This window comes from Mustela nigripes, chromosome 8 (genome assembly GCF_022355385.1).
Source record: "Mustela nigripes isolate SB6536 chromosome 8, MUSNIG.SB6536, whole genome shotgun sequence".
NCBI lineage: Eukaryota > Metazoa > Chordata > Mammalia > Carnivora > Mustelidae > Mustela > Mustela nigripes.
Window position 1 is genome coordinate 63,712,339 of NC_081564.1, and position 144,179 is coordinate 63,856,517.

General features: G+C 42.0%; 1 long non-coding RNA gene across 3 annotated transcripts; it reads right to left on the minus strand.

Annotated features, from left to right (window-relative positions):
- Positions 1 to 36,484: 36,484 nt before the first annotated feature.
- On the minus strand, positions 36,485 to 100,758 carry LOC132023940 (uncharacterized). Of its 3 annotated transcripts, none has more exons than XR_009406101.1 (3): positions 100,649 to 100,758; positions 97,341 to 97,474; positions 36,485 to 36,572 (listed from the first exon to the last, which is right to left on the minus strand). It is a non-coding gene; the product is annotated as an uncharacterized LOC132023940 (long non-coding RNA). The 3 variants fall into 3 exon arrangements; XR_009406100.1 differs by lacking the exon at positions 36,485 to 36,572 and adding an exon at positions 64,313 to 65,020; XR_009406102.1 differs by lacking the exon at positions 36,485 to 36,572 and adding an exon at positions 85,674 to 85,730.
- Positions 100,759 to 144,179: the final 43,421 nt, after the last annotated feature.

The following is a 144,179-nucleotide window of genomic DNA, read 5'->3' on the forward strand; positions in this document are numbered from 1 at the left end:
CTTTTAAAAAAACAAACACAAAATAACTTGAACATCTCCACTTGAACATCTTGCCTTATTCTGACAAGAACTCAGTCACAGATCAGGAACAGTCTGTCGAGTGGTATTTGTGACCCCTGCTGTTCTACTCAGTGTTGTTCAAACTTGAGAACGGTCAGGCTTTCCACAAACCTAAGTTGAAAAACATTAAAATCAAAGCTGATTATTGTCACTTCAGGTTTTACCTAGGTGCCAACATACTCAAAGCAATTTTAACGGGGAATTCTTGTTACAGACAAGAGAACTCAATGGCGGGAGGTCAGAAGGAATTAAGGAAGCATGACTGGGCATATGTTTCCTCCATTTCTGCTGATAGGCTAAATACAGAGAGGCATTCAAAAAGGATGGGAGTTGGGTGGTCAGGAAGCAAATCCGTGACTGACAAAAATAAAAAAGGTTGAGTTCTGCCACCCTGCAACCTTCTTCTGCTTTAGTTCCGAATTCCTTCCTTTAACCCAAATTTTCAGATTGAGCATCAGAATCTCCTGAGGGACATGTCAGAATCCACCCAAAGGTCAGAACGGGGGCCCAATAATTTGTGATGATAATGAGTTCCCAGTTGATGGTGCTGTTGCTGGCTGGAAGGGCCCACTCTGAGAACTTTTTCCATAACATGGTTTGATAAAGGAAGCTTCCCATGCCCCAGTATCAAGAGGCAGGAATGACCAAGTATAAGGATGAGAAACACAGTGGATGAAAGATTTAAAACGGACCTTGAAACAGTTCAAAGCAAGTTGAGAGAGATCCATGGATTTGGAAAAATGAGCAAAGTACTTTTATACAATACTTAAAGTATTTGCTGTTTGCATTTTGTTGGATGCTTTGAAAACAGACATTCATTATAACTTTAAAAGTCAAATGACTGCATAAAAAATCTTAATTTGAAAGCACAGAACTCAGGCACTTTAAAATTTGGTGCATACACATGATTTCCCATCAGCAGCTGTTAGGAGGATAATTAAGAATTAAATTTTCATTTAATCATTTTCAGATATGTGTATACTTTTCGTCTCCCTCACCCCAACCCCAAGCCATTTGAAAGATGGAACCAAACTTCTAACTCAAGGTCTTATCATTAGAGAACAAATAGATTTACTTCAATTTTATAAACTCAAGTGATTTAAGAAATATTTTACTTAATTCCTATTTCCCAAATTAAATTATCATAGTGAATAGTTGTTGTTAATCATAGTTGCCATGTGCCTGAATGGGTGAGGATTCCCTCTATTTTCCTTTATTCCAAGCCTAAAAAGAAAGAGGGCAAATCACATTCAATTTGGTTTGTTAAGCTTATTGGAAATTGGTGGAAGTGGGCACTTGGGGGAAGTTGGGAGTTTTTGTAGGAGAATCACAGAACTGAAACACAAGTAGGAACCCTAGAGGTCACTCAGTCCCACGGCTTCTTTTTTACAGTTGGGGAGTTCTTGTGCCCAAGGTCACACAGCCGGGCAGTGTGTTTCCTGAGACTATAACCCTGGTTGTCTCATTTAGAAGCCTGGTGCTGTTAGCCGGGCACATTGGCGTGTCCTTGCTTTTATGGTTTTGACTCAACATCCTGAGACTTTGGGGAGAGAAACAAGAATGTAGAAGAGCTTGCAAGCAACCTGAAGGCAGGCCCTGGGCATGTGTCCATCACTCAGCATTCCCTACATAGAGCCAAAAGGCTGAGCACACTGTAGGTCACACACACACTTTAATCAAATGAGCTGAAATGCTTAAAATTTGGAAAGGGGCCCTGAGGGTAGGTGGAGAGAGAGGTATAAATACTAACCATCCAACTGTACAATTGGGCCAAGATTTTGTTTCCATATGCTGGGAAACACTGGACCTTGATTCCAAGGCTTTGAAGGCCTAAAGGCAGTGACTGGATTTCGCTTTTTCTCTGGGAAAAATCCATACTGCTTTATCTTTACCTCTGAGGAGAGAAATGACCCCATTCAAATATTCCAGCAGTTTAGGTGAAAATGCGGCCACATGGGCCGGTTTCAGGGCTGCTGAAGCCTAGGGTAGGCCAAGTTCTTGCTGCCCCAGAGAGGCTGATGATTCTGGCAGGCTTGAGCCAGACCTTGCCAAACCAGAGGGCAGGGCTTCCCGCTGCTTCCCCAGAGCTGGCCTGGGCAGCCGCCCACATTCACTCCAATTGATTCCAGCTGTGTGGTGCCATGCTGGCCAAGTCCTCTGCATTAGTAATGGTATCTGAAGGGACAAGGGGGTTTCCATGAAAGTCCCTGAACAAGGGACACCCTGCTTTCCCCCTTTGCTCCCATCTTAGGTGTTTTGCTGATTCTCTCCCCATGCTTACTTCCATTTTCTGCTGTTTTCCTTCTCTTTGTCCCCATTCTCTTTCTCCTTTTTCCTTCTTTATCATTCTCCTCACATTATGCCACCCTTTCTCTTTCCCCTTGCAGCCTTTTCAACTCTCCTTTTCTGTTCCCCCGTCCTTTCTGCCTCCCTTGGCACCCTCTATCACCCTGATGTTTCCTCTTCGCATCCTCGGCTCACATTCCCTCTAGCATCTCACCAGAGTCAGGCTACAGGCCTTCCTTGCTCCTTTAAAATAAAGAGATCTTGGTTTTGCACAGCTGCAAGCAGGATTGAGCAAGACTGTACTTAACAGCATGGGTTTTTTGTGGCCAAAAAGGAAGAGTGTGCTTGTGTGTGTTTAGTAGCTTTGTCCGGGCTTTCATTGTCCAGCATTCAAGAGCAGATCCTTAATTTGCTGAAGAATCACAGCCGAATAGTCAATTTGCTCTAAAAGACTCTTGATTTAAGCCTTCTGAGAGCTCTACCTCTGGCCGTGGTTTTGGAAAGTGATCGCCTGTCATCTCAAAACGTTAGAGTAAACAGTGGGTCTGCTCAGCATCATATGTTTATTTTCCACAGTGGCATTTGCTAGGTCACGTGGTGGCCATTTAATTTCCACGACTGACATTCCACAGGTCTGAGATTTCATTCCTTTGGGAGTATTTCAAATACTTGTGGTTTTAACCAACATGAAAAAATATATATATTTAAAAAGAAAACCCATATGCCACCAGCCCCCAAAGCCTAGTCCCTGGCGTTCCTAGCACAGTCTCCTGGGCAGCTCCTCTGCCCTTCACATCTCAGATGCCTGCAGATGCAGACAGAAGTAGGAAGGCCCAGATATCTGCCTTTCATAGATCTTACAAGACTAAGCCCTTTGAATTGACTCCAGCCTTTCAGCCTGGGGCATTCATCCTGTTTTTTTGATTTCTGACACCTGGTTTGGCCTTACCCATTGAGAAGCTGGGAGTTGGTTCAATCCTGTGCTGCCGTCAGTGCTGGAGGAGCCTGAACGCCTGCCCACCAAGACCCTCCAGGGCCCTTGATTTTCCTTGGTGAAGAGGCTGGTAATACCATCTATCTGAAATTCCGTAGATTTCAGACAGTGGAAGACAAGAGGAGGAAATTCTTACTAAAGGATCTGGATTGTTGATGCCTCACTGGGAGTTAACATAAAACAACAGGAATAGTTACATAAACTATGACTGCTGAATAAGAATGAGGTGTCAAAGATAAGGCCAGCCCAAAGCTACATCACACAAAAGAAAAACAGATACATCACCTTCATTTCATTCACGCCTTGGACCTGTTTGAATTCCAGTGGAACTTGGTACCTCTTCATGGTTTTCTAACTGCCTAGAGTGCTCCCTAAAGGTGTGTCCTGTTAGGGTCAAGGATGGCTTCCTGAGTCCTGCCTCTCCTTTTCTGTGACTCTTACAAGTCCATGTTCTCATTCCCTCTTAGCCTATCCTCTAAGAAACCAATGTAATCCATTGAGTGAAAGCATCTTAACTGATGCTTCTCTGTTGTTCTTTTGGTGGAATAATTTTAAGAAAGGCCAAGTTACCAATTGTGGAACTATCACTAAGACATATATTGGAAAGTTCAAATTCAACAGGAAACTTTCCTTTTTTTTTTCTTTTTTTTTTTAAAGATTTTATTTATTTTGACAGAGATCACAAGTAGGCAAAGAGGCAGGCAGAGAGAGAGGAAAGGAAGCAGGCTCCCTGCTGGGCAGAGAGCCCGATGTGGGGCTCGATCCCAGGATCCCGGGATCATGACGTGAGCCGAAGGCAGAGGCTTTAACCCACTGAGCCACCCAGGTGCCCCTCAACAGGAAACTTTCTATCACGAGTTGATGACTAAAATAAAAACTAACAGCAGCTTTTATTTTTCAAAGCTACTTTTCTTGACTACCTAGAGAAAGAAAGAGAGAAGAATTAAAAGTGTCTACATAGACACACCTAGAGACAATATCAGAAAACAAATTTTATTAGATCTTGCTACCCTTACCTTCTTTCCTGACATTCCAATGTTCTGCTAAAGGCACATCTTCTGAAAAGGCGGCATGTGGTGAAGGTGGGTCTGTGCAGAGACTGGCAATGATAACACATTTTCAAAGAGGTAGAAGGTGGACATTAAGGTGATCACTGCATCCAGATGCATCGGCTCTAAAAACTGCCTCACAAAATAGCATTTCAATTTAGGAAATTAATTGTCCCAGGGATGATGGAAGCTGAAATGTTTTAGATAAATTCTAAATTAGTTAAATTCTTCCTAAATATCTTTCACTTAAAGGTATTTTTGGGTGCCTGGGTGGCTCAGTGGGTTAAAGCCTTTGCCTTAAGCTTAGGTCATGATCCCAGGGTCCTGGGATAGAGCCCCACATGGGGGGGGGGGTCTTTGCTCAGCGGGGAGCCTGCTTTTTCCTCTCTCTCTGCCAACCTCTCTGCCTACATGTGATCTCTGTCAAATAAATAAATAAAATCTTAAAAAAAAAAAAAAAGGTTTTTTTTCTATGTCTCCGGCTGAGTTAAGCTCTCTTGGGAGTTATCCCTAACTTGTGTATTTGCTGGTGGATGAGACACGTGTACTCCTCACCACATTCCTTGTGGCCCTTTTGTCATTAGTGAGACTGAGAATGTCACAGTTTTAAACTCCCTCTCAAATAAGAGGTGAGCCATAGCCAGAGAGAAAAATCAATATTTTAGTCAATTTTAATCAATCAAACAAAAAGCTAATAATTACATGAAAATATGCAAACCATTTATTTGACAACTTTTTAACCAATCACTTACAATAGGAGTTAATATTTCTAATTGATTTCCTTGTTGCTATAGCCCTTAACTAAACTCAAAATATTTATAAATTGGAGATAGCCTCCCTTTCCTTAACTCCCTTGGGATAAGTTCCCTGACGTGGGCTTTATGGAGGAGGTCTAAGGTCGCCGGTGTTATGTAGGAACCAAGGGCCACATGACCAGGTATATTTAGACAACCTGGTTGGTCTATGTTAAATATCATTCTTTAAGGATTTGTCATATGTCTCAGTCCTTGTGCACATTTTTATGTGTAAGTGCAGCAATTGCCATGTATTTCAGCCACAGAACCCACTCTGTGAGGAATATTTTGTAGGACTAGTGTCTTCTGAACATACTGGGGGAAATACTATACAGTAATAGTAAGAATAACAGTGACAGTAGCTATAACTCTAAGTAGCTTTTACTAAGTACATGTCATAGGCCAAGCATTGTACTTGGTATTTGACATGGGTTCACCCATCATCCCCACTTTCCTATGCTAGGTACAGTTATGGGACCCAAGACCTGAAGAGTGTGAATAACTTACCCAGAGTCTCCAGCTGTTACATTTGGGAGGTGTGATTTGAACAAGGCTAATTTACCCTACAGCTCACACTTGTCAGTCTTACATCATGGTCCCACTGCTCTTTTCTTTTTTCTTTTTAAAGATTTTCTTTATCCATTTGAGAGAGAGAGAGAGAATGAGAGAGGAGAGGGTCAGAGGGAGAAGCAGACTCCCTGCCAAATGGGATGGGGAGCCAGATGCTGGACTCGATCCTGGGATTCCAGGATCATGACCTAAGCTGAATGTAGTCACTTAACCAACTGAGCCACCCAGGGTCCCCTCCCACTGCTCTTTCCTGTGATAGGAGGTTGACGATGGTGGAAGAACACGGTGGCCCAGAGCGTGAGAGTCACCAGATTAGGAACATGGATGCCAAGGAGGTACCTGCATCTCACATATCACCCGTTGTTGCTGTCTCTTTAAAAATTACCAGGACTTAGAAGGAAGGATATATGATCAATATTATTCTTTCCTACTAAGCTATTTAAGTCCCTGAAATCCTAACACTATTGCAGTGTATGCTTATAGCAGAAAATTTAGCTCCAGATTTTCTCTGCTTTTTCATGTTCAGCTGTGTAAGTGTGGCAAGCTGTGCAAGTTTTGTCTTCTCAACTTGACTTTAAGCTTCTGTGGCCAAGGACCTTGTCTAATGCTTCTGCCCACATAGTGAACACAAATTATATTGGTCAGTCGATTTGAATGGCCATTAATAACCATACTTTTTTTCATTGCTATAAATTCTGTTTTTGAATAACAGCATCCACGTGGTATTTTGCTGTTTGTAAATACTTGGACAAGTACAGTGTGACAGCCCAGAGAGGGAGATGTGAATTGTCTCTCCCCTTCCTAAAGATGATCACATACATGATTTGATCAAGGTCATGGAAGCGAGTGTGAAGGTGGTGAAACTAAGACTCAGTGTAGGTTCTTCAAATCCAGACCCCATGCCTCTCTCAGCTTCCCTGGTCTCCATGCCACCCCACATAAGTGGAGTGTCTTACTGAGGAGTAGCCTCTCTCTTTGGAGCATGCACATGCATAGGCACACTGGCTCATTCATAGGTCTGTGCATCTCAGGCTATGTTGCTTTCTGTCTCCCACACTTAGAATAGAAACCCATGGTTTGGGCCCACCAGAGCTAGGCAAGGAAAGAAGGAAGAAAAGATTTGTTGGAGGACTTCGTTGCTAATGTTTTATCATTTCCTCTCCCCTTCAGAGGCTTGGGAAGTACCCCTGGCATTCTGGGACAATTTTTAGGGTCAGGGGAGCATTAAAGTTTCTTGGAGTCGTGAAATATTCCACTACTGAGTCATAGGGGGCAGAATGGGAGGAAATAATATATTGGAGAGAGATGACAACCAGAGTAGGGAAGGAGGGGGAACATGTGGGTAATTCTTGAGCAAAATCACTGCTGTCTGAGAAAATGAAAGGAGTTTGCAGTGTGCTCGCATCTATAGGAATTCACTTCATACAAATGGCACCAAAGGAATGATCATAATGATAGCAACAGACCAGGATCCCGACTTGGCTGCCTCGTATATGGCCAGAAATAATTTAGAAGTATGTAAGTGGAAGAAACACAAAGAGAAGGAAAGGTGAAGAGTAAAGATAAGAGTGATTCATAAATTGAAAGATGATATTTTTTCTTTTATGGAATAATGCATGCAGTAAAGACACAAGTACATCTTCAAGGGCACTGAAGGAGTGCTGCACACTAGATGCTGAAAATGGGAATACCAAGAAGAATGTGGCCAAAATGCTAAACGAAGAGGGTGATATGTTATTTCTTTAGTCATTGCCAAGCATTGAAGCTCAAGTTGACTCTGAATATGTATACTTGGAAACAGGGACAAAAGAACATAAAGAGGTAATCTGGGGAAGTGGATGGCAGGATTTTTTTTTTTTCTTCCAGACAAGAGCAAAGAGAGGGGTAGAGTACAGTCAAAGATTGAGTGTCGGGCGTGCTATTTCTGAGTTTGTCTTCTCAGACATGGTGCTGACAGGCGATTTTTGGTGGAGAGGGTTGGGAGGAAGAAATGTCAAAAAGCTAACGACTCCCATAGCAAACTCCGACAGAGTTCAGGAAAGACCAGTTCTAGCACTAGAGAATTTTCTATTTTCTAAGTTTGTTTAAATATACACAGATGACAAGTTGGCCTGAAGCAAAATTATAAAGTAAGAGAACATTGGCTTTAGGGCTTTATGAATCCATCAATCATCAGATGTTTAGTGAGCTACTCCTGTGCACAAGGCATCATGCTGGGGAAGGCTGAAGCACAAGCCTTCCCTCAAACATCCTGCCCTCAAACAACCTACTGTTTAGTGAGGAGGGCACAAGTTGCCGTACCCAGAGGAGTTACATAGGATTCTGAATAATGTCATGGAATAGGAAAAATGACATTTATTATCATGTTAAGAGCAAACACTATTGCGTTTACTATGTTGCAAGATTGAAAGTTTTACAAAGAGTATTTCTTTTAATCCTTTCAACAGCCCTGTGAGGTAGGTTCTTTCATTACCCTCATTTTATAGCTAAGGAAATGGCACCACCATGAGCATGTGGTGGCATTATGATGGGGACCAGGCAATATAAACCCAGAGCCTGGGGTCCTAACCACTACACATGCCAACCCTCATAAAACATTGCTGTGTACAATGAAAAGTGAATGAATTAGACATGCAGTAAATGCGGTGGGAATTCTAAGTAAGGTGATGCCTCTGGCATTGCTTTGACCCAGATTCTCACCATGGCCTTTGAGCCTATCAGTGGCCCTGGAAGTAAGGGAAGAAAAGTCACTGTTCATGCTCATTTCTGATGGAAATGATTGGTAACTTTCACAAGATCGTTTCAGCAAATTTGATGAAGCCAGAATTAGAGTTAAGGTCCTTTGCTGCTAGTCAGAGCTTCAGGCTCTGGGGGGAGCCATCCCACTTTGCAGTCTAGGCACACGACCCAGCCCCAAGTGCTTTCTGCCTTACTGCCATTCTTTCCTTTTCCAGCACTAACTGAGCACATTGCTATGTGATGAACATCAAGGAGAGGATGGAACAAAGGCAATGCCAGCATGAGTCAGAATGAGTGATCAACCCTTGAAACGTTTGTTTTAAACTTTTTATTTTGAAATAATTTTAGACTTAAGAGAAAAGTTGCAAAACTAGTACAAAGGATGCCTATATATGCTTCACCAGTTTCTGCAAATATTACCATCTTGCATAAACATAGCACAAGTATCAAAATGAGGAAATTGGCATTACTACAATACTAACTATAGACTATATTTGGATTTCACCCATTTTTCCACCAATGGGCTTTTCTTGTTTCAGGATCTGATCCAGTATCCTACATGGTATTTAGCCCTCATCCCCCCTGAATCTCCTCTCACCATGACTGTCCCTCAGTCTTTCTTCATCTCTTATGCCTTGAAACTTTTGAAGAGTGTTGGCTTAATTTTGTAGACCTTCCATCTGGGGCTGTCTTATATTTTCTCATAATTAGATTGTGGTTATACATTTTTGGTAAGAAATCTACCTAGAAAGTGATGTGTTCTCAGTGTATCAGTCAGGTGTCACATAATGACATATCTATTGGCTAATGATATTAACCTTTATCACTTGGTTAAGTTGGGTGTTTGATACGTTGCTTGAGTTTTCCCTCTGAAATTTATAAATCTTAGGGAGATGAGGTTAGATTATACAAATATCCTGTTTCTCCTCAAAATTTCCCCAAGTAATTTTAGCATTCAGTGGGAGATCTTGCCAGTAGCAATTCTAATGTAGAATTTTAAAGATAATTTTCCATTTCCCTAATTTTTCTATATTTTTGAAGTAAAATTATTTTAGAAGGAAAGCTATTACTTTTCCCACATTTCTTATTCAAATGTCAATGTATATTTGTATGGACTTATGCATATTTATTTTTTCCTTTTGTTCCAAATTTTGTCATTTAGAGTTCTTTCATGTTGGTCCCTGCCCCACTTTGACATATCTATATCCCTTTTAAAGCAGTTCATAACTTTTTGGCACCACAGTATTCTCCAGGTTCATCTTATGTTTTCTCTGATGTAGCTTTGGAATCAAAAAGGCTCCTCAGAAGAGCCTTGGCTCTTTCTATTGGAGAATGGCAATTAGAAACCAAAATCTGGATGCAGGTGTGCTCATTGCTACTGCAGTGTCATTGCTCCTAAATCCTGTCACAGACAGAGCTTGCAAATATGTGAATGGATATTAACTCATGCACTCACATACATCTATATTTATTTATATATCTTATGTATAAATATATTAAAAAGCCTTGAATTCATACTCCTATTTTTCACTCTAATCCAACACCATAAGCTCTATTTTTACCATTTGCTCTTTACTTATTTGTAATTTTATTTTCCAATAGTGAAAAAGAAAAGATTTTCTAACAGACTTTTAGGTTTTTCTAATCTGACTTTTATTATCTATAATATACTTATTTGTTCTAAAATAGAATACACATAAAATAGCTTCAGAATGATGAATCCATACCCTTTTGAGAAACAAATTTACTAACTAAATCATAGTATTTATATGTAGGTTTTTTGTCCTTTGCCTTAGAGTATGGTTTTTGGATTTTGAAAAGCAGAAAGTCACATTTAGCCCTCAGTTGTATTATTTTCTGTATAGCCCACATCTCTCCATAGGGTTATGTTGTACAAAATTAATTTTAAGACTGACACCAATAAAGAGGACAGTATGTAGAAAAGAATGGCCAGAAGTCTACAAGCAAGGCATTCATTAACCGGTGAGTGGACCATTTCCTTGTATGCATCCATATATTCATTCAACCAGGATGGGTACATCCATCCATTAAAAAAAAAAAAAAAAAAAGATTTATTTGGGCATAAAACATATAGCCAATGGGGAAAAATGTGCTGGAATTATTGGAGATATTTTGGAAATTGGAGTGAGGCCAGAATGATTCTCTTCAGGTTTGTGAAGGCCTTTCATGTAGAATAAGAATTAGACCCTTTCTGACTAGTTCCACAGAGCCAAACCAAGACCAATTAGTACAGCTTAGGGTGAAGCAAATTTCCATTAAATATAAAAAAGAATTTTTTAGTTCTTAGAATGGCTCAACCATTGAATAGGCCAACCTCATTGCTAAGAACTTCTATAGGAGGCCAGAAAGTTGGACAAGAAGGCCTCTAAGATCCTTTTCAAAACCGAATCTCTATGATTCTATAACACATGCTTTAGTACCTAAATATGCATTTGCTCTGTGTCTAACTCTTCTTTCATTTCATCTGGATCCTTGTCAAAAGCACTTGGCTTGACAGAACACCATCGGACATGGAAAACCTGCCCATGAATGAGAGATCCTGTCTCTGTCTCATATTAAGAAAGAGACACGGGGCACCTGGGTGGCTCAGTGGGTTAAGCCGCTGCCTTCGGCTCAGGTCATGATCTCAGGGTCCTGGGATCGAGTCCCGCATCGGGCTCTCTGCTCAGCGGGGAGCCTGCTTCCTCCTCTCTCTCTCTCTGCCTGCCTCTATGCCTACTGATCTCTCTCTGTCAAATAAATAAAGTCTTAAAAAAAAAAAAAAACCTTTAAAAAAAAAAAAAGAAAGAGACACAATTATAACTTAAACACTTTTTAAATAAGTAACTTAGCAATAATTTAATATTTGCTGGCTAAGTAAAAAGTGTTCCAAAGATCGGTCTGAGATCAGTCCCCATTATTTGGGGAAGTTACATAGATAAGGGTAATTTGTGAGCATATCTCAGTGAATTTCATGGTTTTCAATGTTCTTTTTTTTTTTTTTTAAAGATTTTATTTATTTATTTGACAGACAGAGATCACAAGTAGGCAGAGAGGCAGGCAGAGACAGAGAGAGGGGAAGCAGGCTCCATGCTGAGCAGAGAGCCCGATGTGGGGCTCGATCCCAGCATCCCGGGATCATGACCTGAGCCAAAGGCAGAGGCTTTAACCCACGGAGCCACCCAGTGCCCCGGTTTTCAATGTTCTTAAAATTTATTTCAGGTCAGCAAATATTAGTGAGGACCTAATTTGTGCTGGTTATGGTTTTAGGTGCTAGGGAAACAATAATTTACCAAAAGAGACAACACTTACCAAAAGAGACAAAAATCCTTACTATTGTGAAGTGTACATTCTACCAGGCAGAGGCAAGCATTAAGTACAGTGGCTAATTAAAGTATGTAATAGGTAAAAAGGGGGATATATAAAATCACTTTTAAAAAAGTAGGAGAGGGGAGAATCAGGTACACCAGAGACCAGGGTAAGAGATTGTGACATAAAGTGTGAATGGATTATTGTGCGTCTGCTTGAGAAGGTGACTTTGACCACCAACTTATAAGTGGGGTGGGAGTCATCACTGCTAGGTTGCTGGCCCCCTTCTGTTTTCGTAAGGCAATGTGACTAGTCCTGGCCAATAAAATAAGAAAGGAAGTGGCCACATCCCATCTGGGCTGGAGGATGTAATGGCATGGAATTTGAAGAATTTAAATGTAAATTTTGACAGGTCTAGTTCCCAAGTACACCACATTAGAGGCTGAGTGCCTGTATCATCATCATTGGCTACTTTTAGTCATTGGGTTTATTTACATATCCTTAATCCTTTCATTTGAATGCTTGAAACTTCTGTTCAGGCTGAATGTGAGACCTCTTCATAGCTATTAATTAATGTTTTATTTTCATGGAGAGTTTAACCAAAACTCCCTTAAGAATATACATATATTTTATATATATCAGACATACTTAAGCAAAAGAATAGTTTTAAGGCCATGTTTTTTATACTTTTTCATCCTCTCATGGCCATAATGCTATGAAAAGCTCGCTGCAAAGTAGGGGTTTTCAATTGTTATGTGGCTATTCCCTTGGTACCAAACACCTTCATAGACACAATGCCAAATTATACATACAAGCTAAGTGTGCACTAACTTTGTTATAACCAAGGATCTATAATTTTATAGCTGTGGCTGTCAGACTGACTGCTAAGCTGAGTGATTCGAGTAATTCTTGTTAGGGGTCAGGGTAAAGAATGTGGCATGTAGTCAAACAAATACCAGACAAACATCCCGTGTTTTCTGTAACATGTGAGAACACTGCCTTGTGAGTTAATGAGGGCAGAGTCTGAACAATTACCAGATCTCCTCAAACATGACACAGATTTGAAGTGTAACCAGGCAGTGTATATATTTATGTGGGTGCCTTTATGGGCACTGAGAGGTTCTCCTGTTGTACTGGTGATTGTCTTGCCCTCATTGACAACTTGTTTAGAAACATTTAGTATTTAGTGTTCTGCCAAAAATTCCAACTATTCAATCCTGTTAAAAATCCTGACAACATGTACAGACAGAGGCCTACCCCATTGGATCATTTTTTCAAACATGAAATAGGTGGGTATATAATAAGATATGAGTGAGACTCGGTCTTCCTCATCTAGCTAGCAATAGACAGAGCTGAGAACCTGACTCTGCCTCCTCTGATCTCTCAATTTCTACACTGTACTACCTCATCTGATAACTGTACAACATTGTGTGAGCTACCATCCCTCTCTTGTTATTTAAAATTGCATTCTTCCTGGCTTCAAAAGCATGAAGATATCATGTGGCTATCACCCCATTTAGACCCATGACAGCCATTCTTGGGAGAACTAGGTACTTTTAGGAATGTGAGCTAATCCAGGCACCCAGCACCCACTATTGCCGGCACTAAACACTGAGATACAACCATGAACTCAAAGTGTTTTGATGTCAAAGAACATCCAAGCTGTTGCTTCTAAAGTAGTCTGCATTTTGTGAGTCACACTCTAACAATTTATTTAATACAGAAGACATTCCTGGGTAGGAATGCGATCATCATCATTAGGGAAATATAAAGGAAAGAAACCAGAGATGAAGGATAAGGATGATGAGACACTGGGAACACTGGGCTGCCAACCACATCAAGCAGATGGAAGACAGAAGTACTAGGAGATGTAGCTTGAGAAATGATGAGAAGGAACTATGAAAGTTAGAAATAGATGGGGCAAAAAGTGTTGAGTACTGGAAAAAACTCTCTGGAATGGAGAACACTGATTGTTGGTGTTTTTCAATGACTTTGATGGACACTGGATACCAAACAGCATTCAAGACTAGATAGAACAACTTGAGATAAATTGTGAGCAGCAGTTTGGTATGGACTAAAGCATGGGCCTATTTGGTATTCTTTCATTTAAGTTCATGACTGTAAAAAGTTCACTTTCTCAGGAACTTTTGTTTTTTAAAACCCTATAGCAAACATAGCCCATTGCTCATAATGTGCCACTTGACCATCAAATATCTTGCATTTGTCTCTATTTGCTTCATATTCATTAATCTTACTCCTTACACACACCCCCATGCCAGCAAACTAACAAACTCTGTCATCTCCAGGGGAGAGAGAGTACCATAAAGTTTTCTTCTGCAAATCTCACAGTAACCAGAACAAAGTTGAAGCAAATACCAAGTGCTCAATAAATATGTATTGATAAACTATGGGTTTATTTAATACAAATATCTGCCTAAGCCCTTTGCTAGGAGCTGGATAATGTAAATATGTCTTTTCTTCTAAATATGAGAGAAATGGGAAAAAATCCACAAGTAGTTAATTTCCATATAAAAGCTAAAAAGAAATGCTGAGCACTAATATATAGTAATAATATATAATATACAAGAAATCAAAGGCAGTTTCTGATCCATGCTAAATAAATGGTAGGATAATGTATGTACAACTGCTATGACTTCATTGTTTCATAAACAGATTCAAAATTACAAAAGATTTTGCCTTATGTAAAGGGAAGAGTGATGCTCTTGTTTATTTTTGCCTTCTTTGTCCTGTTGTCTCTTTGGAAGAGCAACATGATTTTGTAAAGTCTAAGTACATGGCACTGACTGATTTGGAAGCACATACATACAGTTGTCCAGCCTTGGAGCAGCAAGCAGGTAGTCACAGGTCCAGACTCCCAGCATTTCTTCTGGTTGGATGAGCATGGGTGGGGACCTGGTAAACACTGTGGGTCAGGCTGGCTAAAGGTGGAGCTCCACATGGTGGATGAGGCTGGATGGTCAAACCACATCATGAGAGTAATTGAAAAGGTTCAGAGTCCAGCAGATTAGAGCAGCAAAAGTAATGGGGAATAAAAATGGAGTTACTGGTGGAAGTTCCAACCTGGGAGGAGAAGCTCTTCATTATCACTCTGCCTTACTTCAGTGTGTATGTGTACTAAATGGGATGAGTGGATGTTGTGGTCACTAGTAATGATCACTGACAGACAGAAGGAGACTTGAATGGGTCAAGTTTTACAGTGCCAAATCGAGATAAAACTTTGAGAATGACCTGAACTTGTTTCCCAAGAGTCTGCCCTTTCATTTCCATTACTAGGGCCCTCCTTAATCAAAAGCAAAATGGATGGGTAGGATTTCAGTGTGCTGAGAAGTTTCTTCTCATTCATTTTTGGCTGATGCCTACATATCTCTACCTTGAAGCAAAACTTTGTTTTAAAACAGATATTCCTTCTAGGGGAACGCTTTTAACTGCTTTTATACATCAGTGGGGGCTATTCTTCAAAGACATCCATGCAGGGCTAAAAGTAGGGAGCAGGCTTTGGTAGATGAGTAGTATAGCTAACGGAACTGATGCCCACATCCTATTTGTACAGTGAGGGCACCACTTCTAGGTAAAGAAGGCTAGTAAGACCTGTTTGAATTTAAAGCTGCATTTTCAGGACTTAACCAAATCATAAGAGCAAAGGGAAAAAAAGTAGTTCTTGTAAGATCAAGCCAGCATTTCCCCAAAGGAAATGTCCTCTGTTGTGTAGATATCTTAGTATTTGGGCCAGTTTAGTTTTAGTTCTCTCTAGCAATCTTTTGTTTTTTTATTTTTGTTTTCCTTTCCCTTGAGAGGTGATTCTGGAGTCTAAAAGACCATGCTAACCTAGATCCTAGAAAAACCATGAAGTCACAGCTTGAATGTAAATATAGGCTAATACTTTAACTGTTCACAGTGTTAGGAAAATCATGCAGCAACTGAAAAGTGACTTCAAAAGTATCGCAAAACATACAATGATAAAAAGATACGTAAACCAGCAACCACATCCCTTCTAGGTGAGCCTAGACATTAAACTCTACACTGAAGAGTCTGTCAGGAATCTTGCAATTGTAGATGTCAGGATAATGGACCCAAATGGCTTAAATAAAGGGGTGATTTTTCGGTCCATGTGATAGAAATGTCTAAGGGTTTCAAGCTCAGATAAATTGAGGAATTCTAACAATATCATTAGAAGGGGTTTTTCTCCATCCTTCCATACTGCTTTGCTATGTATTGATTTCATTTTCAATGACTCCATACATTGCTGAAGTAAAATGATCATCCAGCAGTTCCAGGCTTATGTCCTAGTAACTGCAAGTTTAGCAAGAAAGAGAAAATGCCTCTATTATGATACTTATGACAGAATGCCTCTATTATGATACTGCCTTGTTTGGGTCTGATTGGGTCATATTCTCAACCCTGAACCAATCTCTGTGACCAGGACGATTGGATGTTGTGATTGGTCAGGTCTGAGTCACATTCCTCTCTCTGAACCTGGAGGTGAAATCAAGATGCTACTCACACCATTGAGACTGAAGTGGGTAGGAGACTATTTTTCAGAAGGAAGTTTCCCCTACCACATCAATAGGGAATGGATAGTATATAATAAAACCATCAAATACCACTGTGCTCTAGAGTCAGTTTTTTTTTTTCTCTGATAATGTGTGTTTGTTGTATGTTTGTGGTAGGAGGTGACAAAGAGGAAGAGAGAAAGCACAAACAGACGGGCAGAGTAACAAGGTCTCCATAGAAAAGTCTGGTTGATAGTCTATAAAGAAAGTATTAATAAGGAGCCGGGAGGTAAGATACAGGACAAGTAGAAAAGCAAACCAGATTCACTATATTAGCACAGATTGTTCTTTGAGTTAAACAAAATATTCTTTTTTAGAAATTAAAACTTAACTGTGGCTACCATAAGTCACTTTTCTTCTCTGGGCTCAAGGTAATCTTCTGTGAAACGGCATGGAAGGGTGAAGAGGATTTAAGTCAACTGAATATTGAGGTTCCAAATTTATGTCAAATTTAATGTCAAGTGAATTTTATTTAATTTGACTTATAATTTTAAGACAGGACTAATGAGGATTACCTAATACAAGAAATACTGAATTTAAGAAAATGTAATATACTTTACCACTACTTCCTTATATTTTTGGATTCCATTTATATGACAATGGGATTGTGGGGAGTCCCTTGTATGAGTGATAATACAACCTAACTGACCAACAGTGGTGTCCCAAACTCAGATACCTTCTGTACTGTTCTTGGGGCAGAGGCCAAAGTAAATTGATCATCTGTAATTTGGCTGGATAGTTTCATCCATGTTGACCTTCCTCAGTCAATTCAGGCAAGATGTGTGTTGTTCTCATTAGCAAGATTAAACATCTATCTTAAAGAGAAAATTTTAGTATGCTACTTTCTTAAATAGCAAAGCCAAACAATTGATTGAATGTGTAGTCCCTTTTTTTCTTATATTATTGGGAATCTTTGGGGTTAAATGATGCTCTAACCATTGTTTTCCAAGGCTAAGACCCAGCCATAGATCATTTATTACCTTTCCTCATAGATACTGTCCAAGTTTTTATGAGATCCAGGTTTTCCAAATGTTTTATTTTTCCCCAATTGTGAATGAAACATTTTATTAAGGCTGCTTTGTTCTATAAGTCATCCGTAGAGTAGGAAACCCATGTTCTAGCAAATTCGTATTTTTTTCAGGGCAGGATATTATCAGTCAACAGATGTCGAAGGTGGGAACCACCATAGCCCAAAAGAATCAGGGCAGTGTCCTCAGATCCAAATTTATAACCACCTCTGTAGTAGTATTTCAGGCAATGCCCAAGGGAGTCTGACTCATAATTCTCTGTGACCTCCCCGATAACTCTCTTGTCCTCTTAAACATCATTTACTCCTCATTGAACACGCCCCAGGCTCCCTTGAGAATGTTATTCTTGGTGTGAGTTCCTCAAGCACAGCTCTTCCAAGAACAGTTTTTCCAGACATGATTCTCTGCCTGATGAATGAATTTGAAGGTATTTTCCAGGGAGAACTATGGGGGTGCATTAACAGAATTCTCTTTTTAATATTCTTGCCTGGGATACACTCTTTCCTTTACTAGGTTAAGATTGTGTTTTCCTGTAATACTTTATTCAAACCAAAACATTACAGAAGTTAGAGCCTAGAAAGAGGTAGGTAGTAGTGGGTGAAGACAAGTGAAGTACTATTTTTCTTGTCTCACAGAGTATGTGGTAGCTGTTCCACATTTTTAGTGACTTCAATGTTGGGTAAAAATAATAATGAAAGAGTAGTTGTAAATAATAGGAGGAATAAACAAATACTTTGCTGTGTGTACCCCTGGAAATAGGAATATATAGGATAAACTTGAGTAGTGAATAAATTGTTGAATAAAGGTAATGGGGTAGGTAGATTTACAACAATGAGACAGTGTAAAGATAGCAGGGTATAAAAGAGAGGGCATGGGATTTGGAAGAATCACAGCCGTTTCCTCTTTTAAATTGGGTGTGATGGTATCTATGTGTTAGTGCTGTTATGAGTGACAATTGAGATAATATATGTAAAGAACCTAAACTGGTGTGTTGCTGTATTTGGTACTCCAAAAAAGTGATTTACTCTAGAGGCACTATGCCCAAAGTTCTGCTTTTTACCATGAGGTGGAAGTAGTCTCATTAAAGATAGTAATCAACTCATTCACTTATTTATTACTGAGTGATTACTTGTTTATTATTTGCAAATAAAAAGCCTCATCTTCCTAACCTTACATTTCAGTGGGGAAGATCAACAAATAAAAAAAAAATGAATCATACAAATGTGTAGGTTGTTGATAAATGCTAAGAAGAAAAAACAGGTAAGAGTAGAGAATGAAGAACAGAGGTACTCATTTTGACAGTGTAGTCATAGAAGACTTTGTGCAGATGGCATTTCAACAGAGACCCAAATCAAGAAAGGGAATGAGCCACAGCACATATCTGAGAGGAGAGTGCTCTGGACAGTTGTAAAAGCAAATGTGAAGGCCCTGAGATCTGTTGTTTGGGGACAGCAAGAAGACTTTTGGGTTAGGATGGAACTGTGGGAGGTGGAGTGTGTTGAGAAATGGGGTGTGGGAAGCAGCTGGGGCAGATCCTTCGAGCCCTCTAGACCATGGTAAGGAGTTTATTTCACAGCATGCACACCTCACTCATCCCTTTAGCAAGTTCACTATCATGTGTAAATCAGGGCTATGCTGAAGAGTCCAAAAGGATAAGGTGGTTCACAAGGACCAGAAAGAAATGCACTCCACAATATTTAATGGAGCTTCATGGTCACTGCAACAGAAATATACACAAAGTGCAGAGGGAGCATAGAGGAGACTCTGAAGTCTGAGGAAATCAAGCTCTCAGGAGATCAGCTTTGACAAATGAAAGATGAGTGGATTTTTCTACACAAAGACAAGGGGAGTGATGAGGTAGAATAAATATGCCAAGTAACAGCAGTATGACATGAGTGAGCCTGACAACTTCTGGAACACAAATGGTGTGTGATGGAGAAAGCCCACAGTCTAGCCCATGACTTTTTCTTGAAGCACTGTTGCATTCAACAAGTATATATATTGGACATTACCTATCTGTGTTATCACTGTGTTAGAATACCATTTGGAACAAGTTCAAAATAAATTCTGTTCTTAGGCATAGAAGGGTGCCATCTGAATAACTGAATTAGGCACAAGCACTCCTAAGTTAAACTACCTTTTATTGGTCTGCAACCTCCCATGCAAGTCTCAATCTCTGTACCCGTGTGCAGGAAAACCAGTGGCATAACAGTTGATGGTGAGATGTGACCTCCCACTCTAATCCTGGCTACTTCTATCAGCAATTCAGTGTTCTATTTTATTACTTTATTATATATGGAGTTTATTGTATATGTAAATATATATCTCCTATATTTTTAATTGCTTGTCTTCATTGTTGATGTCAGTAATAATCCTTGGCCTTTACCTTCTTGTTCTGTCCCAGTAGTTTATTATTTTATTTGTTTATTTAAGAGAGAGAGGCAAAGCTAGTGAGAGATAACATGAGCAGGGAGGAGAGAGAGAAGCAGGCTTCCCACTGAGCAGGGAGCCCAATGTGGGGCTCGATCCCAGGACCCTGGGATCATGACATGAGCTGAAGGCAGACGCTTGACCAACTGAGCCACTCAGGGACCCCTGTCCTGCTAGTTTAAAACTTCCCTAAAAACACAGAGTAATAAATACACCACCTTCCTTAATCTCTCACTGAAGTCATCCACTCATCTCAGGAAAAAACACTCCAGCTGATTTTATGAGAAGCCTGCTATGCACCACTTGAATTTCCTTGCTGGATTAGAAATGAATCACACCTAGCACCTTACACTTGCCAGCTCTGCCATGTATTAGCTGTATGATCTTGGATAAGTGACCACATTTTACGAATCTAAGAAGCCAGAGATCGCAAGATGCATCCCTACTTCAGATATATTAAAATGTGAAAAAAAGAAAAGAGGGGAGACAAAGCCAACATTGATTCTAAGATGGCGTCAATGTAAAGATGCGTTCCATTCCAGAATCTTAAAATGTGAAAAATATGTTTGTTTTAAGATCTATGAAATACACCCTTAGTTTTTCTAAGCCTCAGTCCCTACCTATAAGGTTGTTGTGAGGATAAATGAGATAACACACTTAACACAGGATCTGTTTGATATATTAGAGGCATACAAAAGTAGGCACAGGATCCAAAGGTCCCCATCCTCTCTTAGCCTGTTTTTTAAAGGGGCTTCTATTTCCTGACCTTTGAACATATTCAATATATTATATTAATAGCCTGATAGTATGGATTTCCCCCAATAATTACAACCTGATCTTGTACCGCCTCTCTCTCCATGCCAGAACTGGCTCCCTGTGATTGTCCACACATGGGAGGACTTTATTTATGAGGCCAAATTGAGATGGTTAGGGTGTTCCCCAAATATCCCCAAATTCTTTGATAACCACTCTGACTCTGTGGTTTAGTGGATATGTGGTACTTTACAAAGGTTCTTCTCTACGGTCTTCCCACATTGCCCATGAGAGGAATCAGTGTTTTCGTTTTAGAGTGTAGGTTTTTCTAATATTAATTAAGTGTCTCATCTGTATGTTTGGTGGGAAGAACATGAGATTTTCTGTGAATTCAGGGTTTCTCAGCCTTGACACTGGTGACATTTGGGGTCAGATAATTATTTGTTGTGGGGGCTGTCCTCTGCATTGTCTGATGTTAGCAGCACCCCTGGCCTCTGCTCACTAGATGCCAATAACATCCCCCATTTGTCTCCAAACATTGTCAAATGTCTCCTGGGGATAGGAGAAACTTCCTGGTTAAGAACCACTGTAGTAGAGCTTTGGAGGCAGGAATTCTGACTTTGTCTAGATACCTGGGTTGGTCAGGAAATAGTTAACATTGGCTCACATAACTCACAAGGTCACTCTAATGGACAACAAGCATAAAGCTCATGAAGTGTTATAAAATGTCATATACAAAATATTATCATTCTTCTCTTCCTAAAAACTATGGTGTGATCATTGCTTGTTTTGCTTTTCTAAACAACATGGTTGCTTAGAGATATTTACTAGCGTTCACTGTATTTGAGGTATGATACAAAACACACGGTATATATTATCTCACAATAGACCCCCAAAATAGGCAACTGACAGACCAATCTCATAGATGGGAAACAGAAATACAGAGATGATAAGCAACTTGACTGACACCACGTGCATGTGAGTAGTGGGGTTGCTATTTTCAGTAGGCGTTCTGGCCCTGTAGCCTTGCCCTGATCTGTTCTGTAGGCCATGGGGAAGGTTTACATCTTTCTCAGCAAATATCTACTGACCATCCAGTGGGCCAGTTCCTGCTCCAGGCAGTCAGGGATAAAAGAAGACATGACATGATAGCAATAGCAGATTGTCTGAGATGTTCTGGGATAATTATGAAGGAGCAATAGAAAGGCTTTGAAATTTACCTATAATATTTTCGAGCAAAAAGAGGTAACTTGAAACATTTCTGATGAATTTATGTGCAAAGGTAACATTCCCTCACACTGGCCAGGCCCTGCTCATATGTCAGTTAGATGGCTTGCAGTAAAAAAGGGATGAATTTAGTCAAACAGCCTTTCTTTTGTTGTCAACCTGCTGGAAAGCTGTGACTTGACTGTATTTTTCTCTTTTGAGAACAACATATACCCAGAATGACCTGGATGTCTTTTTAGCATGATCTACTGATAACGGATTTGGGGGAGTCAAAAAGCTTAGTATATGGCTTTACTTCCATCGTAAGCCATGAACAGATGAACCCAGCTCTACAACTCAGATTACTTTTATCCAGAAGTTGATGCCTGGTGACGCTTTTTGCTGTGCAGGGCTCTGAATGAGATACAAAGAGGTTTTAGACACAGCCTCTGCCTGCCCTCAAGAAGCTTACATTCTTCCAATTGCACATATGCATTATGTATCCAGTGGAAGCTGTCATTGATAAAAGACCCTTGAAACACCGAGAGACATTTTATAAGTAACCACAGCACTACTGACATTTGGGGCTGGAAAAATCTTTCTTGTGGAGAGTTGTCCTATGCATTTAGGGTGGTTAGCAGCATCCCTGGCCTCCACTGACTAGATGCCAGGATTAACCCCCCTCGTGCACTTGTGACTACCTGCACGGCATATGTTGTCAATGTGGCTCCTGGTTGAGAACCAGTGATTTCAGTGCAGCAAGCCTGCTTTCCTGCTGCAGAGTTTTGCTCTGCAAACCAGGAAACTGAGGCTCCAAGAGAGTAACTAACTTGTCCGGGAGCATGGTGCTCATGAGGGAAAGACTTAAGTGGAGTCTTCCTGGTTTGAAATGATGCTGTCACCACACCACCACACTGCCTGCTGGATGCTAAGGGCCCAGCAAGTATACTAGGAGAAAACAGAACAAGGACACCACTGCATCCTCCAGATGAGGCTGGGCATGTACGAGAAGGGACCTCAGTGCAGACAGGTGGGGTGGATCAGAGAGAAGGGCAGGACAGCCCAGGTCAGAGGCATACAAGAATTGTGAGGGGCTGTGGGCTGGTTGGGAGGGGCAAGGGGATGATCTGGTTTAAGTGAGTTGAGGTGCCACCTTTAGAGCGTAATATTTCCCTTACTGAGTGAGGTCTGCTGCCTCATAGGCCACAGTTTATAGTGCTTTTATATCCCTTCAGTTTCTAGTATTCCTTCTGGATAACATTGCTATGGTCCTGGAAGAGGAACACACTCTATGTGGTTGCCTGTGACCCTCCATCCTCATGGGAGGCATCTGTCATTGGGGTTTCTCTCCCTGGAGCGCTAAGCAGGACTGCCAGCTCCACAAACTGCAAGGAAAAATAAAGCGCTGGGCAGTGATGCTTATCCCCCTCTGCAGTCTGGCTTTTGGCCCCTGCCTTTACCTCCTTAATAATCCCCAAAGAGGCAGATGTGGTAAATGCAGTTCTGCCCTTCTGACCTCACCCCACCACTAGTATCTCAGTCTTGCTCTGCCTTTATCTTCATAGCTCCTCTCTCCCTGCCTTCTGCTTTGAGAAGAATTCCTGTGCAGGCTTGTCAATCTGTCACAGAGGTCTCCAAACCAGCCCCCCCAACACACACACACACACACCCCGCTGCCATGTCCCTCCACCCAGCACCTCCTTGGCTCTGTCCTGAACATCAGTCTGTGTCTGTCAAAACACTGACAGTGCTTCTCCCTGCTCAGAGAGCATCAGATCCCATCTGTACCACAAACAGCCTTCCAGGTTTATTTTGCCTATCACTTCTGAATACTTGCTATTTAAATTCCAAATCATTTTTCTGGGGGTTAACAGTGTCCCTGCTATTCTTAGAGTTTACTCACTACATCTCCAACTCAGCCACCTTATTTGTGTGCTTCTAGACACACACACACACATGCATATATATGTATACACACACACACACACACACACACACTTGCACACACACAAATGCACACTTGTACATATGCACGTGCAGACACGTGAATGTCTTGCCCATGCCATCCCTGCCATAAGCATCGGGCTGAGTTATTGTCAGTCTGTATGTTAATGAACAACAGAATGTCTGAGATCATTCCTACTTTCAAAGACCTCTTGAATTATTGGGGAAAAAAAAGAAATATGGGATAGTTTAGATATTTTTTGTTTGTTTCTTCAAGCCCTTTTCAATCAAAATTTTAAATACATGACTCTGTCTGTTGAAATATGTTGAGAATGCTTGTCATCATTCTCTTTCACCTTTCTTAGATGGTGGGGAGAGTTTAGAAGTTTTTCTTGGTAAATAAAGCATGACCATCACTTTCTACTTATTAGTAGAAATAAGATCACTCCACAGCAAGGAGAGCAAAGTAATCCTGCCTCTTTCCAGTGAAGGACTCCTGTGCCAGATATGATACATTTCTGTTAATATTAAACCCTTCCAGGTCCCAGTGATACTGACAGCAACCAAGACTATAGAATAGAGAAAGGGCAGACAGTCTCAGCTCTAGTATCTGAGGTGAATCTTGCTCACCAAAGCTCTAGTAAGTGGCTCAGCCTCTGACCTGCTTAAGCCCTGCTTTCTGCCTGTTCCTTGCCCATGTAGCTGCTTTCCTACTTGAGTTAAGTCTTACTTCCTTCTTGAATCTGTCCCTGGAATGCCAAATCCTGGCCAGGTTGCATGCTGATACAGCTTACTATCCTGTGGCAGTGAGGCTTTTGGGTCAGGAAGGTGGTACTACCAGGCTAATGCAAATTGAATGAGATGCTGAGCCATTGCATCCTTGGCCTGATTTCAGAGAGAAGATTTGAGACAGCTGGTGCCAACTTCAGAAGAGAAGTCCACCCTGCCTTTTAGTAAGATCAGGTTTAGAATGGCATGTGGGGAGTCTGCTGTGAATGAGATATGCCCCAGTGTTTGGGGTACTTCCATTAGGAGTCTTGAGGTACTCAAGCTACATGGATCCCAACTTAACTCCATAGCTTGTCATCTTCAAGTCTGGCATTGTTCTAGAAGTCAGGGAAAGGTCCATGATCTGTTATGGGCTCAGCTGTCATTAGAACCCAAGTTGTATCCTTCCACCACACCAATACAATTCCAGGTTTTGCAAATCATGTGCCTTTCCATTTTTCCCATAAAAGCCAACCAAAAGGTCTGACATCAAAGAATCATCTCATAAAAGACACAGGATTGTCAAAAGAATGGTCTTCTGCTAGAGGGAAATGCCAAGGCCCAGCCTCATCTACTCTGGAGTATCCCCATGTGTAGGAGACACCTGCCCTACGTGTACAAGCTAGGCAATAGGGAAAACCACAAAAAGAGAAATTCAAAATACAACAAGGCGTCTCTCTGGACAGGGTCAATTTATACCAGATGGACATTCTGCCTTCTTTCAGTTTTCCTTATTCGTTATCTCCTTCTTTCCGTCCCCCTCCAATTCCTTCCTTTCTTTTATTTCCCTTTTATCTTCCTTATTTACTTTGTATGCATTTGCATGAGTGCCACTTGTGATTTTATTAAATATCAAAAGAATAAAAACATTTATAAAATATATGCGGGCTGTGAACACCAGCAATATAGTCAACACTTGTGCACCATTGCTGAGTAGAAAACACAGGACGTGCTCACCACTTGAAACTCATTTTCTTCCCTCTCCCATGAGAACTAATCATTCCTCCTCCATTGTGTGCATCTGATTTGTGATCCCCATAGCCTGTTAAGATTTTTTACAATCCCAAACTTTCCAGACACTGAGTCATTATGTCCTGTAAAGAGAAGTTTCCCTCCAACTTGGAGACAATGACAGGAGGGACGTTTCTGAATACTTCCCAGTCTTTTTCTGATTAAAAAGTAAAAGATATTAAAAACTAATGTATCATCATCCAACACCATCCAAGAGAAACCTGCAAATTGATAACACAGCACATGATTCCAAAGCTACTTAATATGATGTGTGAAAAAGTTTTAAATGTTACTAAATCTGGCATATATAGTACTGCCTTTCCCAGATTTCTAAGATCTGTTATGTTCAACAGGTTCCTATTGTATTTTCTTCTTCCTTTGCAGTTCTGAGTTCAATAAGAATTTTTTGGAACATTCACTAATGTGAGGTTTCTTTTAGATACAGAGATATTCTCCCTAGTGGATTCTTGTTCTCTACTCTCTCAAAACACGGAAACCATATGAAATCACTCAAAAATTCAGGAGTCAGTCACTAGCCACATGTAACTATTGAGCACTTGAAATGTCCAAATTGAATAAGTGTAAGATGCACAGTGGATTTCAAAGACTTAGTATGGGAAAAAAAAAAGTGAATTATCTCATTAAACCTGGTAATATTGATTGCATGTTGAAATGATAATATTTTGGGTATTTGGGGTAAAGTAAAATGTATTATTAAAATTAACTGCACATATTTTTTAATGTTTTAAATATGACTACTAGAAATTTTTAAATAGCCCACATGGTCTGGATTTCATGGCTTACATTCCATTTCTATTGGACACCCTGTCTTAGAGTATCAGATAAAACAAGATACAATCAAACATTGCATTCTGTTATGCAAGCTATAGGTGTAGTATAAATCCTTACCTTTTGCCCACAAACTCATTCCTTACCCTGCTCCCACTTTGCTCTGTACCCTGGCGGGGGGTACAAGATTCTGTTTCTCAAGTTCCCGTGGCATTTGGCTTTTGCCTGGATTCAGCCAATGGGAGGCACTACTGGGAGGATGGAGGGCAGAGTTCTCCCCTCTCTTCTTCTGCTATGGCAGTGTTTTGGCAGATGCTATGTCACCTCTGTGCTTCAGGTCTCTACTAGATAGACCATCCCAGGGCTCTAGTCCCCCCAAGGTAGAGGGTTACCTGGACCCTGGGCTTTGGTAAAGCTACCTTCTCCATTCTTTCAGCCTAGCGAGTAGCTTCCTGTTGTTTGACCAGAGCTTCCCCCTTCCACACTTGCTTTTCATCTTTTGCATGCTCCAGGTCACAATTCCCTGTTTCTTTTGTCCTGGTTGGACACTGACTGATCCAGAAACTAAATGGAGAGATTGGCCAGAGCTGGAGGAGATAATGGAACACAAGATGGGGCTCTGAGCGCTGGAAGAGTCTCAGAATTGACCAAGTGAAGAGTACCTGGGTAACTCAGTTGGTTGGGCGACTGCCTTCAGCTCAGGTCATGATCCCAGGGTGCTAGAATCAAGTCTCGCATCGGGCTCCCTGCTCCTCAGGGAGCCTGCTTTTCCCTCTGCCTCTGCCTGCTGCTCTCCCTGTTTGTGTGTGCACTCTCTCTCTCTGTCAAATAAATAAATAAAATCTTAAAAAAAAAAAAAAAGTGACCAAGTGCATCTTTAGGACTATAAGTGAGGAACTTAAATGGGGATGTAGGGAAGGGGAGAGGGAAAGAAAGAGAAAAATTAGGGGGAGGGGGCTAGCCCCAGGAAAGGCTCAGACATGGGTACGTGCACCTTGGAAGGACTCATGTTCTCACCTGGACACTTCCTATTTGGCTTTAGCACTGTTAACATGCAATGGAGTTTCTCCTCTTCACTTGGGTCCATTACTTATTTCCATCTTTATCTATATGATCCACGTGGCCTTGATTGGATGCTCAGAGCTGTTTGGATTCAGAAATACGTCAATGTTTTGAATATTGTCTTTGCCACCTCCAGCCTCTTCATCCAGTGTAGTTATCATGTCCCTCAGCCACACATGTCCAAAATTCCTATCACATTGTAGCCTCTCTTTTCTTTATTAAAACTTGACTTGTGGTTTCTCACTTAGCAAGTTCCAAATCTTAGAATCCAAAAAAAAATTTTTTAAGATTTTATTTATTTATTTGACAGTCAGAGATCACAAGTAGGCAGAGAGAGAGAGAGGAGAAAGCAGGCTCCCTGCTGAGTAGAGAGCCTGATACAAGTCTCGGTCCCTGGACCCTGGGATCATGACCAAAGGCTTTAACCCACTGAGCCACCCAGGCACTCCAGAATCCAAAAATTTTAATGATGGCAAAAACCAAGAGACTATATTTGCCCTCATTCTGTAGAAGTCTGGGAAAGGGTGCTCCAATTATTTGATGAGTGTTGCCTTGAATCTCATACTACATCTCCTCCCTCTCAGAAGCTGAGGAAATGAGATGGTCTCTAGTGTTCACAGATCCCTTTTTCTTTTTATTGGCATTCCCTGTTCTAAAGTGTGCATGACTGTGTGTGTGTGTGTGTGCATGATAATGGAAGGTATGGCACATGCACATGCACACGTGTGCACAAATATTAGGGTCCATAATACACAATACCTGTAAATGCTCATAGACATTATGGAAATGATGGAAGGGCTGTGCCAATCTTGCAGACACAGAGCATGTATTATTCTAAGACTTTGGCTTTCCAAATGGGAACGCGTAAAAACAGCTGATAGATTTATGTTCATATATTAAACAGGCCACCCACCCACAGTGTAAAATCAGGGTGACAACTGAATACATCACTGTTCCCGGCAGCTACCTGGGTGCACTCATTACCCAGTGGAAAATGGGCCAGGCTTGTTCATTAGAACTCCCTTCTCCTAAGGAGAGCCATTTACACGCTGTCTCATTTAAAACAAACAAACTAACCCCACAGAGATTTAAAAGAAAGCAGAAAGACCTTTCCCTTTATAGCCTCTGGAAGGTGGTGCCTGTTCCCCCTGTTTGCCTCTGTCTAAGCTGTCGTGGAAGAAGGATAACAGCACACCTGCTCAGGAGAGGGAATTGTTTCCTTGTGGGAGGAGGGATTACCTGTCGGCATTAATTAGAAAGAGGTAAAAGCTGGTAAATATTTTGGGGAAGAATTACTGCAACTTGCATGAACAGCATACTGATTGTCACTCATGTCACCTCAGAGGAACAAAGGACTGATTGGAACTGGGGTACAGTCCTCTGAAGGTCACACACATGTCAAGGCCCTGCAGGTGAATTCCCACAAGGACACCTGGAGAGCAACAACTCAAGGTGCATGGTGAGAGAGCTCATTGTTAGCCCATGGGGGAGTTCATGGAGACGGGAAGAAAAGGGTTCTCTCCTGGACTTCTCTGCTTGCAGCTTTACTCTCTCAAATTCTGACACTGTGAAATTTTAGGTAGGAAGTGGAGGCCCCATAGTGGCCATGAGAATCACATGAGCCCCCTTCACTCTGTCCTTTGTCCTCCTGCACCCCCTCCTCACTGGCTGGTCCAGACTCCTGCCTTTCTTCTCTAACTCTTTGGCTGTTTGTCTGGGCTCCCTTCCTCCCAATGGGGCACTCCGTGCTCTGATAGACCCTTTGAGCAGTGCCTCCTACTTTGACCTTCTTCCAGGCATAACAAAGTTCTCTCCCTTAGGCCTGACACAAGCAACAGGGAGTAACCCACCCCCGAGGACCCCCAGTGGCACCACTGCCTTGGCCGACCTCAAACCTGGGGGACTGGACAGTCCCAGTATGCTACTCTTCTGCTGCTGAATCCTGTTACTAGCAGAACTACTGCCCTTCAGCCCTACCTCCCTTTGTTTCTTGACCAGAAGCTTTAAGCAAGTTGCTTTAGTTCTGTGTGCTTCCATTTCTCCTCTCCAAATAGGGATGCTTTGGGTGCTGCCACCAGTTTTTATAGAAATATTCAGTTCACAGGGTTGCTGGAGGATAAAAAGAAATTAGAGCAAGACAGAGAATGAATCTTGTAGGCACAAAACTCTTCACAGTGGAAAATGGTGGCACCTGTTGCTTCTAACCCTCCTTCTTCTCAGTCATGTTTCCTTGGGTCTCTGGTGGGCTTAGGAGTAGGGCCCATTGCTGAAAAACTAAACCAAACTCTGGGATCCTCCTAATGATTTAACCTGTGTGTTGGGATCGATTCTACATGTTAATAAGTGAGCAGACTTGTCCCTACTCATGAACAAATAGGCCAGGCTCTGCCAGGCTCCCTGCTCCATCCCCAGTGGGCCAGAGGGTTGGTAGCAAGAACACCAGCAGGTGCTGGTATGTGCAGCTTACTAGCCCTGGGCAAGCACCCTGCCTCTCCAGACCCTGCTGTCTTAGCCCATGTAGGTTTGGAGAGAGGTGGGCAGGCACGATACCCTCACCCACCACCTCTAGCTTCTCTGTGTGGCATAAGTTACCAGACACATAGTATATGCCGAATCCCCGAACAGGTCGCATATTTGAGGAGAATGAAACCCATGTCTGTTAGGGAACTGCAGAAATGGGGAGAATAATACAGTTCCTTCCTTGTAACAATTTTATGTGTTAGTTGAGATCATCCATAAGTAGATGACACAGTGTCGTTCTGCAAGTGCAGAGAGTGTGAACTTTCCCTCTGCTCCACTCTGGATCTTGTCATTCCTAGTCTTTACCCCACCCACACACGCACACCTCTCACCCCCAGTAGGGTATGTGGACTCTGAGGACTAGGGATGTCTCTAATCCTACTTGTGGTTCCTGTGGGATGAACCCGCCTGCATGCAGTAAGAGTGTAATCCACCAACTTATGCTAAATGTAGGTAAAAGCCTTCTGGGGCTGGCTAACCCATAATCTCCCTGTTCTGTGCCAGCCTGTTCCTGGGCTCTGAGCAAGCAGGGCCCAGGGATACCTGCTGGCCATTCAGCCACTTCAACAAGGGCACCTATCTTCCTGCCAAGGGGAAGAATTGGCAGGGACCTGGTACACTGCTTGTCATTTGATTTCATCACTGCATCCATCTCTCTGTCACTACATTCTCTTTCTTCATTTCCTATCACATTTTAAAAAATCTTTTTTTATTTAAAAGAACATTTTTTTTTTTTTTTAACCTGGTAGATGAGCCCCACCAGCCTAAGGGAAGAGGCAACAAGGATGCTACTAGAAGCAAGAAGGCTTAAGCAAAAGAGAATTGACACCTACCTACCTCCAACTCTGGACACCTCCAAAGTGGCCCATCGAGCCCCCTGGGAACCAAGATTTAATTTTGAAATCCCTAATTAAATACCCTGGGGATTCCAGTAACACAAAACTCTCCCTATCAATATAAGAAGGTGACAGTCCTATTTGTCCAAACCCCACAAAGCTGATAAACTCCACTGAACCACAGACCAATGTCCTTAACTTTCACTCTGTCCCTTGACCAAGACACCAGGGAGTCATACTGTCAGTTCAGTTTGGCTAAGTTTCTGGAATATAAACTTTATCCTCAAGTGAAAAGCTCCTGTGGCATCATCTAGATCCCCTGTGGCCCACCTGTTTCCCCAAAAGTATCCTTCCCCCAGGGCTGAAGCTGAACAGAGGGGAGGTGGTTTCTAATCTCCAGGTGGCTGTTAACTCCCAAAGACACTTTCTCTGTTAAGAGGCGCCAAGGTGCCCTGCAGGGTAGGGATTGTGTTCTCTTCTAACATCATTTAAATGGTCACTGTCAAGTTGAGGAAAGACTAGAAAAACTTGAGAGAATCAGGTTCTGATTTTTATGCTGAAAGAGAGAAGTATGGCACAAAGGGCGAGGCCTTCCTTGCTAACAGATGGACAGGTTCATTGGATTCTTGATAATAACTTTGACGAGGTCCAACTGCCAAGCTCCCATGGTGTCTGATCGTCCTTTCTCCTCCCAGCCTTTGAGCATTATTTTAAACCCACATTGTTAAAAGCAAGGCAAGCTCAATTTCTCTTGAGTTCTCTTAGCTCCATGTGGCTCTGAGCTTCTCAGACATGTTTGTTGGAGTTTGGCTCACAAGGTGAAGCCAGGAGACCCTGCAGGGGGCAGGGAGAAGGGGAATCAGCTCTGCCCTGTGAGGTGGAAGGAATATTGGCTGGGGGATCAGGAGATGTGGGTTCTACTGCTGTACTACTACTACCTGACAAGTGGGAACTTTAAACTGTTCTGTCCAACACAGTGGCCATCAGCCCCACGTGGCCACTGAGTACTTGGAATGTGCCCAGTTGGATTTGAGATCTGCTGTAAGGGTAAAAACACACTGGGTTTCAAAGACTTAGCACACACCCAAAAATAACTCATTGATCACTTTTGTGTTGACTCCATATTGAAATGACACTATTTGGATTTATCCGGTTAAACAAAATATCAGTTTCATCTGTATAATTTTACTTTTTAATATGGCCACTATAAGTTTAAAATTTCATGCCCCACTTACATTGTATTTCTCTGGGTCAGTGCTGCTCTAGACAAATCTGTACAGCTTCCCTAATTGGTAAAATTAAGTACATCAGAGACCACCTCTGAAAATCAGTATTTTCTTTGCATATGTTATGTCCTCCAAGGTTCAGTGACTTCTTTGATATTTTAGAAATGATTCACCAGCATTGTCAGGGAGTGTTAAAGAATTACCAAATACAAAACATGCCGTCTGGGACTCATGTTGGCAACCAGGCATTATAAAGGTATAAAAACCACGAGCCCTGCCCTCAAGCAGCCAATGCTTGGGATGGAGTTATAAGACAGGGAAACACAAAACAATCACGAATGGTACAAAGCCAGATGTAATTAACCACCAAATAAGTTCTTCACATAATAGAGGATGTGTAAGTTTTTGATAATAAGTTCAGAGGACTCACATGAGGAGACTACTTCTGGTAGGGATCAACAGGAAGAACAAAACAAAGACGGAACTACTATTTCTCATTCTCCCATAAATAGTTGCATGATAATAAGGTGGAACGGTGAGTGAACATGGCTAAGTTAAATGTTATCCATAACAGAAAATATCTGCTGAGCCATGATCGTCCCCTCTAGACTATTTCCCCTGCCTTCTTTCCATCAGGACATGGGAACCTAGATGGTGCTACCCATTGCCCCAGGTTGCTCAGAGCCTCAGTCCTTTTCCCCAGCCTCCAACTGTGGGAAGTTACGGATAACATGAGCTTCCAGGAGGCAGCAGGGAGTTATATTAGAGAATTCTGGCAACAAAGGCAGTAAAGGTGCGAGGCATCTTTTTCTCTTCCAGGAAAGGGAAAAGGTGGTGTTGTGGTATCACTCCTTGGCACACCAAGTGGCTTACAGTCTGCCTTGTGACTTCTCTTCCCCTCTCCGCCTGAAGACAAGTGCCCTCTCAGCAAATGTGACTGTAGCATTTCAGAAAGCTTACCTAGGTGTTGTGGGTATGAATCAACTGAACTGTCATGCTAGTCCAGGTTCCTGTACCGTGCGGGGGGTGGGGGAGATCTTTGGAGAAAACCGTGAACCAGCCAATGTCCTCTCTCTCCTTCAGACTTTTCCTCCCAGCTAATCCAGGAAATAATATCGCAGAGGTTCCCATCTTGGTGTGTGTGGTGTTTTAAAATCCCTTCTAAATGGCTAAGAAGGCAATTCTTTTCAGTCATTTGCTTTGTGCAGCCCTCCCCTTTCCTGGCAGAGACAGTGTATGCACTCTATTAGAGCATTTTTTTTTCTACATATAATGGCACCAATTAAATTACCTTGCAGCCCGACCTTAATCTGGCAGGAATGATTATTCCATGAAACAGTTAGGGCTCTAATTGACATGAAGTGCCTGCAAAATATGTCTTTTGCGGCAACCCCTGTCAAAGTCACATTGATATGCTAATCCCTATAGCTGGCAGAATCACTTCATAAAGAGAGACATTGAAAATTGAATTATTTCAATTTCAGTACCTAGGAATCTAGTGATCTGTCTGTATATGTAACTAAGTAGGTGCAATACTTTATATGGGTAAACAGCTGTACTAGGGCGTTGCCATGGAAACTGCCTGACTCATGGCAGTTGTGTTAGTGATGAAGTCATTAGCAGTGTGAAATGTACTTTGAGGTTGTCAAGTGTAACACTCCAGGAATATTTCAGCAGTATTAGTGGAGCCTTTTCATTTACATAATTTAGGCTTTCACACGTGATCTCATTATGGTGCAAGGAAGGAGTGGGTTGTGGGGGCAATTGTACCCAGACCAGATGAATCTCCACCGTAACACTCAATTATTATTCTTTCTCCTGAAATAGGGTCCCCCGATAAGTCTTATGGGAAATTGATACCTCCCTCAGAACAATGACTTTGAGAAGCCCTGTTGGTGGTGGGACAGGCGGATTAGCCTACATGTTGCACGTGCACTTAGAAACTGTTGGAGATATTGGCCCAGTTTATGTTCAGATGCACCTGTTACTTTTGTTCTGATGTTTCATTAACCCTAAAAATTAGGAAATAAAACTCTAAAGTCACCAGATTAATTTTTTAATCAGTATCAAAATAAGTGTTACCCCATTTCATATACGTCTCCAATAGCTCCTTAATAATTGCAGTGATGATGTGATGTATGTTATTAGTGGATTTGCAGTTTGGAAGTTGTCCTCCAAGTCAAATTAAATTATGAGCTCTATTGCTTGGGCCTTCCCTTCCCCCACCCTTCTCCACCCTCCCCGCCCCACCTCCCTGCCAAGATGACTCAACTTCCTTCAAGTTCTTCAGAGTCCGTTCTACATGATTTCTGGCTATTTCACAAAATCAGGCCACCCTGAATCACGTTCTGAGCACTCTTCCAAAAGGAGAATTCTAAATATATTTGAAGCAGAGATTACTTTATTAGTGAAAACAGGCAGCTTCCCATGGGGAACTTTTTTGACAAGCAAAGCATTCAGATGTGTGAATTTAGGTATATGAGTTTATAGCTACATCTCAATTTTTAGTTTGGTATTCTGATTTTTTTCAGCCACCATTCATTTCATTCATGTATTCATTCATCAAATATTTATTGAGTATCTTTACACCAGGACATGTTCTAGATGGTGGGGATTAAGTGTTAAACATAATAGACACAGCCCTTGTCTTCATGAAGCTTAATCTAATGGGGAAGGCATATTTTTAAACATAAATATACAGTAGTAAAAAGCAGATACGATGAGAGGGATCAAAAGGAGGTGCCTGATTTAGATTGGAGGGATCAAGCAAAGCCCTCAGGAGAAGTGCCATTTAAGTTGAGATTGGATAGAGAAGGGGGATCCCGAGGGGGGAGAGGAAAAGGAAGCACATTTTACACAGAAGGAGAGAGCCTGTGTGAAACACTGAGGCCAGAGGAGTTTGCTGAGATGAAGGAATTTAAAGAAAGTAGGAATGGGTTCACTCTAGGCCTCATATTTGGAGGGAAACAGATGTTGCCTGAAAAGGGTCATTGCATTTACCATTCTCAGACAAGTGATGATTTTTAAAGAATGCCATCCACATAGGATGAGAATCTTCACATTTTCCTTAAGTTTAAATATCTGTCAAAATCTCAAATAGCCAGACATTTTTATTCCTGCTTTCCCCTTGTATATAGTGAGTCATCAAGCAAATATTAGATAGTTACTCAAGAAGTAGCTTCCAGGATATGCCATAGGGTCTGCTCTAACCTATTTTTTCTGTTTGACTTCTAAACAGACTTTCTGAACAAATTTTCTTGCACTTTATGTATCCTTTGACTATGTAAGCTGTAAATTAATATTAGTACTATTAATATTAGCATATCTGTTGCTGTTCTTATTAAATTGTAAGATGTTTAGGGACGGGAACAAGCTGTTATTTATTTTGCTTCCCCCTCAATTTTCTTTTAGAACTATACCCCATAGATATTGTAGAAGTTACTAGAAGGAATGCATGAAAAGTAAATACTACGCAGACATTTTTTTAAAGATTTATTTATTTATTTATTTATTTGAGAGAGAGAGAGAGAGAGATTGCATGCTTGATCACAAGCTGGGTGGTGGGGAGAGGGTGGGCCAGTGGGAGAGAGAGAATCTCAAGTCCACTCCCTGTTGGGCACAGGGCAGATCCCATGATCTTGAAACTGGGACATGAGCCTAAATGGAGTCAGACACTTCACTGAGTGAGCCACTCAGGCACCCTAGCCCTATAAAATTCTTAAGTGCTTACTAAGCTATACTGTTTCTGCAGAGGAATTTTACAAATGTTAACAGGAATAGCTGGAACATTATTTCAGTGGTCAGATACATTTGGCTACCCAATATAACACCTTTGTGAAGATATACAGTGCATACTGGTGTCTTACAAGCTTGGAATCTTGCTTTAAAGGTGATACTTGACTTTGCTTAACCCTGAATTTCTAAGCTCATTTGATCGTGGACCTCCCTCTGTTCCCAACTCAATTTTCAGCCAGACATTTCTCTGTATCTGTGAAATGCAGTTTGGGGAACCCAGTTTGTATTAAGGCTTTTTCAAAATGTTTAAAATATACATATTTGTTTTTGTAGTTTTTAAAAGCATACAGCAATCTTTAGTTAAAGTGAATCCTTGATGAGCCATAAAACTTACCCTTTCATTCCATTACCCATTCATCAAACATACATTGATTACCTCTGATGGACTGGTAGTGGGCTAGAACTCACAGTTCAAGCGAAGCAGCTAATAAGAAACCCCACTCTTGCAGTGATGTGGTAAGTGCCAATGGAGGTTTAATAGCACCAGTCCTGGCAGGGAGGTGCAAGCCCTCCCATTCTACTTTGGGCCAGCGGGAGATTGTGATTCATGCCAACGATGGACCATTTTTCAGCTTGGTTCCATATCGTCCGTCTACTGCACATCCTCTTTAAATGTTCCTTAAGATACATTTTTTAAAGTCTGCTTTTTGTGAGTAGGGGAGCACCCATGAAAAGTGCAGCTGCTCCCAGCCCTCTAAGCCCCTCAACGTGCAGCTTGCAGCAGCAGTGGTGATTGTGACCAGGATAGGTATTATTATGGGTTGTCATAGGGCTACGCAGGGTCATCGTCAAGGAGCTGTCCATCCTCTTCACGGACTGTAACTTCCTACCACTGAAAAGGAGAAGTCGGGAAGAACCATTACAAACATGTTTCCTTAGAAAAGGTCAGGGCATAGTCACTGCTGGATAAGAATCAGCACATTTCTCGGAAGCAATACCAATCCTTTCCATCAGTCCTCCCAGTGAGGCATGTCATGTTCTGTCCATTTTTACAGGCCTTATCTATCCGCAGCCTGCCTTTTCGCCTTGATAACTGATTTCTGCACCATCAATCGCGTTGGCTATGGGAGCTATCGGAAGGACCGCAGAAGTGGGCGGAACGCCAGATTTATCTCACTTTTCCTCTCTGGTGTCTTATCATAGAAGCACTTTGTTAGATCCTTACTTGCTATATAACCATGGGCTACTGAGTTGGGCTCCAGGTTTGCCCATCTACAGGATGGGAATAACAACTAATGCTGACCTCAAGAGGCCGTTGTGACCAAAAAGAGAACAGAGGGAAGACACTTAGGGGGTGCACCGCATAGTAAATCCTCAAAGAACGTTTGCTATTTTTTTTTACTCTTATTTCTTAGTACACTTTATCAGAGGTAGGTTTGGAATAAATGTTTGAAATCTCACCTTCTAGTTGAATTAAACAATTCTTCAGAGAGCACCAGACATGTAATTCAGCAAGTATTTATTAACTACCCATGATGTGCATGAGGAAATAAAGGGGCTCTGTGGAGATCAAGGTAACTAGAATAAGAGTCTTGTCTCCAATGGGAAGTACCATGGAATAAAGGACTTCTTAGAGTTTGCTCTGTGTTTGGCCTTGTGTGAGGTCCCGGGGTGGAATGGGATAGGTACAAATGTAAAAAAAAGACAGTTCTAGTCTTCCAAAGGTCCTATGACTGCGGCTGTGTAGAGACAGCAGCTTTTTATGCAGGTAGTAAGTTAGGTCGGGATATAATTAGGCACCCAACTGACAGAAGCATTAAGGAGAGTAACCAGATGTTTCCCTAACCTGGCTACAACATTTGTCACCCAGGGGTTCATTCAGTATCTCAAGATTAGCTAAACCAGCATCTTGGTCCTTTTACCAAATGATCAAGGAGTCAACCCTCCATTTGGAATTTTGCGGTTGGGTCCATCAGTTAAGAGAAACTGTATTCCTGTGCCGGTTACCTCCAACCAGCTCTCTAGGCCCATCCGTAGAAGTAGATGTTTTCTGTATTCAGGGGTGGTGAAGGGGGCATTCTTTCTGAGGAACGGTGGTCTCTACATCCTCAGCTTATGGAGAAATGTAAGACAACTGCTTTTCTGAATGTATTTTTCCCGGGGTAACCATCATAAAAGTGTCCGTCTCTGTTGGCTGAGATATTTTTCTCCTTTTCAAATATCCTATTGTTCTTTTCATGTTTATTGTTTCCTTTATGCCTCTCTGATAGCTTCTTTTGAGGCCTTGTAAGATATTTTGATACTGAGTAAGGAAGGCAGATGTGAGACCCTCTATTATTCTGTCTCTTATTTTGATTTAAAGTTACGTGTTCCCCTATGGAAGAAAACAATCAAACTACAGTGCTGGAAGAAGGAAAGAATACGGGAAGATGAATAGGAACCTGTTTCACTGGAGAATGAAAGAAGAAGAAGGATATTGGGCATAACAATCAATGCAGGAGATCTGAGTGACACTCAGATAGTCTATTAACCTGATAATAACTGCCTTGTTAGATTTATTTCTTGAGGTATGGCAACTACTGAAAGACAGTCTAAAAGTGTGGTTTCTCCCGATATGTTGTCTAATTCAGTGTAATCACCATCTTTTATGTATTAATTATAGCTTAGCCTCGCAATTGGGATGAACGGAAGAGCTGACATCAAATCAGGCCAGATTTGATTAGCATTCTTTGACAGGATTCCTCTCTGGGATGGCATTTTGCATCTCGTATCTCTGAGGATGAATGGGGATGAGAGCGTTTCATCAGCGGTCGTGAGCAGGGTCGCACATCAGGCCAGGAAGCTCCGTGGGGAAGTTCCCTTCCGTGAAAGGGACAGCAGGCTTTCAGACAGGCTTTGTCCAAATTGCCGCTCCATTACCTGCTGGCTGTCGACTGGGGAGAGGTCACTGAACTCATCTGAGTCTCAGTTGCTTCATCTACAAGACGGGACACTCTATTGACTCAGCAGGATCGTTTGGAGGATCCAGTGGGATAACGTACATAAGGGTGCCTTCTGCCAACTTTAAACAGTTTAACAGGTGTTAGTGTCAGTCCTTGAGTGACCAAAGACATCAGTCCCCGCTGGATGAATAGCTCTACCTTGGCTGGTCTTCTTCAGGGTCTAGGTTAGTGTTTCTGCACACATCAGGCACTCACCCCACGGGACTGACCAAACAGCCCTGACCGCCTAGCATGGGCGTCACCCTGAAGGAGAGTTTACAATCCCATTTAGGACACAGATAAAATGTGACAAGCCACTCATTCAAAAGGTCAAAATAAGTTCACTTTAAAGATGAAGAGGCATTTTATACTCTATGCCTGTGTCCCCATTTTAAAAGTAAGTGGAAAAATCCTTAAAAGATGAATTTACTTAATCAAGCCACAGTTGGAGCCATGAAAAACCTATAATCATAATATAGTATCTTCTGAATATTTATTACTTCTAACTGGACATACGCATCATTTATTTCTCACATCATTTTCTATGAAGTAGCACGAGAGATAATTTAAGATTTAGGAAAATGTGTTCTAGAACCATTTGTCGGAGGTGACATTCTTGTAATTGGTAGAGAAAGCAGGTCATCCAGGCAACGCTTGTTGCTGTTACTTAGAGAAAAGGCTAATGAAATACCCATTTATTTAAAGCGGCTTGTTTGTTTTGTTTTCCCCTTGATGCAAATAGGACAGTGTGGCATGCAAAAATCTACCGGGAGCCCAGGCTACACCTATCCAGGGGCAATATCTAGAGCAAGTATGGTGTTTACTCTCTCCTGATCAAATCATTTCAAAATAGGATTTCTTCTTCCTGAGGCCCCTTTCGCCACTTTTTATTCCCCAGCCCTCGCCCCCTGTAGCTTCATTTTTCTTCCTCTTGTTTAGATAGCAAACCTGATCAAAGACCATCTGTCTGCAGGCTTTCAGTGGAGGTTAACATGCGTCAGAATGTGATTAATGTTTGATTGTATATTAACATCATCTTAATTATGAAAAACTGAAATTTAAATTAAAATATCCAATTTAAATCTCTCCCAGAGTCAGCCTCCTGTGTGGCTCTCTGGGAGAGTAGAAAGGGAGAATTTTTTTTACTTAATTCACTGGGAAGAGTAGGAGATCGGATACCCCCAAAGACTGCATTTCTTCCTTGCCTTTTAATATGACAATGACATTTTTCTCATTCTCCACTAAGGAACAATTCACCAAGTTTTTGAGTTTTTAATGACAAGAGTCCGGAGCTGAGCTCCTTGACCCATTGGTTGAAGAGCCATTGTTTAGTGGTGAAAAAACGCAGAGTAACTGATAAAGCCCATCACAAGCCCTCTGGCTAAAAGGTAGTTTTGTTTTGCAAATTAGATTCTTTGACACATTAGAAATTCGGTAAAAGAGATAAGGCATTCAGCTTGGGTTCTGAATAGACAATGTTCCTGGGAGATAGCTCAGCTCCTAATGCATAAACAGTGGGGTACTCTGGAGCTCTACTGGTGTCGCCCATGACATCAAGTGGCCAGCAGAAAATGCAAAGCCCTTCAGAGCCTTTCCAGCATTCTGTGCAAGTGTCTGTTCTGTGTAAAGACAGGGAATTAGGGAGAGACTCTTTGTATGCCCGGTTATCTGTTGTCTTCTTCAGGCCTTTGGTGATGTGGATTGGATCCCAGGAAAAGCAAGGGACATAAACACACACACACACACACACACACACACACACACACCCTATTCCAAAATACATCTGGGAAAAGGTAGCAGCACAGAAGTGACCCTCCGGCTCCTTTCCTGTTTCAAGTCCTGGCCTATGAGAGTCAGTTTCCAGTAGTTATATCTTTAGCCTGTCTCCGAGGCTGTCTCATATGGCGCTAAAGCTTGAGGGTGCACACAGATGCCCATAGGGGTGGCGTCCTGGTGTTTCATTCTTGGAATTTCATTCATTCCAAGTAACTAAAAAGTTACTTGGCTGGGAATTAGATTTGTGGTTTTGCCTTATGCATTTTTCTGCAGAAGGCAAGTATCTAGTCTGTCTTATTTGGTGTCCCTTGGAGGCTAGGCACTGAGGGCAGGCCCAGGTTTGGCCTGGGCACTATTCAGAAAAGAGGCTATGGCTCCATTAAGGGAAAGAGCGAGACCGCTTTTATGGCTTTGCCGTTCTTTCTTCTCTCTTGTCCTTTTGTCAGCATCTGGAGGTCCTTTCTGAGGACTTGTAGCCTCTAGTGTATTGGAGGTTTCCCTTTACTTTCCATTTTCAGTGGAAGTAGTGAGTTAGGGGCTGTCGGATCTTCATTTTACAGTTTACATTTTACATTTTACAGATCCAAGCACTGGAGCTCGGAGAAGTTAAGTAACTTGCTCAGGTTTGCACAGCTAGTTAAGTGGTTCGAGCCTGCTGTGTCTGTGTCCAGAGTCCTTGTTACTAACTAATGTGCGGTTCTACTGAATCTTCCCACATTGAAGTCGTAAGAAACTGCTTCATTTCCTTACCATTTAATCGGAAACTAATGGTAATACTGTATTGTAATCATTCATTCACGTGATCAAAAAAAGTTTATTTATCACTGTCTTAGTCCATTCGGGCTGCCGTAACAAGATACTAGATACTGGGTAGCTTATAAATAAATAATAGAAATTTATTGCTTGTGATTTGGGAGACTGGGAAGTCTAAGACCAAGGCTCCAGTGTGGTTGGTTGAGGACCCTCTTTCTGGGTCAGCCCCTAACTCACTACTTCCATTGAAAATGGAAGGTAAAGGGACACCTACAAGGAAGAGTAGGGAATGAAACACAATTTCCCTTGACCCTTCTGACTTCTCTCTGGCTGAGACCTCTGTAATAATAGACTAACAAGGAGAAACAAACAAATTTATTAACATATGTATCATACAAACATAAGGGAGATACTCAGAAAAAGAATGAGTAACTTTAGAGGTGGCTGAGAATTCAAGTTTAAATACTATCTCAATAGAGAAAAGATTGGGGAGACAGAGGCCTCTGAAGAAAGAACAAATGAGCAGAAAGAATAGCTGGGACCCTGCCTGAGTTGGCCAGAGGCTCTACCATTCATGGATCCATGGCAGGTCCATCCAGAAGCCTCTTCTCCTTTACCCTTAAAGAGGCCTGACCTACTTATTTACCAAGAGGAAGTTGCTGAGAAAAACCAAGAACCGGTTATTGGCATCACAGACATCCACATTTGTCCACATTCACAGATACCCTGCACTTGGCTCAGAGAATTTGTGACTGATTTCAGAAATTTTGTTTCTGTTCTATTCAATCAAACTGGTTTGTTTGTGTGGTGAAGCTATAGGCTGAAGCAACAGCTTCGAAAAAAGAAAAGCAATCTCTCCGGCAGGTTGTTTCTTTTCCTGATGCCACATGGTCAAGTGGAATGATTTTTGTAGCTTGTATAGTCTCCTGGCCCTCCTCTTTGGAAACCCTTGTTCCAGCCAGCTTGATCTTTTCATTAGTTCCCGAGTGTGCTGCAAACATTCTCACCACAGTGAATATTCACTTTTATTTAAAATTCTCCTCCTCCGCCTCCCCTCCCCAAATCCATCCTCCTCTTTTTCAGGCTGGGACCTCCCCTATGTTCCACCCAAAGGACACCTGTCTCTGATGCGTTTTTCTCAGTGCCAGCCCTTAGGTCTCATTACCTCTCTTGGGTTCTTCCTGGTCTTACAACGGCCACTGCATTGGTGCTTCTGACCTGTGACGCTTATCACCTGTGTTTATGACTCCTCTCCCTTCATCTACATAGGAAACCCTGCAGAGGAAGAGACCCAAGTCTGTGCTTGGTACCTCTCTAAAAAAGATCACGTAATCCAGTCCTGGGTGAGGCCAGTGTGGGGAATCAACTCGAGATATGTTGGTTGATCTCTAGCAGGTTTATTTTTACATGAAGGTGTTTCTGGCTGCTGAGGTTTAGAATAAGTAGATAGTCGGTCTATATTTGCTTGTAGATAGTTGGAAGCCATTGAATTATCAGGTGTCTGTGGTAGTGGGAACCTTGCAGAACAGTTTTCCCAGTGACTTTATTCACTAGCGGAGGACATTGAAGTTCAGAGAGGGACAGTGACTTTGTCCAAATTCCCTCAGGGAGTTAAGGACTAAGGCCCCTCCCTGTCTGCTTGTCTGGGCTACTTGGCTCTTTTTCCATCACAATACCTGATCTTTCCAAGATGTCTGGCTCCCTACATTTTCTAGGGACAGGGACCTTCTTTATTTCTTCTTTAGCTATCCATTCTTTGTTTTTTTTTGTTTTGTTTTGGTTTGGTTTGGTTTTTTTCATTCTTTGGTTTTATCAAGTGCTGGGTTAGGGTCTTCTTTCCCTAGGCAACAGAAACTCAGCTTCTATTAGAAAAAGAAAAATAATATTCTTGTAAATTCATATGCTCGTCCTAGTACAAGCCACTGCAGGAAACCTCAGATATTTCAAATTCAGTCTTACTCATAAAATACATGTGGTTTAAGCAAGAAGATGGGACATGTGCATGGAAACTGTTAGCAGAAATATAAAGCAGTGATCAGTATTCAAACTGCATTACCCAGCTAAACAAACTACTGAAACAATTCCTCAGAAAGACCCTTCCTGTAGAAATCATCATTGGGTAACTGTGGATAAAAGCAAATCTCTGTGTCAGATGTGAAAGCCGGGGTCCAAGGTCACTGTGGATCAAGGAACTTTCATGAAAGTGTCCAGGGATGGGGAGCATGGGAGAGGCAGGGCTTCTGTGATGGACATTTCCGGGCACAGCCACCCATACTGGCTGTTCTCATCCTCTGATGTGTATACAGTCTTGGTTGTGATGTGCCAGATGAGGAGACACCTCTGCCCTCTCCCATGATTTCTTGTGATCTTTATATTGATGGGCCTGGAATGTCACAATAACATTCATTGCAGAACCACCTTGGCAAGTCAGTTTTTAGGCTAGTTGAATAGTTGAAACACACCATGCTACTTTAAAAGTCGGTCTGTTCTCTGTATGTTATTACTCTTTTTTTTTTTTCTTCCTTTCGGCCAAAAGATCAAGATTAAAGCTTTATACCAAGATGATAGTCTCTATAACACTACTGTTGGAGCAAGTTTCACTGTCCACATTAGTCAATGATGCATCCATCCCCAAGCATTTATGATGTGACCCAGACAGGTTAAATATGCATTGTCCTGACAGCCTTCCACATAACTTGTAGCAGCGGACACATTGGAACTATCTATTAAAAGATGTTAATAATACACCAGTTGGACTTCTAACAGTACAATTATAATTTAAAATGTGCATTCTTTAAACAGTTTGTGAAAACTAGATGTTGAAGAAACCCAACTCTTCAGGACTTGGGATGCTTTTCCCTTTTCTCCCATTTTTTTCAGTATGTATAAGGTATGTTGGTCATGTTAGAATACAGTTCTTTCCAGAGTCTCCAAGAAGTCATTCTTTGCTGTTTCAGCTCAATGAGCATAGCTTTACCTGGTCTCCATTATGCCACTTCCTGTGTTGGTCTCTTGACCCTCTCCATAGAAACCTTTGGTTTATGTTTACATGTGTGTATCTAGGTTCTCAACTAGACTCCAAGCCCACTGAGAGCAGGACCTGTGTCTTATACTTGTCATACTCTCCCTGCTCTTCCAAGCTTATATCATACTATCTATAAAATGCAGAAACTTTAAGAAGATGTAATGAGTATGGGCACCTGTGTGGCTCAATGGGTTAAGCCTCTGCTTTCGGCACAGGTCATGATCTCAGGGTCCTGGGATCGAGCCCTGCATTAGGCTCTCTGCTCACTGGGAAGCCTGCTTCCCCCTTTCTCTCTCTGCCTGCTTGTGATCACTCTGTCAAATAAATAAATAAAATCTTTAAAAAAAGAAGATGTGATGATTAATTAATAACTGAAATCTTTCTAATTACTTGACATCCTGACTTATGGAAAAGATGACCCTGAGATCATATTATTTAGGGTTTTCTTTTTCTATAAATAGTTTCTATAAATAGAAACTTAATGATGTAGAATACTTTTCCAACCTGTGGGCCACTGACCACAGGGAAGACAAAAGATTTCAATCGCACATAAAATAAGTATTTTCTTTATGAACATATAACAAAAGTACAAATATTATCATTTGGGCCATTCCAAACACTCTGCCACTTCCATAGCTTTTAGCTTAAGGCTTTGGAATTTTTGTTAAAATGCAAACCCTAGGTTGTAGGTGGTCTGGGTGTTGGGAGAGAGTGATCATTCTTTTTTGGGGGGGGTGATCATTCTTTAAGGAATGAATGGAAGATCTGTCTATAGCTGGTATTGGGAGTAAGAGGGGAGACAAGATTCTGAGCGCTAAAGAGGAAAAAGTAAGCTCACTGCACAGTGCTACCTCGGGGCCCCCTGAGAGGTAGCCAGCATTCAGGATATGCTTCCAGTTTGTATTCATCTGCTAGAGAGGAGGACTCAGAGGCCCACAGTGTTCAAGAACCACCTCGGCGTGAAGGCTTCTGCTCCCTATTTCATTTAGGAACATAGGTTAACTCTTCATTAGCACATTGATTGTGCCTTAACATAGATCAAATGAAGCCTCGTTAGAGAATACATATGTGTTTTCCTTGCCCGCAGGGAGTCAGTAAGAAACTGTCGGAGAGGCAGAAACCACCTCTGGGAATCATTCCACAAACAGGGCTCGTGCTCAGATGCATAGTGAGCAATTCCAGCCTGACCTGTGAGGTTGGGAGCAGGGCTGATGGGCTTGAGCTAGCAGTGGTCTTCAAAGACATGGGGCTTGTTCCAGATACAGAAAGGTAATGGTAATGTGGTGGGGTAGGCCAGAGCATTGCAGGAACAGCAGCAGTGCTGTGGTTAGGGACATAGGATACACCCCTCACTGAATACAAGTGTTAAGGAGGGAGTCTAGGGTCCCCAACCTCCTCTGATGCACCCAAGGGTAAATCAAGCCAACAAACTGTTTAATGTTATTACCACTTCCTAGCTGAATGTATCTTTCCAAGATCAAAGGATTTCAAAATCTTAACCTTGAAGGGCATGGAGATACCATCTAGTCGGACTTCCACCAGTAGTGGGATCTCCCCCTAGGTTCCTAAACAGGCTCTACTTGAATTCTTCCAGTGACCAAGAGCTCACTGCTTCCTGGGGCTCTGGATTCTTTCTGGATGGGCTGTATTATTAGGACATTCTCCTCCTGCTTCTCTGATGCTGTGTCTTTTTGTGTTCTCCCCTCACCCTCTCTTAGAACCCTCTCCCTCCAAGCCACAGTGCATTGATGGAGACCCAACTGACCCTACCACTTATCACACTTCCACCCACTACTTGAAATTTAGAACTCTAAATTAGACCTGCTTCTCTGCTTTAGTCACCAACTTAGAGCTTCTTATTATATTAATTGCTGTGTATAGCAGAGATGATTTTTTTTTCCTGCCAGATTTCTTCTCAGCCTTATTATTGTTCGGAAGCCATAAAACTGAAAACTGCATTTTTATGACTTCAAATGACCTTCAGAATTCCAGACACGGCTGACTCTTGCTTGGCTATAATATTTTGGCTCATTAATTTCAGAGAAGATACTCCGATTTATAATTTTATTAAGTTTCTGAGGATTTTTAATACTGTGTTTCTAAATATGATGAACTTCTCTCCACCAAATTTTAATTAGGGAGCATATTAAATCCTCAATTAATGCTTGCAGTAATGCATATTTAATATCCAATAACATTTGATCAGGATCCTCTCAGCAAGGAAGGGACTGGGGTATTCAGGGTCCTTGGTTCTCACTGACCGGTAGGGAAGCCATATCTTCCTTTCAGCCTTTCCTCGCCCTGGAGAGTAGAGCCCATTAGGAGGTATTTGGTCAGGAACACAATTGAAACTCTCATTATTAACTTCCCCCTGAAGTGAGCAGAGCGTATGCTGCCACTGAGTGTGTAAGAGGCACATAGTAGATTTTCTGAATAAGCCATTCCAAAGCACATGAAGGAACTTGAAAAACTATGTGCCTTAAAGGTATTTTATTTCTTCTTTTCATCTCTGATTTATTTTCCAGTGTACAGAATAACATGCATTAGTGCAGGTATCTGCAAACTTTTTCTGTAAAGGGCCATTTTTTTATAAAGGTATTGTGGGTCATATGGTCTCTGTCCCAGCCACTTGATTTTGCCCTTATAGCAAAAAAAGCAGCCATAGACAGTACATAGATGGATAGGTGTGGCTGTTTTCTAATAAAACTTTATCTATGGACAATGAAATTTGAATTTCATATCATTTTCACATGTCACAAAATACTGTTCTTGATTTTTTTTTCATGTATGCATATAGAAACCATTCTTAGCTTGTGATTTGGCCAATGGCCAATTTTCTAACCCTTGCTTGAGTGAAGAGTCCACAGCCTAGGTCAGGAGATCTGAAATCTCAGTCTAGCTCTGCCATTAGGTCACCTAGGGGCACTCCGGAAAGTCACTGCACTCTTGAAAACCAGTTTCTTTAGTGGTAAAATGAAGACGTGGACTGGATGACAGCTAAGATCTTGGTCTAAGGATGAGTGATCACTTCCACAGCAGGAACTTGATCAGGCGCTCTTTCTAGAGGCCATAAAAAACATCTGTTCTCATTTTCCTCTTCTTAAAGCAGTCCCTTTCCTTTAGTCTCGGAATGCTTTTGGAAGGAGAACAAAAGTAGCCAGACACTTGTTCCGGAGTGCCCGAGGCTCATGATCTGCACTTTGGGATACTGGAGCTTCGTTTTGGCCTTGGTTGCAATAGGAATGGTTTCTCTCTCTGGTTCTTTGCCACCTTTATTCTCTTGAGAGCTTCAGAATCTTCATCCAGAAAATCTGTCCTGGAAGTATTGACTACCGGGGAAGCCCATAGAATTCAGAGGTAGACAACATCACTATGAAACAGAGAACATGTTTCTCCTTCCAAGGGCTGGCCCTCAGCTATATTCATGCCACCCAAGGAGGCAGAATTCCCTCCAGTCTTCCACTTTGGCTCTTATCCTTTCAATAGTCATGTCTACCCTTTCACATTCTCCTCCTTCCTGTAAAATCCCACTGTCAGGATACAAGGGCATAATTTGGTCATTCATGTTGAGATAAGAACAGTTGTTGGGAACTTATAACACTGGAGAAACCTGGAAGAATTTGGGCTTCGATAATTATGAGAACCAACACTTAATGGGTCCTTACACCTGCTAAGCTCTGTGTTTATCTGTGCATATATGCATGTGTTTATGTGTGTGTTTCTACCTAAAATCCCCATTTTGTAGATAAGGAAAAAAAGTCAAAATTTAAAGAATCTTAATAACTTGCCCAAGGTTCATTACCTAGTAAGTAGTGGGATTTCAACCCAAACAGTCTGACTCTAGAGCTGCCACTCTTACAGTATACCATTTCTAGAATGTTAATATGTGGAGACTTAGTAAGTGGAAGAAGAGAAGTATTAGGAGAGCTTGCCTGAGCTGCCATCTTCTACATACTATGTCGCTCCCATACATTGTCTCCAGTGAGGTTGCCTCTCCTGTCACATGCTTTCCTTCCCTCATTCACAGTTTGCCAAGAAGGAGGATCCTTGTGTACTGGAATCTGGGAGCTGATTGTCCCAGGAGCTGTTGATTCTGCCTCCCTCTCTTCCAGTCAGGTTGCCTTGCCATCCCTTGCAGTATGATTTCATTCAGATGGCCAAATAATAACTTCATTATAAAAATAATTGCTTAAGTAACACTAATATTTATAATTTATACTCAGAATTTTCTTTCCCCCTGTTCTGAACATAGCAAAAACATAACACTTTAAAATGCCACCGAGGCCATCTGTTGTTTCCTATCAGTTCTTGACGTCAGAGTGGCTCAGTTATTTTAGGGTTTCCATAACTGTGATCATACAAGGAGGCATTTCAGAGAGTATTAGGACCACTGAACAAGGGACTCAGACTTGCAAGGGACCCAGGGGTCATCTATATCTTCCTTCCATGTTCTCCCGAACATGGATCTTAAGTAGAATTCTAGTGGTTGAGAGATTTATTAGGAAGATCTCCCTCTTTCTAAATGCCAGAGTATTTCTCCTCCCTGAAGCATTTGCTCACATGTCTAGGTTCTGGCCTCTGGACCTACATAGAGTAAGATGTCTGACATGAGTAGACGTTCAAAAATTTTTAAAGCTGTGATCATGTCTTTCTGGAAGCTTCCTTATTTTATAGAGAGCTTTCTCAATTCCTTCAAATGGCTCTCATGTGATTTGGTGTTGATCATGCTCACTTTCCTAATCTTTTTCTTCCCATTAGACTCCAGGAATCCTCTTAACATGGGTGACCTCTGACCTCTCAGAAACACTCTAAGAGTTATTTCATGTAATCTTCACAACCACTCTTCGAATTGAAAGGACCGTGGGATTCCCACTGTACAGATGAGGAGGTTGATTGCAAGGTCAACAAAATGATGTGTTCACCAGCAATCCCTGACTTCTCTATAGTCCAGTGAAGAGTCACAACCTGTCCACTCTCTTTTCTCTATAGCCCAGTGTTTCCTCATGGTAGAGTACCTTGTAATAGATGTGCTCAGAGCAATTTTTTCTTTCTTTTTTCTCACTTTAAATAAAATACCTCAGAAATACCAAAAGAGGATGATTAATAACTTAATTAACACCCTTGTAGCCACTACCCAACTTAGGAAATAAAACATTACAGATAATAACTTATATACCCTTCTATATTTTCTATATTGACCCCCATCTCATATCCCTACTTTTAAATCCAGAAGCAACCATTATTCTAAATGTCATGTGTATCATTCTCCATATATATATATATATATATATATATATATATATATATATCCCTACACAATACCTAGTATAATTTCATGTTTTATTAAACTTCATATATATGCTATTCATAATGTACATATCCCAATTTTTTCTTTCATTTAACAGTTTGGTTTTGAGACTCATTCATATTGATACATGTGACTAGAGCTCGTGTTTTTCTTTGTCCTATAATAATATTCCTTTTAATGTGTATGCTATTTGTTTACTCTTCCTACTTTTGATGAGCATTTTAGGTTCTTTCCCATCTTTCCATTGCAACAGTGCTTCAACAAACTTGGTGCTTGGCTTCCTGAGCCCAAGTTTCTCTAGAAATGGAAATACTAGGTCATAGAATGCATGCATGTAGAATATTTGCAGCTTTACCAGTTGTTACCACACTGCCCCCCAAAGTGGCATCTTATGCTCACTAGCAGTGTACAAAGGGACCCATGGTGCTACCTCTTTAATCAACACTTACTAGTATCATACTTTGTACTTTGTCAGCCTGATAGGTAGGACTATCATTGTTTTGAGAAAAATAGATATAATTGTTTCTAATTTATTTTAGAGTGCAAAACACTAAACTTTATTTGCGTAAACTGGCCTGACCAAGCCACACAGTCTGAACTAGAATGCAAGCTCCTTAGCAGGAGTAGAATTTGCTTGCTGTTGTTAGCCATTAGTCAATATTGCCTAGGCACTAGTGTATTTAAAAAAAAAAAAAAAAAAAAAAAAAAGCTATCCTAGGTGCCATGAAACTTCCATAGGAAATACATTTGCATTTGTATTTGTTAATGCTGATGGAGGCAATGGGCAGGTAAATAGGTTTATAATTTGGACTCATGCTACTTTTGGGTATATAACTGAAGTGTGCACTGTGCCAATCTATATAACAGCAAGTTGTGTGATCATTTGGTTCTGTGGAAGTGGACACGCTCCATACTCTCAGGTGATCTGCCATTAAATGGTGGAGCTAATGAAAGCCACAGGCAGTAGCCCAAATGAAAGGCAAAGAGTATTGCTGGGACAAAATTCATAGAAATAGAAAATCAACATTACTTTGCAAATGTGCTCTGAGAGATGTGCCCTGCTTACTTTGAGGTGACAAGAAGGCACAGACAATCTGGGACATGAAGACCTGCTAGCCAGGGAAGGTCAGGCAGATATTGAAAGCCTGGCATCTAGCAGGGAAATGCCACTGAGCCTACTAGAGCAATTCCACTGAAGGAGCTTCTAGGCACGTAGCACAGGGAAGGTGGTGATGCTTCCCTTGGCACTGCACATTCGGCTAGGGAAGACCAGGACAGTGGGTACTGACTAGTTCCAGAAGGTAAAGCCCACAAACCCACAAATGAAGCCTGTACATATTTTTGCTCTGTACCTGCCAGCTTCAGGCCCTTGGGGGGAGGTACTGAGATAACGAGTATAACGCTTGACCCTTGCCTCAGATTTGTATCATCAGAGAAATGAGACAAGGAAAGCAAAAGGGCATTCTAGGCTTTTTTATATACATATATTAAAAAGTAGAAGTAAACATATGGTGAGGGGTCAGTGGTGGAGAATAGTAGTATCAAAACCTAAAGTGAAGAGTCAGAACCACTGATGAGGAGCCTTGAATGCCAAGAAAAGCAACTGAATTATCATTCAGTAATACTATTAGCATACTTGAATGGCACCTGTTATATTCTAGACATTCTAGGTCTTACACACTCTACATACTTTATCTCATGTAATTCTCTCGATTACCCCATAGGTGGGTATATTTCTATCTCTGTTTTATAGATGAGGGAACTGGACACAGAGAGGTTTGGAGACTTGTCCCAAATCTTCCAGCTACCAAGTGGTAGAGCCAGGTTTTGGACTTACGCAGTGTGGCTGGCTTCTATAGTCCTATAATCCCATTATAGGATCTGGGGGTTTCTAAGTAAAGGTTGATTAAAGCTTATAGCTTTTGAAAAACCCAAAGTGCTGGCCACATCACTGGACATTCAGATTCCATGCATCTGAAATATTGAATGACTGCCGGGATAGTTTAGATGCACGTGCACACTTGGCTGACAGTCCCTGCTGTCAGCCCATGGGAGCCGCTTGGGTTTCTGATAAGCCCAGCGACATTCCCAAAGTTCAGCACTTGAGAAAGGGAGCGTTTTAGCAAAGCAGCGTTTTAGCAGAACTGATCTGGCAGTTGTGCTTGACAGGAACTAGGAAGGTCCAGAGAATCAAGGTTGAGAGAGCATGCCTGACTGTTGAGAAGCCAAGTCAGAAGAGAGGAGGGGCTGGGCCAGAAGGAGGAAACAAAAGCTAACTAAACCATTGATGCTGGAGACCAGCTAGGACCATGTAAAAGGAGATGTGGATGCCTTCACGTGGGGAACTTGAATAGGGAGTGACAACAGGGAGTAGCAATCCTCATGCTGCTGAGTCCACCCTAGTGGTTAGCACTTGGGCTCAGGTCCCAGTCCCTGCTCCATCACTTACAAACTGTGTGGCTGTGGACAGACAGGCTCCATAGCCTTTCCATGCCTCACTTGGTTCATGTATGAACTGGAAATAATGACAGCATCTCTCATTGGGTGATTACTGTATAAACAATGCTTAGAACAGTGGTTTGCTCACAATGTGTGTGCAGAAAATGTTAGGTCTTATTATTTTTAATGGTAGGAGAAGGAAATTGGGCAGTGTGAGAGACCATAAACTAAGATTTAGAAATCTTGGTCTTTGATTCAGCAAGATCTCTGATCCTACTACAGGCTACCTTCAGACTGGGGAGAAGAAAAAAAAAAACCTGCTTTTTCCGAAATGACAGCAGCTTCATTTTTCAATGAAAATGATGCTAATTACTGGGTATTGACCCAAGATGAATTTCTCTTTGATGAACTACATACTGCTCTTCAGAAAACCTAGCCAAATCATCTCAAATACCAGGAAGTGTGGGGTAATGCAGCAAATTGGGGGAAAATGTGTATCAGAAAAAATTATTGCTACAAAAATATTTTCAGTAAGTTTGTTCCCTTCATAAATAGTGTGAATGGAATGCCTCAGCAATCAGCTGAAAGCCCGATCTTCGCTGTGGGCTAATTGCTCGTCTGGTTAGTGCAGAATTTAATTTGTGCTATTGTGCAGGCAAGGCTGAGAGCGTGAAATAAACAATGTGTGTTAATTTCACGTTTTCCAGTCTACTTAGCCAAAGAGAAAGCTTGGGCTCCTTCTCAGGCCTCACCCCACCCCCCTCCCCAGCTTCTCATCCTGGAATTTGCAGACCATGGAGGGGTGGGATATTTGCTGACTGCAGGTGTGGGGTTCTTGCTCTGAGACTAAAGTTGCAGGAAAGCCAGCTGACCTGGGCAGTGATGCTAACCAAGGATACACACAATACTCACCCCATGAGTATTCTACCCCATGCCCAGGGCTGTTGCCCAGATCTTTCTTCCATGAAACACATGGTGACCTGCTGGTGCCAGGCAACTGCATTTATACTCTCAGGCTTGGTGATGACCCTGGCCTCCTCCGTAGCTGTTTTCATCAGGGCAAAGAGAAAACTAACTGGATGTATGCATACTGAATGGATTAATTTGATGAGCTAAGGGGAGTTTGCTCTGTTTAGGGCAGCAGAAGTAGCTTTATGAGGAAGTAGAAGAGATGCCCACTTTCAGTTTGGGGATTGAAGGAGGCTAAGTTGACTTCTCCCTTGCCTGCTTTCCTCCATGTTCCGCTCCAGGAATCAGAGAAATCAGCACTTCTCCCTCCTTTCACGATAGCTGAAGGCCCAGAAGCCCAAAAGAAGTGCCTGGCTTAGGGTCTGAGGGGCAGTCAGTAGCTTGACAAGACCCAGAGCTCAAGGACACCATCCACTCTTGTAGTACTCTCTGCTACACCATTTCTCATCAGGTTTATAAAGTGAACCCAGTTACCTTCTTTATAGGTATCTATATCTTTATCTATAGATAAATATAGGTATATTTATCTTTATGATCAGGGGCCCAGAGTCAGGCTGCTTGAGTGCAGATCCTTGCTCTAGCCAGATAACATTGCATGAGCTACTCATTCCTTTCCGTGCCTCAGTGTCCTCATTTGTAAAATGCACATAATAACAGCACACTCTTCAGAAGGTTATTATGAGTATCCAACTAGTTAATTCATGTAAAGTGCTTGTACCAGTGCCTGGAAAAGTCAGTATTCAGTAAACATTAACTATCAGTGTTATTATTTTGAATATTCTAAATTTCTGATGCATTTTTATTGTAAGATTGTGTGTATGCCTGTGTGTGTGTGAGAGAGAGAGAGAGAACTCAGATAGTCCTATCCTCTCAGAATGAAGGACTGTTATTCCCTTGCCTTCATTTTCCATCTGTCCTGCTTTTATTATTAAAAATCTAAGAGGGGAATCACAGTATCTGGGAATGTCTTAGGGCCTTTTTTTAATTGAGAGAAGAGCTAAAGAACTGAATTGATGAATGAATTGCATCATTGATGCAAACTCTTGTTTGTCTCTGTCTTCCCAGTGACGGTACAGGTCCAGTACACAGTACATCTTGATGTGTGCTGAGCCACCAACAGTCCAATGGGAGAGGCAAAACGTAGCTACATCTTTAAGCCTGCAGAGGACAAAAACAAAATGGGGGAAAAAAATCTCTTCCCTTCAGGCCTTCCTTGATCATGGAGATGACTGGTATTTCTTTCCAGGAAAAAGCAAGATCAGTCTTATTTTAACCCATTAAAGCATAGGTTAGAGCCACCTTACCCTAGTCTAAGAGGTATATGCTTTTGGAGGGGCCTCCGTAGGTATTATATCAAGGCCCTGTATTGAACTGGATACTATACCAAATACTGAAAATGCAAAGATTGTGCCTGTCCTTCGGGAGACCATAATCCGGGTAAGTAGGGATCTTAACTCTATACTGCAACTTGCATTGACACAGCATCTTGCTATTTGTAAAGCACTGTGCTAAACATTCCTATACAACAGGTAAGGACAGACAGACAATGAGGGATTAAAGGACTTACTCAAGGTTACACAGCTGAAATGTAACTTCAAGTCTCTGGACTTGAGATCCGCTCCTCTCTCCCCTACATACATGGACTTCTCCATGGCATAAGGGCTGTTTGGCCTGACAGCCTTGTTCTGCTAACTATTGGGGATGGCAAAGGAAAAGCACACGTGATAGTACCAGGTGGGGCTGTGTAACCTGAAGATTAAAAAAGAAGCATGTTTCCACAATGCTACAATTATGAACTGGAGATCTAGGGGAAATTAATATTCTCAGTAAGGCGGCCATAGTTATGGAGCACCTACTGCATGCAAGACACTGGGCTGGAATTATGATAGGAGAGAGTGGAGGGTTGACACAGAGATGAGTAAGAGGCCGTCCCTGTTCTCTGGTGGATCACAAACTCCAGAGAAGATAAAATGAGCATCCCTAGAAGGAAACTTGATTTTAGCTTGTGGAAACTGTTACCCAGTTGTATAGGCTGGATGGGCTTGGAATTTGAGAGACGGTGAGAGCCTATAAATGCTGGGCTGGATGTAAGTTGCAAAAAGAGTCTGAGGTAAGAGATGACCCCAGGAAGTGCATCACTGGCTGCCTGAGAGTGAGGGGAACAGTATCTTGCTTGCTTCAGGGTGGAGTAATCGGGGAAAGCTTCCAGAAGCAGGGGAACTACAGGAGCCTCAGGGAGGAAGCATTTGAATACTGGAGGAGTGGGACAAGGGATCCAGACAGAAGGAGTGTCAAGATCAAAAGCACCAGAAAAGGTAGGAAAGCATCTCATCTGTCTCCAGTCATAGTTTAATTGGAAAGATCATTTGGCTTTGATGGCAGAGAGTCTTTGACAGAGATGAAGAAGATGGTTGTTGAGTGCTTCATGCAGCAGAAGGAGTAGGGAGAAGGGAAGGAGAGTTTAAGATGAATACATAGCCAGGTGACTTTTTCCCATGATTCCCCTTGTCCAGCCAGAATTCACAGATTAAACAGTGAACCTTATTGGACAGATAGATAAGAGATTGGAAATGTCCCTGGCTTGATAGGAACTGAGAAGTCCTTTCCCTAACCATATCTTCTTAGCTCGGAACCATCCAGGGCCCATACATGGCTGCTTTCAGCTTAGGGCTCAAAGGCTCCCTGAAAGCTGATGTGTTGGCAATAAGAAGGCAAGAGTTAATGAGGCTGTAACCCATAAGACCTTCACAATCTTCAGGCAGGCATGGTTTGAGGATTTCTCCTCTTTAGCGTTCCCTTGACGTTCATTCACAACTGATTTCATCTAGGTACAAATATGTAGAGGAAAAAGGTAAGAGATGGAAATGGGACAAGGTGGCACCAGTGTTTCCAGGAACCCTATTCCATCATCCTTCTGAAGGATCAGTTGCTCTGTGAGAATGCAGCCTTCCCCAGTGGAGAACCAGCATTCACTGCCATCCACCCCTCCTATGGTTGAGACCGTACACCTTTCCTTGGTGCCTGCTTTCTGGGAGTAGACTCCTCTAGGAGAACTAGGGCGTCTACCTTCAGAGACCCTTCAAGGAGCCGGAACCCCCTCCCCACCTTACAGCATTTCTACCTCTGCCCTGGCTTGGGAGCTGTAGTGGCACAAAACGAGAACCAGAGAAGGACGCTGACACAGAGGACATGAGGGAACTCCAGGCAGGTGTTCTGACCTCACGATTTTCAGCAGGCTGATGTGGGCTCTGTCTCCTAGTTTCCATCCTAAGAAAGCCCAAGGAAGAGCTGCCTAATGTGTCAGCCCCAAAAGACCCTTAGGCATAGAGTAAATGACAAGCCCCAGGAGGCTGCCTGCTGCCACAGTCCCACGGTGGAGGGATGCTGATGGCAAATAATCCAGCAGGGAAGGGCCTGGACTGGCCTAAGCTGCACAGCTAGTCAGTCCACCGAATGTGTCAGCCCCTGGTATTTGAAATCTTCTAACATGTGCAAGTGGGTCGGTGGTGGTGTTGCAAAGAAAGTGGTGGCTTGAGTGCTTCACAGGACCCTGTGCGAAGTCTTCTTTCCCTTTGGGGTGTCTAGTGCTGAGAAAACCTGAACTCTAAATCCTCCGTGAGGCTTGGACCTCCCTGAACCTTTGAACATCTCCAAGTGTGAGAATTCTAGGGTGAGGAGCCAAGAAGAATACAGCAATACTCTGGGTGCTCTGCCCCATGAGGTTACCCATTGACGCGTGTGACCTGAATGACTCAGTCCTGTGCCATGCTCCCAAGGGCAGGGGTGCCTTCCCTTCACCTTCAACTCACAAACCTTTCCAGTCCTTCCAGAACCAGTTCAAGGTTCTACTCCATGCAGGTAGCACCAAATTGTTGTTTTCAACACCAATCCATGTGTTTTCCCAAAGGCTAACTAGTGAAAGCTCCAATTTGAAGAAAGCCCACTCTATAGGTCCTGTGTTAGTCATGGCTTCCTCGTTTATGTTCACAGCAAAACTATGAAGTGAAGCATTTTGTTTCTTGGTGGGAGAACAGAGACTCAGAGAAGCTAAGGTTTCTCACCCTGGGTCCAGTTGATTCCAAAGCCGGGGCTCTTAACCACTGTGTTCTACATGATTGTCCAGCCCTGCCAATGTGCTCTATTGTTTTGGTGTTAAAGCCATTATGGTTCAAACTGAACTTGCTAGGCTCCGTGGAAATGTAAAGTACTATGAGCTACACATTCCCTCCTGCTCAGGGAACTTGAACTCTGGGTACACAGATAATGTATATACATAGATGATTGACACAGAGGACCCACATTACATCGTGTCAACTGTTGCTTAGTGGGCATCTAGTGTGCACCACCAGGCATGGAGCTGAGCTCCTGAGGATCTCAAGAGAGAACCGTCTCTGCTCCATTGATGCTTACAGTCCACTGTGGAAGCAAATAAGTTTGCAAATGGCTGTATAATTTACAATGTAAAATGTTAGGGAGAGAAAGATCTGTAAGCTATGAGAGATAAGAGCCAGGGGACCTTTTTTAGATGTGAAGACCAGAGAAAGCCTACCTCCTGAAGTGTTATTTTAGCTGAGATTTGGAAGATGAGCAAGAGCTGGAAAAATGCAAAGAGGTTGGGATCTGGGAAGGGGTCATTTCTGGCCATAGCCTGAGGCAGAAAGAAACATGGAACTTTAAAGAAACACATCTAACCAAGGCAGCCAGCTGTGTGCCTCCAGCTTTCGCCATCCTTTTTGGTTTGCTTCAGCCCTCAGGCCCTACGTCCTGAATGCCCTGAGCTTAGCAGATGCCTCCCTTTCTGTCAGTACCCCCGGCCTCTTATTATGACATTATACACAGCTTCATTCTGAGCTTGGCTTCTTGCTTTGTCCTTTTTCTCCTTTTGATCATGGCAGGAGCTTCTGGACCACTTGGACAGTTGGGCTCATGGCTCGTCTCCCTAAACAGGGGTCCACTGGGCTATCAAAGCCCAACCTGGAGAGCTCTGCTTTCTTTTGTATCTCCCCCTCCCCAGCCTCCGTGGGAGCTAGGACCTGGGAAGACTGTAAATTGTATACATTATTTCCTTTTTGATTAGGTGAATAAATAACTTGATTGAGACGCGCCTCTTTGGAGGGCGATGCTGGCAGGCTTCCAGGAGTGGGAGGCAGCTGGCTCTGAGCACAGAGGAGGTAGCAACAAAGACTGGAGGGATAGACACATCGTGGGCAGGCTTGGGATCCTGCCTGGTCTTGGAGAGAACTGGCCAGAAATGTTTAAGGAAAGCAGTTTGCACCCTCTCTTCCTGAGAGGGAAGGTTCGGGTTTGGGATGCCTTCGCAAACACTGGGCCATCTGTCCCAGCCCACTGCTCTCCGGAGGGATAGGCTCAGCTGGGAGGAGTGGGCACAGGTTACGGGGCTGCTGACAACTGTGCTACCCAAGCGAGTTGGACCACGGGAAAATTCCCTACAGATGAGAGGTAGAGTTTTTAAGAAAGGCCTTTAGACCCTGGGCAGTGTCTCCATTGTGCAGGGCAAAGAGATGTTGGTGCATGGAATATACTCACTGGCCTTTGATCCATGCTCCTCTTCATTGCTCCAAATTTAAAGTATGGAACTAAACTGGGATTCCTCTTCCTTCCACAACTCAAGAGATACCATTGGCTACCTGCATAGCCTCCCAAAGTGGCCCTGCCCCATCTTAGAACTTTGACAAGCTCTGGTGCTAACCACCCAAGATGCCCTGTAGCAAGGGGCAGTTTCAACATGGGGAGAAACAGCATGTCAGACTCTAAGTGATTCAGGTATAAGTCCTACCCCAAATGCTAGCTGTGATATTCACTACTCTATGACAGGGGAGAAGCCAGCTCTGAATGTAGATACTAAGTTTTAAGCATCTAAAACAGGCCTTTTGGTGCAAAATTGGGTTTCCTTGCTGGTTACTGATCTACTGCTAAGAGCTATTCCTTGGAGTTAAGTCATTCCTTGGAGTTAAGTGCTTTCAAAAATCCCCTGTTAAAACATCTCTAAGATGGAAAACACATTGACCCAGTAGTAATCATTAACACCTGACTTGGTTAGAGAATAATCGATGACTACCCTTTCAGGCCCAAGGAAATAGATGAGGACATAAAGCAATTTGCTACCATTGATGGAGCCCATTACAGGCCTAGAAGAACACTGGGTCTTTCATATATATCTTCTCATTTAGTCCTCAGGATCTGAACCCAAGTTTGTGTGGTGACCACCACTTTAACCTTTCCACTATTCCAACTGCCTTATCTGAAGGGTTGTAGGGGAAATGAGATTGTTTTGAGGAAACACTAGCCTCTGAGAGGGCTTCTCTGAATATCCAGGTACCTAAGGTGGAAGGAAGGGCACCACAAGTCGGTAATGCCCCAGTTTGGCCCTGTTCATGCAGTCATGCCTTACATTGTGACTCCATACCTTGTGCTCCTGGTACCTGGGTAGATCCTCCCCAGGCTGTGGGTATCACTCAATACCAGTCCACATACTTCCTTGCCAGGTCTCCTGGAGTTTCAGGAAAGGCCAGATGCACAGCCCGATGTTGAGCCACACTTGAGTCCATCAGGATGAGGAAGAGGTCAAGGGAATTGGAGAACCTGAATCTGAGTTTCATTGTGTGGATGGTGCATTGCTATCTCTGCATACATTCCTCACTCACGGCAGGGCAGTCCCAAGCTAACTTCTATGTGGGAGAAGACCTCTCACTCATCTGACTGTACCCACCTTTGCCCCTGACCCCCAGTCTCTCCATGTCTTCTAATTCCTCTTCATGACTCCATTCATGTCCTTGCACATGGGAAATTCCTTTCCATGCTCTGTGGTTCAGCTCAAAGATGGTCTTCTTGATGATCATAGACCTGTAGCTCCCTCTTCTGTGTTGCCTTAGCACCCCACTCCTGTGATGGAGTTTATCACACTGGTATGCAGATCCGTATTCCCTTCTAGACAGGAAACCTCCTGAAGACAGTGTCTTTTATCTACCTAGTACTTAGCATAGTGTCTGACACATAACAGTTCTTATGGGAGAACCTCCCTGACATCTCCGTCACTTCCCAGTCTTGGTTGGTTATACAGTCCCGTATCCCCACATTACCCTGCTCACACATGGAGCATGATAAGGACCCTATTTGTGTGCACTCTCTGTAGGCCATAGTATTAGGAAAATTAGACCCATGACCATCTTGTCCATCAGCCAATCAGTAATGCCTGGCATATGTCTGACTAGGATCTACTCAATAAATACATATTGAGTAAATGGATGAGTCGCTCTGGACTCCTGAAAACCAGTTCGGTTGTAGACTTTGCCTGAGTCAGACACCTAATCCTGGTAAACACCTTGTTCTCTTAGTCCAGATGCCCTGGGAGGCACACTTGATCTGCAATTGCCAAGGGTCCCAACCTCATCAAACTGTGCTTAACTCAATCACTGGGCTGGGGGTAGTAGTTGTAGTTGAATAACTTCAGTGGAATATGTAATTTTTTCCCAGAAATTCTGGGTTTTCACCTTTGGTCTAGTACAAACAGAACATCAGCAATTAATGGGCTCTTACCTTTTACATACAAGGAGAGAAAATAAAAATACTTTATCCTGTGGTAGGTTTGATATTCTGCAAAGCTGGGAAATGAGATGTCTTAGAAAACCTTTCTTCCCAAGAGTTAAGAAATCAGATTCTGCTATTAAATTGCTATGAGACCTCAGGCAAATTCACCCAACTGGCCTAGTTTCCTAGTTTCAAGTGCTACTTCTGTGATCCACCCCCCCTTTTTAAGCATATGTAAAACTTATTTATGTGCTTGCTTTATCTCTTATTTCCTTGACCTGTGAGGTAGGTGGGATAGTTTGGTCTAGATGATTTCTACTCTTTGTTATTGTTTTCAGTTTTTAAGAGGTTTGAGGTTTGTGTGTGTGTGTGTGTGTGTGTATTTTATTTTGTTTTGCTTTTTAAGATTTCATTTATTTATTTGGCAGAGAAAGACAGATAGAAAGAGAATATAAGCAGGGGGAGTCAAGAGGGAGAAGCAGGCTCCCCTCTAAGTAGGAAGCCCAATGTGGGGCCTGATCCCAGAACACTAGGATCATGACCTGAGCCAAAAGCTGCCACTTAATGACTAAGGCACCCAGGCGCCCCTTAGAGGTTTGAGTTTAAAGATTTGTACCTTTGGCCCTTGTACAGGATCCCTTCCCCAAAATCAGGCCAAGAATTCCCAGGTACCCTTGAGTCACAGAACACAAACTCATTCACATGGGATGGTAAGAAAGAAAACCCAAAGTGGCTTATTCTCCAAAGACATGACAACCTGGTGGAGAAATTTTCCATAGTCACCATGGTTTGTGTTTTTTGGAAAGAGTGTCTTCCTACTTCCTTGTCAATCACAAACCAGCGCTGCTGATCTCTGGCAGTGCATCAGGCTTACCCTCATTTGTAGTCCAGTGATTCTAGCACTGGATCTTTTGAGTCTGGCAGGAGGGATCTAGACTTTCACCTGAGTTTTCAGTCAAGGACACAGCCATGTCACCTCAATTACCATCATCAGGTAGGGAAGGTTAGTTGGTTATACTAGTTTTGAAATTCAAAGCTTAGAGAGATGTCATGGCTGGTCCAAGCAACCACCAAAATTTAATGGCTAGGGCATAAGGCTATACCTCCTCCCCCATTCACTAACAGTAAATGGCAGGGCGGTGGGTAATAGCCTTCTCATTCAAAGATGCCTTTTGAACTTTGACCTCAACAGCATCTGCATGAATGTTGCATCATCAATATTCATGGGCTTGCACATGTGGAAACCATATGATTTCCTATGGAAAGAATTCTGGGTAAGGAGACAGTGAATCGGAGTTCTAGTTGCAGCCCTAATTAAAGAGTTGCTTCCACGTTCTGCATCTCACTTTCCTTATCTTACATAAAAGAATTATCCAGAGAAGTCATTCTCACTGTTTAGTTTGAGGACCAATGGCATCCACATCATCTGGATGTACATCTGGAAAGCCAGATCCCTAGGCTTCCCCAAGACCTACTGAATCAGAGTATTAAGAATGGACATGAAACCCAGCACTTGAAACCAACTTATGTGGTAAGAATGTGAAGCCTACTAAGGCTTAACAACCCCAGGACCGGATGAGCTCTGAGTTTCCATCATAAGGTATTGTCTTGTGATTTTATGAATATAATTATTGCAAGGTCCACAAGGAACACACTACATTTTTGGCCTCCTTGTTTTTTATCCCCTACCCATGTGTGCCAGTTTTGTGTAGAAAATAGATGCATTTGAAAAAACTAGTACATTCTTGGGGGCACTGTAGTTGCAGACTCATCTTGAGAATCCCTCCAGGCTGTTCTGGAGCATGTTCTTAATGGTGGGCTGAGAAAGGAAGAAAGCCTGCTCTCTGTTCTGAGGGAGAAAGAGAGTCCCTATAAACAGCAGTCCCAGAATTATCCTCCAGCTCCCTCACTATTATAAAGAAAAGCTGACACAGCAGAGTCCAGGGGATGCTGAGTGTCTGCAGAACACTAATCACTAAGCTAGGCAGGCTAAATGCAAGAAGAACATTTCACAAACAACACCTGTACCGAGCAGTCATCCTCTATTTTTAGAGCTGCTGCAGAGAGCAAAGGGACATTTGGAGAGACTCCCAAAGGGCACCAGGCAGCAGGAAGGTGGAGAGGTTTCAGCATCTTCTCTCTGACTGATTCTATAATGCCCTATCAATTGAGTCATTGAAAACTTAGCCAGTCTGACTTTTTTGTTTTGTGTTGGTTTGTTTTGTGGTTGAGGATGAGGAGCAGACATGGTGGGAGAGAAACAAGATGAGATAAGGAGTGTCATTCTGATATATGTGTGATGTTTTTGATGGAAGAACACATATTTAAAATTAAGTTTAGATGATTTTGATTTAAAAAAAAAAATAGAACAGTCTGTTCTCCAGGACTTACTCTGGAACAGCTCAAGGTAGGAATGAGTGGGAAATATTTCTATCGGATTAATTTTATCTAGCTTCAAAAAGGTCCTCCTTGTTGGGATTGTCACACCTTACATTCATAGATGGGACAAATGATCTAATTTCGTGCTAGATACATGTTAGTTAGGTTAGGTTGGTTAGAACCTAGAGCTTAGAGAGTCTAGCCATTTGGAAAGACTATCAATTCAGAACATCAGCTCTTATTTCCAACTAAGGAATAATAGTGTACACTAATTGAGGGCTTAAACATTTCTAAGGGCTGGCCTATCAACAATTGGCTAAAAATATCAGTCGACACAGAAGGATAGAATAGGACTTCGGTAATACACTCTGACATGGAATTTCCTGTCCAGGTGAATACAACCAGTCGGATAAATGTTATGTATTTGTTTGATCTTTCAGGTAGGATTCATAAAATTTCAGGTCAGAAAATGTCATTTTCTGATTAACCTCTTTCTCTTTTCCCACTTGTAATTAGGGAAGTCTCCTCTTTCTCTTTCAGCCTTTCAAGGAACATTGGGTTGAACTAGAATGGGATATGTGGTCCAGTCTTCTCCTATCATGGATGAACAGATGTGTCTTGTTTACTTCTCAAGATCACACAAGTATTTTTTTGCAGGACTAGCTTGGAACCCTGACTTCCAGTTTAGGGCTTTTTCTACTATATCAGAGAACCTGAAGCTCGTGGACTTGAAACAAAACTTAAAAATCGTTCAGCATAACCAGTTATCCCCAATACTTGAACTGATAAATTGGAGATCACACAGACTTTTTTTAGTAATTCTTTTGAAACACAAAATTAGACAAAAGGGATGAATGCCAAGTTGAGTCGATTTTCTTTTGATCTTGCTTAATATAAATATAGAAAAAACAAATAAAAACACCACCTGGCTGCATCTTAATGCAGAGTGGTCTTGAGGTGTGTAATTCAGAACTTGTGGACCTCACAAGACTATTTTTATGGAGTAAACAAATTGTGATGGCAACCAAGCTGTGATTTTGTTGCATAAATACTGTATATGTTCCTTAATGCCTTCTAGCTAATGCAAACACTTTGAGACTGTTGGAACAATAACCTTAGTGAACTGATTGTTAACAGAACTACAAAGTAACAAATTTTGCTATTTTGTGATGTCCACTCAATTTCCTGGTGACTTCGTCCTGTTCTTTAAGTCAAGCCTCTCCCCTCGAAACCACCCCTTGTGTTAGAGTCTTGCTGTCAGCCAGCTGCATTCCCCCTTAAAAGTATTTACGCATAGAGATGTAATAAGTTTGAGAAGGCCAAAGGGAAGAAGAGAGGTGTTCTAGTCCATTTGGGCTGCTGTAACAAAACAAACTGGGTGGCTTGCAAATGATAAATTTATTTCTCACAGTTCTGGAAGCTGGGAAATCCAGGATCATGGAGGCACTGGCAGGTAGACTATCTGGAGAAAGCCTACTCCCTGGTTCATAGATAGCCATCTTTTACTATGCCCTCACTAGGTGAAAGGAGCTCTCTGAGGTCTGTTCTATAAAGGGACTGCTTCCATTCACATGGGCTCCACCTTCAAGATCATTTCCCAAAGACCCCACCTCTTAATACCCTCACAGGGAATCAGGTTTTAACATAAGAATTTAGAGAGCTATTTTCAGTCTATAGCCAGAAATAGAGTTTCAAGAAGTATAAGTTCCTAAATCTAACCATATGCTTCTCTTTCCTTCTTGTGATTGTGTTTGCTTCCATCATGGGCTTTTCCAAATTCTGCTTTGTATTAGACTGAACCTTAGAAAATTGTCATTTTTGTAGGTGAAAGCAGTCAGATATCAGCAATTTAATAAAATTCAAGCTAATGTCATTGAGTCAGTGTGTTCTGAGGACTGAAGATGCCACCATAGCATCCAAATACTTCATTCTTCAGAGTGATGTTGCTCTGTAGCCACTCAAATAAATTAAGGTTCTCTTCTCCATGGACTTGTTTGCCGAGACAGGTTCCAAACACCAGGATGTAGCCTGACCTCCCCTTTTCACCTCATGGATTCTTGGGCTCTTGCACTAATAGACACTGGAAAATATAGGTAGGGTTTTTTCCCGTTTTCACTGTTGTTCTCAGGGATATGTTCAGCACTCTGTATAAAACGCATGCTCTGGAGATTTCAAGTTTAATGGCAGTGGGAAGGAGGCAAAAAGAGAAAATGTGAAAGAGAAATTATAATTTGAAAACACAGAAAAGCAATGTAAGCACATGTGGGGGTAGTGGGGCAAAAGCCCATCACTCAAAAGGGAGTGAGCTTCTTGGAAGTGGGTATTGACTTTTTGATACCATACATCACTAAGAACATAATAGCTGTTCAACAGGTATCCACTGAATCAAAGTAAACACTTTGTTTAAGATCTTCAGTAATAAAAGCCAATAATGGTGGGAGCAAGATGTCCCTTCCCCAGGCATTTTTCAAACCACAGTATGGAGGCAGCCACTGCTTACATGTACTTACAATGCCAGATTTGATCCAAGTTCTTTCCAATCTTTTTACTCTTCTCTGCACCCAGGCAATGTCCAGCAGTTATTTTAAGCAAGATTCATATATCTAAGTCCTCTTTTATTCTTCCCCCAAAGAACTCCAAAAGCTAAGAAAGCAAGAAGTCAGGAAAGGAAAAAACAGCCAAGGGAAGGAAGGAAGGAAGGAAGAAAAGGAAAGGAGGGAAGAGAAGAGAAAAGAAGGAGGAGGAGAAGGAGGAGAAAAAGAAGCAGCAGAAGCAGCAGAAGCAGCAGAAGCAGCCATCAGGAAAGTTGAGCCCTTTGAACTCCATCCTAGCTTCACACCGTCATGGTACGCTCTCCCAGCCTTTGTAGGACATAGGCCAGCTTCCCCTACCCCCACCCATACCGTACTGTTACCCTACCCCAAGAAACTCCAGCAAGTCTTGGAACAAAGGCTGGCAACAAGTCTTTGTCTGGGCTAGGAATAGGATGCAGTTAGGGAAGGTTTTGAAATTTGTTTTTAAATGTTACGAATATTCTGTCTCCTGACTCTCACCTCCATTCATTCCCTGTCCAGCCACCCCCTTGTCTCCTTCTTACAGGGTCTTCACAAAGTAAAGCATGACCTTTAGATTGAGACATTCTGTGTTGCAATACGTTGGAATAGGTTTCAACACAGTAACTTGAGATCTATTTACTAAACCGTTTGGCACATTCAGCACGTCCTGGAGGAATTGTTGGCGGGACCCGCAGTACGTTTTTCACTCTTCCCTGATGCATTACCAGACATAAGGTCATCCCAGTCTAGCAGAGATGGGTGCTACACAGGGCTCATTACCTCGCAGCAAGCCAACCAGATGAGGCTGTGGGATGTTTTCTCTTCATCATTCAAGCTTGAAAGGAAACTGTCAGCCTCCACTTGCTCTTAAAACAATGAAAATTTAGGTGACAGCACTCTCATTAGCTCAATGGAAATGAAAGTTTCTAGGCTAAGAAACTTTGTGGCATACTAACAAACTCTACCTTAAGGGTCATTCTAGAAGCCAGGACACAAGGACAGCTATCAGCTTCTAGGGATAGTGTGGTGACAATAAAACAACACACATCTCTTTAGTAAGACCAGAAATCTTCAGGAGACACAGCATCTGAGCTGAGAAAAATAGGTAGATTTTAGATAGATCCATGTTTTCCATGGCTTACCTTTACTAGGAAATGGGCATATATCTGGGGCTATCCTGTTTCGACTTACGTGCATTCACATTATCAGAAAACAAGCAGGAATATTATTATTTTGGGAAATGCTCTCCCTAGGAAAAACTCAAGCAAAAGTGCCAAGTGTAGATCCTATTCCCTAGACTTATCATTGCAGAATTTCTAATCTAAGAGGGTTTGGTCAATATTTGATGAACCACTTGAATAATACACAAAATTATGGGAACCCTAATAATTGCTTACATTTGTATAGTACCATATTCTAGGACATTCATATGCATTATTTTCTCATAAGATCTTTGTAAAAACTACGTTTGATGGTTTTTAGTAGGTATTTAGTCTTTGTTTTTATAAAATCTTAGGAATATTAGAACTGCAAGTGACCTTCGCTATAATTTTGATCAATAGATGACAACCAGGGGTGCATATTGAATCATCAGAGGAACTGTTTTGAAAGCCTGTGTGTGTGCGCCACCCTCCCAGCTCCCCACTTACTGCTTTCCTCTCCCAACACACACATACATATACAGAGTCTGAATCACTAAGTAGGGAGGAGAATCCTCACATAAATACTTCTTAGAACACACTCCAAAGCATGTGCCAGTTTACACCACTGCTCTAAACCAGTTTGTCATTTGTCCAGTGGAGAAGTTGAGGAATAAAGCAGACATGATTGACCCAGAGGCACACAGAGTGGCAGAGTCTGTGTTCCAGCCCCAGCTTCCTGACACTTAGTTGGATGGCCTTTCTTTCACACTTTGCTACCATCTTTCCAAATCAAAGGAGGGAATTCCAAGATGACGCTCTTTATTTTAAACTGTTTTGTGCTTCTTGACACCAGCAGGAAAAATGTTAAGAAATGCTCTGTCCAGAGTATACCTGATGTGAGTAAAGTTCCCAGAACCACACTTTTCTGTTAGAAGCATTTCTACCTGAATACATGCTCTTCACAGGTTTTACTCTGCCGTCCCAAGAGGTGGTTCTGATTCTCATGAATAATGGTTATCCTCTTTTTCTTGGTGGCACTTCATTTTCAGATTCTTTACACCTTCCCCAAACTGCAGGAGCACTCCATTGATTTGGGGGCTCATATCATCAATAATCTAAAATATATGGGAAAGCACTAAGGAACAAGAGAAAGGACTCTGGGCAGCAAATGAACTATGTTGGAGAGAGGAGCAAAAGTGTTTCTCCCAGGGCCCCTGCCTCTCTGTCAAGCACCTCTCTAGTCATTTCATCTGATCCCTTTGCACTCTTGGATGGGAGGGACCCATTGCGTTGCTCAGAACCATAGCCCTTCTTTGGTCCCATTTACTAGTGGGCTGGGTTACGGTGTGAAAGAGTAGATAGAGCTCTAGGTATGATGCTTCCAGAGTTCAAGTGCTAAGAAGTGAAGGCAGACCTTTCTTCTGGGATCACCTCTTTTCATGCTGTAGATGGATAAGCAGACCTAAGACAGGCTCTGCAAATTTCCTAACCTTGGTTTCTGTCTAGGATGCAGGAAACCTCATTAGAAAATTCCTGATGGGAGAAGGCAATGGAGGGCTACCTAGTCCTACTCTTAATAACAGATGCTCTGTCCAAAATGTCCCTGATTCGAGTAAGGTTCTGTGCACCACAGTTTTCTATTATGAGCGATTCTACCTACTTGGTAGCAGCCATAACGTATCTCTTTACCTCAAAGAATGTTATTAGGCTCTCTTTCCAGTAATAAGAGTCTGCAAACCTTTAGTTTAGTCCCAAAACTTTGTTTTCTTATTGTGATAAAATATATGTAACATTAAATTGACCACTTTAAGCATTTTAAGTGTACAGTTCCATGACATTAAGTACATTCACAGTGTTATGCCACCATTACCACCATCCATTTCCAGAACTTTCCCATCAACCCAAATGGAAACTCTGTACTCATTAGACAGTAACTTTTCATTTACTCTTTCTCCCCTTCCTCATTCCCTGGTAGCCTTTATTCTATTTTCTGTCTCTATGAATTTTCCTCTTATAGGTACCTCATGTAAGGGAAATTATACAATATTAGTCCTTGTGTCTGGCTTATTTCACTTAGCACAATGTTTTCAAGGCAGGGAGTCTGCTTCTCTCTCTCTCACAAATAAATAAATAAAATCTTAAAAAAAAAAAGAATTTCATTCTTTTTTAAGGCTGAGTAATATGATGTTGTATAGGCCATGTGTGCTTTTCCATTCAGCAGTGGGTGAACCTAACCCAGGCATTTCCATCTTATCATTGGTTGAATGGGATACATATTTACTAACTAAGCCATTGTGTAGGGTTGAGGGAAAGAACTGCTGAGGTTTGACGAGGTCTTAGGGAACCTCTGAATAGGCTTTATAAACTGTAGAAGTATTGGAGTGTCTACATTTTTTCTGAACTAAAAATGAAGACATGATTTGACAAATGTCTTATTTGTCCAGGAATAATTGAAGAGAATGTTGAAAATAGACTGTTTAGAAGATTAAACAGGTGTGATCACTATGGCTCTCTTAGCAACATGAAAAACAAAGGGGGGAAAATGTTCCATAAGGATTTCCCCCTTCTGAAGCCGAGGTTCTGGAGTCCTCTATTCCCTGATGTTGGCCCCTTCTGTGAAACTGAGTGCCCTCTCTTCCCGAAGGTGCTATGTCTGCAGAGCAGGAAGGGAGTGTAGTCTAGAAACACCAAGAAGAATGTCTTAGAAGCACCTGTGACCCAGGAAGATGTCTATGTTATCTCTCAACCTCTTAGGTCCTCCTTCTTGGTATCACCAAATACCAACCACAGCACCTGGGCAAAAAAGATGACCAAAGTCTTGAGAGCCGTATAGGACTGAAATCAGCTCCGTCAGAACCTAAATAGCTTGAGTTGCACTGAGGTTATGCTCTGATATAGCTACTTTGGTGCTCAGATAACACAACTCAATATTGATATTCATGAAGTTTCAATAACTTCCTCGGGGACTTTGTCAACTTCTTGGAGGGGTATTTGAACATCATGAAGTTGGTAGCATAACAAAAGGTATACGTGGGGTTGAGTTAAGAAAATCCCTAGAAAAATCTCCTTCCTTTCACCTTACCTTAACTGGTGGATTTCATGTTATGTAAGAAGCACATGCTTGACATTCAAGCTGGGAAGCTACTGAGGGTGATGATGGAGCACTGGGGGAGGGGCCAGTGGGTTTTATGAAAAGCAAAGGAATTATGGAAAGCACATTGCAAGTCCTGTTATTTTTCTTGTACTATGTTCCAAACCCAAACAAACTAAAAAAAAGTATGTGTGCAAAAGCAAACCTTAAACCATTTCGCGAATCCCACCCTAGATTTCACATTTCTCTAGTGAGGCTCACATTCCTTTATTCAGATTCCAAAAGTAGAGATAATTTGTTCCAAATGTTTCCAAAGCCGACCAGCAGAAGGGCCTAACGATTTTTCCAGAGCTGGAGAAAACTGTGAAATCTTCTACAATCCAATAGAGCATTCAAAGTGGAAAAAAAAAAAAAAAGAGACAAAGAGACAGAGAGAGACAGAGACAGAGAGAGCAAGGGGGAAAGGGAAAAGGAATGTTTTGATGATCTATTTGTTTATTTTGTAACAGTTATGGCTCTTTGACAAGGTTTGAGGAGACATGTTGATTGCCAACATCTTATTTCCTTTGGCAAGGTAGAATTTTTTCTGAATTATAGAGCAGATTATGATGGAGAAATTGTCCACACAATTATGTATTTTTTATAATATAATGAGCAAGTTCATTTCAAAGAGGTTGAATGTGGGGATTCTATGTGTGCATATATATATATATATTCTGGTGACATCAAGGTGACCACCTTCCTCTCCCTAATAGATCTTCAGATAACCATCAATTTGTACATGACAGCTGCTTGTACTAATAGAAAAAACGTGCTCCAACATAGCTTCCATTTAGAAACATGTTTGGGCACTGGGGGCCAAAGCTGATGATTGACAGCTGGAGGAATTTCTAAGAAGGGACGAGTTTCAGTGAGATTGGAAAGAAAGGCATTTTCTAACTTTGCTAAACTGTCACTAGGCTATATTGCCATCCAGTAGCTTAATATGTGTATGCCTTAACTCTTCTGTGAGACTCATGGTTCCTACAAGTCTAGAAGTGTGTCTTCCTCTTCTTTGAAATTCCCACAGTGCCCAGCACAGTGTTCAACTACTAATGATGTTGATTTGGAAAAAAAGTTAATAGAATGGGACATGTGATACACTACCTCATTAAATTTGCATGGAGCCAAAGAAAACTAACCCAACTAAGAAGGTGGCCAGTTCAGATTTCAAGCTATTATGGTTTGCAATATAATAAGTAAAAATTATGACTTATTTTTAATATTATTATTATTGTTGTCACTGTTTATTGAAGTTATACTCTGTGCAGGCACAGTGACAAGTGCTTTACATATATAATTTCCTTAAATCTTCATAACAGTTCTGCAAAATGAAATGACTATCATATTCTACAAATGCAGAAACTGAGGTTCAAAGAAATAAATATCTTTGGACTCCAGGGACTGAAGTTGGGTCAGAACCAGGTTGGTTGATGAATCTTTGGGTAGGCACTGAGACCTTGAAAGTAAACAGGGGTGATGTCATAGTCAGTTCACTCAGTGGGGTCAAGCAAGGGACTAGGGAAGCCAAAGCCATGATTGTGACTCTGTGTTTGTGCTGCATTAAGACAAACTCTTTTTTGGCTTCCAACCACACCCCTAAGCCAAGCCAGCTGGATTTGAAATTGTGCAATTGGTCACAGACAAAAGAGTATGGGTGGCTTGGGGAAAATCTATTACTAGGCTTGAAGCTGCATTTCAGAGCACATGGTCTTCTAAAGGGAGGCTGGGAAAACATTTCTGTGCATGAGTGATGATGGTGCATGGCTGCCAGGATCTGAAAAGGGGTGGAGATGGAATGTTAGCCATGGCTCCTGTCTTTGAGTGAGGGGGATTTATAGGAGAAGGCAAGATGTCCAACCACCCCAAGTAGGACATGAGAACATTGATATGAACTTCATGAATGAGCATGCATATATTCTTTTCAAGCTCGGTACATACAGATGAAGTCTTGGGTATGATGTGACCAGGCACATCTTTCCCTTGCCACCCAGAGTCATCATTTGCCACTAATTCTCAGAACCCAAGATCCTTCCTCCCCAAACTACTCTCAATTTATAGGAAACCTTGTGTTGGAGAAAAAGAGCATTGGCTTTGAAATTAGAAGACCATGACTGGAGTCTTTCACCATCATTCACTAGCTAGAGAAGGTGAATCTTCATTTCTTGAACTAGATGTTTGGGGCTAATGTCTGCCTTCCTGAACTTACATGATTGTTGAGAAGATGAAATTACACACAGCACACATCCACAAATACGGAAGTACTTTATACATTTTCAAAAAGTATATGAATTATAGGTATTGTGCTAATCATAAAACCCAAGGGATTTAAGGAGTGTTTAACTAGCTAAAATTATTGCTAGATATTTTGTGTTCAAGATTCTGTTAGATATTTGTATGAAGTAATTAAAGGCATATATTACATAGCTCTTACCGTTAGGTAGCTTATACTACTTTAGAGATGGTGAAACTAGCAAGTATTACTGGTTTATTGGATAAGCTGGCTGGAGTAGGGTGTAAGAAAGAAACAAATTTAATTTCTACCTGCCACTGGCTCTCTCTGTCTTTGGTGATGTCACAGAGCCCCTAGTTTTCCAAGTCATTTTTAGATATCAACAGACAGTCTCATTTTGAGGTATTGGATTGTTAGGTCAACAGTGGCAAAAAGCTCCACATCACACGAGCTCAGAAAGGCAGGGGATGGGGAGGGATGGAGTGTGATATCTTTCCTCTTTCTGACCTTCTTCTTGATAGAATTTGTTTTTCTACACTCCGTACCCCAAGAGAAAAGAAAACTTGAGGAAAAAAGCACAACTTTTAGTAGCAAGTTTTCTTCTTCTACCATATTGGGCTCATTTTGTGTTAGGTGAACCTTCTCTCATGGGGCAGGTTTGTGGGTTTTTTGTCAATCTTCTACTTCCTAAGGTCCAACCCTTAATGGTTTCAAAGTACTCTGATGCCTCCTCTGTCTGAACAACTTTTGAATCTCCCTTCTACTTCAAGCTGCTGGTGGCAAACCTCATGTTGAATCTTTCTGCTGTGGCTCCCTCAGTTCTTGAGCAGTATCCTTTCAAAAGGGCATATGCCTAGCCACTTCTGCAGAATCCATTGGCCTTTCTTGTAGCCCACAGGAAATACTTGGAAGCCAGCACAGTCCTCACCATTCTTCAATTACCACAGGCTGCTGCTGTTGGACATCTTCACATGGGAATCAGGCACTAGGTTCTGAATCCTTCAGAATCCAGAGACACAGGTCAAGCTCCCTAACAGTTTTCTGGAAGCTCCTTGACTTGGTTGAATATGAAGAGTTGAGCAGAAAGAGCCATACTTCATGGAAACTCTCTGTAGAGATGCATTCTCCCCAGCTGTCTCCAAGTCCCCATATTACATGATAGAAGAAGGAAGAATAATGAGCTATGAGCAACAGAACCAATGTTTGGCCACTGAATTAGTTTCCTAGAGCTGAAGTAGCAAATTACCACAAACTGGGTGGCTCAAAACAACAGAAATCCATTCTGTCACAGTACTGGAGAATAGAAGTCTGAAACCAAGGTATCAGCAGACTTGGCTCCTTCTGGACACTCTCAGGGAGAATCTGTTCTATGCCTCTCCTAGCTTCTGATGGTTGCCAGCAACCCTTAACATTCCTTGACTTGCAGATGCATCCCTCTGATTTCTGCCTTGTCTTTGCATGGCTTTTTTCCCTCTGTGTGTGTTTCTGTGTGTCATCTCTTCTCGTAACGACACCGGTCAATGGCAAATGCAGCCATTCAAATCCTAGAGTTCACCTTAGTCCAACATGCTCTCTTCTTCACTTGAGTACATCTGCAAAGAATTTATTTCTAAATAGGATGAGATCCATAGGTACCTGGGATTAGGACTTCAACCTACCTTTTTGGAGGACACAACTTGATCCATAATAGCCACCTTACTTGCAACTATTGTATAGAGATTCTAGCACCTCTCTTTAGAATATATGGACACCTAACTCTCTGTGTTCTCAGACTTGGGGCCCTCATGAAATAAGACTCAAAGTGAGGTTTCTTGTAATATCCACAATATCATTTTAAAATGACATAAAAATTCTAACAGACAGAAGAAAGCTCTTCTTCTCTTGCTTGGACAGTTTCTAAGGGCACCTCTCACATTTGTCTTACTTTTTACCTAATTTTTTAAAAGTTACTTAATCTTTCAAATACACACAAAAATAGAATAGTATATATACCTCATGTACCATCACTTAACTTTGAGTAATTATCAACATTGTTAATTCTTGTTTTATCTCTTTCCCCCCCCACCAAAAATACAAAAACAAACGAAATCTTTGTTTTTCTGGAATATTTTAAAGCGCATCCTAGACACCATATCCTTTATCTATAAGTATGATTTGAACTCTTCTAATCATCGGGGCTCAGCCTGTATTTGGACCTTCCTCTCTACTGATGGTGGGTAGGGTTAACAGTGACACACATCATTTGTGCCCATGTGTGGTAGCTGGGTGGTCTGAAGTACGTAGCTATCTAGAGAAGGTAAATCCTTGCCACTTGGAAACCTATTGTACTCTCTCCCTGCTTCTAAAATGTCTCCTCTAAAGTTAAGGGCAGCTATAACATTGTAATCAACCGGTACGGTAGAGTCACTTTGTTTTTATCCTGCTAGGCTTCCCCTTGACAGTCAATTCCATGTTTCAAAGGTATAATAAGTGTCCACTAATGATCAAGGACCTGAATGGATACTGTAGAAACTTCTCTCAAGAGGCTTCCAAGGTAGTAGGAGGGAGGAAATAAAACAAATAGGAAGCCATAACTCAAGGAGAATAAAAAACCCAAACAGTTATAAAAAATAGCAAGGTTGAGTCAGAGCCTTTAACCAGAATAACAACTGCTTGCTTCCAGAGAAGTTTCTGGAATTATGGCTATTACCCTAAATCCACAGCTTAAACTGGAATAAAAGTACTGGCAGCAATTTGAATGATGTGATTTTGCGTGAGGAGAGCAACCTAAAGGGTCAGGAGTGGGGAGATGTACAGGGTGAATTTCTCAGCCATGTTTCTCAAGACTCAGGCCACTTACGGAGCAAATGCAGCCATTCAAATCCTGACTATTAGACTTTCCATTTCAAAGTTCTTTCCTCAAGAATTCATAAAAATGCAGCTGGGGTGAAACCTCCTGAGCTACACAGGGTCTGGCAATTTATCATTCAGCAAGGCTTTTCTCCAACTCAATTCGGCCTTTTTCTCTTTGTTAATAATAGAGTGTTTAGGGCGGTTTGTGGTTTCAGGTTATCTCCTTCACTGGCCAAACTATACTCCCAAATGCATCAGTATCTTCTGGGGAATCATATCCATTGACAGAAGAAATTATTTGCCTTCTCAGAGGATCAAGCAGAGTGGTCTGGAACTGAGAGATGAAAATATTTAGATAGAGAGGCAAAAAAATAATATAAGCCTTATTTGTAGTAGTGGCTACATCATGCAATAGACCTAGTGACTGAACATCTCTAAGAGTGAATGTAGAGTCTCTGCAGTAGGAAAGAAGTAGCCGGAAATGAGGCAGAATGCAAGGAGGGGCTATGTGAAAGGCATTTTTAGGGCATTTCCTTAGAATTCAATGCATGGTTTAATGTCGTTTATTTTGTATTGGCAGTGTAATTTATATTCTAGAATATACACAGAAAATAACAGAGGACCTGTCCCAGCACTGGTCCTGAGAAAAATCGCGGAGTCAGTAAATTGCAGTCAGTTAAGCCATGAATCTTTATTGAAGTCTCACGAGGAGCACTACAATGGCATGTACAAAGAGGTAAAAACTCACAGCCCATCAGTCCATAATGCACCTTGTTAAAAAGGAAAAAACTGTGATGTTTGACTGGTTGTCCTCATTTTGAGCAACAGGATCTTGAACTCCACTCGTTAATTTAATATGTATTTATTGAGTGCCAGGCTGAGATACATACTAGCTCCTGCAGCACTGACACTTACTCATAATAATATTTGTAATGATTCTTTAACTTGATGAAAGTGTCTGTGAGATTGACTGAGCCTGATTTTAAATTGAGAGCTATGTATAGTTTATTACACCTAGTGGTATATGATACACTATGAAGATACATAACAGGTTCTGACATTAGTTGGAGTTTCTTCTTACAAGAACTAGTAATTTAAGGTAAAAAGTATTTCTGGCTTATTCGGCATTCTCTTCCTTTGCTTCTGTCCCTTGAAGCCTGGCCACTGCTGAATTGTTTGCTTCCGGATTTGTATGTGATCAGTAGTACAACGGAAGAGCTAATATAAAAATGGGATCCCAGTCATCGCCTTTTATTGTAAATGTAAATCTGCATATTAGGAATCCAAATAGCAATTGGATTTTGTTTTGGCCTATTGGATGAGAATATTTTGCTAATCCTTTATTAATTATGTTTAAACACTAGCTAATAGAACTAGGGAGCATGGGTGATATTTGGGGAATGACATGTATTAGCCACGTATTCTATGGCCTTGAGGACTGCCCCATATATTATTGGTTTGTTTTTGTTTTTAAACTTCTTACAACTTTTTTACTATAGTGGCAGTTACTAAATTCCCATTACACCTACTAACGAATAAGAAATAAAGTCGTTAAGCGTTTTGGTCACAATGCCACAGAAATGTACCTACTACCTTCATGAGTTATCTTAGTCTGTAAACTCCTAGAACTTTGGAAACCATCTTTCGGATATCTGTTTTAGATGATCTCTCATATCCAGAACCCACTTTGCCTTCATCTCTCTTATCTGTAAAGTAGTAAAATAAAATTTGCACCTCTACCTCTCGGGCTCCTGGTGAGGAGTAAGTGAGTTAATCCCCATGAAGTGCCAAGAGCATGCCTGTGGCAGAGGCCACACTCAGGAAGTGGTGAGCTCCACGCACAGAGCAGGTGCTTCTCTGCCCTGCTGCTAGCTGAGGAGAGGTCTGCTCTGAGAGCCGTGTTCCACCTGCCTCCCTCTGCCTCTCTCTTCCTGCAAAGTACTCGCCTCATGCCTCCATTCCTGAGTGCTCCCACAAGAATTCGAGTGCATAAGTGGATGGCTCTTATTTATTATTTATTCACCTATTTACTTACTTATTTAAAATACCTTCTTTGAGGTATGACTAACGTAAAATAAATGATACTTATTTAAAGTACACAGTTTGCCAAGTTTTGACAAATACTTACACTCTTGAAACCACCACCACCATCAAGACCAGGAATATACCCTTCACCCCCGAAGGTTACCTTATTTCCCTTTGCAACCGTGCCCCTCCGCTCCAGGCAACCACTGATTTTCTTTTGGTCACTATAGATTACTTTGTATTCTATAGAGTTTTATATAAGCAGAATCATACCATGTGGACTCTTTGTGGGGGGTTGTCTAGCTTTTTGGCACTCAGCAAAATTATTCTGAGATTCATGCATGTTGTTGTGTATATGAATTAGACATTCTTTTGAGGATATTCTATTGAAAGCAGATTCATTGATAGCAGTAGAGGAAGGAGGCTTAAGAGCTATTATATTCAGACTATAAGAATCTAAAGCTTTTTGCATTCTGAATATGACCACCAGTATTGCACAATGCATATGATTCACTGAAGCCAGTAGAATTGGTGTCAATACAGACAACACTGAACAGTCAGAAGGGACCAGGGCATGGTTAGGATACTCTATTTAAGAAGACGGGGAAATACAGAGAATACTTTGTAGAAACTTCTTTCAGAATAACTGGAATTATTCTGAATTTTAAAGTCTAAAGAAGTCATCCTAAGCTACCTGGAACACTGGCCTCACCAGAATTCTCCAAGGGCCCTGAGCAGCCAAGGATTTACTGCACTCTACTTGTAGGGTTTCCTCTCCTTGCCAGGAGAGGAGGGGCCTCTCCCTGACTCATTGAATAAATGGCTTTTTTCAGAGGAAGGTGCTAAACTCTCCTGGCTCCTTGGCCAGAACAGGTAGATGAAGCTCTGGGCTTCCACAGCATCTTTGCAAGCTTAATGGGGCGATAACGAGGAGAAAATGGCTTAATCTGTGTTTTGGCCTCCTTCTTGCCAAACTGGTTGGAATGAGAGAGGCTGTAACTTTGGAAACCCTAGCCATAAAATAGGTTTTTTAACATGGCTGTTTTTGGCAGCGACAGAGAGACCTTAAAGGAGTAAGTGCCTGCCAGTTTCAGCTTTGAAAATGGACCAATTAATGAGAAAAGTGAGGGTGGTGAGGGAGGTACAACATGCACCACCTGGACAGCCTGCTTTTGTGTCGCCTTATTGGTAAGGAAAACAGATGCAAAAGAAGCCAATCCAAAAGAAAACAGAAAGGTATTTGAACTGTGAGAATGTCCTCTGGGCAGGAGCCTAACCGGATATAAAGGTGAGCAAGAGACTGTTGAAAAATGGAGCTTTCCAGAGGAAGCAGCAGGGGATCCTTATTAACATCAGCCTGCCGTAGTTAATAATTCTGCTTTGGGCAGGAGGTTGGACCAGATGATCTCTAAGGGCCCTTTCTCACTCTGAGATTCTAAGATGCTGATATTTATAATGCAATATTCAGAACCTATAAATCGACTGCTCTCTGAAGGTGTGCCTTATAATGTCTCTTCATTTCATCAGTTTTCCCCCCGGATCTTGCCTCCTCCCCTCTGCTACCTCCTTGCCAATAGAGCAGGAAGAGTGTATTCATAGATCCCTGAGTAACATCTGGAGGATATGCATTGGCCTCCTGCCCTGGACAGATGTTCTGGGACTGTTCCTTTGGCCCCATATTTCACATGGAAATGTAACAATAACTGCCTGTGATAGCTCCCAGTTTTCTCCATCACCAAATCTAAACCCACAGCCCAGAATTCAGCATCCTTCAATTGGCCTCCACCTTGCCTCCAGTCCAAATACATGGAGGCTCAAGGCTTGTTGGGCTCAGTAAGTCAACCTTAAGTAGGTTGACCGGTCAGCAAGTATTTACTGAGCCTAAGATACGTGCTTACCTTTGGGTCAGGCATTAAAGTTGTACAAGAGAAGAAGACATTGCCACACCCAGAATGTTTATAGTACAGCTTTTAAAAAGTGTATATGCAAAAATAACTAGAGGAAGAAATAATAATGATAGAAAAAAAAAAAAAACAAGCATGTCTTGGATTGTGTATGTAGCTCTAAGTGGTATAAGAGTTCAGAACAGAAATCCAAAAGACTAGAATCGTCAGAAGGGCCTTTGACTAATGAGGGGCACTTGAACCAGGCTTTGAAGGATAGAAATGAATTGGAATGGGGGATGGGAAGACAAGGCAATATAGTCAAGAAAAAAAAACATGCAACAGTGCCTGGAACTCTTTGCAGACCGACCCATGCCAAGTATTCAGTGATTTTTGGTAGGTACTGGTAGCCTCCAAAGTTAGAGGTAGGAGAGGTTCATAGGTCTGTTTAACTAGTAACTTGCTTCCATGTTATAATTTACAAGGTAGTCAGGCTTTCATGGAGTCTTGAATTCTGCCATACACAAACAAGTTTATTTGTAGGCGCGTATGAAAACAGTCACATAACCTGTGCCGTGAACAACACGGGTCATGTTCCTCTGTCCTTGTACAAAAACATACTGAAACAGATGGAGCAATGTTCTAGTGACAGGACTTCAGTAACCTTTTAGTCTGATAAACAAAGACACAGGACCCATTTGGATTCCTAACCCCAGGGACACCATTCCAAAGCTGCTGCTGCTTCTGTGGTGGCTGCTGCTTCTTTTCCTCACTAACTGCTTATCCTTTGTTTTTGCAAGGGCAGGCCTGCCTGAAAACAATGCAAAAAATCCCACATTTCTAGCTGTCAGTGAAAAAAAAAATGTTTTTTACCACCCATGATTCTAATTCACAAAGCCACTGGTCATAACCAGAAATAAAGAAAGTTAAAGGCCTGTACTAAGTGCCTCTAAAGTTATGGTTTCTGACTAGAGTCTTTTGAATGCTAACTAACCTCTGGAGTGTGTATTCCAGAGGAATTACAAATTTTAATCAATAGTCTTTAGAGTAGAGATTAGAGTTAACACCTATGTACCCATTATGCGGTCTCTGTCTAATGCATTTTGAAGCAAATTACAGATAATATAAACAGATGAAAAAGAATGTGGCATGGATTGTGGACAGTGGAAGGCCCATCAGCTGACCAGTAGATGTCGAAAAGAAAGGAAAGAACAGGTGTATGGACAGGTTTTTGGCAGATGGGTGATGTGTCGGATTACAGGCTGAGCAGGTTTGATGGTGTAGCCTATGGGTAAGGTGATCATATAATTTATCAAGAGTGAGAAAAAGAAAAAAAAAAACTGGAGAGTAGAAATGGGCAGTATTAATAATAACGCCAAAACAATTAGGGTACTTGGGTAGTTCAGTTAGTTAAGCGTGTGCCTTCAGCTCAGATCATGATCTCTGGGTCCTGGGATTGAGCCTCACATCAGTCTCATCTCTCTGCTCAGTGGGAAGCCTGCTTCTCCCTCTCCCCCTGACTGCCATTCCCCCTGCTTGTGCTTTCTTTCTCTCTCTCTGTCAAATAAATAAATAAAAACTTTAATAAAAAATATTAATAATGCCAGAACAACAGATATTAACTGGCTCTGTCCTAGGCAAACCAAGACATATGATCAACTTAGCTATGCTCAGTGCATTAAAGCACAGAGAAGACATGATTAAAGCTGCATTCTATGAAGTCGGGTCTGTCCGACACCTCTGGCTTACCTGGGCACAGCAAAGTTTCCTCTGGGTGATTTGGTAGGTTACAGGGCCTATCTGGGAAGAAATATCCCTCTGACTGTCCTTTGACTGTTATCTCAGACTTGTTGATCTGTTGCCAGGGTGGTGCCTTATATTCTTAGAGCAGCATTTCAGGATCGTGTTTTGCATCCCTAAACTTTGGCTTATCCAGAAGCAATTACACAGTGGTAAAGAAACCACCTCCCTCTCTGTTTTGCTTATGTGACTTTGGGCAGTCACTTCTCTGGGCCAACAGATCAGCAGGTATTTTTTGAGAAACTACTTTGTGCTGGTGGCAAGCTTTTCCATATGCTATCTCATTCTTCCTAGTAGCCCTGGGAAGTGTGTGGGAGACCACATGACCTGTCCATCCACAAATGAAGGTGGGTATAAGTATCTACCCTACTTTCATTCCAGAGTGTATGGAAGGTAAAATGAAGCAAGAAAATTAGAGAATTGGTTATCCTGGTTATGAGGGTAGAATATCTACCCTCACTAAGGTTCAGGTTAGCATCCTTTGGACTGTTTGTGGAAGAGCTGATGGAAAAGTTCCACCAATGTAGATAATTTAAGGTATATTTGTGAGCTCTGGGTCCTAAAGCTGTTATGTTAGGTGGTAAAAATTAGAATACAACTTTCTTGGTCTCTTGGATGGTAATGATTCTGAATTAGAAATGCTTTTCCTGTGCAGTAGTTGGTAGACTGATAAAAATACAAGCCATAACCACTGTTTGTTTGAAAGGGGATCCTGTGGTATGTGGAAAGCACTGGTATGGAAGTCAGATACCAAAAGTCCTAGTCTTTGAGTTGGCCTTTACTGCATGTCACTTTAGGAAAATCATAACATGGATCTGAGTGATACCAACTCTCGCAACCTGTTAAGTGGTCTATGATGTAAATATGTGTAGTCAATGAATGATTATATCTCAGGTAAAACAGCCCCATGACAACCTTTGATAGTGATACTGGTGAACTATTCTGAGTCATCCTCCTCATCATCCATTTCAGAATTCCCCCTCAGACAGAGAACGCAAGGATGGATTGTTGAAGGTTAGGCTATTTCTTTCTATTTCTTTTTAAAGATTGTGTTTATTTATTTGTCAGAGGGAGAAAGAGCACAGGCAAGGGGAGCAGCAGGCATGGGGAGCAGTAGGCTCCTTGCTGAGCAGGGAACCCGATGTGGGGCTTGATCACAGGACTCGGATCGTGACCTGAGCTGAAGGCAGAGGTTTAACCCATTGAGCCACCCAGGTACTCCTAGGCTGTTTCTTTAAAGGAACAGATAACTGACCTAGACTGCTATTTTTTTTTTCCAGTATCCAGCCTCAGTCATCTCTCACATGTATTCATCCACCAAGCATCTACTTATTGAGTACCTGCCACTTTCTAGACACTGTTAAGCACTGTTGAGTCAAATGGAAAGCGTAAAGGAACCAAACAACCTTCACAGAGTTTATAATCTAGTGGAGTATAAAATACAGTTGATTCTCATCATATATCGATTTCATATTTGTGAATTTGCCTGCTTGCTAAAATGTATTTGTAACCCCCAAATCAATACTTGCAATGCCTTTGAAGACTTTCAGACATGCACAGAGCAGCAAAAATCTGAGTCACCAGACATGCTCTTCCCAGCTGAGTTTGAATAATTTGTTAAGTTCTTTCATACTGTAAAAAGTATCTTTTTTGTGGTCTAGTTGGTGTCAAGATTTTTTTTTTTTTGCATTTTTGTGCTTTTTGTTGGTGAATTTACTGTTTTAAATGGTCCCAAGCATGGAGCTGAAGTCCTGTCTAGAGGACAGGCACTTTAGAGTGCAAGGCACTTTCCAGTGCAAGAAAACTGTGATGTACCTTATGAGGAAAGCAAATAAGCTTCCTTCAGGATGGAATAACAAACAGTACAGTTGTCTAAGAGATCCATGTTAAGAAATCAGCACTATATATTAAATAAAATGTCTTTAAACAGAACCACCTATAAAACAAGATCATGTATTCATTGATTGACAAAAACTGTGACCAGAGGGTCATAGGAACCTACCCTGCATTTCCCTTAGAAACAATAGTTCGCTATTCTTTAACTCAACATGAATAAGGGGAATTGACTGTACTAACCGACATTTTTTTTTTAATTTTTTAAAAAAGGGGGTGCCTGCAGGGCTCAGTTGGTTACGCATCTGCCTTCAGCTCAGGTTATGATATTAGGGCTCTGGGATCAAGTCCTACAGTGGGCTCCTTGCTCAGCAGGGAGTCTGCTTCTCCCTCTCCCTCTCTCCTTCCTTCCTGCTCATGCTCACTTGTTCTTTCTCTCAAATAAATAAGTGAATAAATAAAATCTTTAAAAAAATTTTTTTAAAAAGAATGCAGCCATAAGCAGTTGCTGGTACTATGAGGTAAGGGTGAACAGGTGATACCTTGCTGGACAAAGGAGGCTTAGCTGAGCTATGAAGGAGAAGAAGGAGGGAACCAGAGGTAGAGTATTGTGGGGGACACACAGAACGGGGTACCCACCTCCACAAAGGAGAGAGAGAGAGAGAGATGGCAAGTCATGTGACGAGGATGGAGATTAAGGAGGGAGAGCGTGGTTTAAAGTCAAGGTCAGAGAAGTGAACAGGACCAGTCCGTGCTGGGCCCTGTAGAGTTTTAATTGGTGAACAAAAGGACATGATCAGATTTATGTTTTGAGATAGCTTTGGCGAAAATGCTCTCTTTTGAGAGCAGTCAGAGCAATTCAGGGAGCCAGAGAGAAGGTTATTTAGCAAACGTCCTGTAGAAAAATGGTGCCTGTTTGTACCAGAGTGTTGATGATTAGGATGGAGAGAAGCAATTATTTGAGACATGCTTAGGAGACAAACTGGGCAGGATTTAGCAATGAACAGAATTGGAAAGGCAATCAAGAATTTATCCTAATTCCAGACACTTTCCCATGACAGTGTGTTCCAGTGCTTAAACTTTGTCCTTGGGAGAAAGAACTTCTAAACCCACTTCTTGATATCATACCAAAGCAGGTACCTCTCAATCTACCAACCTTTCTATGTAGCCAAAGGCCATTGAAACATCCTTTCATCAGTCTTTCTTTGAGATTAGAATGTCCCTGGTCTCCAAAGCCCTGATGAGTTGCCAAGTCTGACAGTCGTTAGTGTCAGAAAACTGGATATAGAACATAAATCTCGCAGATGAGTAGTGCCCCCAAGCATAGGTTACTTTACCACTTTTCTTCAAAGTAGTCCTATCAGATTGTCCTTTGGTGCTGCTGAAAACCTTTGTGATTCTGTTGCTTTTTTAAGAAGATTGATTTATTTATTTTAGAGGGAGAGAGACAGAGTGAGTGGGGAGGGGCAAAGGAAAAGGAAGAAAATCTCAAGTAGACTCACGCTGAGTGCGGAGCCCAGAGCGGGCTCCATCTCCCCACCCAGAGACCATGACCTCAGCTGCAACCAGAGACAGATGCTTAACCAACTGAGCCACCCAGGGAAACCTCTGTTGCTTTTTTTCATAAGCAAAGCCCTGATCAAACTCCAAGAGAAGCACCACACCCACCGCCACAACCTGCTGCAAAGCTACCTTCATTTATCAAAATTTGTTTAATAACAGCTCTCCCTGCTCTGAGAATCTACATCTGAAATGAGCCCCACAGAAGAGCTGGGTGTTTCTTATTTGGGCTACATTCTGACTGTCAGCATGTTGGTTCAAATGGTCAGGGGCAAATCAATAATGCTAGGGGGCTGGAATGCAGCGATGATGGTCCCTTATTGATACTAATACTGCCATGGCTGTTCCTGTTTTCCTCGTGTCACCTTACTGTCCCTGTATCCAGTGATGCCCCCTCCGCTGCTGTGACACACAGAGCACTTGCAGCACAGAGCAAGAGAACACAATTCAGCGTCTCTTCCATCCAATTAAAATGTTTTACTATCTTTCCTTTTTATCTCGCCTTTGTAATTGGATTCCCAGTTTCTCAATTTTCATGGCAGCAAAGGGAGGGGGAAAATGATAGCAAGTATCTGATAAAAATAAAATGCTATGATTTAATTTCTGCTGAAAGGATTCTCATTCCCCTTTATGAGGCCTTTGAAAGGGTTCCCGAGTCCCTGACCCAGTCAGATTATGGCCTTGTGGTTCCTTCTGGTTATTCAAAAGGCCTGAGAAATTCCAGGTATCATGAGATCAAAAAACTATAAAGTCATCTCTATACAAACTGCACAGAGGATCCAGAAGGGACAATTTGCGAGGTGATGACAAGAACAGATTTTGTGTGACAGCGATATCTGATTCTATGAGACCTCAGGCATCCTGAAACTATAGTCCCCAGGGTGGGGGTCGGCTCATCCAATAAGGCTCTCCTCTCCTAAGAAAGCAGACATTCATGATGAAATCTGCACATACAAACAGCTACAATTTGCTGGTCCACTAAATTCCATAAGCTATAATATTCCCATTTTGTTCTCAGGATTAAAAGAGTCGACGTATGTTAGAGCCCTCTATGTAATTCTCTAGTCAAAATTTTTCTCTATCTTTGTTGTTATTGTTATTGTTGTTGTTGTTAAACTTATTATGTCCGTAATGCCTGGAAGAGTGTCCTACACATATTCTTTACTACATAAATATGCACTGACCAGTTCGTTGATACTTTACTTCACCCCTATACTCTTCTTCAACATCAGCTCTCTGACACCAACTCAGTGTCCAGCAATTCATTTCAGTTCTGGCTGAATCTATTCAACCAGATTTGGTAGAGACCCCACAAGTTAAAGGCTCAGTCCCATAAGACTGCTCCCACTTCAGATGCTCACCACAGTGTGGTCCCAGGTAACCCCAAGCATTTGTGGCTGCTTAAAAATTGGGGGCTGCCAACAACCTTTTTTTTTTTTTTTTTTTTTAAAGATTTTACTTATTTACTTGAGAGAGAGACAGTGAGAGAGAGCATGAATGAGGAGAAGGTCAGAGAGAGAAGCAGACTCCCCATGGAGCTGGGAGTCCAATGCAGGACTCGATCCCGGGACTCCAGGATCATGACCCGAGCCGAAGGCAGTCGTCCAACCAACTGAGCCACCCAGGCGTCCCTGCCAACAATCTTTTCAGGCTCAGTAATTCACTAGTAGAATAACTCACAGAACTCAGGGAAGTTCTGTATTTATGAAAACCAATTTATTATATAAGATACCAATGAATAGCCAGTGATATACCTCTGGCAGGAGGTATATAGGGTAAGATCTAGAAGAGTCTTGACAAGCAGGTATTCTGGATGCAAGAAGGAAGAGACAAATCCCAGGAATGTTGCCAAAAGGATGGATCCAGTAATGGTTTCACTCTGTGAAGATCCAGAGAGATTGAGAAATAGATAAAGTCGTCTAGTCAGGAAATGAATGTAGTAAGAACAACTCCAAAGAGCATATTATTATATCTTTCTGTGCTTATCCTTATAAAGAGGTAGAATTGGTTGGTTTTGGCATTCACTCATTCACTTAAAAATACATAATCGAGAACTTACTCCATAGCAGGAACTCTGATTGGTGCCAGAGAGATGGAGAAAAAAAGGCAGAGGCTCTGCTCTCTAGTGATGACTCTTCGTGCGTCCAGCAGTCAGATGGTAAGTAGAGAAGCCCAGCTCACACTGCATCATGCACATGATGCCCTCTGGTTCTTTACAGAAGCACGGCTCAGTATATTTTTGTTCTATTACCCTGCCATTTCCAGTTCTCGAGCAAACCAACCATCACCTCTGGGCTGAATTTGTGAGATTGATCCGTACATATCCTTTAGTTCATTCATACAGTGCTCTGTATCATTCCGTTGCAGGACCATTCTGGTTTATTTACTCAGTCTTCTCTGACAGAACTGTGGGTTTTCTCCAGTTTTGCTCTATGCTGTGATTCATATATGTGTATTCTTGACCTCACTATGAGTGTTCATCTAGGGAAAATTGCTGTCCAAATTAGTGGTGCTAGTTTACACTCTCATTAACAATAGATGAGCGATCCCATTGATCTGCTTCCTTGTCAACACTTGGAATTGTCGGTGAAATGATTGCAAATATCATGGGTGAGACACTGTATCTCACTATAGTTTAATCTGTGTTTCCCTCATAGTAAGAGTTGAACTTCTACTTACACATTTATTGTGATTTTTTTTCCTCTTTTGTGAACTGCATATTCATGTTTGTCTTCTTTTCTGTTGGGTTGTCTTCTTCTTTTTTATTTTTACCAGTTTAGAAATATATGTGCTAAGTATCAATTTTTTGATGGTTTTATGAGTTGCAGATATCTTCTCTGAGTATAAATTTTCTTTTAATGGCATCATCTTCTTAATGACATTTTTTGATAAATTAGAGTTTTGAAATTTAATATAAATATCAATATTGAAAAATCCTACCTACCTTAATTTTTGCTGACATTTCCTTTTAAAAAAGAGTTTTGCTTTTCATATTGAGATCTTTATCTGACATTGATGTGTGTTCAGGGAATGAAGTAGGGATCTAATATCTGACTTAATTTTCTTTCCATTTGGGTAATCAGTTATCTCTACTCCCAAGTATGGGACAATCCTTCCTTCCCCTGTGACTGTTCAGGGTCACCTTTGTCAAAGATCAGGAATCCAGAAAAGAAGAGCATCTGTTTCTGGCTCTATATCCAGTTCTCCTTCATCTGCCCTAACTAATACCATGGTATTATAATAACTATGGTTTACTGGAAAGCCTTGACACAGGGAGGTACATTATATTCTGATTCTTTGGTCCTCTTGAATCTTTAGTTTAGCCTTTTTCTTTATCTACTTCCATGCCCTACTTACCATCTACTCAGTCTTCAAGACTCATTGTAAACATAAATACGACTACAGAGCCTTCCCATGACAGACCATTTAGAATTACTGTATTCAACTCCAAAGTCCTTTTAGCAGTTTTGCCTCCATGACAGCACCTTTCAAGACCTGCCTTTGTTCTCATCCCATTGTCCTGTGTGCCCCGGCCCAGTTCCCCCACACTCACAGAGCTATAAGCTCCCTGCAAAACAAGGTCTCATGCCATCATTCCCATAGCACTTCAGCTAAGTGGGAAGCCCGTAAGAGGCACAGATAGACTTCACGAGTTGAGGCTCTTTGCCATCATACTGACAGTGATGTCTACACTGGCACACCATCCAGGGCACTGAGATGGTTTCTCTGGCAGAAGCTTCCCTGCTCCTCCACCAGATCTGAGATGCACTGACCCACAGCCTACAGGAAGCCCAGAGTGGACGACATGACTTCGCTTTGAAGTTCTGGTTTGTGAGATGCCTATGGAAATTATTTACAAGGTTTAAATGCGCATCCACTATTTAGTCCTTTTACACGTTCATATACCTTTAAATAAAAATTTGGACTTCTCCAAAGCCTGGTACCTAGTTCATCTCACTTGGACTAGATGACAGTAGATCTAAACACCCAAGTGGCAAGCCCAGTCCTCCCGTGAATCCCTTAATTCCTCTCTATCTCTGGGCTTCAGTTTTCTTATTATAAAATAAACATATTGTACCAGGTCTGTCCTAAGGTCACTTCTAGCACACCATGTGGCTGTGATTATGATCATGGTCCCCACTGTTCCTCCTAAAGTTCTAATTCTACTGTTTCAGCCTTGGCAGCTCTGGACCTCAATTATTTCATCTGTCACAGAAGAATGTTAGACTCAACAAAGTCATTATCAATTCTAAAATGCTGCAATTCTATGTGCTTCATAACTGGTTGGGGAGATGGATAGGACAGTAACAATTTGCTCTAATTTATAAAGAAACCAATTCCCAGAGAGGTTGAGTGGCTTGCCCAAAACCACACTATTAAAAAAACAAAAAAAGAAAGAAAGAAAGAAAGAAAGAAAGAAAGAACGAAAGAACTGATAGCTCAGGCTCTAGAAGTCTGGCCGAGGCATCTGTTTTCTGTATCATTCTGTCTCCCATTTCCTTTACATTCAGGCCAGTTATGAGAATCTATGTTCCTTTTGCATGACTAGTCATAGGATGGTTTTAGCCCCATACTTTGAATTCAGAGCAACTGACTGGAACGCTAGGACCAGAGGTTTTCATTTGTGTCAGACTCCTGACCTCCTGTGTCAGGGATGAACCTGTTGTTGCCTCAAGAGAAAAGATTGGACTTATGATACAATCCATGCTAGATTGAGGTAGTTTATAACGGAGTCTCACTACGTTCTCAATGTTTCTGTGCTCATTTTGCTTTTGTGCTTTTAAAAAAGGTGCTTCGTGTTCCCTGTCCATTTGGACACAGATCATATTTGGAAGGACTGTCCGTTCACTGGGAAGCTTTGCCTGATCAAAAACACATGATTCAGTCTGGGGATGATATCAAATGGGAGAAAAGCCACATAATGGGGAGTACATGGAAAAGTTCCCAGGCAGAGGAGAACAGCCACATGAGACCTTTGCAGCATACCAAAAGTGGCGGATTGGGCCTGTTGACCATGTCGCACAGAGAGAAACTGATTCTGTTGTTTAAAACAGGTTGCTAACAATCCCCTTTTCCCTATTCTGTGTTTTGATTAGCTGGACACATCCCAGTCTCCTCCTAGGGATGAATGGAAATATATCAATGGGCCTCCTAGGTGGTAGACCAGTGCATCCATTCCTGGATCAGCACAGCAAAGATCAAACAGAGACAGGCAGCAACAGTTGTCCGTGGGTTGCACCATGCATTTCAATTCTGACTCATTGTGCAGTGAATGCAGTGAACAGGGAGACTGCATAAACATTACCCCTCTTGGCGTCAGCACTCTCCTCTCCTGGGCATTTCCCCAAATGTTTCCCTAGAATTATCCAAGGTGCTGTCATCTCTAGATTGTAAAAAATTAAAGGCAAGAAGTGGAACATAGAAGAAGATTAAGAGAACTAACTAGGCATAACTTAGCTAAATGAAAATGCCAGGGGATCTGAAAGCTGCCTCCCGGTATTTTGTGTGCCTAGGTAATTTGGCAAAAGGCAACATCTAAATCCATCAATGATGGAAACAATGACTGCTTAAGGTAGGGGAAGAAATCAAAAGTAGTCAAAAGAAGCAATTTTATCAACTTTTTATTGAGCATCTGCTATGTGTCCCACCGTGTGCTGCATACCAATGAAGACTTGAGACAAAAGCAAAACAAGTTAACAGCACCCCTAGGGAAGGACAGCAGAGCCAAAAAGACAGAGCACATACCTTTGAACAGAGTCCAGAGAGCAGATGATATTCTAAGAAAGGTCAGGGCAAGGAAAATCCCCATGACCTGGGGTGGCCAAAAAGCCAGAGAAATGTGTAAAAACCTGATTTAGAGAGTGTTGTCTCCAAAATGAGTAAATGTTGCTAAAAACCATCCTGGATAAAGCCCCAGAATCACAAGGTATGTCACTGAGATGCACTGAACGATTGCTATTTCTGATTTCTCTGATTCCCGGGAACACCCTGTGGCTCAGATAGGGTTGATTGTAAAACAAATACGCTCGCAGCCCAAGGTCACGGGAAGAGCATGTTCATCACTGTGAGGGAAACTCCTCCGAAGGAGGCTGTCGTTCAGTCTCCCAATGGCAGGACCAGCATAGCTCTGTGCGCTTGATAATTAGGCGGCTCAGTTCAATTCCAAATATCTGGGCAACGATCGATAGTGGGAGCATGAGGGGTATGGGGCTGGACTGGTTTATGTGACGGGTCACACATTAAGTGTCTAATTGATGTGACTTCTCTGGATGTGGCAATGCCGCTGACACACACCACTTTCCTATTACAAGGCTTAATGGGTCATCTTTTGATTTCTGCCTCACTCCCAGCTTCGTGTTATTTAAATAAAACCCTATTAGGAAATTTATTTATCACAAGGAAAAGATTTATCTAGGAAAAGAAATCTACTGAGACACAGCAGTTCCCTCTTCAAAGGTGCCATAATAAAGAAGACAATAGCAATATTTTTACTGTTTAGGTCGATACAATTATAGGATAGGAGAAAGCAAGGAGCAAAGAGTATAAATTTCACACTCAGTGACCTAGTAATTTGTCAGTCATTTTCTGCATTAAACCAAATGCATCCACTGGGACTAGGGGATACCAGAAAAGTGGCACTCTTTTTTGCCTAACCATGTTCCGAATTCCATACCATCACCTCCTTTATGCCTCTTCCTTCCTCATCTTTTTCTGTGTGTGTTAAATTTTAAATTGTCTTTGTCTTCTCAGTTCCTATGGCTTTCAGTGAGAGTTCTCTTTAGTCTTTTATTCTCATACCAACTGGCATAAAAATAATTTTCTCTTCACCTACCAAATGAACATTTTGTATTTCTTTGTTGGAAGAAAAGAGCCTAATGTGGGGTGGTGAAAACTCTTCACATTGACCAATTAAACTTTGCCCACCGTGGGAAGAGAGGGCAATCCCATTCTTCTTGGGTTTCCAGCCCACATAATCTCCATTTTTTTTTTCCAACATAAATTTCTTCACTATACTTACTCACTTTTTATTCAGCAATCATGCCCACTGTGTTCTCAGCCAAGTTTTGGGTCTGAGAAGTATATAAAAGAGGGAGAAGGGAAATTGTTCCTTCCCAGAGCTTGCAGTCTGTATGAGGGGATGAGACAGACACACATGAAGCATAGAACTGAGGACACTGTGGGAGTAGAATGGACAGTAGATGGGAGAAAGTGAGTAGGTGTGACAGCTATATCCAAGTATCAGAAGGACAGTAAAGGGCAAGGAGGAGTCGATGTCATTTGGGGCCTCTGGGGAACACGAATGGGATCAAAGCATGGGATCATCAAAGACAGAGATGTTAGGCTGACATGAGGAACACTTCTCAATCCAGTAAAAGTGGAGTCATCTGGCAAAAGAAGGTGAATGACATCTATAAGGGCTATAGTCATAGAGTTACTGCACTGGACAGGTTGTGGAACAGGGCCTGTTTAAAGCCCATGTTCTCTGATGTGACAAATATGTGCTTTAAGAGTCTACAGAAGGAACACATTTGTGAGGGCATTAGTTATCAAGGCAGACTTCAAAGAAGAGGTAAAAACTGACTTAGTTGCTGTGTTAAGAGCTGAACTTCTTGGGAAGATGTGGGGAAGGTGCTTCAAAAGAGGTACAGCACATATTCGGCTTGTGCCCACACTCCTCCACACCCACTGTTTCTTATAATGCTTCATCCAAAGAGCAAATTTACCTCTTTTAGGCAGAGAGAAAATAGTTCATGACATGTTCATCCATCCTACAAAGTGAAGGAAGAATCACAAGAAGGAGACTGTTTTTAAGTCGATGCATATTTTTTTTCTTTTGTCTTTCCAGTCATCTATTTTCCTGTCTTCTAAAACAGCTTACTGAGGATCTAGATACTAGGGCCCAGGGCTAGAGTACGATGATGTACAAAGACAGACCTGGTCCTGGCCCTCAGAGGGTTTATGGTCTACCAGGGGAAAAGACATTAGCCAAGTAATGCAAGATACAGATATATTTGCAAATGACACCAATGGAAAATACAGGAGGAAGTGAGAAGACTTAAGAGACAGTCCAAATACCAGCTGCAGTGGAGATAGAAGAGGCTTCCTTAAGCGAGGGATAGTTGAGCTGAGATCCAAGGTTAGGGGTTGGTATAACAAGGTGAAAGTTAAGAGATTCAGGAGTTAAAGAGAGGAATGTATTATTCCAGGAAGAGGGAACAACATAAACACAAGAACTACATATTCAGGAGACTCAAAGAAAATTCTACGAAACACCAGTGATGGTACCTACCTGCAATGGTAGGAAATAACTGAAGTAGGATCATGATTAGAGATACACAAGAGCATGGGGGTAAACTGATGAAATTTGGGAACCTGAGATTTTTGCAAATAGTACAGTCCTGCTTTGTACAGTTCTTTGGGAAGATGGGGAGATTAGGGTTCATTTCATAGGTTAGTTGTGTTACAGAAATTATTTTGGATTGGGGTCCATTTGATCTGTTTTTAGCACAGTTCTCATGTAGGCCCAGATAGAATTTATAGATTAAAATTGCAATTATCTCTTTATTATCCATGCATTCATCCTCCCTAGTAACTTGGGCCCATAAATGATTTTCCTTTCGACCATGTTAGTAAGCCTCAGTAAGACAAGAAAAAGAACATAAAGATGTGGAAGAATCCTGAGCTAGATAGCAAGGAGGTGGATGTATTTGAGAGTCTGAATATGGTAGACATACATAAGCCTATGACTAGTGGGTTTGTTTCACACCTCCTTTCAAGATTAAACATAGGTCCCTGGATTATCGATCTTTTGTATTAATCTACCTGTGGCAATTTAGCCTAGCTTTATTCTGAAATCTTAGAGATTCGTGTCAAACGGACAGACTAAACAATTTGCTAATTGTTTTCTCTTATCTGAGATTAAAAATATTTTTAACAAGATGAATGGGGACTCTTTCAAGAAGAGCATAGTAAGTAGAGATGATGGGAATTATTTGTTCTCAATTCATCTCCTTCCATTATGAGAAAGAAGCAAAACTCTTAGCTTTATCTCTTTAATATCTAAGGCACTTGATGTAATTTTTGGAGGGGGTAGGTTTGAGGTAAGCTATAAAATGAATGAATAATTGTTCTCTTTAACATCAATACTAAGTAAATATAAAGACAAATTACCTGTGCTATAACCAGTAGAAGTCGCTGATTCAAGCTTATCTCAGCTATTGATGTTCTCTGGCTCACTAGTCCAACTTGTTAGCATTCTATTTACCTAATCGATAGTCTTCAAGAATCCCTGGTAAATCAATCAGCAAAGCTTCTAGACATCAGGACCAGGCCGATTTCTGAGGAGCCTTTGGAAATAGACAGGGACTGGATGGGCTGGCTTCTGAGTATTGGTGTTAAACAAAGGTTATTTTGATTCCTTCCTCCATTCACCTTTTCAATCCAACCTGAGTAATGTTGACTGTGTGGCCAATGCAATTTCTCTAGCCAATGCTAGAGAAAAGCCATATAAATAATAGTTTTGATTTGTAGAGGTTCCCAGTTGAATAGAGCAGACAAACATATAAGCATATGCTCAGATCTCCAAGGGATACTGTACCTGAGTCCTGTCTGGTGGAGTTGGAATGATATCCCCAAAGTTGGTGGCACTTGGCTATCTAGTGGGGTGAGGTTAATGCCTTGGTAAAGCCACTGCTTTGGTAAAAGACAGTTTCCATAGAAATGGTCAAAGTGAAATTAGGAAAGAAATGAAATTTCCATAATTTCGCCCTTTGCACTGCCCACCCAAACCCTCACTCCTGCTTTGGCTCAACCTCCAGATTATCTGTGGTTCTCCCCTCTCCAATTCCCAAGGATTTCCAGCAGCATTACTGGGACACATCAACTAAGGTCACTCGCTGAAGCATGTCAGTGACTGATCACTTTGATGTATTTTTTTAAAAGATGTGTGCTATGTTAAATAGATCATATATTGATGGAACTGAGGAAAGATACTATTATGGAGCAAACACTGAGGCTGACCTGACCTGCCTTGGAGACATGGAGACCGGGCCCTTTTACCTTCTGGTTCTATAGCTTGGGGTGGAGAGATGCTCCTGCATTTCTGCATTAACCTGCATTAATTATGCATTCATTAATTGAGTCCAAATGCCCTAGTCTGTAAGATCATACCTGTCTCTTGCAGGGAGACAAAATACACAAAGCACAGGGCCTCGAACGTTGTAGGTATTCAGTGAAGGACAGCTTATGATGCTGATACTGATTCACATCTCACACAGATGTAGAAGACTGTCTTTTCCAGGCTGCCAAGGTAGACTAGAGAGAGGAGGCATTTTTGGATAGGAAGCCCTCTGCTCACACTGTCAGAACCCCCATAATGCTTACCCTGGCTTCAGACAATACTGGGTCCCAAATATCTAAGAATTATTGTCTGAATGTTCCATTCATCTCAGAGCACTGGGTGGGCTGACCAGTGAGCTGACCAGGTTCCACTACTGGGGAACAGTCAGGGCAAGCTTACCTCTAAGGAAGCAAGAATCAAGGAAACCAGAGAGCTGAATCCCAACCAGCATGCACGGGAGGAGCTGGCTGCCGGAGACAGAAGCAGCTGCCATAAGAGACGGAGGGCAGTCCAGAACTGGTGTGAACTCCCGAGGGATGTTGTAGTAGCTCTGATGGAGAGGAACTCAGGGCTTTGTGAACATGTCAGTTTTCTGACTACACTACAGTACACCAAAAGTATGGCTGTGCTCAGCATGCTGTTACGTTCTGTGCTCAAAAAGCCTACGTATCCTTGTACATATCCCTTGCCTTCTCGAGGCCTTATTAAAACTTTTATTAGGAGCAAGTGAGATCATGGATATGGAACAACTTTTTTCCCTGCTATTGGTGACTATTGCTACCACTGTGAATGTCTTATTTTCAATGATCATCACTCTACAGGGGTGCTACTTACACAGCAAACCCCACTCAATGGACTTGCATCCTATTTACAGAATTTGCTAGAGCAGGCTCATCTCCCACTTATAGATTTCTTGGAAGAAACCTATCACATCAGCATAGATAGCAACAAATTTGACTAATGAGGAGTAGATCAGAATCAGGAATGATGTGGAAAGTGGTTGAATCTGAGACCAAAAAGCTGGCTCTCCCAAAAGTCATAGCTGGAGAAAATACAATGTAGGCTGAAAGTCTGGGTATAAAGAGATAAAGATACAGATTAAGAATGATACAATAATTAGTGGTCTGAATTAGTGGCTCTTGAACCTGGCCAGCTCTTACTAGAATTAGCCAGGAGCTTTAATAAAATATAGACCTAGTGAATCAGAATCTCTGGATGGCGTTTGGGGGGCAAAGCTTTTTTGAAAGTTCCCTAAGTAATTGAAATTATGAGCCAGATTTGGGAAGCAGAACTCTGGGCCAGGTCTTGGGTCCAGGTGCATGAAGCCATCAATCCTATAGATTCAAGTGTCTGGAAACCTGGGGCCTGCAGTCATCTGGACCATGACAAGGAGACTATTATTACATGGCAGGGAGGATGATGGGAGCAGGCTTCACTAGCTTATGGATTTTATTTACTTGCTTAATTCTAGAGATGTGGGAGATACAGTTCAGGATGTTGGAGAGGCTTCGTCTGTAGGTTTGAGGAGAGAGAAAGCTATATTTAGGATGGAGAGCCTTGGAGGAACAGTTGACGGTCACTGCCAAGGCAAGCAGATTTTCTCTTCTCATGCTCTGACTTTCTCTCCCGAGGCAGTGGGCTTGGGACACAATTTTTTTTTTTCTTTTGACCACTGCTATCCGGACAGGTTAAGAAAACAGAGCTTGAGGGAGAAATATGATGGAATTACAAGAAGAGGGAGAAGGATAAGAGTGTGTGCATTTGGATTTTCTTCTCCTTCACGCCATCCTCCACAACTACAGTCATAAGAGCAAGGAGAAGCCATAGGTGCCCTGAGGAGAGTACTGTTCTCAGGTGTGTAAGGAGACTGGCTTGGTGGACTGACAGGATCCTGGAAGAAGCTGTTTTTACATTGTGGTGAAGGGCTTGACCTGCCACATCACAGAAGACTTCTAGAAACCACAACATAGGAAGAAAAAAAGAAAAGGACAGAGAAAGACATGATAAAGTTCGTGAATCAGCATAGATGAGAGGGTAAGGGCACCATAATTCCTCAGTCAAGGTATTTGATTGTGCAAATCTTCAGTTTGAAAAAATAATAAAAAAATAAACTCTTTGAATGGGAGAGAAGGAGAGAAGGGTTTAGTTGTCTATCCTTTGTCCCAGTGAAATGCCAAAATGAGAATTCCACATTAAATTCTCCCAAGAGTCTGAGCTACAACAAAGAGTGTGCTTCAGAAACGGAGGAAACAGTAGAAATGGACTTTATCTCGCTGGCCAAAGCCTCCCTACTCCTACAGCCCACTCTTCTGGAAGCAGTGCCTGCTTGTGTTCAGATGAAACTTGGAAGGGGAAATGGTGAGGATTCTCAGAGCCCGGTTGTCCATCAGAGGGACATAATAAAACACTGTATCATAAAACTTGTCTTGGTTTAAGTAACCTTTCTTCACCCATAATTAAGTGTATAATGTGGGACCAAGATGGCAGAAAGTACTGTGAACTGCCAGGTCCAACTCTGGCTTCTAACACTTCTAGTTGTATGGCCTTGAGCAAGTTAATAAACACTTGGATACAAGGATACCTACAACCTCCACCTAGAGTTCTGGAGAGAACTAGGTGATAGAATGCTTATACAGTCACTCTTGACCGTGTCTTGGGTATAGCAGGCAGGCATCAATAGTATGCCTTAAACAGGATGCCAGTTTACTAATCTGTGATCCCTTCAAGTTTCAGCCAGTTATATTTATTTCTCCCAAGTCGCCTGGATTTTTCTGCATATAGAAGGTCACAATTGGGTCTAAGAAAAAAAGTGTTGTTTGAGGTGAAAGGGAAGCGTCTGGTTACATGAGCAGACCAGAACTCCAGGCATGAACTAAAGGAAGGCCTTTCTAGAGAGTGTTTTTTGTTTTGTTTTGTTTTGTTGGGTTTTTTTTTGTTTGAAGATTTTTATTGATTTCTTTGACAGAGAGAGAGAGACACAGTGAGAGAGGGAACACAAGCAGGGGAGTTGGAGAGAGAGAAGCAGGCTTCTCATTGAGCAGGGAGCCGGATGCGAGGCTTGATCCCAGGACCCTGGGATCATGACCTGAGCAGAAGGCAGACGACTTAATGACTGAGCCACCCAGGCGGCCCTCGAGAGTGGTTTTGAGCTGAAGTGAAGAGTGTGCGGAGGTGGGAGATCAGCTTGGAAGATAGGTCAGAGACAAATTGTAAATCAGATAGGAGACAGGGCCCACTTCAAGCATTGCTTCCAAAGTGGCTCTTCAGGGCAATGACTCCAGCTCCTACTTCCCATACTACGCCACCCCCAGCCCCCCACTCTCTTCCTCTTCATTGCCCAGTTAATGCCCAGCCTTTTGGTTCAGATACCTGTGGGGTAGAGGGCCCCAGAGCCAGAGCCTTTCCTTCCTGGGAGGAGATAGGAGCACCAGGCTGCATACTTCCATGCCTTCAGCTCGCCAGGGTGCACCTCCACGATCAGGTGCTTATCTCCAGGTGTTCGCCTGAAGGGAGGTCATGAAAAATCAACACCAATCAGGGCAGTTTCCTTGGAAGCTGAAATTATCTTGCAGGCATCTCAGAGCAGGTGCAGGGCTATTTTGGGCCAGCAATCACTGTGTGCAGAGGAGGGAGCACCACCTCTTCTCACAACAAGGCAGCAGCCTAGAGAGAGCCAATTATGGCAAGCCGCTTCCAGCCCCTTCTGTCTGTGCCTCCAAATCCTGCCACGCAACCTGGTACAAACCTGTCTGACCACTGACCACTGACCACTGGTGAGGGCGTCTCTCCACCTGATGAAATGGTAGGGGGCTCGGGTGCCTGATCCAAAAAAGAGCTTGTCTTGCCTACAGGAAAAAGTTTACAACTCTTAGCTTAGAAGTCAAGGCTGCCAGTCTCCAAACTCAAGGTAGTCTCCACTCAGAATCTTTGCCTACATTCCACTCTTGCTCTTGGCCAGCCCAGACCCTCCACTACTATCAGAGGATGTTTCATTTTAATCAGATATGCTTAGCCTGCCTCTGGACCTCTGCCCAAGCTACCCCTTACCTCCTTCCTTTCCGGGTAACCTACTCTGTTTGATGTATCATTTCTCCAGATTCCCCTTCTTCATTTAAAGGGTACTGCCTCCCCTGATGGCCGCTTCAGCCCCGTGAAGGTCTCTTCCTTTTCTGCTCTGCCACTGTTGGAACCACACAACCTAACAGCACATCTCTGTGCATGCCTTAACTGGCAAGGATGGCTTCCTATACAACCCCCAACCCCTTGGAAAACAGAAAATGACTCAAGGGTTTTCTACTTTTTGTGTCCTGCCACAGTATCTGGGACTGAAGTCTAGGCATTGAATAACTTACTAATTCAATTTCTTTCCTAATTCCTGAACCTTCTCTAGGTCTTAGCTCACCCTTGGCCCCAAAGAAATGTCCTCTAGCCACTCAAGTGGTCAACACTAGTTACATTTATAGACATCCCAGAGTTTAGGAGTTCACTGTTTTTTAAAAGCTTCTGGTGGTTTGTCTTGTCTCTCCAAATAGCCCAATTCTGGAGACAAGTGCCCTGTCTTATGTGGACATCCTTACACCTCACCTCAACCCCCAACTAACACAGAAAGTGAGTGTTCCGCATGTGTTCTAGTTGCCTAAAGGCTATCCAGCTGGTGATCTCGTTTCCAAGGAAGGGAAGCACTTGGAATGTAAACTGATTTACTAAAGTACCTGCCCACCATTCTTGCCTTTTAGAAGCCAACAATCTAAAAATATGCCACAGAGAGAAAGGGCACACAGACAATTGGAAAGCTAAGAACCAGGAGCAGACAGTATCTAAAAATATCAGGGTTCTGAACAGAAAAGGGAGGCTTCATAGTGTTACCCACTGAAAGCTTCTCCAAAGCAAGCCTCTCTCCCTCTCTTTCCCTCCTCCCTCACCCCTAAATTCTTCACTTTTTTCTATTCACTCCCTCTCTTCTAGTATTTAAAACTTTAAAAAGTCAAAACAGAATCCACTGGGCAGCAGGCGCCCACATCCCTCCCTGCTTGTTCTCTCCCCAGAAACTGGGTAGCACATTGTGCAGCTCCTGTCAGATCACTGAGATGAAAGTCTCCCTCCTTCCTCTGAGAGCATTTGGTGCCCTTCTGATGCAGTACTGATGAAGTCAGTGGTCCTGCACTGCACTCATTGCGTGTGTGGTGTTCGCCCTGATTAGAGCACAGACCCCTTCACAGAAGCAGCCACATCTCGTTCACCCCAGGAGCAGCAGGACACAGTGCCGTGGTGTTGGTATAAGAAGGTGGTCTTTTGCTAAAGGAATGAGTAAGCTAGCTGTTCTTTGAAACCATGATTCTCTCCGGGACCTTGACAGCCCATGGACACACTGATATTAATAACCACATTTTGGTCCCACACAGCTCCCACCTACACAACCAGACAGTCTGTCACACATTGACTCCATGTGAATCAGGAATGGAGGAAAGGGGCAGACCTACAGACAGACCCTAATATAAAAAACAGATGGGACAGGTTAAAACGTCTGGATTTGGTAGAAGTCTGCTCTGCAGAACACAGAGGCTCCAGAGCAACAAGGGGGGCCCAGGGCTCTCTGCCTGGATGCAAGAGGCCATCTGAGGAGTGAGAAAAAGCCAGAGCCAAGCACAGCCCTGGCTGCTCACGCTCCCTTAACCAAGTTCATAGTCTGCGTTTCTGTATAGAACTTAATCTAAAGAAAGTCTCCCAGTAATTAGAGAAAAAGCTAGGTTACAAAAAGCTTCCTAATTACTGCTCCATGAAACAACATGCCACTGTTCACGCCCACCTTCTCCGTGGGAGCACCCCTGACCGTAGTCCCTGGCAGTAGTAGGTCAGTTTGTGGCTATGAGCTGCCCTCCTCCTACTGGTGGAACTGTGGAAAGTCACCTTCCTTTCTACTTCCCTGCAGCTCCCCACTCCCCACTCCACCGCTGACCCCCTCAGGCCCTCCTGCACCCCACGCCTTCCACACGTTCTCATAAAGGTTCTGCATTATCACGAGGGAGTAACCGAATGCCAGAGACCCTCCTTGGTCTTCGAGATGAAAAACCCCACTGTGAACTCTAGACAGGCAGAGGAAAGGCCCAGTCCCACTGTTAGACGGTTAGGCTGTGGAGACTCATGTTCCACAGGTGTCTGCATATTCAACAGGTTTAAAATACCACATTGCAAGGCACCAGGCCGGCCACGGAGGCACGTCTGGGTCGGGCTGTATTCAGTCCAAAGTAAGGAGAGCGTGGTTCTCCTGCAGTCCGACTCAGCGAGGGGGTCATCCCCCCAAGCTACCTGCAGAGTGCAAAGCCAGCACTGCAGAAACTGTGTTTTCTGAATAACTGGAATAGTTTCAGCCAAATGAGAGTAGGCTTCCCCTCCAAGGCCAGTATTTAACTACCGTCTTCCCCGGTTGACGTGCCTCCGGCTTGTGCTGAAGCTGCTCCCCCCAGGCTAGGGACGGAGCTACTGTAGGGCCCAGAGCTGTGTGGCACCAGCTTGACCGCATCCATGTGAATGGAATCTGCCCTGGCCTGGCATTTCTCTGCCTGCTCGCACCCATTCCTGCTGCCCCTTGCCCGCCCCTCTCCCCCCCAATCAAGAGCGTTGTATTTCCCAAACCCCATTTCACAGCTACATTGTTTTATAAGGCCCCTCCAAAATACCTTGAATAGTCCCTTTTTATGGTTCCCATTTTCTGAAAACTCCAGCTGCTCCTCTGAAACCATCCAAATCTAATTAACCGCGTAAGCTGGAGTTAGGGAGAGCGGCTCACTTTCGGGTCCTTAGCATACCCATTCAGGCCTTCTTTCAACATGGGCACAAAACCAGGAATTTCTAATAATTGTATCTACGGGCTTGGAAAGCAAAAAAAAAAAAAGAGAGAGAGAAAAGAAAAAGAAAGAAAGAAAGCTGCTAATAAGTAAGTCTGTGAAAGCAGGGAGATCAGCACCTCGCATGAACTTGGCAGCCTGGCCCCGAGAACACTTGGAGACAATGCCGTTGGGGGATCTAAAAAGCTTAGCCTCCTGACTCAAATCTGGTGAGAACGTACCCTGGCTGTGAATAGAGATCCGAGTCTCAGCTCTAAATTGTCCCGGCTCAGACTCATTGAAATGTCTTCTCACAGAATTAGACAAGAAGGGGGCCGGGAAAGTTTGCAGAATATCAATGAGGCTGTGCTTAGAAGTGGAAGATGGAGAAACGCAGAGGTTGATTCTGGAACACCATGGATTAAGACAAAAGCAGCATTTGGGTCTTTGCCAGGTGGCTCTTAATGGGAGGGACTGTGCTACGTGGGGAGCCAGGAATGGAAGCTGCCTGCACATGACCCACCTCCTGCGGTGTCATGCCTGGGCTGAGGCCTTGGGAAGTCACCTACTCAGTCCTCACTGCTCCTTTAACAGATGAGAAGGAAGTGTAAGAGTGGGGACTCGGCTTCAGCATGCTGCCCTCACCCCAGGCTCCCTGCCTCTCTTTTGTTGTCTTGCCCGGCTGCCTTCCTCACCGTTCAAATTCAGTCCCCTCCCTTGCCGAAAGAGGCCAAGTACAAATAAATATCTGTACCCATCCTTCCAGACTTGTTTCAGATGCCAGCACCTTCCCCAGTCCTCACCTTGCACCCATTCCATGGCCCCTTCCCCATATGTCCCTGTATCTTCCCTGTACCCCCATGACTGTATCATGTACTTATGGTGCCCCCATGATCCTTTATGCTTAGGAGATAATTAATAAACATTGCTGGAACCGGCTACATAACTAATGAAAACCGAGTCTGGGATTCAGGTCTCCCAACTCTTAAAATAAAAATTTCCCTGCACTATCCTTCAAGGCCTTCCCCATGGTTGGTCGATTTACTTATTTCCATCATTGCAAAGGTGAAAATCAGGTAAGAGTGAGAGGGTGGCAGCATTTCTGTAACAGTGGTGTGCTAAAGATGGACAAAGTAAAAGATGAATTCTTCTATACATGAACATATATACACGAGTATGTGTACCTATGTTACATATATAGGTGTGGGTGTGTATACAAAGGTATAGATAGCTATGTATAAGGAGCAGGAGTGATTGTATCTATAACAGAGAAATTACAAGTAAGAAAACCATTTTCTTCCGGAAAGGAGTCAATGGTCTCTCATTGTAAAGAAGAGCCACTGTAGGTTTTTATAAGCCGCATAGATTAGGCAACATGCAATTTTAGAATAGTGCTTGGCACCTAGCAAGCATGACACGTTTTGTTCATTTTTATTATCAATGTTGTCTCAAGTCATTTTTCCAGGAGCGGGAATGGGTTGTCTCATGAATAGGAATTCACTCACAGAGCCTCCCTAGTTTTTACTGAGAAGACCTAAAGCACCATTCTCTCCTCATACCTTTTTGCTCTTGGTGACAGTGGTCCGAAGCCCCACTGTAGCCCCTGATGTGAAGGGTGACAGACCCAGAACAGAGTGAAGCACAAGATTTTTTCAATCCATAAAATCTTCAAATGAAATCACAGGCAGGTAAACAAATAAAGAGGACCCTCTCTCCCCTTTGCCCTGTTCCCCTTCCACTCAAACCCCAGTAGCCCCAGCAGGACGCATAGACTTCCTAAGCCCCCCGCTCAGAGGAGCGCTGTACAAAACCTCTGCTTTCTTCTCATGTCCCAGCTTTACAGTTAGAAGCGGTAGGGCAGGGATGCCTTGGTGTCTCAGTCATTAACAGTCTGCCTTTGGCTCAGGTCATGATTCCATGGTCCTGGGATTGAGCCCCGCATCGGGCTCCCTGCTTGGTGGGGAGTCTGCTTCTCTTTCTCCCATTCCCCCTGTTTGTATTTCCCTCTCTTGCTCTGTCTCTCTCTCTCTTTCTCTATCAAATGCATACATAAAATCTTTAAAAAAGAAAGAAAGAAAGAAAGAAAGAAAGAAAGAAAAAGAAACAGTGGGGCAGGTCCCAGTTCTGCCTTTTTCTAGCTTTATGGCCTTGTGAGATCATTCCCCTAGAGTAGTCTTTGTAATCTTGCCTGGAAAACAGTCATTACAGGTACTTCCGGCTTTATGTATCAAACAATGTGCATCGTCTTGTGGCGCATTGGATCACCAGACACAAAGTGGGACATATAACAGTGAGACCTTTTGATCTTGATAGTCTTCTTTGCTACTCTGATTATTTAGGGAAGAAATAGAGGATAAGAGACAGTTTTGTGCCCAGTGTCACAGATCCCAGGTCACCTACAACTCCCTACCTTGGGGCTCTTCCCCCATCTGACTTGGGTTACATTCTTGGGGAGAGGAAGACATCTGTCTTTGGAAGGGGGGGTGATCACAGACTCTAGAGCCAGAAGGACTGGGTTCAAGTCACAGCTCTCTCACCTGGCTTACAGTAACCACTATAGTTGTTAGCTATTGTTATTACTATTACTATCGTTACTTTTAATTGTTTTTCCAGGATTGTGAATGGGCTCGCTCTTGTGCACTTAGCACACAGAAATTGTCCACTTAGCCAGTTTAGGGCTGCAACTGGGGCTAGATTATCCCATGAACAGCCTAAGCATGTACACCCAAGCAAGGGAATAAAAAAAACAACAACTAACTTCAGTAAGCTTAGTTTTGTAACTAGAAAATGCCACCAGCAGGGATAGAGTGAGTATAACTATATGTTTTAGTGTTTCCTTTCCAAAGGACTTACTGTGAAGCAGAGTGCCCTGGAGGAGAGAGCAGAGCACAGCTGCCTCCCCAGTGAGGAGTCTGAAGCCAGCCCCTCAGCCAAGCTTCTCTGGCTCCTGAACTCACTAGCCACAGTAGTCACCAAAATTGCATTGGCCTTTCTGGGCTTAGCTCCCCATTTCACCCAAAGGCCTCCTGCTTGGTCTCCCTCCACATTTGTTCTCCTCCCCTTCAGTCTCCTTCCCAGTGCATGCTAGCTGGATCAGCTACAGGAAAGGTTTTGGTGAGCACAGACTCTGAGACCTGTCCAGCCAGATGCTACCAGATGTGGAAGCCCCTCTCGATGATCATAGAGACAAAGGCACTAGTGTAGCTCATGCCAAGGACCCCTCTGTCACCTTCCCCATCTATATCAAACACAGAAATGTGCAAGGTGGATTTCAGCAGAGTGAGCTAGAGAATTCTCTCTCACTTTCCACCTTTCTGTTATGGGTCCTTCTTATTCCTTTAGTGCCTTCCCCTTTCCCACCACCCACTGGCTGTCCTCTGGCTGTGCAGGGGAACTGGCCACACCCTTCTGCCTGGGCTATCCCTCCACCTCCCCAGGACCTTAGACTGACTCTGTCTCCTACTTCTCCCCCTCCACATGTACCTGGTGTGTGTCTCTCATTATTGGGAGGTTGGCTTGGCTGGTGTCTGGTAGAGTACTTCTGGATTCAAAAGCATTCATGGTGCCCGATAGATTCCTTCTGCTTCATCAGAGTGGTCTGGGCATCTCAGAATGGAACAGAGTTTATATATAAAGGTAGAATGTCAGGCCAAGTACTGGGCCAGTGGGAGAGCAGTTTAAGGACAAAGGCTGGGACTTGCTGGTGTCCTTTCAAATCACATGGCATGCTGAGGCCCTGCGTGAGGAGTGAGGAGGAAAATCTGTCAGAATCACAACTCCATTTGACTGAGGGGCAGGAAACTGGTTATCCAACAGCATGTAAACAGAAAAGGGTGTTGCTTTGACTGAAAGTTTTCATTTGATTTTATATTTTGGATTCGTAGCTTTGGGATTTTCAGTTTTGGATAAGAGGAATGTTAAAGCTACAAGGAACTTGGGAGATTTTGTAATCTACCCTCCTCATTTTGCAGAGGCAAAAACAATAGTCCGGAAAAGGGAAATGACTTGACCAGGGTCCCACACTGAGATGGTGGCCTATGCATTTGGGGAAAATTAACAAAATTTTACAAATGTAAACTGGAATAAGGTTTCTTCTACATTAGAGAGAGAATAAGACCTCTTGCCTCAATATATACTTCTCCTTAGTTTTTAGGTTCTCAGAAACTAGCTGAATCTGGCAGGCCCAAGAAAACAACAACAAAAATAACCACATGTGAAGAATTACCATCTTTGGATATGAGAGATGATCTGACTATGGTATCTGTCACCCCAATGATTGCCAGCATTGATTTGGCTGATCTGGCTGGCTGGGCAGGTGTCCCCTTCTTCTCTCTCCACTCCAAGTACATCCCTCTCAGAACTGTGTGCTTAGTGGAGAAGGATAATCTTCCCCAATAGAGGAGGTTCAGTCTTTGGTCAAGAATACATGAGTGGATCTTCTCTCCTGATAGAATCTCCATACAAGCTCTCAAGGTTCGTTTATAGGAGAACATAGGGTAGACAAGCTTCCAAGACTCCAGATACGTCCACGAGGTGCTGCATGTATTGGTCTGCCTTTCTTAACAATAAATAAATAAAGGATGAACAGCGTCCCATTTTAAATAGCAAATTGATTAAACAATGAGCAAGCATACTGGAACATCATGTCAGCCTGTGGCTTGACATTTTGGTGACCTTGTGACCTCACAAAAGTCACTTCCCTATTGGTATGCTGAAGCTGACTCAGACGAAGCTAACTGTGCTCATCCTTCTCCAATTCCAGTTTTGGTAACTTCATGTTGGTAGCTTGAAATTGGTCATGATGGAAGTATTTACACCACGGAAATCAGCAAATGCTACAGATCAGAGCTTTTTGTTGACGTTGAGCTGGTTCATCAGCTTTCTTCCTTCCCAGGGCCCCTATTTACCCTGCTCTCATAGGCTATTTTGGCTCAGCCTACTTCTTCTGGTTCCTGAGTTGAGGAATTGTAATCAGAGCAAAGCGGCAGCTCTTTATTAGAGAAAAAGACACTGGAAGTTTAATCCTTTTTTTGATTAATGAAAGGCAAATGTTAGGCTCACTGGTTAACATTTTGGATCAGAAATATCTGGGTGGCATGGTCCTTCCTGTCCCCTTGGTGCTCTGTGCATACTCATTCCCCACCCTATTGTGGGACACAGGACATCAGAAATAACAGGTACATCCTCCGAGAACATTTAACTAGTGAGAGATGGAGAGACACACTCTGATACTATCCCCGTAGCTGAATGAATGTCTTATGATCAGTGCTAAAGAGCAAGGCCTCCCAAAAGAGTGACATTGTTGTGCATATGGTTATTCATTTCCTTTGAATGTATACTTTGGCTTGTTGTGGTTGAGTTTCATGACATTAGAATATATAGAAGAGGCATGAGTTGAGGGTGGCGGCGTGGGAGAGAAAAGAAGACTTAAAATAACAGCCTTATCTTTGCTTACCACGAGCTAAGATCTTCTTGGTCCCTGGGATTCATTGTTAGCTTTTCCCTCAGTATAAGTTTCTGGGAGTCAAAGACTGAGATGTGGGTAGATTTGATGACTGCTTCCATGGCAAGATTTAAGGAAGGACCCACAGAATATTTTCTGTCACATTAATTATATGACTTGCCATAATGTTGTTTCTCTTGTTAGCATTTGTACAGTGAGGTTTCTTTCCATTTAACAATTAGTGGAGCTGTACAAATGTCAAACCCAGAAAGGTTTTGGGCCTCCAGTGTTGAGAGACTCAGAAAGGCTATGCAGACAAAGGAGAGATACAAAGAGCAAATGTAAGGGGTTTAAGGCAAATCTAAGCTTCCTCATAATTTTGCTTTAATTTGGCTTAACCCCTTGCTCCTCTCACACCAAAGAGAAAATGGTCTTATTGGACATTGAAGAGTTTCAAATGATGTTAATAGCCAATAAATACCAAAGATCTTAACCACCCAACTAAATTAAATCTTTCCTAAAATTTTTGGTCATTCAACAGTAGAAAACAGGCCTTAAGAAGCAGGAGCCATCTCCAACCAAGAAAAATTCAAGCAACACCTTGGGATGTTGTAATGAGTGTTCCTGAATGAATACAACCAGTTCACCTGGGAGAGGCTAATATTCTGTTAGGCAAAAGTAATTATTCTCTATGAGTCTCAGTCAACATCAAAAAAACAAATAAATACTGTCACTGCTTATCTTTTTAGAGAATAACCCCTCTACCCATCCTATTTTTTTTCTTCCCTACCATATAAGAATTGGGTCTGATCACCTGGACAGGAAAGATGGGGTCAATCTCTGATGAAGACTCAGTTTCCAGCTTTCTCTTCTAGTATCCTTCTACCTACCCACTCCTCTTTGGGGCTTAAAAAAAAGGTACTTGGTCTTTTGTGCCTATCTTAGGAAGTAATTTTTCAAACTAGTTCACATACAACAATTTACCGTGATGCCTGAACCAGGGCATTTGCATTTTAAACGTGGTCATTAGGAAAATGTAAGATTTAAATCAAAAGAAATATCATACATTTAATAATGAAATCTCAAGGATCCAAGGTAGATATTTTATATATGGGTGGGTTGGATGTAAATAGTGTTCCACTGGAGGGTAAACTAAGATTAACGTATGTGTGTGTACACACACACACACAAACACACACACACTCTTAAACACACACATGCATACATATATAGGTATGTATTATGCTTGGAACATTGTTCTTAGGGCATTGTTCATAGTGCTTTCATTTAATCTATGAAAGCACACCATGACACTGTGTGTGTGTGTGTATATGTGTATATGTATGTGTGTGTATATATACTCACATATGCATACATATACATATACAAATACACATAATATATTTAATATGTGATCTTGCTCCAGATCATATTTTCATTGTTAAACACTTGCTATGCACCAGGCACAGAGCCATGCACCTTCTAAAAGGCCTAACCAGAACCAAATCAAGACTCCTGATACTAATTCTTTCTACTATGTCATAGCTGTTTCCCAGTGAAGTTATAAAAAATGGCAAAAGCTTGTATTGGTAGATTTCTGCTCCCAGAGTCACCTCTGGATTGTGCCAGATCTGTGATGGAATCGTGGACTGAAAACTATTTGTTCCAAGCCAAGCCATTGTCTCTGACTGGCACTGAGAGTAAGCTGTTGCTTTCTCCATCTTTCCCTTCCCTGTTCCTGATAACACGTTCTTTCCTCACATCTTCTACCAGGAAACACATAGAGGGTAACAGTGGGGTTAATCACTCAGTGGAAAGAAATTTTTAAAGGCTGAACACACAGGGAGAAGCCAGGGTCCTGAATGTATAGCCCCTACCTCAACCACTCCCCGTGGACCATGTTTCATTTTTTCCTAAGATCCCCCAGAAACCCCAAGGAGAATCACCCACAGGGGGAAAGATTTAAGCAGGACTGAGCAATGAAGGCTGGTGAGGAAGTGAATCCAGGCAACTCTATCATCTGCTCCGTGGGAGAGGAGGCTGGTGAGCTCGGAGGCCTGCTTTTCCCTTAACAGATGCAAGAAAAGAGCCGGAAAAGGTCAGAGATAAATGCAGCCCTCACTTTGTTCTGCATATTCAAAAGAACTTCTCTAAAGAAAGACCCAAAATATATGTGTGTTCACTCAACCTTTTCCTGTCAGGCACAGGGTTCCAGATATGGAAATGACAGGGTGACTACTGATGAAATTTGTGCAGGTCTGTGCAATAGCAGCGCTTCTGAGCTGGGCCCCCCAAAAGAGTACACTTCACGCAGGACCCATCAATCTGGCTGGAGAAAGGGAAGCTTGGAAATAGCATATTATCTTGAGAAATCACTCCCAGAAGGGAGCAAAAAGTTCACAGTGAGAATGCCAGGGAGGGGGCGGAGAGAGGGGGACTGGGACACTGTCATCATAAGCAGCTGGAATTGGAAAGAGTCCAAGACCTCATCATGGCTGACATCCCCGCGCATAATCAGAAATTCCTTTCAATTATGTGGGAAAAGTCTCTCTGCATTGTCAGCCCAGATGCCCCCGTGAAGAAGTAGCATGAAATGAGTCTCAGGGAAATGTCAGCATGGGAGCAAGATCCGATTGCCAATGGCTTGGTTAGGGGAAGACAGGCCAGAGAGATGACGATGATGGAGTAATCTGTGGTACCAAAAGCACACCCCACCCCAAAGGTAATGAGGCTCTGCATCCTGGTTTGGTAGTGTAGACACCCACTTTCTCAGTACTAATCAATAAGGTGTAATCCTGGAGCTCTGAAATCTCTTCCACCTCAGTTTCCACAACCAAGGACCCAACCTGCGTTTTCAACCATCATTCCCATTATACCCTTATGTTCACCAAACTAGATGATCTACTATTTTGCAAACATACCTAGGTCTTTCATGCTCCACAGGCTGCGTGTTTCTTCTACCAAGGATCCCATCCTCCTCTCTTGCGTCTCTCCAAACTCTATTATACTTCAAAGGCCAGTTCATATTCCACCTCCCCAGTGTGGTGTTCAACTATAATTAAGTCTTTTTCACCCACATGATACCTAACTCCACATTATATTACTCTCAACTAATAACATTAATAGTAAAACTAGTATTTATTGAGCCCAACACCAAGCTAAACTAGTTTAATCTTTATACAGTCTATTCAGTGAATAAACAGTGACATTATTTTCCCTATTTACAAAGAAATAAACAGGCTTAGGTGGGTAAAATTACTTATCTTTAATTACACATATAGGCAGGGCCCGGATGCAAATTTCAGTCCTTCCGACTTGAAATGCTCTGTTTCTCACCCCTGTGCTTTCCTACTTAATGCTTGCTTACTGTCCTCTATACCAATGACGAATGCCCATTTTGCAGATCTAGCCCACTGAAGACATTCAAAAAGCCAGTTGTAAATAATGTCTTTATGTCAGACCATTTTCATTATTCGATGCGTATAGTCTGAATACTAAACCCTCCACCGCTTGCTTTATAAGTAAGTTTATTCATAAGTATGAATACCGGAATACAGTTTTCAAAAGAACATAAGACTAGGTTATCTGGTACAGAATTAAATATTCTTGAAAAGAAATGGAAAGGTATTACTTTCTTAGATAAGACCTCACTGGGAGCTAAAGATTCTAAGATAAACTGTTATGGTGAAAAGTTAAGTTCTACCAGATTACAGAATTTCTGCAATATAATTATAGGGTCATAGCATGCTAGATAGGACTGAAAATGACTCTAAGGGAAGCTCCTTTTTGTCTTAGATAAGAAAATCTAAGGTATAGACTAAGGACACACCTTGTTCTTGATCCTTTAGGTACATACAAATCAATGGGACCTGCATTTCTAACAAGCTTACAGGTCATGCCCTTGTAAATGGTTTAAGGGCTGACTATACCTTGGGTAGCCTGGAGCTTATCCAGATCAGCACTATCTAATAGAAATATTATTGGGGGTTCCTCAAAAAGTTAAAAATAGAACTAGCCTATGATCAATCAACTGCATTACTAGGTATTCATCCAAAGGATACAAAAGATTTGAAGGAGTACATATACCCTGATATTTATAGCAGCATTATCAACAATAGCCAAACTATGGAGAGAGCCCAAATGCCCATCGACTGATGAATAGGTAAAGATGTGGTGTATATATATGTATACATGCAAACATACAGTGGAGTATTACTCAGCCCTCAAAGGAATGAAATCTTGCCATTTGCAGCAATGTGGATGGAGCTAGAGAATATTATGCTAAGCGAAATAAGTCAGTGAAAGACAAACCATATGATTCACTCATATGTAGAACTTAGGAAACAAAACAGATGAACATATGGGAAGGAATAAAAGGAAGAGAGAGGGAAACAAATAAGAGACTATTAATGATAAAGAACAAACTGGGGACTGATGGAGGGGGGTGGGTGAGGAGATGGGCTAAATGAATGATGGGCATTAAGGAGAGCACTTGTTATGATGAGCACTGGGTGTTATATGTAAGTGATGAATCACTGATTTCTACTCCTGAAACCAGTATTACACTCTATGTTAACTAGCTAGAATTTAAATGAAAATTTGGAAGAAAAAAATATAATGGCACCACCTGTGTCATTCAAAATTTTCTAGCAGCCACACTTTAAAAAGAAAAAAAAAGTAAAATTAATTTTAATAATATTCATTGAATCTAATATATATACAATATTGTTATTTGAAAAACAGAAAATATAATTATATGTATTTCATTCTTTTTTTCATACTAAGTCTTCAAAATCCAGCATGTAGTTTAAATTTACAGCACAATTTGGTCTAGTCACATTTCAAATGCCCAATAGACACATGTGGACAGTGGCTATCAAATTAGGTAGCACAGCTCCAGACCACACGAGTGTCACTCGTAGACTGTCTTGTGGAGTCTATTTCATTTTGTAGCCTTGAAACCCAACTAGACTAGCTCACCCCTGAGAACAGGGCTCAATTCTATGTATGTCCTGTAACATACATATATTTTCCTGAGCTGTTAGTAGCAGAACCAAGGTCACAAGCCAGTGACAGACTCCCAGTCTCAGCCCTTCATGAGATGTCCTATAACATCTTCACATACACATGCCATCCATGGAAACTTACTGATATCTGCTCACCCTGACCTCTTAGGAAGAGACAACAGCCTTTCCCAGCATCTTCACACATTTATATTGTTCAGCTCAGGGCTCCGTGTTTCCTACATTGTCATATGACATAAGACAAGGTGACTTCCAAGCTTTTCCTTTTTGCAGGAGTCTCTAATTGTATCCTTTCCAACATTAGGGACAGTCATTATGTCAGATACCCTCTCAGCCTCCTCTCATTCTTCATCACAAACTGTTCCTACCTTCCTCCCTCATTTCCCCTCTTAAGAACTCACTAATCACTCTCACATTCCCTCTGGAGCCAACTTCAGGCAACTCTCAGATTTAAAAGCATATGTGGAAATGGAGTCTAATAGAGGACAGTCGGGGCATTTTATCAGATGCTCCTGTTTCTACATGCCCTCAATTCAGTCTTGTGTTTATATACAGCCCCAAGAAAAATGGCCTGTGGTCAAAGTAGAAAGTGTCTGAGGAGGAGTAGCGTGTACTGGTTAAGTGCACAGGCCATGGGATCAGAAAGCCTAGGATCAAATACCAGTTCAGCAGGAGCCATATATAAATTCTCTATACTTCAGTGTCTCCTAATAGCTATGAGGTTAAATGAGATAACCCAAGTGAAGGACTTAAGACAGTGCCCCTGCATCTCAGTGGGCAGTAAGTGGCAGGTGTCTATTGAAGTTGGTGTTTCTTGCATTACAAGGAAGGGACCTGATCACTGCATGGTTCAGCCAAAAGAAATGCTTTGGCTCTAAAGAAAGGACTGAGCACATTTTAGGTTGTGCCTAACTTAGAGCAAAACAGTTTCTCTTTCTCATTCGGCGTCTGATCATTCTTTTATCAAGACCTTCTAACTGCAGCACTTCTCTTAAAATCTTATCACTGGTTTCTTTTTCATCACCCTGCACTCATTGGTGACCTTCATTTGGTGTTAAAGTGCAGATCCTCTCAGAGAGCCCCACAAACAGATCTCCTGGCTGAGGCCCTGTCACCATGCTTCCCAAAGTCACCCTCATGCACTTCACAAATAAACAGCTTCTCCCCTGGAAGAAAGAACAAATAGTTCATAATTGGCAATCTGCATAATGAGTGGTGCATCTATGCAAATATAACATTTGGTATAATCTATTAATATCTCGACTGTGATGTCTGTGGGCCACCACTTCCCATGCTAAAGAGCCAGAGCCAAATATTTTCTGACTCCTCTTGAGGTGAGAAGAGAAATTGACAAGCTGCTGTCTTCTTGGGGTTCCAATTAGAAATCTAGAGACAACTAGGGTTGGAGGGGATCTCAGGAGCTATTCAATCGCTATCCCTACCCACCTCTCACATTGAGGATGAGGAGTCAGAAATTCAAAAAGGCATGGAAACTCCCAGGTTTCCTGAGCTGTTAGTAGCAGAACCAAGGTCACAAGCCAGTGACAGACTCCCAGTCTCAGCCCTTCATGAGATGTTAACACATGTCTCTCCTGCTGATTTGGCTTTTGCTGCTATCAAATACAGCCTTCTACATGGAATTGTCTTTAGCTTTCCCTCCTCTGCCTTTTCTCTCTCTCGCTTGAACTCTCCTTGCTGATCTGGACTTCCAAGCTAAAGAACCAACTTCTAGGGCTGCAGGACAGAGGATCTGGGGACTCAGACCAAGCATCTGATTCCCCCAAAAGATAGCCATTTGTAAGTTAACTAGTATATGTGCTGCCAAAGCGAGCACTGTAAGTTAACTAAAAGGTACAACTTCCTGTCTGGGCTGAACCCCTTTTCCCTTAAAATAGAGAGACTCTTGAACAGACAGACACACACACACACACACACACAGCCTCAGATTTACAAAGGTAATACTACTGAACCACAAGCACTGGGGATGCAGTGCAGGCTCTGTGAGCCATCCATAACCGCATGTTCTTAACCTCTTCCCTTTTATCCTAGGCCCTCCAGCTGATCTTAGCCTCACCACTTCCACCATGCTCCTTCCCTTCCCTAGAGGCAACAGCGGCTCCTTCTGTCACCTTAATATCCAACGAGCACCCGTGCATGTGCACATACCTGTTGGCCAAGGTAGGGTAGGAAGCTGTGGCAGGAGACCAAGCAATCATTTACTCGTTCAGGCCATTAACCACTGCTTGAGTTGGAAGAGGAACAGTGTGAATAGGGGAGGTTGGGACTCCATGCTGGCCTGGACACTAACAAGCTGTAAGTGCATGGTATTTCTTTAAGGCACAGAGCAAATAGCTTTTCTTCTCCAATTTTTTTTTTTTCTGGACTTGATTTCATTTTCCAGATTTAATTAACAGCCCCTCCTCCTGCTCCAGCTTGTGCAAACCACTATTTTACTTTGTATAATTCAAACTTTTCTGAGCTGTTTACATGTCTCTCTTCCAGGTTAGATTGTGAATCTCTTTGTCTTCTCAAGTCCTTCCTGAACATCTTGCACAGTGTCTGCCACAAACATATGCTTAGCAAGTGTATGACAAATGATGGAATGAGTAAACTAAGTCATAAAAGCCTCTCCAGACTTCAATTTCCACATCAGGAAAATGATGTAGCTGAACGTTCTTAACTTAATTCTATGACTCTAAGAGATTATTGTACCCATTGTGTACTCAAATTCTACTAGGATTTACTTAGAACTAGGAGTTACTTAGAATCAAAGGAAATAGTAAACTGGTCCTGCCCCTCATGAGTCTAGTTAGAAAGACAAACATATTCAATAAAAAATCATTTCAGGCTAAACTGCTTGGTTTTAGTTGATACAACAGAAATTCAGAGAAAAGAGAGCTCTCTGCCAACTGGTGCATTTAAAGAAGGTTCCTGATGGTGGGTGGGTGGGCACAGGGTGGGAGTATCCCAAGAGGAGGTGACTGTGGGAGCCTCAGCATGAATTTGGGGCTGGGTGTCTAAGCCAGTTATCTACAGGAGGGGAATGGCAACCTCAGGAGCCACAGACCATGATTTCTCACTGTTGATTCAATAAGAGACATTTACAACTAGATTTTGGTTCTTTTCTCTTCCTGCCTTTAGCCTCTCACTTTCTACCTACTTCCTCCTAAAGATAGGTTCTTCTATCTCTGTCTCAACAAAGCATGTTGTCGCCCATGCTATCCTCTCAAAATGTTCCCTTACTCCCTTAGTAAGGGGATATGTAATATGGCTTCCATCACTGCTTCCACTGTTCAAACCCCCCCGAAATCTGGCTGCTTCTTTCACCATGGGCTGATGCTACTTTCGAAGGCTTCCAAAAATATCAATAATTGCCAAACCTCAAAGCTGTTTCTTATTACTGATCCTCCTTGGCCTCCGACACTGTTTGATCTATTGACCACCAACCTACCTTTCTTGAAGTGTCTCCTCTGGTTTCTTTGTCTGTTCAGTGGTGGCTTCTTCATCACAAACCTCATTCTGTATGTGTGTGTGTGTGTGTGTGTGTGTGTGTGTGTGTGTGTGTGTTTACTGCTTTTACTTCTTCCCTAAACACAGCTGAGGATCCTCAATCCCTTGATGGTTACATCTTTTCATAAAATGTTGGCTTCTGCCCAGAAGTCTTATAAGCCCCTAATGCAAACTGCAACTCTTTGCTCAAACTTTGGACATTGGTTTCCACCTGCTGTCCAAACTCTCAGCCTGAATTCAAAACCAGTGTCTAATACTGAGTGCTTCCTATTTTTTCTTAACCTAGCCTTTTTTGTCCCCAACCATTCCTCCACACTCCCCCTTTCCCTTCCCAGCAACATTCATTCCAGAGCTAAAGCCTTGTAGAGTCTCCCACCTTAGCATCTCAGATGCATGCTCTTCTTTTTATTTCATGTTGTTTGGGTTATCTCTAACACCTCCTCTGTCACTCTTATTTCCAATTCATTTAAAATCTCCAAATTTGGGGCGCCTGGGTGGCTCAGTGGGTTAAGCCTCTACCTTCGGCTCAGGTCATGATCCCAGGGGCCTGGGATCGAGTCCCACATAGGGCTCTCTGCTCAGCAGGGAGCCTGCTTCTCCTCATCTCTCTCTCTGTCTGTCTCTCTGCCTATTTGTGATCTCTCTCTCTCTGTCAAATAAATAAATAAAATCTTAAAAAAAAAATCTCCAAATTAACCTTCTTTATATGGTATGACTCTGATTACTCTTATTCTCCGGGTGAAAGCCTTCCATAATTCTCCATTACCTACTAAACTTAAAGTAAACCCTTGGTCTTGGCATCCAAACCTCTGTCTTCTATGATTCCATCTTCTAGCTTTATCTTCCATCACTATCTCAACCACCCAATTATAGGGATCTTGACTGTTTTCCAAAGTTGTCCCACAAATTCCTATCTCTGTTGCTCTCTCAAGCTCCCCTGTCTTCCTGGAAGATCCTACCCCCCACAATTACCATAAAAATTTACATATACATAAAAATTCCTGTGAAATTACCATTTCCTTCTTGAACAGAGAAACTACTGTAATCTATCTCTTTATTTCTCCCCTAAGGCACTTATATATTTTACTTTGAATTTACATTTATCTGTGAGCTCCAAACTAGACCATAACCTCCTAAAGCTGGGGGCTAGGTATTACATGTTTCTGAATTCTCTAGAGTACTTAACATAGTGCCTTAAAGGCTCCCATTAAGAAGTGAATTGAATTGAACTGAACTGAATTGAATTATCAGCAAAGAGGTCTGAAGACAGTTCCCTTTATTCCTCATCTCCAGAGTAAAATCTTTGGAGAACTACTTCTTGAAAAGAATCTCTGAGCTACAGCACAGCTAACATTTAGAATTGAAATTGGATTACCATCTTCTATCTCTAGTGGAAACTGACTTCAAAGGGTTCCAGAAGTAGTTTTTCCTTTAAAACTCTTGAGATAACATAATAGAAGCAAGTGATTCAGCAGAAGGTTTCGGGGCTTGGACAATTGTCCTGAATTCTAATTTGTTCTTGTATATATAGCCACATTTAAAGGCCATTTTACTGATGCTCTTTGAGAGGCAAAAAATTAGATATGATATAGTTCCTCAAGTTTAAGATATTGATGGAAATCTATAAGAAGAGGGTTCATGTCTCCTTTACTTATCAAGCTATACATAGAGCCTAGAAAACATAAGTCTGCTGTATGTTTTTATCAAATGAATCTGAAGGGGAGATGAAACCTGACCAATGAGCTAATTAAATTAAAATCCAAGGTAGTGAATGATCAGATTAAAAAAAAAAAAAAAGATAAGCCGGTGAATTCCCTACCTCACCCTCACTCTTACTTAGAGTCTAACACAGTGCCTGGAATGACCCAGATGGGCATGTTAGAGATGGAACAGCCACCGGTGTCATGGAATACAAACTTCTGCCTGGTAGAGGTTCTGCCCTCAAATGTCCTTGAAAAAATGTCCTCTAGCTTCTACTTAAATTCTCTCAAGGATAATAAGCTTTCTGACATCTACATTGTTAGACAACTCTTCGTGTTTAAAAGACAATTCCTATATTGAGCCAAAAAGCTGGCTTCTTATAAATTCCACCCACTGGTCCTAATTTTGACTCCAAAGTAACATGGTGAATCTATTTTCTCTTCCATGTGATGGCCTTTACCATATCTGAAGGCAGCTATCATGTCTTCACCATGTGAACTATTCTCCAGGCTGACTGCTCCTGTCATCATTCTCTCAACCATTCTTCCTATGACCTGGTTTCAGAGCCACTTTTCATAATCACTACCCTCCTCTGAATGTGCTACAAGTACCCACTGATTCTCTAAAGTGTGGTTCCCAGACATGAGCAAAATACCTTATTCATGCTTTGTCTAAACTGCTACCTACCACAACTGAGCCCCACCCACCATTTAATGAGGCCTAAGAGCACACCAAATTTTTTAAAATTATTTATTTCTTTTCAGTGTAACAGAATTCATTGTTTATGCACCACACCCAGTGCTCCATGCAATATGTGCCCTCCGTAATACCCACCATCTGTCTTCCCCAACCTCCCACCATCTACCCCTTCAAAACCCTAGATTGTTTTTCAGAGTCCATAGTCTCTCATGGTTCACCTCCCTTCCAGTTTCCCTCAACTCCCTTCTCCTCTCCATCTCCCCATGTCCACCATGTTATTTGTTATGCTCCACAAATAAGCGAAACCATATGATTATTGACTCTCTCTGCTTGACTTATTTCACTCAGCATAATCTCTTCCAGTCCCGTCCATGTTGCTACAAAAGTTGGGTATTCATCCTTTCTGATGGAGGCATAATACTCCATAGTGTATATGGACCACATCTTCCTTATCCATTCGTCCATTGAAGGGCATCTTGGTTCTTTCTACAGTTTGGTGACCATGGCCATTGCTGCTATAAACATTGGGGGACAGATGGCCCTTCTTTTCACAACATCTGTGTCTTTGGGGTAAATACCCAGTAGTGCAATTGCAGGGTCATAGGGAAGCTCTATTTTTAATTTCTTAAGGAATCTCCACACTGTTTTCCAAAGTGGCTGCACCAACTTGCATTCCCACCAACAGTGGAAGAGGGTTCCCCTTTCTCCATATCCTCTCCAACACATGTTGTTTCCTGTCTTGCTAATTTTGGCCATTCTAACTGGTGTAATGGGGTATGGTATCTCAATGTAGTTTTAATTTGAATTTCCCTGATGGCTAATAATGATGAACATTTTTTCATGTGTCTGATAGCCATTTGTATGTCTTCATTGGAGAAGTGTCTGTTCATGTCTTCTGCCCATTTTTTTACAGGATTATTTTTTTTGTGTGTGTTGAGTTTAAGTTCTTTATAGATCCTGGATATCAACCTTTTGTCTATACTGTCATTTGTGAATATCTTCTCCCATTCTGTGGGTTGCCTCTTTGTTTTGTTGACTATTTCCTTTGCTGTGCAGAAGCTTTTGATCTTGATGAAGTCTCAAAAGTTCATTTTTGCTTTTGTTTCCTTTGCCTTTGGAGACATATCTTGAAAGAAGTGAGCACACCAAATTTTATTGGTGTAAGCTTCATTATTTACTTACATAAGTATATGATTATATTAAAACTTCATGCCAATTTTATTTAAAATCCTCCTTGTCCTCTGATTTTGTGTTTATCATTAGACTTGACCATGGCCAAAAAGAATGTTTTGCATGTACTCCATGTGATACATGAATTTGTAGGAATAATATGGCAGATAGGGAAAGGAGCTCTCCACAAACTAGCTAAGGGCTATCACTTCCCATCTCACCTGTGGAATAGCACAATAATACCCATCCTACCTTTCTCACCAGAGTAATATAAGGCTCAAATAGTTAGATTTGAAAGGGATTTGGAAAGTTGAAATAGAGACTCAAGTAGAAATCATTAAGACAATTCATTCTCAAGCCCCAATGCCTTGCAACTATTTCCTAGAGGCTGTCACTGTACTCTTCAGGGCATCTCTCCTATGGTGGTGGTGGTGAAGGTCAGCCTTGGTCAGTAGTATTGTGTCCTGGAAAGAACTGGGGGCTAGGTACCACAAGACCAGTACTTACTAACTGCGTGACATGATAATCCATTTAGCCTTATGGAAATTCTTAATATCCTTCCAGCCAAAGACCACCAGGAGCATACCTATACTTAAACGTTTTGGGCTTATTACTCTTTGCGGCAAGGGAGAATGCTCACAATGGGGAATCACAGGTCATTCAGTAATAGGGTGTTAGAAAGAACCTATTTAGATTTGGGGCTTTGATTGGGTGATCTGAGAGAGGGTCTAAGGATATAAGATTTTCTCCAGATTGGTTGCTATCAAAAAAGTGGGGGAAAGTTTTAGTCTCATATACAGCAAGAGTGAGGATAAATCTATAACTGGTAAAGAAGTAAAATCACTCATTTTACCCAAGGGAGGGTGTTTAGCATTCATGAGTGGCATGATGGCCTTGTTTTTGTCTATATATTTAGACAAAAATTATGAAGTGGCCTTACTTTGCCTTATTTCATTATGGTCTCAGAATACATTTGTCTGAGTTTAGTATTCTTTGGGATTGTTTTTGTCCGGTAGGAGAATGACATGATCTGGATGTGAGTTCTAGGCCAGCTTTCAGATATCAGGAGCTGCTCTTTTTTTTTTTTTTCTTTCTCAGAATTAATTTAACTATTTGTGAACTTTCTTGAATCAGTCTTCTCATCTGGAAATCAGAAATAACAATTCAAAGTATTGTGGTCAGGGGGCAAATGTGGTAACATTTGTGAAAATACTTTGTCCACTCTACTGTTGTTTGACAGACATGGAGCTTCCTTCTTCAGCTCTTTCTCCAGATATATAACCTGTGGAAGTTCTCGAGTATTCCTGGATCTCATTACCCTCATATTGCTTAACCCTCAGAAGCAAACAATCTTCCTGTAGCTACATAGCTTGAGCCTTCTCAGAAAGCTGCTCTTGAATTCTTCTGGTAAACCTCAGTCCATAGGTGAAACCAGCAAGTCTTCTGCACTTGTTAGACAGTAAATTATCTCCACCACTTGTAGAAGCTGAGCTCTCTTTAAAAAAAAAAAATTAATATTTTATTTATTTATTTGACAGAGAGAGATCACAAGTAGGCCGAGAGGCAGGCAGAGAGAGAGGGGAAGCAGGCTCCCTGCTGAGCAGAGAGCCCGATGCAGGGCTCAATCCCTGGACCCTGAGACCATGACCTGAGCTGAAGGCAGAGGCCCAACCCATTGAGCCACCCAGGCGCCCCTCGAAGCTGAGCTTGCTTGTAGGACAGACCCTAGCAGGCTGAATCCATCTTCCCATATAAGGAAGTTGGATAATGACATTCAGCATGTATTTGGTTAATTAATGGTTGCACTCTTCAAATCAAAACATCATTGGGTATTAGATCTGGAAGACACTAGCCATATTCTTGACCAGCCCCTTATTTTATAGTTGAGGAATTAAGAATCAGAAAAGGAAAGACCTTCTGAATTTAGTTTTCTGTGGCTTTTTGACTATAGTCATCCCAAACTGCATGAGCCACAAAGACACAAGATGGGGTTTAATATATTCCCTTTGCTTCCAGATCCCCACCTGAGCCAATTGAGAGCTCTAACATTTGAGTTAATATTTTAGTATTTTTCCTCTTCAGTCTGTCTGGGGCATACCTTTTAGGAATCCAATAATATGGACTATGAATGCTTTAAGGGGTAGACTAGTTAGAGACAAAATTATGACTCCAACTCAATTCAAGTAACATTTTGGAGTAATAATTTTGCTAGATGCTGGAGAGATATAGAAAATGATTAAACACAAATTCTTCCTTGAAAGAGCTTATACTTTTATAGGAAAGATAGTACATGTCAGAATGTATTGAGGAATATAATGGGTGTTAAGAACAGTGGTATTTCATTCTACCTGAAGATGTAGGGGAAGACCATACAAAAATAGTCATTTATGCTAGAGTATGTCTATATGACCTGCTCTGGAATATATCAGCTACTCTATTATGTCTCTCAGATTCTCCAGAGTAAACTCCTCCCATCCCACTTTGGTTACCGGGAGACTGAATGATTACCCACACCGCATTATTAGAAAGAACTCTAATGCCCTTATGGGTTACAGTGAGTTTAAGTCAGCTGTCATTAAGCCCTGGAAATATTTATATTTTAGGCCTAAACTCTGTATAAAGAATCTACAAAAGTTCTAGTCACTTAGTAGGCACTTCATAAATGCTTCTAACAGATCAAATAAACCAATATTTTCAGATGTCTTTTTTATTATTTTTTATTTTTTAAATTATTATTTCATGTAGCTGTTTTGAAAAGAGCTGCCAGATATGCATTTGTTCTGAGAACTGGCAGTCTTGTGTAATATATGACAGAGGAAGAGTTTAGTTTTGAACTGTGAAAACCTTTAAGATTGTCTAGTCCAGTGACAGCAGACAGTTTTAAATTAAAAAAAGAAAAAAGAAAAAAGAGCTCTATTTGGTTGATAATGGCTGTTTCAAATGCATCATTGAGAGGGATTCTGAGTCTCATTCAATAGGAAAGACCATGCCTATGGGCATCTGCTTTATTTGTGCATACATTGGCCTCCCCTGATATATTACAATGCCTATGTTTGTCAAAAAAGCAAATTAAAAACTAGAGAGGGAAAATGACTTGCCCAAGAGCACACAGTGAGTTAGTAGGAAAAGTCACACCAAGACCCAGATCTCTTGATTCCAAATATATTGCTCCATAATCCCATGCAGCCCCCCAGAAGCACCTGGAAGGTTTTGTGCAAGCTGTCTATGGAAAATAGAGGAAATTGGCCCATTGTATACTAAACAGCTCAACTCCAAGTGGAAAACACAGTGACCATATGGAAGCTTCTTTAGCCAAAGGCGCTTCAAAACCCTATCCAGCTCTTAGAATCCCAGAGGCTGAGAGTTGAAATGGGCTTAGCCATCATCCAGTAAAACTATCCAGCCAAGGCAACAGTCATTTTACAGCCTCTCGGATGGTCCTAAACAAAATTTTGATGTAGGCAAGATTTGTGTTTGTTACACTCCCACCTTCCTAGCCCTCTCTACTTCTCCCCAGCACCCTGAGGCTCCTTCATGGGCCTCCAGGTGTTCATACCTTCATGATGCTCTCAGTACAGTTTAGACAGTCAATCCAGGCTTAGTCTTGCCCCGTGCTGTTACGTAATTCAAAATGTCTGAATCACTATCTCTGCTGAATGTTACATAAAAGCAATCTGAAAAATATATTTGGGTGGCTGCCCTGGGCTCTGCTTTTCCAGACTTCTTTACTTCCTTCACTTCTGGACCTATCAGTTCCCTCCTCTTTCCTCCCTGCTGCCCCCAAGGGCCCTCTAACAGCGAGATGAGGTGCGAAGGATGAGTGAGGCTAATCTGAGATTCGTTTGCAGGATGGATTTGAGGAGAAGGACCAGTATCAAAGGTAAATCCCTAGAAACATGAAGAAGTATAGAGAGCCAAGGAGAGTCTCTGGGTTGAGTGAGAGGGGGAAGAGAATTACTCTTATATACAGCACATGTAGCACAGGTACTGCGCCAGGAAATAGAGACCAGATATAAATTACATTTCTTTGAAAATGAGAGAGATGAGACTAGAAACCTGTGCACTTTGCCTTAAACCACTGGGACCTCACCCCCCACGCCCTGAAAGGAGGAGTAAGAGCTTGAGGAGACCACATAGTTCCTCTCCTCTGCTGACTGCAACATTCTAGCTTCACCTCCGGCAGCTTGATTTCACCTTCAGACTAAAGAGCAGCATGGAACCCTCCCAGACCTGCCTGGCAATCTATGAATAAGTTTTCTTGCTGTGAAGTGAATTAATGGATTAGATCTTTGCTCTCTGAAGATTCTCTCTCCAGGGCTCTGGGATTTTCTGTGTTCCTCGGTGGAAATCAGCACACAGTCTTTATAAAGGAAGCATCCCCACTTTCTTGGGGCTATAGAGGATGTCCCAAAGTCATCCCCAATCTGCCTTGCCCAGTCTCTGAAGATAGGGATGGGTTTAGGATAGACTGTTAGGCACTGCTGCCCTCTGCTGGGTGGTATGTAGCCAACTGCCCCCACAAGGTGTTTGTCCACCCCCCAAGGGCCCAGCCAGGGCTTCTGTATTAGCCTATCTTGTAACTCATGTTCAAGCAGAAAACCACAGAGAAACCGAGGACCCAGCGTGGTATATGTACATGTTTGTGTTGAGGGAAGATGGCACGTAAGTGTAAACCCAAATGGCCAGTTGTCCTCAGTTAGGTGAATGTTCCCTATGACTTGAGCAAGACTTTAACTGAGGACTCGCTCAGCAGTCCTCCCCCGACTGGTTCTCAGCATGATACCACCTTCAAGCAAAGGTGACCAAGGGGCTTTCAAGCTTCACCTGCCTTTTGCTATTGATGAGCTAACGCACAGAAGCAAAATGGGAATAATTGGATGGCAGGGGAACATCAGGATATTGTAATTGTTCTCCTTGGAGATGAAAAGAGAAGCTGAAAAACATCTGCACGCTGAAATCTGCTCCGATGCGCTAAGTGGGCCAAGAAAACCTGCAGCCACGAAGTGGGGCTAATTTACTGCTCTAATCACCAGCATCCAATCTGAAGCCAGACATTATCTTAAAGTACACACCAGTTCCAGGTGGTGCACAGCAAATGTTTGATTAGCGCTACCAAATTCCCTGCAACTTGATAACGCTTCCAAGCACGTGGGAATCACAGGGCTGCTCACCGATGGTGGGGGCTGCTGCTGACTCGGCAGCAGGCTGTTCCCCTCAGGTCACAACCTTCCCTAAGAAGCACAGCTCAGCCCTCTTCCCAGGGTGCTGAGGTGCTGGGTTTAAGCATTTGGGGGGTGGGGGGACTTAGCAGGGGGAGGTAGATTTAGTAGAAGAGGAAGAACCAAACTGTCTCCAGTGAGGCATGAAAATGGACTAGAAGGAGGGTGGGGGATTAAAAACCTGTATAGTGTTTGCTATGTGCCAGGTGATGAATATTTTATATATTTAACCTCCTCACATGATAGTACATGGTTAGATCCCTGTCTTCCCATTATGCAGACAGGAGGACTGAGGGCTCGCCCAAGAGAACTCAGCTAGGAAATTACGGAGTCATAATGTGAACCCAGGACTGACTTGAGAGCCTTCAAAGTAAATGACTGTGGTGGAAATAGGGGTTCAAATGAGGTACTGCAGATGTTAGGATCGTCTTGAGGTTACACAGAAGAGTAAGAGGAACTAGAAGCCAATCAGTGACTTCAGAGGAGGTGAAAAGAAGTGGACAGATAGCAGCCGAGGTCTTGACTGAGCCCCTTCCATGCCCACAGGACTACAGTATGTTCCATGAGTATAGTGAAAGGCACGGTGCCTGCCCTCAAGGAGCTGGGGGTCTGTTTGAAGGAGGGGGGATTGTTTGGCCCAAAAAGGAGAGGTTTGGGGTTCAGAGTTGAGAACTGCACTGATGAAAAGATGATGCGAATCAGCAGAGAGAAGAACATCTGCCAAATGGTGGAGGTGCAAGCGATAGTGGCGAGTTATTCTGGGGTAAATCAGAAGGCCCAGATGAGAAATTACATCTGTCTAGCTGGAGTGGGTTCAAAAACTGCAGCTGGAAAGTACTTCTGGCTGGCTTTTAAACCCCAAAGCGAAGAGTCAAAGGTCTTGTGGAAATTTCATATCCAAAACCTAGAGATGGGAGGGGAGAGCCTACTAAAACTGAAGACAGAGTCGAGAGAGGACTGGTGACGAGGAACTCTGTTTTCATGACACCTGGAGTTGGAGCTGTTTCCTGCAGTGTCTCCTATAAATCAGAGACCCCCAGGGGGGTCTTAGAAAACCTGGGCCCACTGCAACCTTGTAGTCTGAAGGCACACAGCGCCCCCTAATGGACCCAGGCATTGCCTCTGTACCTGGCTTCTCCTGTTCTTCCTCCATCATCGCTCACCTCATGGGGTCCCTTCCCATAAAGGCTCACTTCCTCCTTGGTGGCAGTGTGCACAGCTACATTAAGGGATGACAGTGTCTTGCTAACACAGAACCCTAGAGTTCTCCTCCAATCAACAGCTGCTAAGGTGCCTGCTTCCAGAAGCAGGACATGGCTGTGGTTGTCAGCATGGATTCTGGGGTCAGACTGAATTTGAGTTTTTGCAGTGATACCAACTGGCTGTGGGACCTGGAGGGTGTTACTTGACCGCCCTGAAGCTCAGTTTCCTCAATTGTAGAAATGAGATGATGACAGTAGTTACTTCTCAGGGACACTGCGAAGGCTGATGGTAATGTATGCAAACAACTTAGGATATAACCACACACAGGATGGACACATGCAATAAAAAGCCACTTGTTAGTAGTAGTATAATTGTGATTCGATCTGAATTATTCTCTATCACTATTTTATAAATGTTAATTCTCCCTCCCTGCAGACGGCTCAAACTGTTTGTGGAATGCTGTAGTCTGAATCAATGTTTTTCTCTAAACAGCCTAGCCCAGTTACCACTTTTTCCATTGGGTTTTCCCTTACACTCTGCACATTCAGGAATCTCTCTCCATAAAAAATTTTTTGTATCTCCTTTAAAGTTTTCTTCTTTATATAATAGTCATTTATACCCATGTCTATTTCAGTCAAAATAGGGTAAGCTGCCTATTTCAGTCAAAATAGGCTAGGCTGTGCTGCAGCATCCAATGAACCCTAATCTCAAAGGTTTTAAACAGCAAGGGGTCTTGTCTCACTCACACTCCTTGACCATGGCGGGGAGAGATGTGGATCTCTGCTCACGGCAGTCACTCGGGGGCCAGGCTAACAGGGCAGCCACCACCTCACACTTTGCTGGTCAATGCATGAATAATAGAGAGCTGGGGAGGGTCTCACACCAGCAAATAAAGGCTCTGCCATGAAAATAGAGCACATGACTTCTTGCCATAGCTCACTGACAAACTGGTCATGTGCCCTGCCCTCAAGACAAGGAGGCAGCAAATGCAACCCTACCACATGTCTCCTCACCCCCAAAGGAGAACCAGCTGTTGGTAAGAATGAGTAGTGTGTACTACATTTCTGGAAAACAAAGCCAATATTCTATCTTGCACTGTCCCTCATGTTTACTATATGCAGTAAGTACACAGTAGAATCTTTGAGTAACTGAATGAACATATTTGTTCACATTTATGTTATTTTTCCCAATTAAGACCATTGCCTTAGATCAAAATTCTCTTAATGACCGCTTGAAGAAATTTCGGGTATCCCTGGGGCAGGTCTGAAGGGGTAGTACAGGTCATAATTTTATTCCCCTCTTTTTCACACCATGTGTTTTTACATGTAAAAAGTCGTATGAATTATTGTGACAGCTAGGAACTGGGAAGGATTATTTGTCTTCAGAAAACTGATTCACACATGAAATAGCATTTACACATGACATAGCTAGAAGACAGTTCAGCTGCTTATAGAAAGTGCATAAGAGCTGGTACATACTGTGTCCATAAGAGACACTGAAAAGTAGGTGGATCCTCGAGAGGTCAGGTTATATGGGAAGGAAGTCATTCTTAACCTGGTTCTTAAAGGCAGTGTACAGTTTGGGAAGGCCTGGAGGAGGAAGAGTCCTCAGTCTGCCAGAGCTCACCTTGCTCATATCTTAAAGAAATCATGAACCTGAAATGAGGCCTTACTTCATCACAGATGGAGAACAGTTTCACTCCTCACCTCTTAACAACGAGAGCCATTGTCATTATTTGAGAGCTCCTTCCTAGCAGCTGGGGCCGCTCTGGCATTTCCCTTCAATGCCCCGAGGCTGACAGAACCTGGGGTTGATCGCGCATATATTCAGATACAGAATCTCTACCCTTCATCTCCACTGTCCCTCTCATCCTCCCCAAAAGATCATGAAAAAGTAGGAATTGAACCCATGTTTCTGATTCCAGATGCTAGCTAGAAAGGAAGAGCATCTCAGTGCTTGTAGGGAGAAAAGGTACAAATCACAAATAAGCCCATTGCAGTCCATGAATATAGAGGAGCCATAATACGTGTGCACAGAGATATGTGTTTGTGTGTGAAAGAAGCATAAATCCAAGGGATTCTTGTACCTCCAAATGTGGGTTGGCTCCTTCAAAGAAGGCAGGCTGATGTGCTAGAAGCATCGAATGAAGATTTTTAAGATATTGAATAAATAATTAAGACAAGTAAAATATTTATATATAAAAATATATGCATATAAATAGACACACAGTAATCTGGCATGCATAAGCATAAGAGTTAACCATTTGAGAGGTAAAAACTTTTGATTTCAAATTGCTTTGCTAGAAATCTTTCTAAAATATATGGCACAAGCTTGAGCCCTTGTATATAGAGGAAGCTGACAATCCTGAAGCCATTTGCTGGTGATAAAGATCATCTTTCTAACCAGTTATTAGCTGGCTATTGAAGCTTGTAGCTTGAGTGATGGCACAGAATGTGAGCTAACTCCAGGGCAGGCTTGCAGCTTGTTTTCCTGACTAAATTTTGATATTGGTTTGCTGCTTTATAAATTTCCTTTCTCATAAATGTGGGCTACAGATTCCATCTTCATCATTTTTTTGAACTGTGGACCATAGGTCTCTTTCTCCAAAAGTAATGGCCTACCCAGTGGCCAAACTAAGCTTTTCCCAAAAGACTGTCTAATTCTTCATCAAAATATTATCATTCCTCATATTCAAGGTCTGACCAATTTTGCCAGATAAAAAGCACTGTTCTTGTAATTACTCTTCGAGTCCCAAATCAACTTGAACCCAGTGTTCTGTCTTCCTTGGATTAAGTTAGTGAGTAAGCATTGCAAAATTGTGACATTCTAGAGTTCTGCTTCAAAATGTTTCTCAAATTGTTATTCAACTGGAAAACCAAAGTTGCCATATTTTTGAGGCCATTTTGCTATAGGCACCAGAGGGTTAGACAGGCTTAAGCAAAATAAGGAAACTGACAAAGAATACCTCACCTAGTGGTTCTCTCCTTCTTTCTCTCCTTTTTCCTGAGCCTAGTGACCCATGCTCACTTTTGGACTGATGCAAAAGATCTGTAAATTAGATTTTGTACTTACTCTAAGGAGTAAAAATGTTGACCCTGCTCAAAGATTTTTGCATTTTGACAGATATACAAACTTTAAAAGATCACAGTAGCATGCCAAAGCCCACGGGCATTTGGAGAGAATTTGAGAGGAGGAAAAACGTCTTAGCAGAGGCTCCGGAGCTGCGTAGCTGGCCATTTATCTTCCCTCCACCCCAGGCTGCAGATGCGGTGCACTGGGAGAAAGCAGAGTTGAGGAGCAGGCCCTGGCACATCCAGGTGGTGCTAAAGAGAGACCTGTGTCTGTCCTGCTCCCGGTCTTCTACATGCCATCCTCTCACTGGGCTTTGAGAGGCAAGCCATGAGCCCTCTCAGGCGGTACCTCAGCACTGCCTCCGCAGCTTGTGGGGTTCAGAGAATCGGGTGGTCAGGATGGCCCGAGTGATCTGGCAGTCCACTGAGCTTCACGCTAGGAACGGCTGTCCGCCGTGTGTCCACTCATGCCCTCATCAGCTCATTCATTCATTCCTCGGTAGATAAACATTCCCTATGTACTTGCTAAATGCCAGGCGCTTAGTGAACTAAGAGATAAAAATCCTACCCTAACAGAGCCTATGTTTTATTATCCGAAAGAGATAACTTTAAAAGATGCACAAATAAAATAAGGTATATAGAGAATGTGAAGGGAGTTGAATATGGGTGAGTGTGAATAGGGGTGTGATTTAGCTGGGCTGGTGAGGGCTGAAAGACTCAAAGGAGGTGATAACAGTCGCCACCTGACACAGATGGCCCCTGGGGTCAGGCACTGAGCTGCGTGCCTTCCACACCACTCACTGACTGCTCACAATAACCAGGTGAAGCATTCAGTATTGCTTTGCCCATTTTATAGACAAGAATAGCAACATTCAGAGAGTTTAAATGCATTGTCCCAGACATACAGAGAAAAGTGAAAGCAGGCTCCAAGTCCCCAAATCCTAACCTCCGTGCTTAACTGCAATGAGCACAGACAACCAAGGCCATCTGGCCCCCTCAGGAACCTCAGGACACACACTAACAATCTCTCCCCCTCAAAACACACATGTTTTCACCTATAAGATGCTGGTTTTTTACTTTTTATCTAAGAATTTAATTTTGTTTGTTGTGTATGAATTCTCATTGCTAAATGCTGAGGAGGAAAATTGAAAAAACACAGATGACCGGCCCCAGGTATTACTGGGGCCAATGAAAGTACCGATGCTTCACAGCATGGTAATCAATGTGCATAGTGTTGACCTGGAGTTCACTGTGAAATGTCAGACTACGTTTAATAGTTCTGTTTAAAATGGGCCAGAGTAGAATAACATATTTTAAAAGATATTCCACTAAAATGGCTGTTGTGTACACTATTTGCTTTGACTGCCACATAACATGCCTACATAAAAAATTGTTACCTAAAACACTGAAATAAGGTATCCTTTTGTGTAACAATACACTTTCTCTCTGAACCTTTGAACATATGTATGCACAAATATGTATGTATACAGTGTTTCCATCTCACTTAGAAATAAAAATATAAAGATAATTAGAAAGTCCAATCTTTATTTAAAATGCTGGGATTAAACTTGTTTTCTTTTTAAGAGCACATTTGCTTTCTAAGAATGTGAGTCGACTTATTTTCTTTGTAAGAAAGCAGTAAATTCTTCGTGAAAATAAAATGTGAAAGATTTTTCTTCATTGGCTCCACTAGCATTCTTTCTACAAAAACACTTCGCTGTAAAGCCTCTCCTCTCTCAATGCCTCCCCTTATACTTATGTGATCATACCGGTTAATATCAGTTTTATAAGTTGATACATTTTTAGAGTTATTTGATATGCGTATGATCTCAACCTATATTTGAAATAACTCAAAAGGGTCTGGGAAGACCCAAATTCCTGAACACGTCCTGCCTTATGCCAACCCATACCTAAAATTTTTCTGGTATTTGATTTACTCCCTTAATTGAAACCTTGTCCTCTGCTGGAAAAATTTATAAAATGTATGTAGTCCTAGGAGAGGTGGCTCATCAGTTGCTGCTTTAACAGTAAAGCATGCAACAGTTCATTTTTCTCCTATAGAAAAGATTGTGAAGATAGATTGTCTCTGTGCATCATGGAAACCCAGGGTCTGAAGCAAGGCAATTCTCAGAAGCTTTTGAAGGTTTGCTAGCCCAAGAGCGTGGGAGAAATCTTAAAGCTCTTGAGAATGCCGCAAGCACTATGAGTGGACTCAGTTCATCCGCTCTGACTTGGCCTTCTGCGGGCTGTCTGAGGAAGCACGCAGCTCACTGTCTTCCTTTCCCTTTCTGGCATAGCTTGGCTTGCTCTGTAGGCTGCATGCACAACACTACCATTGGGCTGCCAGTCACCGATCCCAGAACAGCAGCCAACACTCACTGAGTTGTCACTACAGACAATGCACCTTACAAGCATTAGAGTCCTACTGAAGCCTCTCCAGAACTCTCTGTGGTATCATAATCCCTGTTTTACAGAGAGGAAATGGAGACCCAAGGTCTCAGCATTTGTAAGACAGAGCTGGGATCTAGTCTCAGGTCTGAAAGGCTCCAGGCTCTTAGCCCATCCTCACCCTATCTCTCAGATGGTCTTAATTGATTCAAGTTTGCCTACTTAAGGCAACTCAGCATTTTATCATTTGTCTTCTTAATGAAACCAGAAATATTATGCACATTAAATGCTTTCCTGTGCTCTGATGCATTGATACTTTCATTGGTCCAAGTATTACCTGAGACTAATCAACAGTGAATTGAAGGTTTTTGTGCCTACTTCTCATTGTTCTGTTGTATACCACACTGCCATGAGTCACTTTACACTGACATCAGTTGCTACTTTACTTAATTGATACTGTAGAATTTTTTAAGACGTTGGAAGTCAAAGACTCATGCTCTTAAAATAGTGTGTAAATTGAAAGAAACACAATCACGTCCTCAGGCTTCACCATAAATAAAATATATATGAGATTTGGAGCATCCTTTGCAAGTCACAGTTGTTTTGGTTATTTTCAGTTTAGAATCACACACTGTCAAAATAAAAATTGCTTTTAAGATGTTAAGTGTTTATTTTCATACTGGCCATCCTAGCAGTTGTGAAGTTCTGCCTCATGGTGGTTTGATTTGCATCTCCCTAGTGACCACGAATGTTGAGCATCTTCTCGTGCACCTGATGGTCATTGTAGATCTTTTTTGGAGAAAGAGCAATTTAAGTCCTTTGCCCATTTTCCTTATCTGAACCACTAACTGAAGGGCCTCTCTGGGGACATTAGATGTTTAGCAAGTGTATACCGCAACTGGAGCATGAAGCATTTCTGGCCAAATAAGTCATCCTTAATCTTTTTCATTTAACTTCTGACAGGTCAGTTCATATACATTCTGGTCATGCAATTTTGTTTTGTTTTTTACCTGACTTAAGATTTTTATATTTATTTTTATTAAAACTTACGTTGTTATGCACGTATTTCCTATACCGAGAACTTTTTGTCTTCCAGTAGCTGGCTTTCCTAGATCCACATGATTGTATAATTGTTCTTTCTATGACTTCAGATAAACCATTGATAAAATAAAACTGCTGATCATGTCAAAGGCAGAGTCCTCAAATTTTCACCATCTTTGTATTGGTCCATTAACCTAATACCCTTGAGGTCAATTATTTGCTTAAATATATGTTCATCCAACTATACTATCATCCACATTGTCCCCCCCCAACTTGTTCATGCACACCCACAAAATGGTGAGAATGTGAGAATTTTGTGAGAATTTCATCAATTTTCTTTTACTTTCTTCCATTTATTTAATTTTATTTTTATCTTTATTATCCCATTTAGTTAGTTAGTAGGGGCAGTAGAGTGGGAAGATAAAGTCAGCTCTGGAGTCGATGTGCCTCATTTGAATCCTGGCTCTCTCACTTACCGGCATGAGCAAATTAATGAATCCTTCTGAGTTCATCACAACTGTAAATTAGAGATAACAATAGGACATATCTCTTTAAAGCAATATTTAGAAAATTGAACTCATCTATGTAAGAAAAAAAAACCAACTTAGTTCAGTGCCTGGTCCATTGTAGGCTTTCAAAAATTAGCAATAATGATGATTATGATGACATAAATAAATCACCTAGTGGCCAGCTCCTATTACTTTTGACATGAATCCTAGCAGAGGATTTAGGAAGTAGGATTTACTGAAGACCTACTATATGCCGGGAGTTTACTCTGTTACTTTTCACACATAAAAAGAAGTAGATATTCTATGCATAGAATTCATTTTATATATAGGAAAACTGAGGCTCATAGAGGTGAAATGAAAAGGCAAAGCCCATATCGATTCAAGATAATGGACCAGGATCCTAAAGGAATTCTTCTGAGTCCAAAGCCCTACCCATCAACCTTTCTCCTTCCCCTTTCTCTGCATTGAGTATGTGGCTGGCATTAAGGCTGGGTGTTAATTTCTGAGTGAAAGGATATCAGATTGTTGCGCCACTTCTGCACTGTCTTGGGTATCAGACCAGATTCTTATCATGAAGTAGCAGGGGTTGGGTGGGCAGACATTCACTGTAAGACAATAGTGTGCTCAAAAGCCTTGAAAGCAGGGACTCAAACAAATATTTGTATACCAGTGTTCACAGTAACATTACTTACAATAGCCAAAAGGTGGAAGTGACCTACACATTTGTTGACAGACAAATGGATAAACAAAATGTGGTCTATACATACAATGGAATGTTACTCATCCTTAAAAAAGAACATGGACAAACCTGAGGACGTTATGCTTTGTGAACTAAGCCAGACCCAAAAGGACACATACTGATAACTCCACTTATTGTGAGTTTCTGAGAGCAGTCAGACTTAGAGAAACAGAAAGCAGAATTGTGGTCACCAGGGGTGAAGAGGAACAGGGAATAGGGATTGTTGTTTGTGGATACAGAGTTTCATTTGGGGTTCCTGGAAAAGTTCTGGAGAAGGACAGATGGTAACAACTGTGTATGCATACTTAATGCCACAGAACTGTACATTTTGTTAAATGGTTAAAATTCCATGTTATATATATTTTACCACTATAAAAAATAGAATGCCAAGAAATAATGTATTGATACTTATTAGATGCTCAGTTCCATCTCATTTAATACTCACAATAATTTCAAGAAGTAGGTCTTACCTGTTGCTTTCAATTTTGAGATGAGGGACCTGAGGCAGAAGGAGGTCAAGAAACCTACCCCTGTTCACACAGCCAGTAAAGACCACCATCAGGATTTAAACCCAGTCTGGCTTCTGGGTTTATCTCTTACCCCCTATGTCAACATTGGCAAAACCAAGTAGCACCCCAGAGTCTAAGGAAAACCTTCAGATCTAGGCAGCGTAGGCACTCCCTGAGCCAGGGCTGCGGCCCTGGATGGGATCTGGTGCCCAAGTGGCGGGCACCTGAACCAGCAGAGGAGGGGCCATCACACTTCTCTGAGACATAGGGTTTAGAGTTTATCTCCAGTTCTGAACGCCTTCCCAGAACCTCATAAATATCCCAGACGTGGGAGGCCAAGCTGGGGTCCATCATCGAGAAGTCCGTGTGGGTGAAATGCCACTTCCTTGGCTTCTGCTGTTTTTTGGCACTGAAGAACTTGGGAGGTTTCCTGCTGGTGGCTGATCCTTGTTTTTTCTTTTCCTTTCATTATTCTGTTTGATGGGGTTTTAGGGGAGGAGAGAAAGACTATATATTATGATGGAAGGTTTTTTTTTTTTTTTCCATTTGCATCTATTTTTTTTCTCCTTTTTTGGATTTTTCTTCTATTTGCTGCCACCTACACACTCCCAACCACACAGGAAGACAACTGGTGAGCTTACATTTAGAATTAAAAGGGGTCTGATGATGCTACTACTCCTGCAGAGGAATTTGCAAATGAGAACGGGTGGTAAGAGCCAAGTGACAAAGCTATCACATCGACACCCTCTTCATTCTTTGCTTCCTCCTTGTCCTCATCAGAGTTGACTGCAGCCCCAAAGGCCCTACAGACCTTGTCACCATTCATGGCCACATCACAGTCAATTGCAGTTTGTGCAGCAAGAAGCATGTCACTAGCAATAGTGGAAGTATGGAAGTTTAGGTTACGTTTTTTAATATACTATTATTTGAAATAAATTTATTTAAAAAGTTGCAAGAATAGTACAAGGACATTTTATAGACTGTTTATTTAGAGACCCCAGGAGCTACACCAAATGCTCCAATGATGTCCATTGTAACAAAATGTTGCTGGATTACACCCAGTTGTCACAACTCTCTACTTCTTCTCCATCTGGAACAGTCCTTCGATTTGTTCTTATGTCTCACACACTTTACCTCTTTGAAGATTACAAGGCAGTCTTTTTATGGAATGTTCCTTAACTAGGGTTGATCATGTCCTTCCTCATGATTAGACCCAGGTTGTGCATTTTGGGCAGGAAATCCCAGGATTAATGCTCTTCTGTATGTTGGCATCTCTCAGGTGGCACACAGTGTCAGTTTGTCCTATTCATGTTGATACTGTGATCCACTTAATTAAGAGGTTCTTCCAGATTTCCCCATGATAGAATTATTTTTCCCCTTTGTACATCATCGATAGTTTGTGTGTAGATATTCTGAGATAAGGTAAACATCTCTTTCGTGATCCTGTTTCATCCACTAGTTTTAGCCTCCACTGGTGTTTCTTTCTTCCCCAAGTTGTTAGTGTGATGATCAATGGTGACTTCCTAACTCCTTCCTTCCTTCTACATTTATTAGTTGGCTTTCTAGAACAATTTCTCCCCATGTTTTTATTCGTTTATTTATATCAACATAGACTCATGGGTTTCTAATTTATTCAGTGCGTCATAATTTATTCCTATCATGATTTATTTTGATGTTTAACTTTGACCTAGATTTGGCCAGCTGGTGGTCCTTCAAGCTGGCCCCTGTGTCCTTTTCATCTAGCTGTGTCATTCTTCAAACAGTTCATTGAATTATACTTTCCTTGTCCCCATCCCTGGAGTCAGCCATTCCTCCAAGGCTGCCTGGTTCTTTTTAGTGGGTGATGGCAGCTGGAAGCTAAGATCTGGGTGCTGGGTAAGCTTAACTTGCTAGGGTACTGCTACTTCTCAGTGACAGGGCTCACACCCGCCCCCTACAGGTCTTTACTCAAATTTCATCTTCATGGGCCTTCCCTTCTGCCCTGTTTAAAATGGCAGTCCCTGGGGCGCCTGGGTGGCTCAGTTGGTTGGACGACTGCCTTCGGCTCAGGTCATGATCCTGGAGTCCCGGGATCGAGTCCCACATCGGGCTCCCAGCTCCATGGGGAGTTTGCTTCTCCCTCAGACCTTCTCCCCTCTCATGTGCTCTCTCTCACTGTCTCTCTCTCAAATAAATAAATAAAATCTTAAAAATAAATAAATAAATAAATAAATAAAATGGCAGTCCCTGACACCATCCCTAGCCACAACCTACCCATCTCCCTTACTTTTTCCCTATCACCTATTATTATTTAATACTACCAATATTTTTATGTATTACTTTATTATACCCCCTCCCAAATATTGGCTTAATGAGGGGAAGCGCTATGCTAGGTGACCAAAACTAGTGAAAATCCCTGTTCTCATTAATGAATGTGAACGATATATAGAATTACGTAGGAAAAGAAGTCAAGGCAAAGTACATATAATAGCCCTAAGCTTAGGAAGACCACAGCCACTTAGGAAATGGCAGGAGGCTGGCGGCTGAGGAGGGGAAGAGAAGTAAATGAGGGCATAGCTAGGTGAGCGTGTGCCAGGCTGACCTGTGTAGCTCAACAAAAGGGTTTGGTATATCTCCTTAAAAGTGCCACGGGAAGGCCCTGCAGAGTTTTGAGTAAAGGAGTGACCTAATCTACCTTATATTTTTCAAAGACCGTACTGGCTACTTAATGGAGAGATAAGTATATGGGGGCAAGACTTTTAGCCAAGATACTTATCTGGAGGTTTTTTCAGTGGCCATAGAGAGGTAATGGCCTACGGTGGTGGAAGTATGCATAACGGTAGAATACTTAGCAGATATTTTGGAGACAGACTCCCTAAGACCACTGGTGATGGATTAGATGTGATGGGTGAGGAAGTAAGAAGTGTCAGTAATGATCCCTAAAGTATAGTTTCAAGAACAGGGAATTGAATCTGGACCTGTCTGGCTTCAAAGCCTGTCATCTTAACTGCCTTGACATCCTCGGACAGCTATAAGAGAATGAGTCTTTGCAGGTGAATATTTGGATCAAGAGTTTCTTTATAAAATCTGTCCACACATCCCTACCTACCAGGGAGCCAAATCCCCCTCTAGCCAAAGAAGTGATGATCTAGGCCCTCAACACCTGTGATAGGACCCTAGAGTCCCTTTGCAGGTCTTAGCAGAGACCCAGGAGCTGGCAAAGGAACCCCTGTGAAAACCCCAGAACGAGGAATCACATTCCAGCTTTCCTACCCAACACCCCTCCTCTCCTCCTCTCCTTTCCTCCCGCAAAAAAATGTTTCTCTTTGTAATTGTCTATAAAAGATTATTGTCTGCATTTTATTTAATTATTCTGTATGAAGTAATTATGAGAGAATAATCAGCCAGTTCGCCGATAATAGACATTTCATAAAAGAACACAAAAGACACTAATAAAGGCAGAGCCAGCCCTCATCGCTGTCATTATTAGTTTCTCTACATCTTTAATTTTCACACATTTTTATTGTTTGCCTGAAATTAATTGTCCATTTCTTTCCCCAATCAGGTTTATTGCAAGTGGGCCACTTCTAGATAGCTATACTGTCGGTGTGTTTCTCTGGCGAACGTCCCAGGAGATCTTGTCAATATTGAAATATCTATCTGGGAGGCCAGGAGGAAAAGAATCATAAAATCATTGTGTCTCGGTAGTCTAAAGGATATCACAAGAATTCAGCCCCTCCCCACCACCCTGCTCAACATCCTCATTTTACAAACTGGGAACCTGATCCTTGAGAGGAGTTTACAGACTTGTTGGTGGCAATCTGGAGACCGAAACCCAGAGCTCTTACATAAATCAAGAACTGTGGAGCTATCATAGGACTTAACTAATCTGAAGTGGGATTTAGCTTCCTGTTGTAGGTGAACCATTCAGAGGATGGTGTCTGGGGCTTTACCTCTCCTGTGAACATTTGAAGGACAGATCTTCCTTCAGCCCCTAGCTCCTAAGAAAGTCTTGTCATGAATAGACACTTCAGTGGTCCCTAACAGTGTATTAACCTACTAGGGCTGCTGTAACAAAATACTATAGACTAAATAGCATTAACAACAGACATCTATTTTCGCATAGTTCTGGGAGCTGGAAGTCCAAGGTCAGGGCGCCAGCAGATTTGGTTTCTGGAAGACCTCTCTCTACAGCTTACAGAGAGCCACCTTCTTGCTGCCTCCTCACATGGCCTTTCTTCTATGTGTATGCAGAGAACAAGAGCTCTGGTATTTCTTCCTCTTCCTATCAGATTAGGTTCCCAGCCTTATGGCCTTATTGAACTTCCCTATCTCCACATATAGTCATTAGAGGTTAAAGCTTCAATGTATGAATGGGGGTGGGGGGGGTGACACAATTCAGTCTGTGACTGGATAATAATAATAAATTCTATCACAGAATTCTAAGAACAATAATGTCATTTTATTGAAGCATCTTTCTTTTATAACTTTTAAGCTAGTAATGGTAATAATTTCTTGGAAGCCACAATAGCACTCCCTAGCTTTGGGCCATGGACATAGCGGTGTCTCTCAGACTCCTGAGATGGGCTGTTCCTGAGCTCTCTGCATTCCTGCCCACTCATCTCAGGAAAGCTGGCTGGGGAGCCCGCGCCAGGGGAGCAGCCTCGGCACGGGGGCAGGCAGCAACTTAGGGGACACCACAGCCTCCTTCATGGCCTCGGCGTGATTCACCCTACGTGCTGGGTGGGGACCATGCTTATCTGTCCTCCTTTGTATCCCCAGTGTCAGAAAGTCAGAGATGAATGAATGAGTGAGTGGATGCTCTATATGAGCCCAATTCAGTCACCCAATCCCTCTGCTTAAAATGCTTCGATGGCTTCCCTGCATCCGGATGGTGGAAGCTAACAAGGACTTCCATGATCCGGCCATATCCACCCCTTCTAGGCTCAGCGCTTCTCACTTTGGCACTGGCCGCTTTTTCCCTCTGTCTCTGTCCATGCTAAGCTTCCTGCAGTTTTCAGAATACTTGACGCCCTCCCTTACATCTACGTCTTGGCTCATACTGTTCCTGCTGCCTGGAAGGACCCTTCCTTTATCTGGCTGGCTGAATTCAGGCATCAAGACTCCCCTCACCTCCTCCGAGTTTGGAAGGTTCTCCCATTTGGGGGTTCTTGTTGCTTTCTATCCAAATCCAGAGTTGTATGTGTACACTAACTTGTCTGTCTCCCTCCATTAAGTATGACACTTTTGTCTCTATAGTCTTACAATCTAACACAAGGCCTGGTACATGAAGGGTTAATTAGCCAAATGTATTACAATATTATTAGTTTTTGTATTGTATAATAATAAGGCCAGATTTCCAATCCATAAATCAGAAGCCAGTGCAGTACACACCTAGGTAGGAAAGTTTATGGTCTTGGGACCTGAGAGAATTTGGCCAACTCCTGAATTTCCTCCCTGTCTTCTTTCTTCCCATCAGTGGGAGGTGTCTCCCTTATGGTGCTTCATACTTGCTGGAATGGGAAGCTTGGCGGATGGTGGACACGATACAGTAATTTCCAAATCTGTCCAAATCTTTTGAGAAACTTGTGATTACATATTACCAGACTATACTCCCTATTACTAGTGGCTAAATCTCCCCAGGAGAGACCCCAGGTGTCTCTGTGATCAACCAGGTGGCAACCACTAGTATAGCAAACAGAAGAAGACTAAAACTAGAATTTCTCCCTTGTTTCTCCCTGGTCACTGATGACCTGAGTCCCTGTGGTAAGGTCACTCACCTCTTTAGATTTTTACTTTGGTTTCTGTGCATGTGAAGAAGGTGCAGCTGGATTTGTGTTGGTCAATCCTATTCTCACGGCAGTGCAGCAGAATTTTCACAGAAGCCCAATACATAAAACAGAAAAAAACAAACAGGATTGTAATGATTGAGGATTGAAAAGACTTCGCACTCAGCCTCTTTCTCATTCCACCAGCACTGTCCTGAGAAACCCTCAAGACACTTCCGTGTGGGACTTATATAATTTAATATAATTTTGAAAAACCATAGTTAGACCAGAAAATCTAGGTCTCTACGAGTTGGCATTTTGTGACTCCACATTAATAATGTGCTTACTTGGAGATAAGCCCTCAGGTCACTTTATAGAACAGTCTAGAACGTTGCAGAACATCCTCCAGGGCAGGAGAGTGGTCTTGAAAATGTTCAGGAACAGCTCCAAGAAAAAAAGGCAGAAAAGCTGTTGAAAGAAGTCTGGAGCTTGGAGATGCAAAAGGTGTAGGGAGAAGGACATCAGTGAACAGAACACATCAGCATGCTAAGACCAGGAGAGGTAACACACAGCAAAGGGTTGAAGTGGAAGAATTTAGATGAGTCCAGGGCATCCAAGAAGAATTCTATATGTCTCAATAAGAAATCAGTGAGTGCTTATTGTCAAACAGAGATCAATCAGGATTTGTCCCATCTAATTCTTCTCCATGGAGGAAAGTATAACCTTAATAAATCCTTAGGACCCATATGGTTCTGTTTCAAGATAGTGTCATATTCAAAGAAATAAAATTTAGTGACCGAAGGCAACTAAAAATATCTAATCTAGTTTGGTACCTTTGAGGTTCAAATCATAACACATAGCAATGCTTCTCTAAATACTCCTTTTCTTGCCTCTTCATTTCTTTTCCATCCTCTCTATTAGGATTTTTTCATTCCAGAAATTCTTCATTTCCCCCTGTATTCATCTGACCCCACCCAACACCCAGATGAAAACCCTTGTCTGGCAAAGATTCTGACCAAGTTTTACCATGTATGTGTCCATGTACGTGTCCACTCCACATTCATGCCTAACTCAAGTTCATTCCTGAATGTTTCTCCTTTCACTTGAATCCCCCTCATAATTTTGACCCACCGGCTCACTTAGAAGAGGTGCTTTGAATGCTGTCCCTAGCACAGCATTTTTTTCTTGAGCCTTGCTGTTGTACTCTGCCTGGTTTGGACCTGCCCCTTCCTCACTCCACACCCCCCAACCCACTCAGTCTCCTCCTATCCTGACACTGAGCAGACCCTGAGAAGAAGACTCCCAGTAGATGAGACTTCACGGGGGCAGACTCCAAGGAGCCAGGTACAAGATATTCTCACCTTTCGCTCCAAAGACTCTTCACATAAAGGCTGAATCTCCTCCATGCCTAGTCACACACAACAAAATGTTTGCACTCACTTGGGGCACCAAGAGTAGTTAATTGCTTGAACTCAACTTTTAAAATCCTGTGTCCTTTTAGCTAGTAGGAGACAGAGACTTGGCCCTAGAGTATCCGTTCAGACAGCACATGATATCCATCTGTTGGCATTGCAAAGGGACCACTGCAAGCTCTAATCTGTGGGCCTATGTAGAGGAACTCTGCCACAGAAACAAATCTTACCATTTTCGCTCACATAATAAGCAATTGCAATTATGAATCTCCCCACGTTACTTGCTTAATTATTACCTAGGTCAGGCTGAAATACATTTGGTGGAAATCGAGCTGCCTTTCTTTGAACTGAGGCACAAATGCTTTACTCTTCACTGTTAATATCATTGCTGGGGAAATCAAGCTGGCATATGTTTTCAGTAACCACCACTGAGATCATTTTTCTCTCTCTCTCTGGGGTAATTCAGGGAAAGGAAAGCATTCAAAATATTATATTTGCCATCCCCTAGCACATTCATGTCATGTAGCACCTACAATTAATGAGTGGTACTTGTGTGAGGATGTGAGTCATTACAGCAAAGCATTTAATTCCATTCTTCTCTGACGCACTGATTTAATCCACTCTGAGTTAAACCAGAGCGGTAACGCACCTTCCCTCAATAGAGCTCTATGAGATAACATGGTGTGTCCGAATGACAGTAATTTTGCACATGTACATAGCAGCTTCCAGGCTAGGATCTCCAAGAGTTGCTTCACACATGGTAATTGATGGCACCTCTAAGCGTTACATTAAACATTTAATTGAACAGTTAAATGTGGATTAATGAGGCCATTAATTAATACAGTGGGGAAGTCTACAATTCTTATCTGTGAACCACAGAAAGGATTTCCCCACACCATGTATTTGAAACTCCATCAGGAAAATTCAGAATTGTGAAGCTGTTGGCAGTGGGAAAGAAGGAGTTCAGTGACAGTAGAAATAGCATAAGGCTGGCAGGAAGAAGACCGAGAATTTGGAGGCATGAGTTCAAGACCATATTTTACTACTAACTAACTCTGTTACTATGTAATTCACTTTACCCTCTAGGACTGGTTTCCTAATCTGAAAAATACAGATCTACATACAATGTTATCCCTCAGATTTATTTTATTTAACTGATGCTCTGAGTCTATGAATTTAACCAAATGGATTCTGGGAATGGCTCAATTGCTCAGCTAGTCAAGTATTTGTTGACTCCTCCTTACCAAACATTTGGCTCAGAGCTCCAGTCCCTCCAGCTACCGTTCTCCAAGGGCAGGTGAAGAACACTGACTTAGATTCAAAAGTCCCACTTCCACTCTGCCACTGGGGAGGTGAGATTCCAGTCATGAACAAATGCATCTGGCCTCTGCTCATCATTCTTCCCATGATCAAATGCAAGAAATTGTTGTAAGGATTAAATGAGTTCCTTTAAATGAGAACTAAAGAGTGTAATATATATGTGAGCTACTGTTTTTGTTTTTGTTTTTATTATCATCACCACAGCCAGTGACAGCTGGTTGTAGAAATCACATCAGGGCCTGTGGCTACTCCCTCATCTTTCTATTTTCCTTCCCTTCTTCTCCTCCTACCTTAATGTTCATTCTTGAGTTTCCTTTTGTAAATATAGAAAAGACTATTTCTTATCAAGCCTTTTGGTGCCTATGATTCTTCACTCAATAAAATATAATTAAACCCTTTTATAGCTAAATAATGAAAGTGAACCAGAAAGAAAATTCTGGAGTTCTATATGGTGGCATTGCCTCTTTCAAAGTAAACCCTGTCCATTGACCTTCAAGGCAGAGTTTCCTTCTAATCACCCCTTTTCCAAAAGACCATTTTCAGAACTTTTCTTAAATGAAAATGAAGAAGCAAAAGATTGAGTAAATAATTGTTTGTGCTTCCCTACCACCACCGCCCCCAAATCCACATGGGCAATATATTCTAAAGGAGTTATTTAACTTTAAGTGAACTTTACAAACTTTCATGGTGAAGTCATTTGGGATGGTCTTTATAAGAATCTTTAAGGCAGATTTATCAAAAGATTAAATTATGTTCGGTAGCATTTTATTACTAAATATGCTTTCATATTTCACATGAAATAAATGAATTCTTTCTTAGCCAAAGTGTTTTATTTTTTACTATGTTTAATAGCAAATCTTAATATTTATTTAAAACACATTTATTGGACACTTACTGTATGGCAGATAATGTGCTGAAGAATATACTTATAAATATATACAGTCATTTGGGTTTTTTGTTTTTTAAATTTTCAGTACTTTTTAATGCCGCTATAGACAATTGAAACATCTTAACTTTTTCCCTTGAGTAATAGACATCATGTGGCTGGAAACTTCTTTGAGGGGACAGTTGTTCTTCATATATATGTCTTAGTATGTGTGTGTGTGTTTTAATTATGTTATGTTAGTCACCATACAGTACATCATTAGTTTTTGATGTAGTGTTCCATGGTTCATTGTTTGCATTATACAGACATTTGATCCCTATTTGCAGATTTCATAATGAAAATTCACTGACATACTAAAATTTATTCGTAACCCCAAAATCAATACTCACAGTGTTTCTCACAATACTCATAGTGTCATTCAAGGACATGTGGAGAATGATGAAAAAATTGAGTTGCCTGACTCACACATTCCCAGCTAAGTCAAATAAGAAGACACTCTGCCTTCTTGTTTCAACTGTCATATGGTAAACAAGTGTCTTTTTGTGGTTTATGTAGTGCCACATTTTTTTGTACTTTTGTGCTTTCTGTGATTTTCCTGTTTAAAATGGACTCCAGCCCAGTGCTGAGGTCCTATCTAATGTTCCTAAAGTTCAAGAAGGCTGCAGTGTACCTTGCAGAGAAAATATTTGTGTTAGATAAGCTTCATTCGGGCATGAATTAAATATGATGTATTATCATGAGAGATATCATGCTGCTGGCCATGACTTCAACATTAATGAATTAATGATATATGTTATATAAGGTACCTTTAAACGGAGACACACATAAAACAAGATTATGTATTGACCAGTTGGCAAAATTGTGACCAGACGCTCTCAAGAACCTAATCCTGTATTTCCCGTAGGAACAACTGCTCAGTATTCACTAATTCAGTGTTAGAAGCAACTTTCTAGAATGTAACTCCCTCAAATAATGAGAATTGACTATACACACACACACACACACACACACACACACAAACGCATACATGTGTAATCGAGTTAAGTACTAGACACCAACTATAGAGGAGTATAATTAAGCAAACTTATGCAGTACTTTTCTATTTAACCTGTTAATCTCATCAGAAGTTGCTAATTTAAATGAATATTTCTGCCTTTATTAGGATAAATGAAAACCAGTCAGCTGAGTCTTAGGAAACAAAATCATGAGCCTTTAAAACCAAGCTTCACCGTGTTAAGAGCCCTGATCCACCCAAAGATGGTTTATCTTTGTATAAGCCAAGTTTGAATCTCCCCATAACACAGACTCAATTTCCCACACTCACAATGCAAAACATGTCATCTCTGTTCTCTCTCAGAGATCACCTGTCCACTCCACAGCATGCATTCACCCAAGGTGGACTAGGTCCTGAGTAGCAGAGATGACAGGTCCTCACCTTACACTTTCTACAAGGTCATGGCTTGATAGGGAGATGTGGGATGACTACAGAGGGGAACTCATCCTAGGACAGAGGATGAACGTCAGTCAAAGCTGCCCTAAGGATTAGATACTTGAACTGGGAGATAAGGAGCAGTGAGCATGGTGATCTGGGTGGAACCCCTGTTGCAAGGGTCCCCAGCACTTGTTCTGTGTGAGGCTCCAGAACAGACACCATGGACTGTACCCTCAAAGGCCAGTTTCTCAAGAAAGCTTTCCCTGGACACACTCTCCCCTCCCTGCACACATACATTCCCAGCCATGGCTAGATCTTGATCCTCCCAGAGGACTCCTTTCTTTTTCATCCTGGTACTTAC